The 134630-nt window shown below is 49.7% G+C and overlaps 38 protein-coding genes and 4 non-coding genes across 42 annotated transcripts; 19 read left to right on the top strand and 23 right to left on the bottom strand.

Moving 5' to 3' along the window:
* Positions 1 to 465: 465 nt before the first annotated feature.
* GLRG_10036 (SET domain-containing protein) lies at positions 466 to 2061 on the top strand (the record flags this gene model as incomplete). The annotated part of the gene is made up of 4 exons (XM_008100721.1): positions 466 to 598; positions 653 to 1254; positions 1307 to 1540; positions 1594 to 2061. 4 exons carry the CDS (start codon positions 466 to 468, stop codon positions 2059 to 2061), a joined length of 1437 nt encoding a protein of 478 aa, XP_008098912.1.
* Positions 2062 to 4489: 2428 nt separating this feature from the next.
* On the top strand, positions 4490 to 5542 carry GLRG_10035 (uncharacterized protein; the record flags this gene model as incomplete). Its single annotated transcript, XM_008100720.1, has 3 exons — positions 4490 to 4510; positions 4566 to 5346; positions 5409 to 5542. The coding sequence occupies 3 exons, from the start codon at positions 4490 to 4492 to the stop codon at positions 5540 to 5542; spliced, it is 936 nt and encodes a 311-aa protein (XP_008098911.1).
* A 483-nt stretch (positions 5543 to 6025) lies between these two features.
* On the bottom strand, positions 6026 to 7557 carry GLRG_10034 (adaptor complexes medium subunit family protein; the record flags this gene model as incomplete). The annotated part of the gene is made up of 4 exons (XM_008100719.1): positions 6026 to 6106; positions 6162 to 7259; positions 7326 to 7454; positions 7519 to 7557. 4 exons carry the CDS (start codon positions 7555 to 7557, stop codon positions 6026 to 6028), a joined length of 1347 nt encoding a protein of 448 aa, XP_008098910.1.
* A 5791-nt stretch (positions 7558 to 13348) lies between these two features.
* On the top strand, positions 13349 to 14816 carry GLRG_10033 (transcription factor Opi1; the record flags this gene model as incomplete). The annotated part of the gene is made up of 2 exons (XM_008100718.1): positions 13349 to 13487; positions 13546 to 14816. The coding sequence occupies 2 exons, from the start codon at positions 13349 to 13351 to the stop codon at positions 14814 to 14816; spliced, it is 1410 nt and encodes a 469-aa protein (XP_008098909.1).
* Positions 14817 to 19028: 4212 nt separating this feature from the next.
* On the bottom strand, positions 19029 to 19780 carry GLRG_10032 (uncharacterized protein; the record flags this gene model as incomplete). Its single annotated transcript, XM_008100717.1, has 2 exons — positions 19029 to 19488; positions 19557 to 19780. 2 exons carry the CDS (start codon positions 19778 to 19780, stop codon positions 19029 to 19031), a joined length of 684 nt encoding a protein of 227 aa, XP_008098908.1.
* A 1018-nt stretch (positions 19781 to 20798) lies between these two features.
* GLRG_10031 (GMC oxidoreductase) lies at positions 20799 to 22908 on the bottom strand (the record flags this gene model as incomplete). Its single annotated transcript, XM_008100716.1, has 5 exons — positions 20799 to 20959; positions 21019 to 21726; positions 21785 to 22343; positions 22392 to 22735; positions 22788 to 22908. 5 exons carry the CDS (start codon positions 22906 to 22908, stop codon positions 20799 to 20801), a joined length of 1893 nt encoding a protein of 630 aa, XP_008098907.1.
* An 853-nt stretch (positions 22909 to 23761) lies between these two features.
* GLRG_10030 (uncharacterized protein) lies at positions 23762 to 24496 on the bottom strand (the record flags this gene model as incomplete). Its single annotated transcript, XM_008100715.1, has 1 exon — positions 23762 to 24496. One exon carries the CDS (start codon positions 24494 to 24496, stop codon positions 23762 to 23764), a length of 735 nt encoding a protein of 244 aa, XP_008098906.1.
* Positions 24497 to 25111: 615 nt separating this feature from the next.
* Positions 25112 to 26505, bottom strand: GLRG_10029 (methyltransferase domain-containing protein). The gene is made up of 8 exons (XM_008100714.1): positions 26420 to 26505; positions 26337 to 26359; positions 26144 to 26273; positions 26056 to 26093; positions 25961 to 25998; positions 25770 to 25907; positions 25284 to 25703; positions 25112 to 25228 (listed from the first exon to the last, which is right to left on the bottom strand). Exons 3-8 carry the CDS (start codon positions 26265 to 26267, stop codon positions 25192 to 25194), a joined length of 795 nt encoding a protein of 264 aa, XP_008098905.1. The 5' UTR covers positions 26268 to 26273; positions 26337 to 26359; positions 26420 to 26505; the 3' UTR covers positions 25112 to 25191.
* Positions 26506 to 27660: 1155 nt separating this feature from the next.
* On the bottom strand, positions 27661 to 27747 carry GLRG_13253. Its single transcript has one exon. It is a non-coding gene; the product is annotated as a tRNA-Arg (tRNA).
* Positions 27748 to 27973: 226 nt separating this feature from the next.
* Positions 27974 to 31216, bottom strand: GLRG_10028 (glycosyl hydrolase family 2; the record flags this gene model as incomplete). The annotated part of the gene is made up of 3 exons (XM_008100713.1): positions 27974 to 29129; positions 29191 to 30580; positions 30637 to 31216. 3 exons carry the CDS (start codon positions 31214 to 31216, stop codon positions 27974 to 27976), a joined length of 3126 nt encoding a protein of 1041 aa, XP_008098904.1.
* Positions 31217 to 34091: 2875 nt separating this feature from the next.
* Positions 34092 to 36176, top strand: GLRG_10027 (C6 zinc finger domain-containing protein; the record flags this gene model as incomplete). The annotated part of the gene is made up of 5 exons (XM_008100712.1): positions 34092 to 34110; positions 34183 to 35026; positions 35078 to 35239; positions 35295 to 35873; positions 35933 to 36176. The coding sequence occupies 5 exons, from the start codon at positions 34092 to 34094 to the stop codon at positions 36174 to 36176; spliced, it is 1848 nt and encodes a 615-aa protein (XP_008098903.1).
* A 330-nt stretch (positions 36177 to 36506) lies between these two features.
* On the bottom strand, positions 36507 to 37861 carry GLRG_10026 (serum paraoxonase/arylesterase; the record flags this gene model as incomplete). Its single annotated transcript, XM_008100711.1, has 2 exons — positions 36507 to 37469; positions 37535 to 37861. 2 exons carry the CDS (start codon positions 37859 to 37861, stop codon positions 36507 to 36509), a joined length of 1290 nt encoding a protein of 429 aa, XP_008098902.1.
* Positions 37862 to 38515: 654 nt separating this feature from the next.
* GLRG_13252 lies at positions 38516 to 38602 on the bottom strand. The gene has a single exon. It is a non-coding gene; the product is annotated as a tRNA-Glu (tRNA).
* Positions 38603 to 39115: 513 nt separating this feature from the next.
* GLRG_10025 (potassium/sodium efflux P-type ATPase) lies at positions 39116 to 42579 on the bottom strand (the record flags this gene model as incomplete). Its single annotated transcript, XM_008100710.1, has 4 exons — positions 39116 to 39805; positions 39863 to 41325; positions 41375 to 42257; positions 42322 to 42579. 4 exons carry the CDS (start codon positions 42577 to 42579, stop codon positions 39116 to 39118), a joined length of 3294 nt encoding a protein of 1097 aa, XP_008098901.1.
* A 3564-nt stretch (positions 42580 to 46143) lies between these two features.
* GLRG_10024 (uncharacterized protein) lies at positions 46144 to 46456 on the top strand (the record flags this gene model as incomplete). The annotated part of the gene is made up of 2 exons (XM_008100709.1): positions 46144 to 46217; positions 46282 to 46456. The coding sequence occupies 2 exons, from the start codon at positions 46144 to 46146 to the stop codon at positions 46454 to 46456; spliced, it is 249 nt and encodes an 82-aa protein (XP_008098900.1).
* A 2619-nt stretch (positions 46457 to 49075) lies between these two features.
* GLRG_10023 (UV damage endonuclease UvdE) lies at positions 49076 to 51220 on the top strand (the record flags this gene model as incomplete). The annotated part of the gene is made up of 2 exons (XM_008100708.1): positions 49076 to 49807; positions 49874 to 51220. The coding sequence occupies 2 exons, from the start codon at positions 49076 to 49078 to the stop codon at positions 51218 to 51220; spliced, it is 2079 nt and encodes a 692-aa protein (XP_008098899.1).
* Positions 51221 to 52616: 1396 nt separating this feature from the next.
* On the top strand, positions 52617 to 54535 carry GLRG_10022 (transmembrane amino acid transporter; the record flags this gene model as incomplete). Its single annotated transcript, XM_008100707.1, has 4 exons — positions 52617 to 53008; positions 53061 to 53132; positions 53192 to 53542; positions 53617 to 54535. 4 exons carry the CDS (start codon positions 52617 to 52619, stop codon positions 54533 to 54535), a joined length of 1734 nt encoding a protein of 577 aa, XP_008098898.1.
* A 399-nt stretch (positions 54536 to 54934) lies between these two features.
* On the top strand, positions 54935 to 55025 carry GLRG_13251. Its single transcript has one exon. It is a non-coding gene; the product is annotated as a tRNA-Tyr (tRNA).
* A 565-nt stretch (positions 55026 to 55590) lies between these two features.
* GLRG_10021 (GTP cyclohydrolase I) lies at positions 55591 to 56660 on the bottom strand (the record flags this gene model as incomplete). Its single annotated transcript, XM_008100706.1, has 3 exons — positions 55591 to 55896; positions 55954 to 56258; positions 56327 to 56660. 3 exons carry the CDS (start codon positions 56658 to 56660, stop codon positions 55591 to 55593), a joined length of 945 nt encoding a protein of 314 aa, XP_008098897.1.
* A 747-nt stretch (positions 56661 to 57407) lies between these two features.
* On the top strand, positions 57408 to 58441 carry GLRG_10020 (uncharacterized protein; the record flags this gene model as incomplete). The annotated part of the gene is made up of 2 exons (XM_008100705.1): positions 57408 to 58004; positions 58070 to 58441. The coding sequence occupies 2 exons, from the start codon at positions 57408 to 57410 to the stop codon at positions 58439 to 58441; spliced, it is 969 nt and encodes a 322-aa protein (XP_008098896.1).
* A 312-nt stretch (positions 58442 to 58753) lies between these two features.
* On the bottom strand, positions 58754 to 60618 carry GLRG_10019 (aldo/keto reductase; the record flags this gene model as incomplete). Its single annotated transcript, XM_008100704.1, has 5 exons — positions 58754 to 59152; positions 59210 to 59296; positions 59356 to 59499; positions 59559 to 59729; positions 59782 to 60618. The coding sequence occupies 5 exons, from the start codon at positions 60616 to 60618 to the stop codon at positions 58754 to 58756; spliced, it is 1638 nt and encodes a 545-aa protein (XP_008098895.1).
* Positions 60619 to 61030: 412 nt separating this feature from the next.
* Positions 61031 to 63271, top strand: GLRG_10018 (fungal specific transcription factor domain-containing protein; the record flags this gene model as incomplete). The annotated part of the gene is made up of 6 exons (XM_008100703.1): positions 61031 to 61071; positions 61248 to 61667; positions 61740 to 62165; positions 62224 to 62501; positions 62559 to 62806; positions 62879 to 63271. 6 exons carry the CDS (start codon positions 61031 to 61033, stop codon positions 63269 to 63271), a joined length of 1806 nt encoding a protein of 601 aa, XP_008098894.1.
* A 46-nt stretch (positions 63272 to 63317) lies between these two features.
* On the bottom strand, positions 63318 to 63720 carry GLRG_10017 (uncharacterized protein; the record flags this gene model as incomplete). The annotated part of the gene is made up of 2 exons (XM_008100702.1): positions 63318 to 63505; positions 63558 to 63720. Coding segments are annotated over 2 exons (351 nt in total), but the record flags the coding sequence as incomplete, so codon positions are not given.
* Positions 63721 to 64187: 467 nt separating this feature from the next.
* On the top strand, positions 64188 to 66295 carry GLRG_10016 (amino acid permease; the record flags this gene model as incomplete). The annotated part of the gene is made up of 8 exons (XM_008100701.1): positions 64188 to 64343; positions 64420 to 64633; positions 64686 to 64840; positions 64938 to 65287; positions 65346 to 65776; positions 65843 to 65923; positions 65987 to 66064; positions 66123 to 66295. The coding sequence occupies 8 exons, from the start codon at positions 64188 to 64190 to the stop codon at positions 66293 to 66295; spliced, it is 1638 nt and encodes a 545-aa protein (XP_008098892.1).
* A 3105-nt stretch (positions 66296 to 69400) lies between these two features.
* On the top strand, positions 69401 to 70069 carry GLRG_10015 (cell wall protein; the record flags this gene model as incomplete). The annotated part of the gene is made up of 1 exon (XM_008100700.1): positions 69401 to 70069. One exon carries the CDS (start codon positions 69401 to 69403, stop codon positions 70067 to 70069), a length of 669 nt encoding a protein of 222 aa, XP_008098891.1.
* Positions 70070 to 70368: 299 nt separating this feature from the next.
* Positions 70369 to 71383, bottom strand: GLRG_10014 (uncharacterized protein; the record flags this gene model as incomplete). Its single annotated transcript, XM_008100699.1, has 3 exons — positions 70369 to 70953; positions 71012 to 71215; positions 71339 to 71383. 3 exons carry the CDS (start codon positions 71381 to 71383, stop codon positions 70369 to 70371), a joined length of 834 nt encoding a protein of 277 aa, XP_008098890.1.
* A 219-nt stretch (positions 71384 to 71602) lies between these two features.
* On the bottom strand, positions 71603 to 71690 carry GLRG_13250. The gene has a single exon. It is a non-coding gene; the product is annotated as a tRNA-Tyr (tRNA).
* Positions 71691 to 72051: 361 nt separating this feature from the next.
* On the bottom strand, positions 72052 to 75785 carry GLRG_10013 (linoleate diol synthase; the record flags this gene model as incomplete). Its single annotated transcript, XM_008100698.1, has 6 exons — positions 72052 to 72625; positions 72678 to 73715; positions 73773 to 74650; positions 74765 to 74804; positions 74865 to 75088; positions 75153 to 75785. 6 exons carry the CDS (start codon positions 75783 to 75785, stop codon positions 72052 to 72054), a joined length of 3387 nt encoding a protein of 1128 aa, XP_008098889.1.
* Positions 75786 to 79994: 4209 nt separating this feature from the next.
* On the top strand, positions 79995 to 81536 carry GLRG_10012 (acyltransferase; the record flags this gene model as incomplete). Its single annotated transcript, XM_008100697.1, has 1 exon — positions 79995 to 81536. The coding sequence occupies one exon, from the start codon at positions 79995 to 79997 to the stop codon at positions 81534 to 81536; it is 1542 nt and encodes a 513-aa protein (XP_008098888.1).
* Positions 81537 to 83177: 1641 nt separating this feature from the next.
* On the bottom strand, positions 83178 to 84256 carry GLRG_10011 (tat pathway signal sequence; the record flags this gene model as incomplete). Its single annotated transcript, XM_008100696.1, has 5 exons — positions 83178 to 83255; positions 83319 to 83482; positions 83537 to 83636; positions 83683 to 83813; positions 83866 to 84256. 5 exons carry the CDS (start codon positions 84254 to 84256, stop codon positions 83178 to 83180), a joined length of 864 nt encoding a protein of 287 aa, XP_008098887.1.
* Positions 84257 to 86914: 2658 nt separating this feature from the next.
* Positions 86915 to 87157, top strand: GLRG_10010 (uncharacterized protein; the record flags this gene model as incomplete). The annotated part of the gene is made up of 1 exon (XM_008100695.1): positions 86915 to 87157. The coding sequence occupies one exon, from the start codon at positions 86915 to 86917 to the stop codon at positions 87155 to 87157; it is 243 nt and encodes an 80-aa protein (XP_008098886.1).
* A 6482-nt stretch (positions 87158 to 93639) lies between these two features.
* Positions 93640 to 95059, top strand: GLRG_10009 (uncharacterized protein; the record flags this gene model as incomplete). The annotated part of the gene is made up of 2 exons (XM_008100694.1): positions 93640 to 93724; positions 93948 to 95059. 2 exons carry the CDS (start codon positions 93640 to 93642, stop codon positions 95057 to 95059), a joined length of 1197 nt encoding a protein of 398 aa, XP_008098885.1.
* A 711-nt stretch (positions 95060 to 95770) lies between these two features.
* On the top strand, positions 95771 to 96884 carry GLRG_10008 (thymidylate kinase; the record flags this gene model as incomplete). The annotated part of the gene is made up of 3 exons (XM_008100693.1): positions 95771 to 96002; positions 96229 to 96337; positions 96410 to 96884. The coding sequence occupies 3 exons, from the start codon at positions 95771 to 95773 to the stop codon at positions 96882 to 96884; spliced, it is 816 nt and encodes a 271-aa protein (XP_008098884.1).
* Positions 96885 to 98020: 1136 nt separating this feature from the next.
* On the bottom strand, positions 98021 to 98767 carry GLRG_10007 (uncharacterized protein; the record flags this gene model as incomplete). The annotated part of the gene is made up of 2 exons (XM_008100692.1): positions 98021 to 98540; positions 98694 to 98767. The coding sequence occupies 2 exons, from the start codon at positions 98765 to 98767 to the stop codon at positions 98021 to 98023; spliced, it is 594 nt and encodes a 197-aa protein (XP_008098883.1).
* Positions 98768 to 100071: 1304 nt separating this feature from the next.
* Positions 100072 to 101702, bottom strand: GLRG_10006 (adenosylmethionine decarboxylase; the record flags this gene model as incomplete). The annotated part of the gene is made up of 2 exons (XM_008100691.1): positions 100072 to 101522; positions 101588 to 101702. 2 exons carry the CDS (start codon positions 101700 to 101702, stop codon positions 100072 to 100074), a joined length of 1566 nt encoding a protein of 521 aa, XP_008098882.1.
* A 2398-nt stretch (positions 101703 to 104100) lies between these two features.
* Positions 104101 to 105073, bottom strand: GLRG_10005 (uncharacterized protein; the record flags this gene model as incomplete). The annotated part of the gene is made up of 2 exons (XM_008100690.1): positions 104101 to 104976; positions 105041 to 105073. The coding sequence occupies 2 exons, from the start codon at positions 105071 to 105073 to the stop codon at positions 104101 to 104103; spliced, it is 909 nt and encodes a 302-aa protein (XP_008098881.1).
* Positions 105074 to 106190: 1117 nt separating this feature from the next.
* GLRG_10004 (uncharacterized protein) lies at positions 106191 to 108539 on the top strand (the record flags this gene model as incomplete). Its single annotated transcript, XM_008100689.1, has 1 exon — positions 106191 to 108539. One exon carries the CDS (start codon positions 106191 to 106193, stop codon positions 108537 to 108539), a length of 2349 nt encoding a protein of 782 aa, XP_008098880.1.
* An 835-nt stretch (positions 108540 to 109374) lies between these two features.
* On the top strand, positions 109375 to 111007 carry GLRG_10003 (cytochrome P450; the record flags this gene model as incomplete). Its single annotated transcript, XM_008100688.1, has 2 exons — positions 109375 to 109682; positions 109795 to 111007. 2 exons carry the CDS (start codon positions 109375 to 109377, stop codon positions 111005 to 111007), a joined length of 1521 nt encoding a protein of 506 aa, XP_008098879.1.
* Positions 111008 to 111631: 624 nt separating this feature from the next.
* On the bottom strand, positions 111632 to 114128 carry GLRG_10002 (uncharacterized protein; the record flags this gene model as incomplete). The annotated part of the gene is made up of 3 exons (XM_008100687.1): positions 111632 to 112057; positions 112110 to 113334; positions 113389 to 114128. 3 exons carry the CDS (start codon positions 114126 to 114128, stop codon positions 111632 to 111634), a joined length of 2391 nt encoding a protein of 796 aa, XP_008098878.1.
* A 1902-nt stretch (positions 114129 to 116030) lies between these two features.
* GLRG_10001 (uncharacterized protein) lies at positions 116031 to 117404 on the top strand (the record flags this gene model as incomplete). The annotated part of the gene is made up of 1 exon (XM_008100686.1): positions 116031 to 117404. One exon carries the CDS (start codon positions 116031 to 116033, stop codon positions 117402 to 117404), a length of 1374 nt encoding a protein of 457 aa, XP_008098877.1.
* A 455-nt stretch (positions 117405 to 117859) lies between these two features.
* On the bottom strand, positions 117860 to 118098 carry GLRG_10000 (Nop10p family Nucleolar RNA-binding protein; the record flags this gene model as incomplete). Its single annotated transcript, XM_008100685.1, has 2 exons — positions 117860 to 117870; positions 117924 to 118098. The coding sequence occupies 2 exons, from the start codon at positions 118096 to 118098 to the stop codon at positions 117860 to 117862; spliced, it is 186 nt and encodes a 61-aa protein (XP_008098876.1).
* A 778-nt stretch (positions 118099 to 118876) lies between these two features.
* Positions 118877 to 119412, bottom strand: GLRG_09999 (uncharacterized protein; the record flags this gene model as incomplete). The annotated part of the gene is made up of 3 exons (XM_008100684.1): positions 118877 to 119049; positions 119125 to 119209; positions 119268 to 119412. Coding segments are annotated over 3 exons (403 nt in total), but the record flags the coding sequence as incomplete, so codon positions are not given.
* Between the last annotated feature and the right edge of the window lie 15218 nt (positions 119413 to 134630).

Here is a 134630-nt window from a genome sequence, read left to right as displayed (position 1 = left end):
TTTTAATACTAAAGCACGATTCATGGAATCACCAAAATGCTCGTCAGGTTTGATGTAGTTGACTTTTATGATACCCTACTTGACGCTATGCCCTTTCGGTAACCTTTTCATTCGCCATAAGTTACGAAACATAAGCGGAAAACTTAAGCATATAGTACTTAAAACTCGCGAGAAGCTCGATCGACACCTACTTGAGTAGATGACATTTGATGTTGAAGTCGTGTACTACGTTCTCTCTGACCTTATCGTCTGGCCAAGAAAGTGGGTCGGGCCGTGCGCAAGAGGACATCACGCACAGTACTTCCATCGGCCTGAAAATTTTGGTTCCGACTTACCAAGCTTTCAGCCACATGAACCTCACCCTACTACAACGATCAGAAAAGAGGTCCGAGTCAATTTACCTACTTCGCATCTGACATAATCCAAGTCTTAGTAATATCGAGTTCATTTCAATCACACTACATCATGGCGACGATTGATGATTTCCAGACGGCGTCTGCAAAGTTTTTGTCATGGTTCAAGTCTTTGCCGGGGGCCACATTCCACGACGATATCCAGATAGTTGACTTGAGAGGCCAGAACGCTGGACGGGGAATTGGTACGTAATATTTACACGGCTTCTACGTCCCTCAAATGCTTAATGGAATTCCAGTCGCCACTAAAGATATTGCACCCGAGACGGTGCTCTTCACCATCCCGAGAAAAAGCATCATCAACATTGAGACCTCCGAGCTCCCGAAGAAGATCCCCCAGGTTTTCACCGGAAATGACGGCGATGATGAGGACATGGAGAACGAGCCGCTCGACTCATGGGGCTCTCTCATTTTGGTAATGATCTACGAGTATCTTCAGGGCAACGCTTCCCCTTGGAAGACGTACTTTGAGGTTTTGCCCGAGAAATTTGACACACTCATGTTCTGGGAATCTCCCGATCTCGAGTACCTCAAAGGGAGCGCAGTTTTGTCGAAGATCGGCAAGGATGAGGCGGATGAGATGTTCCGCTCGCGGATTTTGCCTGTCATTTCAGCCAACGCTGGCATCTTCTTTCCTCAAGGTGTTTCGCCTCCTAGTGAATCGGAGCTCCTTCAGCTTGCCCACCGAATGGGAAGTATCATCATGGCGTACGCCTTCGATCTGGAGAACGAAGAAGAGCCCGAGCAGGAGGATGAAGAATGGGTCGAGGACCGTGAGGGCAAGACGATGCTGGGCATGGTGCCGATGGCCGACATCTTGAACGCTGATGCCGAGTTCAACGTGAGCATTTATTCGAAACCGTTGCAGTTGAGACTTGCTAAAAGAATATCAGGCACACGTCAATCATGGAGAAGACGACCTCAGTGTCACCGCGCTCCGACCCATCAAGGCCGGAGAGGAGATCCTGAACTACTACGGCCCCCACCCCAACTCCGAGTTGCTTAGAAGATACGGCTACGTGACCCCTAAGCACTCTCGCTACGATGTGGTTGAGATTCCGTGGGATCTCGTGCAATCGACCTTGACCGAGCAGTTGAGGCTTACTGATGAGGTTTGGAAGCAGGTGGTATGTTTCAACCCAAGAAGCCTCAAATGACATTCGTGCTGATTGAAGTACAGGCAGAGCATGTGGACCCAGAAGACCTCGAGGACGTCTTCGTTCTGGAGCGCGAATCCGGCGAGCCAGACTCGGAGGGACATCTTCAGACGCCCGCAAAGGTGCAGGAGGTGTCCGCCGAGCTCGAGGAGCAGCTGAAAGATGTCTTGAAGGCGATTAAGAAGGTTCGGGGTGATCTCATTCCCGACAAGAGGAAGCGCGACGAGGTCTATCAGTGCGTTGTGGTATCCACATTGCAGAAGTTGTTGGCGCAATACCCCACGACAGCCGAAGAAGATGAGGCTATGCTGGCATCCGGGAACGTGACGTCGCGCCAAAAACTGGCCGTCGAGGTTAGACTCGGCGAGAAGCGCCTCATCAAAGAAGCTCTTCAGGTGGCGGGTCTCGGCAACAGCGCCGCCGGCGCTGAAGAGGTTGCTGCAGATGAGGGGCAGGAGAGATCGTCTAAGAGGGCGCGGACAGCACAGTGATTGTCTCTAGCGAGCAGTAAGAGGTTAATAAAATGAGTTCACATATTCTCTGTGAGACAAACAGCGATATGGGTTGTCTCATGGTGAGTTGAATGTCATGTTTGGAGGCTTTAAACTCAAATTAGGCATGGATGTAAAGGGGCCCTGATCCACCCTTGATACCAAAATGCGCTAAATGTTGCTAATTCCAACGTCACACTCACAGTCTCACCTACATACGTTGCCCATTATTTCGTTTCTCGACATAGCATTAATCATTGTGCAATATCTTTTTCAATGGTTCCCGCTACCGTTTATCGGCTTTTGAATTACAAATAGCAGCAGTTATGTGTCTAGCTCCCGTGGCCGACTGATTCCGCCAATACTATGTTGTTGGTCGGCAAGTCGCGAATCAAGACCGGTGAAGAGCTGCCTTCGGGGAAAACCCCGCACCATGACTGACCGGTGCAAAGTTTCGGCCGTAACATTTCTCTCCGATAGGTTGTCCCGCTTCGGTTTCCCAGGGTTATCATTAGGCATGTTTGGTCAATACGAGAATATTTGTCCCCGTGGGTTGGCGTCGGCCCAATGCGTTAGGTCAATATCAGACAATTTGGGTAAATTGTCGACTGAAAAGGGTAACAGTTATCAATCGGGGCGGGCCATAATTGCCTTCCACTGGAATCTATCACTCAGTAGCCTTGGTTTGCGCCAATTACAAAGTTCCGTGGCTTTCCACCATGTCACACAAGATGTTGATACCGTGATACCTAACCTTGGCTTTCTGTTGTTGCCCCAAAACAAAATTGAGTGGTGGACGTCGAGGACAAGGTTAGACAGTAATATATTCCGCGAACTGGTATCAGTTTCTCAGAGGCCTACGCTCTACACAAGGAACATCTCCCACTGACACTTTCATAGCCACGATGGGGTTGGGTCTCTTTAACATGTTTCAAAAAGTTTCATAACGCCTCCGTCGGAGACGAACAGTGTCAAAGGTTTGGCATGAAAGCCGTCAACGGGACCCAAAGACTTGGGTTATCATGCCGGTCTCTTCTCGACAATGTCCACAGCCATCCATCAGGCTATCCATCCTCCGAAAGTTCTGCAAACTAAAATCACAAATGATTTCCATAAAACATTTGTCGCCTCTGCTGGAATTTAATCCGTAGAGTCCTTGACTCAGTCTTCGTCAGACTGGAGGGTCGTGGGGTAAAAGCCTGACTGCTCACCGCTTGTTCCGACCATGGAATGTACTGGACCGCTCTGGCAGATCCCGAGGACGCCTCCGCGTCGTCTTGGTTCCGACTCGAGTTGATGTGATGGCTACAAGATGGCCGCCATTGGCTGCAAAGGTAACACGGACTTACACATATCAATCGGTAATCCGCCAAGACTTTTCTCAGAGCTCGCATTCTTATCAAACAGTACCTTTGTTGAGCTTTCGACGGCTCGAGGGAGTCAAATCCGAGACTCCGGGCCCTGGTCAGCAGCTTGCCTCTCTCCGACTCCCCATTGGCTATGGTTTAGGGGGGTTGGGCATCACCTACCAGGCTCTGATTGCCCATTAGTGTACTGTCCTGCAAGTCATCCATGATGTAGGCTTGAGGGTGTCGGCCACTACGCAACCCCTCGCCACCTCCCGAACCGTTGCATCCCGCGCAAAGAGCTACATGCTTTGCAATCCACATCAACAATGACGACGTTCATGCATCAAACTTGCAGAGAGATCTGGGGGTCAGCTACCTTGTTTCTTACCAGATAAGCTGCTTGTCTTCCACACTGGCTGACCTCGCTGGTACTTCCATCAAACCGCCATCGAGATCATCTCCACCATATTATTCGCTGGGTTGTAACGGCATAAGGACATGCATAGCCGAGAAGAAAGACAGACACCTCATCGTTAAGAACATACGCTCGGCTCCTGAAATCACCTTGTCGGACGTACGGGGGAGTGGGTATCATGCAGTCATTCTTCACCGAAAAGAACGTGGCCGCATGCGATCCAAACGACATGTGACTACTTGATCCGGGGCTCTGTTGTCATCGGAGAAGTAGAGAGACCGCAGCCATTTCACATTCTCCAGTCATTCTCGCAGACGTATAGCATTTGAAAGACGTTACCAATGAGGGATGGGTTGGGCTGAGATAGGCTGCGGACAAGTGACCACCCCGTTCATGCTGAGTACCGCGAGGATGGTAACGGCCGTATGGCTGAGGTCTTCCTATGACGATGAAGAAAATGAGAACCCTTGGTTAGGCTTGGTGCGGCATCCTCCAGGCCTTCTTTTTTGCGGTGGCTGCATAATACCCGAGGGCTCTCCATCTCTGTCATTTTTGACGAGATCACTCGAATCTTGCGCAATAGTCGCTACTCCTTGTTAACTTCAATCAGCACCAGGGCCCAAACTCACACCAAGCACTTGAGGCGTGGTTCGCGACAACGGGAATGTATTCGATTCATTCTAGTGTAACTTCACAACCAGCCCCCTAAACAGAACCATGACTGACGAGATTAAATCTAGCGGAGCAGTAGCCATAAACACTTGAGGAAGATCGAGAAGAGGGACAAGGATGCCAGGCCCAAGGACACGAACAGCAAGCAGGAAAGAGCCTTGCCGAGCTCCCATTTTAGTTTTCTGTTCATTGTCAACGAGCTTCAGATCGCCGAGGAAAACGTGCCTCCTTCCGCTGACCTATACGGTAACCCCCTGCCACCGAGAACTTCCAGGGGCTATGGCCCGGAAATTGTCGGCAGGGTATGGCGATACCGCGACGGCGTTGTCAGCCTCGCCGAGGGCTTTTTCTGGTACCGCCCAGAGCCTGGATCCGCCGGTGTGATATGTACCGTGAATAACTATATTGACGAACACGGGCAGCCGTTCCGATTCCTGGAACAGACGTTAGAACACAGCACATTCAGCGTCTTCAACTGCTGGCGCTTCCTGCCCTGTCTTCACATCGACGTCGACGTAACTACCGTCGGCGGCATGGGGGCCGACAACAAGCTGTCTCACCTGGAGTTCTATCCAGACCCCACAGACGCTGGCCTAACTCGGATTCGTGCCTCCGGTGGGTCTCAGAGACACGTCGTTGGAGGCAGGCCGTCCTGGATACCGGCTCTCCTCCCCGAAACCTACGCAGCGCCAAGCTCCCACGCCCAACAATCCACAGGCCTCGGCGGCTGCCTACCCATCATCATCGGTCTTCTCGCCCTGACCAAGAAGCCGGGGCATACGGACGACGTCTTCAGGAATGGCGAGTGGAGCGGAAACCGTTTCAGGGGCGGTCGCTCCTCGCGCGCTGGTGAGCTTGCACTACGGTGTGTGACACGACTAGGATTGAACTGACCGCCACGAGGCCCACAGAGCCTGAGCCCACCGGGCCGGTGCGAGGAGTATTGGTCCAGGTATGCTGTGACAGCACAAACCCAGACTCTACAATCGATGCCATCACGGACTTTGAGGACCGCGGCAAGGCGATCAGGGATGAGCGTCTCTGAAGGCGGCAGTGCATCCCGGCCATCTTCCACGTTTCTTCTTCTTGTTTGTCCGGTATACCCTAGGTAGTGATCGACGGTTGGATTGGTTGTCCGATGAAATGAAGACAGGTATGGCTTACCGTTGAAGGATGGCAAATATCTCCATTCCACTACGAGAGCATGTCTCCGCAGGCGGAGGGAAACCGGAACTCTTTGAAACAGTGCAGCTCAGGGCGTTTGTGTGTATGTGTTTGATATATTCAGCTTTCCATCATTTCGCCGACCCTCTCTTGTTCTACCCGACTCCGGGCCATAATTTCGCCAGGTTCCTGGAGTGATCAACCCTGAGCCTCGCGCGTCTATCGCTACCTTAGGTGTGGACTGAGGATATGGGCAATCTCGATTCGTTTTGCCCCCTTTCGCTCGATGAAATAAGTATGGGATCGCTAAGACCCGACCCCCCTTCCGGTCTCATTGCACGCTACAACTATGCGAGTGGCCGGCTCATACCGCATCGGGCAATCTCACGGCTATGTCTCCCGACTGGGTGATGTATCTGACCCAAGGCAATGAGGGATATTGCAGCTGTTGCATGTTAGCAGGGTATTTTCGCTTCGAGGTTCCATAGTAAGAAACCTACCTTGGGCTCTGTAATCTTGAGGTACCGGACTTGAATACCACTCGTAGTGAAATAGGGGATCTCAAACTTGACCTGGATTGGCCTCTTGGCACCCTTGCCCGGCGCGCCAACACCGCCCATACTACCGCCGAAGCCACCAGTCATACCGCCGCCGTGCTCGTCATCGCCCCGTACCGAGGGGAGACCCAGCTCCGCTCTCATCATAAACTCCTTGTTGCCTCCAAACTGCTTGATCTTCCACACAATGGCGCTCTGCTCGGGGGCGTAGTGTACGGCGCCGATGTTGGTGCGGAAGCGCGGGGTGTCGGCATCGTCAGGGACCGGCACGATGATCTCGACGTTATTGGCCGTACTCCTCCGTTTGAACTGGGCCTTGGCCTTGAGCATGTACTCGATGCGTGACCCACTATGGCTCTCAACGACGCACTCGACCCAGATGAGTGGTTTGACCTGGGTATTCAGGCGGTAGCTCATGAGCTCGAATTCGCCGTCGGGAGGGATAAAGGAGATAGTGCGGTCGTTCTCGAAGCGCGACAGGCGCACACACTGGTGGAACTTGACGTCCTCCATCTCGATGGCCTTGCCGCGTGTGGTACGGCCTGTCGTCTCGAACATGACCTTGTCATTGAGGCCGAGGCGCAACTCGGGCATGCCGCTAAGATAGCACTTCATCTTGATGGCGCCAAGAATCTCACTGCGCAGAACGTTGCCGTTGGCGCTGACGAGAAGGTTAAGGCTCTCGACGACGTCGAGGAAGACCTCGTTCTTGCGGTATCTAATGCCCTCGGAACGCCATGAGACGGCATTGGTGACTGCGATGGGCGGGCGGGCCTGGATCTCCAGCTTGTGGGACTCCTGGGTGATGTATTCCTGGAGGATCTTAGACTCGGTTGTCTGGGGGTAACCAAAATCCATCATCTCGTCGAGGAGCTCGTAAATGATGACGAAGTTGTCGCGAATGGACTCCTCCTCGAGAGCCTTGAAGTATTCTGTGAAGACTTCGACGATCTTGTGGAGGAAGAGGAGGATCTCGGCGGCGTTGGTGTTTCGTTTCGTCAGGGCAAGGAGATAGAGGTTGTTGTGACGGATGTAGAGGTACTGGAGGTGCGTTGTGTCAGTGATGTACTGGTACGGCAAGCTCAAGACTGCCGTTTTTATACGTACGTTGATGCCTTCGTGGGAGAAACACGGAGGGACGGCCGACGATTCCTCCTCTGCTTCACTGAGGAGGACCGGGAACTTTTCAACGGCTGACATTGGGATGTCTCCACGGTAGTTACGGGCAAGAAGGGTCTGTCGTCGGGAATAATCAGCATCCTTCAGTTCGGGGCAAGAAACCAAGATCCGCGATGCGCACCTTGCCCTTCAAGTCGAGGAAGAAGATGGCGGACGCCATGGTGGACGAGGGTTGCCAAGGCGGGGACCGAGGGGCAGACGAGGAGAGGCGGTCGACGCAAGATCAATTGGCACGCTGGCCACGGGGTTCACAGCAGGAAGGAATATTTTATCATGCAATGCGTGCGTCCAGGCAGCTTGAGAGGGTTTCGAATGATCAAAGAAGGCGGTTGTGAAGCTGTGCCATTAGTTCGCGGTTCGTGTGCAAGTTGTATGGCATCGCGCTGTAGCTGGGCAATATTGAAACCACGATGTCTCTTTGGAGTCGGAAGAGCACGGGCCACACGACAATGACAGCCTTACGTCTTGGGAAGCTGCTAGGGGCACGGAGAGTTCCGTTGAGCCAAGTCTGATTGGCACCATTGCAGGTCTTAGCTAAGCAACCGATCAGATATAACTGATTACATAAGTCCAAATTTAAAGCGGCTTAAGGTGGCGGTAAGTCACATGATCAACATCCTCGCTGGTGGGGCTCGAAATGAGCTTACATCGCGCCGAAATTTTCATCATCTGTTTCCGATTTTCCTCTCTTCTTCACCACCGCGTCCTTTTAGACAGTGCAGCGCATTATTACAACCACATTTGGACCGGCATTCTGTCGGGCCCATACGTGTCGTCGTTGATGTGAATTGCGATTTCGCGACGCGCAGAGGAAACCTTCCGGTTCCATAAGAGCTGCCCAAGTACTGCTCTTCGCCCTCGGGTGAAGGGCGCCATTGCCAGGGCGGCGTCAGAGGTGCCATACATACTATCGACTTCGCCATGTTTTTGAAATGTTGAAAACAATACTTCAATCCAAGGAGTCGAGGAACTGGCCCGATAGGCCTTTCCGACTATACAAGGTCTGAAGTGTTCATTAGTAAGCTTCCATGCATGGAACATGCCATGCTACCGGTATCTTTGCTGGGAGCGAATGGCCGAGGCTCGTGACAGTATCGCTCAACGCTTTGACGAATGGACCACGCTTGATTAAGGCTAAGGATCGACCTTTTTCTTTTAGTTGGATAACCTCATAACGTCCTCCTGACACCCCTTGATGACAGGGGGGGGGGGGCTGTGATGCACAACGCTCGGCCCGTTGACAGATCCAGACCAGACCTCGTGAGGAGACGAGCGCCTCTTGTGGGTTTTGTTGAGTTGACCTCATGTGCCTCGTAAAGAGGGTATTTTTGACAAGTACTGTCTACACACCTTTTCCAAGGCTTATGCCGAGGCCACCACCCACGCACATCCAAAAGTGGAATTGGTGGATAATGCCAGCGGTTTGCTTGTAGGTACGGAGTACTTGGAAACACGATCCACTTGCTCGGGTCTGAGATGTCATCACATGGCAGACATTTGTGGCAGATAACTAGTCAGGGTTGGCGGGTGCCAGATGCGTTTGAGTTGTGCTGGACGGCATCAAAAGCAGAGGCCTTGAGGTGGCAGTTGGGTGGTTCCCCAAGCGTAGCCTCCGCGAACCGGGTAGGTAGGTGTTTGCAAACTTTACGAAGTTAGAAAAAATAAAGAATTAAAATTAATTAGTAAAAACATGCCAAGGCACGACGCTTTTAGATAGTGAGTGGGTTGACTGTGTTACATTTGCTTGTGAAATTGGGCTCGGACTCGACGGCGTGGTGAATGAGACGGAAAAAAAAAAACTTGGGGTTTTCATAGAGAATGGCGTCAGAGGAGAGAAAGTTGCCATGGTCAGCTGGCCCTTCCTAGAATGCCCCAGCTTTTTCTCCGAAATGGCGGGCAAGCAGAAGCATTTCGCACGTGACACCGAGCATGCCCACGCATGGGCACACATGACGAGCTGAAATCGAAGTCCCGTAACTTGGAGGGACTTGTCAATTTGGAGTGTGGCCGAACAGGCAAACATGTGACCCGGTAACGAGTCTCAACGCTGACTTGGGAACCCCGTCGTGGATAGATGGATGCTCCATTATTTGCTCCTTCTCCCTCTTCGTTTTCACATGGAAGAGGGTCTGTGCTTTGTGTGACGTAGAGATAGGAAAAGGATGGGCCAATGGAGTTCGATATGGTATGGACTCGTATGCTGACTTGGCACCGAATACTCAGCAAGATGACTTGTGATGGGGGTTTTGGCTGTTAGGTGGCAGTATGTGGCACACACTCCAGCTGGTAACAAGTGGGACCCCGCACATGTTAAGTTGCTTGTTCGTCCCGTCCGCCCAGTCCATGCATGTGATGACGGGCCCTCCCCAAAAAAGTTTAACACATGCTTCCCCAAGTTTTGGCTCAGATGTCCTAATCCGTCCCTCGACCTGGGTGTCCCTCCCTTCTTTCCCCCGTTGGTGTGCCCTGTCTACCGAGTTACCCTCCTTGCCTCCAACTGTTGGTTGGAAGAATAGCGAGTGTGCAGGGCAACTGTGCAGGAGAAGGATTTTCCTGCGTAAACGATCAGCATCACTGATAAGTATCCTTAGCAGTCTAGCGGGATTTAGCCAGTTTCGCATCCAAGCGAAGAACCAAAATAGACGAATTGATTGATGCAGAAGGCGGGGGGCAGAGATGCGGTCTATCTGCGGCGCGGAGGGGACGCGAGACAATACCAATGACTTTCAACAGGACTTATTCGCCCGCGTCGGCCTCGATATCAACTCAGCTTCGTCCTAAAGTGTTTTCTGTAGTCGACCGTATTTTTTCTCCTTCTCTTTACTTTCCTTCTGAACATTGCCTATTCCTCCCCCTCCCCCGGTTTCGCTTAGGCCACGGAGCATTTCACCTCACCAAGGTAGTGTACACACATACACGCGCACACACACATATACCACGGTCAGGCACCTTTTCAACAAAAACTTTGGGCGTGTCTCTTGTCTCGAGTTAGCGGCATCCGGTACGGAACATTGCCTCGGACCCTGTAGCCTCCCTGCCTCCCAGCCATGTGGACATGCACCTAGTGTCTCCTGACCTGTCCCGAACAGGAAGCGTGGACTCTCATTCGGCTGTTGATTGGATCCCCCACCCATTCGCCGTTACACACCTACATGGTATGTATCTAACACGTTTTTTTTAATCACGGTTCTGAAGTCCTGACCCAACTGGGTGATGTGCAACTCGGGAGGACACGGAGGACACAGAATGCAGACTGAATGCATTGAGAATGGCGGGGCAGCGTGGCACTGGGATGTGGCGGGCGGGCTCATCGAGGTGCAAATGGGGTCGGTCGGATACCCATCTGCCTCGTTCCAAGTCGGCGGGCGGCCAGACAGTCGAACGCATTGCGCTTCTGGAAGAAAATTTCCTCTGGCAAGCAACCTCCACGGACGGTCCAGGCAAGCAAGCAATCAAGCAACTGGGAAGATGGGATGGAGGGGCAAAAAATAAATGGATACAAGACACACACATGCTCTCTCGGCTTCACATGGCCAGCCGGTGGGGAGAGGGTTAAGATAGGGAAACTTGCCGTAGTGGTCCCCCTCCTCGCGCAAGCTCTTCTACCTTTCCGTCTCGGCTGTCAACGTTGATAGTACGTGTACCTTGTCTACTACTATCAATACAAGACGGACGCTTTGCTTCAAACCCCCCTACGTACGATGATGTACGTACGTCGGTACGAATAGGTACTACTCCGTATAGTGGTCGACGTCTCTATCTTCCCACGCGATTACCTAAACCACTACGGATACCGAGTACGGAGTACATGGTAGGTATCTCACCTTTCTGTCCCAATAACCCTTAGTAAAACAAACGTTCAGCTTGGTCGAGTCCAGGTCTGTTGTGGATGGGTGGGTGGGTACCTTATCCCCTTCCCCGTCCAGTCAAGGGTACCAGTTGTAGAGCAAAGTACTTCTTATGTATCTTCTTAACCAGGCTTGTGTGGCCACGCTTATACATCAGTGGCCTGTAGGTACATACAATGCACCTCCATCCACCGCCAAGGTGGTCCCTTCCCCTCCTCCCAGGCAGTCAGCTCGCCCAAAGGTCTGCCTTGGCCTGGCGTGTGATAGGATAGGTATACCTACGATGTACGGATACAGTACTACTACTAGCCTGCCACATGCGCCAGTGCTGTTGCCGCCGCCCCGGTGCGCTCGCTATCGTTGCAAGTTGGCATTGGTTTCTCCTTCCGCCTCTCTTTCGACTTCGGATTTCGCTTCGTTCCTCGCATTCTCTCATCCCTCACCTTCGTCCTCCTCGTCCTCATCCTCCTCCTCCTCCTCCACACTCCCCCTCGATTGCTTGCATTGCACATCCGAGAGTTTATCATTACCCGGTTGCTAAGTTCGGCTATCATCATCAACAACAACAACCACATTATTCTTGAAGTCGGCCAGCAACAATATCTTGCTGAATTTCTCTTTATCCGTGTCCCCCAACCCCTGTGGTACCTACTACCTAGCTTCCCGCCCGCCACGCGCACGTACGCACGCATCCAGTTAATATTTCCTACACGCCATCCCTCCTCTTGCCGTCCTACGCTCCCGATTCATTACCATAGACCTACCTACGTATACACACATATACCTACACAAACACCACGGCCCACCTCCCTGCGCTACGTTGCGCTACACTGCGCTACTCTGATCAGAAGACGGACGGACTCAGTCCACCACACGGTCCACACCAGCATCGTACCGGTCCACCCTCGCTCACTCGCCGCCGCCGCCGCCATCCCCATCCCACTCGGCAGTACCCCGAAAATCCTCCAGCGCTGTTACTTGTCGCCCTCTACGCCTCGCCCTCTCTTGTTCGTTGCGCTGGGTTGTGTGTGTTGGAATCCACTCCATCGCTGTCCATTTTCCTTCGCCACTCTTGCCCAAACCGTACTACATGAACCTGAAGTCCGCCGCTTCATCCTTTCGTCTACCCCCCTTCGACGCCATCGTCTTGACCCGCGCGTCTGCTGCACGTCGCAAAATTCTCAGCATTCCCCCAACCTCGACCGGTCCTTGGGGGGGGAAAAGATACCTACGCAATCTAACTCACAATCCAAACGGTGTCGGGGCGAGTGGCATTTCCATCCATGCCACTCCAAAGTTGACCGCTGAGACATCCGTGCCGGTCTCGCTCTCTCCCTACCTCTGCTCGTCCTCATCTCCTTCTGCCGAGCACCTCCCCGCGACTTATTTTCGACCCGCTGTCCGAATATACTTTGCGAAATGGATTTGAGCCAGAGCATGAGCCAGAGCCAAAATCACATGCTGCACGGGCCTGCCCCTCGAGACCGCCAGCTGCCGCCATCTTCCTCGTCCGCCGCCCACTCCCAAACCCACCACGACCACCACCACAACAATAACAACAACATCTGCACACTCCCTCCCGCCTCTGCTGTTACTTCATCTGCCGCTACTACGACTATTTCGGCATCGGCGTCCACTACCATATCCTCCTCCCCCTCCATACCCACCAAGCACGTCCTCTCCCACGCTCGCTTTGATCCGACACACATCCCGTCCCAGCTGCCGTCCTATGCTCCTCCAAGCTATGCGCATGCCCAATCCCACGATCCCAACCGACTGAGCTTTTCCGACGCCCCAATTACCGAGCTTGCACCCATCCTTCCTGCCGCTAAACACAATGATAACGGGGGTCACAACCTTCCATCTCTTTCTTCTGTGACTGGTCCTCCACCCTCCCGGTTCGCTCCCATCACTGCTTCGCACTCCATCGAACAACAGTCCACATCGCCCTCTCAACACCACCAGCAAGGATCACAACCGCAACCGTCTTCCCTCACACGATCTGCGACGAGCACAGTACCTCTTACGCATTGGCCAAGCCTCAACCCCCTCACCACGTTCTACACCCCCAGTCATGCCCAGTCCGCCGACTCTCCTGCGAGAATGGACCTCGACGTAAGCAGTAATAGCGTCATGAACGCAGCATCGCCCGACCGATTTTACGAAGGACGAGCCGCCAGCGTCAGTCTGGATGATCCCGATGTCCGCATGGCCGCCGAGGCCCTCGGGGACCTGCGAGCCGGTATGTTTTGTTCTTGCGCCCTTGAGTTGAGTCTCGGTTCACTGACTGCCCGCAACAGACTTCATAAACTCCCCCCCGGCCCGCCATACCTCCCTGCCGAGGGCATCTCCCACGGTGTCCATGACCTCGAACCCGTCCAAGTCCGAGGAGCCTTTGTTTTCCCTTCTCACCACCTCTCATCCCTTGTTGGCGACCACGATTGAAGGGGCCACATCGGCTTACAACAATTCCAAGAACTTTTCACCACGTTTCAAGTCAAGTGCCGAGTATGTCGAAGGGTACTTGACCCCAATCGCCAATACTGTCGGTACTGTTGGACGCAAGACCGGTGTCGAGGGCGGCGTTCGCTGGTTTTTGGGCGCCGGGCGACGACACCAGTCTACCGACCCGGAGGCTGCCGATGGAGGGTCCTACAAGAGGCGCAAGGTCGATACCGGCGAAGACTTGGCTAGACTTATGATCGACGCGCAGAGCAACGTCATGCCCGATGTCGATTCTCCCCGTGACCCCTACGTCTTCAAGCACGACCGCCGATTGTCGAGGGCAAGCACCATTGACACTCTGCCTGCATATGACGACTATCGCTCACCGGCCTACACCGAAAATGAAAAGTCCGAGAGGCCCACTGCTTCCAACGCCGCTTGGCAGTCTCGCCTGATCATGTCAACCTCTGGCCTAAGCGTTGCCATGAGCGAGGAGAGCCTGAGGAGTCTGAAGTATTGTCTAAGATGGTTGCGTTGGGCTAACGAGCACATTGGTGGAGTCATCAACAGTCTCAAGTCCACTCTCGAACAGTTTGAGAAAACCGGCCAATGCCAGCATGAGGAACAAACCGACATGAGCCACGACGGTGACCACATGATGGTCGATAGCCAGCCCGAGTCCATGTCTGAGCAGGATCGCACCATGTTGGCGGCCAGGATCGCGTCCCTCAAGGGTGATGTTCTCAAGACTCTGCGAGACGTTATTGAGACCGTTTCCAAGTACGCCGGTGGTGCCTTGCCCGACAATGCCCGCACTCTGGTCCGCCGTCACTTGACTACCCTTCCGCAACGCTTCCGCTACGCCAGCATGGTCGAGCAACAGCAGGGCGAGAAGACCGGCGAACAGGCCCGCGAAGAAGCCATGCGGGAAGGCGCCCATCGCGTCCTCGTGCTTGCCAAGGAAGGTCTTGACATGATGTCGCAAGTCAGTGGTGTTCTCGATGGCACCATTGTCAGTGCCGAGGAATGGTGCGAGAGACTAGGCAAGAAGAAGCGGGATCAGCGCGAGGAGGTCGCCTCTCAATCACAATCGCAAGAGCGTGATTTCAAGATTGCCCCGGTCTAAACGAGCAACGATTTCCTTCTCTATTCATACAAAGGTCCAAATGGCACGGAGGCCGGTTCCCATTTTCTTCCTCTTTCTCTCTCTCCCTCAAAACTACCAAGTCGGTGATTTGAATGGCGCAGGAACGGCACACGGAAAAATCAAAAACAAGAGAAAAACACCCTAACGCACCGCGCTGTCACGCAGACGTAAGACTTTTCATCAATGATACCAAACAGAGGACGCCCTCATTCACACCCACTTCATTTCCAGTATACCATATCATGGCATCCTACAAACAAACAACAATCTCGGACATTTTCCTCGTTTTTGTCAAGTACGCTTCTGCTCCTGATTCATCTTTTTTATGGAAGTTCTTCTTTTTTGCCAAGTGCTTGCTTATTGTCTTCCTGTCTTACGGTTTTAATGGACGGCTTGCAGAGTACGCGGGCATCCTTATGATGGGCGAGTTTCAGGGAGCTCGTAACTCACTGTGTATAGAGCTCACGTATCATCTTTGTACAAAGTAAAGCTGATCTATGTTTCAACTAATCGAACACTTGCCACCTCTTTAGTCTGTGCTGTCACGCTATTGCTAGTGACAGATATAGGTGCAGTCCCTAGTACCCGGCAGGGCTTCGATACCGGGAGCTGATTTTAGAATGCGTGGTATTTTGTTCTGGCAATGATGATGACTTAGCCCCCGTTTGGGATGTCCGTTGCCGTCAGAGTTTGTTCCTTTACAGGTAAAACCTCGTCTGATCATGCTCACGGCACGCGGATTTGTGCCATGTGCAACCCCAACCCAGGGGTCCAGCCCCAGACAAACGAATCGCTGGCCGAAAATGACGAAAACTTGCTGTGTGGGGGGACCCTTTGATGACACGGGGATCCCCGAGACTCCGCGACCAAGAATGGTTTAACGCTGGGCGGGTAGGACAGGAAGCAATCCGAAGAAAGACGTTGGGGCTCCTAGGTCAAGCACTCGATGGACACTTCCGCCGCGTCAAAGCGTTCTCGCCAGCAGGGCGGGGCAGGCAGCTTTCGTCGACGTTTGCCAGTTACTTTTTTCTTACATACTTGCTCGTTTGGTCTTCGAAACTATCTGGCTTGCATGGTTTTAATCCCGCTGCTCGTTTACTGTGCGGCGGAATGAGACATTCAACAGCCGCACAACATTCTCCTGGCCCACCCAAACGCTCGAAACGCTCGAAAGATCTAGGACCGGAGAGCGAGTTTCGCGGGCAATCATCAGACGGATGCGGGTGTTCGGCAATGCACATGTCCAGATTATCTCGGCCAGGGTGGTAGACCTGCGGTTCCTAAGAGAGGATGGAGCAGTCCGGTGGCGATCTCCAGGATGCTTCCAGCACATGCCCGCCGCAGCGACCGACTGGCTGAGTTTCTGGGTCGCGGGCAAGGTGGATTGGAACGCGTGGTCTGTCCCTTTTCTTGTCCCCCTCGTCCCTAAAATTTTAGCATTTGCGTCTAACTCGTACGTTACCTCCAGCTCGCATAAGCATTCACCGAGCGGACAATTGCGCTTCACCTCGCAGCACGTGAAATTGACACATTTGATAGAATCAGGGACTAGCTGGAAATGAGTGCCAACCTTTTCCAAGTTGTACTTCTACGAGGCTTACCTTTTGCCGTTCGTGAAAGGGCGAGCCGGCGATCCACTTCCCGCGGGGGAGGGGTCTCGTTGCCTTCAAGACCTTGAGATGATTGGCGTCGGCCTACCGTTTCAAGAGTTCTACACGAAGTACCTTGGGATCAAGTAGAACGCTGGATGCAATCCTTGTGCGTGTTGCCGACTCGGGACAAGGTAGGTAGCCTTCGGATCATGTCCACGTGTACGACTGGTACTAGGTGGTGAGCAAATTTAGCTGTAAAATGACAGCTGTATATGTCCTGAATATGCTGGCATCTTTCTTTAGACGATGGTTTGAATTTGCACTCAGTAGGGAGAAAAGGGCACTCACACGCACGAGCGCAGGTCGCTGTAGCTTACATGAAACCTCTGCCAATGTTAAGAGGGATAGCAGCCGCTAAGTCAAAGCACCCACTTCTGGCCCCCCCCTGCATTTGGCCCACCTAAAAAAACGATGCTATCATAACACCACTACTTTATTTAATTAACTATTAATAACCTCTAGATGCTACAATAATATAGCTTTTGGCCTCACTAGGTAATTCTGATACACTGGATTTATCTAGCTTACTTTTAGTATTGCTAGCTGTAATCTGGGCTTGCTATACCTCCTTAATTATTATAAACTTTGTATTTAGATCTAGTGTAACAGCCTTCTGTTTCCTAGTTATACTGTTAGTAACCTGGGCTTCTAGAAGGCTTATTTTTTACTAGGTAGCAGCTAGTGTATATAACTGCTCTTAGAAGCCTTTTTTAACCTTTCTAAAGAGCTAGCGTTATGTAGTAATATTTTACTTTAGTTAGCTAAATAGTTAAAGTTAATCCCTAAGGTCTTTTACTTTCCTTAGTGTAGACTACTTTACACTAAATAGCTAACTATCTATACTATTAGTATCTTAAGCTTTATAGGTATCTCTAGTAGCTAGATTAAGTAGTATTAATAGTGTTAATAGTATTATTATTACCTTTTAAACTAGTAGCCTATTTATAAGTAGCTTTACTATACTAATAGGCTATAACTTAGTGTATTTCTAGCTACTTTTAATATTACTAATAGTTAATTTAGCTAGGTAAGCCTTATAATAGTAAGAAATAAAGTTCTTTTTACTTATAATAGTAAACTTAATTTACTAACTTAGATATCCTAGCTCCTTTTAATATACTACCTTAATAAGGCTAAAGACTAACTAATTAAGTAGCTAAAAGATATAAAAGGTATATAAAAATAAGAATAATAAATAGATATTATTAATATAGTATAGCTATATAAACTTTATTATTATATAGCTTTTATACTTATTTAGGATAAGTAGTCTAGCCTAATTAGGCTAAAAAGGCTTAGTCTAAAAAAAAAAACCTTTTCTAACTATTTAATAATAGTATTATTAGTAGTCTATTTATTTTTTATTACTATAAATTCTTATTTATTATATAGATTAAGATTAAAAAAAAACTACTACTACTAGACCTTCTTACCTTTATATATAACTAAGGAATAAAAAGTATTACTTTTAGTAGATATACACTTAATAATAAATACCTAGGCCCTTAATCTAGGCTGCTTTTTCCTTACTACCTACGTTATAGCCCTACCTAGCACTAGCTTATTATCTCCTTTACCCTTAAGGATACTAGTCTTATTTATATTATATCTATTAGCTAGGTTAATAGCCTAGATATAAGGTATAGTAAGATATTTAAACTAGTCCCTAATAACCTTAGTAGATACCTTATTAATACGCCTTAAATTAATAGATTAACTTCTCTAGACCTTAACAGATAGGTTCCTTCTAATAAAGCTATCTACTTATCTTTTACCTATAGGTTAGGTATCCCTTATAGTATAAAGGATATAATAGGTAAAGTCCTTAAGTTATTAATAGGTTAGTAGCAGCCTAAGGTTAGCCTAGGCAGTTACCTAAGTGGCCAGGCTGGCCTCCTAGGCAGCTAATAGTCGCTAGAGGTCTTTAAAGGTAACTAATTACTATTAGTAACTATTTATATAATACTAAAGTGTTAATTATAGTATACCCTATTACTTAGAGGTAACCTAATAAGATACACCACTTATGATGTTAGTAATTGCCCCCTTGACCTTATCTTTAGTATATTGAACTATAGGGTATTAAAGAAGATATTCTGAAAAAATGAAGCGATTTGATGAAAAGTTGAAAATGTTGTGATAGTTTGAATTTGGAGGTTATCTAGAAAGTCGGTGGCTGGGAGGCATTTTTGGGGTGGGCCAAATGCAGGGGGGGGCCAGAAGTGGGTGCTTTGACTTACGAGGTGTGTTTGGCCATACAGTCCTTTCCCTTCACCGCTAAACTTGTTCTGAAGTAAGTAGGTCTTGTAGTATTGGCGGTAGAGCATCATGCTACTTATTGACCCCTGATATCCAAGACATCTTCAAAATGACACAGCATATCTCCATGTCTAGAGTAAAATTCAACGTTGCATACGATAGAGGCGGCGGCATGTGCTTGCTTTCCATCGCTGGTATATTTCCTCAATTCGAATCCGATAATTTTGGTTCCTAAAAGCCATTCAAAATTGTGCCCATGGTATAATTCGTCCTTCATGTTTCACCTCTTATCATTTCTCTCTAGGACTGCGCAACTTGAACGGAGAACCTTCAACGCCTCAACGCCATACAGCCTTCGAATCGATTCTTGGATCGCGGTGTGAGCAGCCGCCTCGCGACACGTCGTGTTCGCCTCAACGCTGGCCCATCCAACAAACGCTGAGAACACCGACCCAACCATTCCTCCGCCTATTCCGTACACAGGAAAGTCATTCTCTACCCCCCACCCGTAGCTGATTGCAGTGACGTCGGCGTGCTGACCGAACCCCTTTTTCAGAATCCCACGAAGCTCAGTCGTGACCTTGTCGTCTGGCGAGATGTCCGAAGGGCAGTGCACGAGGAACACATCAGTCACGGCAGACTCCAGCGCTTCCTGGAGAGGCGGCGTGGGGGTGATGTGCTTGGTGTATTCGCCATGGGTCAAGACCTTTCCAAAGTCCTCCTGGACACCCTCGCCAAACCTGTTATTTTCAGCTGAGAATGGTGGGTCTTTTGAAGGTAGATGCTTGTGTTTTTCTGGCCGACTCACGTATTGGCAAACTTTTCGTGGTGTTCGAGAGAGTCCCAGTCGAAAAGGCTGTACACCTTGAACGGCTCGTCGAGATCCACACTCAGATACATCCGGTGAGGGCCTTCTGGCGAAGCATTCAACTTCTTGTAGACTCCCATGTAAATCTTCCCCTCTGGTGTCGATTCGTCCATGATTCTCAAACCGGGCTTAATGCCACAGCAGCCTATTTCAGTCACGGTCATTGCTGAATGTATGGGCTTGGTTTGCAGGATTGGCCGACGAAATTAGAACAGGCAAGTAGTCGAAACTTGGTAGTTAGTATCACTGAGCTTGTGAAGTGGTCGAGGAAGAAGTCTCAGTGCTGTGCGGTAGTAATATTTGTAGTTTCGATAATTGACCGGTGCCTAAATCGACTCGTAAGCGCTGACGCGAGGGGTCCATAGACCACTGCTCCATTGTAGTCGAACTGCTATCATCACGCGGACAAGATGTAGTTCTTGTTTTGGGCTGATGCCCATACCTTTTTTCCTTTACTATTCTATTTCGAATGGATTGGAAATTCTATACGTGGTGTAGTTGATTAACATAGGCGGCGATTTAGATGTGGGAGAGCCGCTAGCCCCCAATGGCTCCCGGTGACGTAGCACGCTTACGATTATCGCCATGACATTGTGTTTGTGAAAAGAAACGAGGCAAGAAATCGGCTAAAAGAATCAGGTCTTCAGTCTTGTATTGAATAGGTAACATGCACTACACGTCTGCAACGCCGCTGTTCTGTTAGAGCTGTCTGGTTGATTAACTTACATAGTTGAGCTCGACGGGTTAACTACAGGCTGTCTGTTTTACATTATTGTTTATTTGACTGTAATACAATGTAACAATTTTGTTAATATGTCTGGTAACTGTTGAGATATCTTTCCCCTTTTCATGTATATAGACCACAAAAGACGTGAAGGTCATGCCGTCTATGCATTGCAAGTATTTCTGTTGGTATCACAGGTCGATCGATTGTATCGCAGCAATAGTATCTATTGACTATGGGTGCGAGGTTATTGATTGATTAACGAGAAGAGAAAGGAAATAAAGTGGCAGTTACCGTGGTGTAGATATTTAAATAGGGAGGCTAAGGTGGGTCACGTGTAACAGCACGTAACCCCGGATTCAGCTCCACCCAACTCCAGGATATCCAGAGGTCAATATCCCAACAATTTCAAAAGATGTTAGCACGCGCAAGCGTGGCTCGTCTTTTAAGCAATCCATCTACATCTCCAGCAGTTTTAGCTCAGTCATTATGATATCCGCCGCTTTCTCTCCCAGTATCAGCGCTGCGTTATAAGTATTAGCAGCAACTTGGCGAGGGGGCACACTCAAGTCCGCAATCTTGAGCCCAGATACTCCATAGACGTTGAGGTTGGGATCAACTACAATGCTGCGCATTAGCGAGATGAATTGAGTTTTGTGATCCAAAGTAACGACATACCAACACCTTTCTCCTCCCGTGGCGCCATCTTGCACGTTCCCAGCGGGTGCCTAGAGGTTCCTATATTCTCACGTATATACTGCACGATGGCAGCCTCGTCCTCGGCCGAGTACTCTATCGCGTCGGTTACTGGGCCATCTGCTAGCCCTATCACGGCAGCACTCGACGTGTTATCAAAGCGAGGGTTTCCTGATGCTAGCTCGCCCCTGAAGATTGGCATTCGTCGTGCGATCGATCTCTGGGTCTTGTACCCCCAGATGTGGCTCTTGAGGTCAATGTCATTCTCGTCAAGCAGCCAGCCAGAATCGAAATCGTAGGCATCGTCGACAGTGGGGCCGGTGATGTGGATGTGACCCCTTGCATACGGATAAGTGACCCAAGGTGCAGTGGTGACGTACTCGGCGTCGTCGGGAAGGGCATCAGGGTCGCCAAAGTAGGCATTGAAGAGCCCCATGATCATGAGAGGACGGTTTGGCGAATCTTTAAAGTCTCTATCCCATGCAGCTTGAAACTTCGGTCCAATGGCTGAAATGTCCGCAGGCGATGGCCTGAGCTTGCTGGAGGCGTCATGGCCGTTCCATCCCATTTGCTTGTCGTCCGATGCAATCATGGCCTCCACGTCTCTCCCTCGGTCATTTCGTACCATGCCATTTATAGTCTCGTTTGGCCCGAGATTTGTGCGGTAGACATAGCCTACAAAGTGATGGTCTATCAAAAAAGTCTGTAAGTAAGGCTCATATTGTTCATAATGGGAGACTTGTCCTGCCTTGAAAATCATTGCCTACCCCAAGAAGACTCTTGACAACAGGCACTCCTGCTCTTTCAAGCACCTCGGGATCTCCAACACCGGACCTCTCGAGAAGCAGCGGCGTGGCGAATGAGCCGGCTGACGCAATAACAAGCTTCCTAGCCTTGACAGTCTTGGTGCTATTGTCGCGACCACTCTGAGCGAAATTTGGATTCGCACGGATCTCTACTCCGACAGCGCGCTTTTCTTCTCCCTCAAAAAGGACTCGAAGGACCTGAGTCTCAACGAGCACATGCAGGTTCGGATACTCGCCGCTCTGCAAGAGCGGGTATAGATAGCGGTGTGCCACATCCTGACGACGGCCATTTTCGGGTGATACGTATCGGTACCACGGCCCTGAACCATTGTTAGAGTGTAGGCTTTGCAAATCTTCGATTTCGGCGAAACCAGCGTCAACGGCGCCGTCGATCCATCCCCTTTCAGCCCGAGGTGCCTGGTGCGTTCCCTTGGACACCTGGATTGGCCCATTGTAGCCATGCGTCGATTCGTTGTTCGTCACTCCATGGTAGGTTTCCACCTTGGTTACCTGTCAGCTGGCAAATCCCCACGGATCAAGATTCCTTACCTTTTGAATGAACGGCAAGAGGTCGTCCGCACTCCATCCTGGAGTGTTCCAGGAGTCAAAGTCATCCCACTGTCCTCTGGTGTATACCATCCAGTTGATTGAGGACCCGCCGCCTATTGTTCCCCCAGTCTCGACTACTGGCGCACGATTGGCAAGCTGCGGGGACTTTTTGGCTTTCCAGAAGAGGGCGGTCTTGGAGTCTGGCAAGGTGTTTCTCTCAAACAGCACGGGATAGATGACGTTAGTCACATTGTAACTGTCCTGACCCTGCTCGATGACAAGAATCGAAAGTCCTGGGTCTGTTTCGGCCAGCCTCGAGGCAACGATGCTCCCACATGTGCCGCCTGTTGTGGGAATGAGTTCGGATGTTGAGCGATAGATGTCATTAAGACTTACCTCCGGCGATTATGACGTCTACTTCAGTCAGAGCGTTAGGAAGCTCCGTGATAACCCCCTTGGAAACGGTTGCCATCGTCAAGGCACCCATCAAGGCGCTCTTAAGCTTTATCGAGCCCATACTGAAACTGAAAATCAGCGTCAAACAGGAAGAAAGTGTTGAAGACAAAGAGCAATTCGCCCACTGGCAGAGGCTCTGTATTTATCGTCATGGAAAATTTGACAGTTTTAGTTAGTCGGCCTGAACCCCGCTACTAAGAGCAGAAAACTGGTAGCAGGCACGTCAGCTAGAGAATGGATTCAGCATCATGACGGAACGCATAGGCGGGGGCTGCATCCAACGTTGCATGGGGAGTCCTAGCCTCTTGGCAATCTCTGTGCAACACGTTTACAAATCGGTTCTGTCACTTGCATTTTGCAGCAAGAGAGTGTGCAGCTTGTCAGCTCACGTTGATCGTCGGTCAGCGTAACAACGTATCCCCATTACGGACTAAAGAGCCATCCAGTCCAGTCCAAGCGAACAAATGGTATTAAAGAGGGCATGGTTTGTGTTCCTTCAAACTGTTTCGCAGAAATAGGTTCACCGATTCCTCCAGTAGAGCTACGGGGAAGAAGTCCACTTCGGGCACTTGATAGGGCTTTACTCCTGGCTTCGCCCGCAACGGTCCGTAGGATCTATCTGCCTTGTATAAGTCTGTGCAATGTTATCACTAATGCAGTCCTAGGTCAAAATGTTGTATAAAACGTAGCATGCGGAGAGTTCATCGCCCAGGTATCCCACTAAGTTACAGTTTCTTAGCGCTCATAGAGGCTCGCCATGTTTCTATCGAGGTTGAAGTCGTCCACCATCAAGGAGCGGCCCCTGCAATAAAAGTTATCCCAGCGGCAGCAATCACAGCACCGCCCGCCAGCGTGCTGTGCCGCGAGAGATCAATCCACCAAAGCCAAAGTCCAGACAAGAGAACGAAAGACTTCTAATTTTCGCCCAAGGTGCCCTCAAGCCCGGAGGCCTTGAAATGGACAGTGAAGCTGTGGCCCGGTTTCCATCGACTGTTGTCTGCCATGAAAGCGACAATCTCCTCGCCATCGTTCTTGAAGCCCGCCTGTGGTAGCATGCTTGAGTTGCCGGTGCTGGATTTGGGGCCAGACCTTCGAACCAGTTTCCGATAGAACGCCTCTCTAAGCGCCTTCGCCTCGGCGTCAGTAGTTTTTTTCCATTCCAAGCAATGCTCATCTCCTTCAACAACCAAGTCCAAGTTGATGAAATGACGCTGGAAGGGAGACATGCGGCATTTCATGCTGATCTTGGTACCTGAGGTCTGAGTGGGCAGAGGAGAGGGTAGCGTGACTTCGAGGAAATTTTGGCCGAAGTATGTGCCGACCTTCCCGCGTGCAGTTGCGAAAACCCCAGTGGTGAGACTGTCTCCATTCAACATCTTCACAGTGAAGGACGAGGAGTACCAGTGCATGTCGACGAGGATGATGCATGGTGTATTGTAGTCGGGGGATATGACTGTGTAGACTTTCTCTCGTCCCAGTCTGCCATGAATGAGGTGAACTATCGGTGGAAGCTGTGGAACAGAGGTCGAAGGCGCATACAAGGTGGGAGCAAGGCCGTCACTCGTGGGTGCTTGGTCATGAGCGGCCTCTTGTGCCCCCGTGGCTGTGGGGGACTTGGTGATTGCAGTGAATACAGGGTGTATGTCCATTACGCTTCGATGTCTAGGTGCAAGTGACGTTGGGTTCGATGGGAGTGAAACTAGGACCAACTCTCAGGTTCAAGACTGGCTCAATTGTAGAGAAAATTTTACGAGGTCCAGAGCAGAGAAAAGATGCAGGAAAGTCTATAGGTGTTGATATTGGATAGGCGGGGTCGATGATGCCGAGGCGAAAGACGGCTGTCAAGCGATATGACAATGCGTGATGTTGGGAGGTGGAAGATGGAAGAATGGAAATCGAACTGCGAGGCGCACAGGTGTTTTTGCCTTGGTCGAGAACTAATCACCTAAGGTAAGCGTAGATGGCAGAATCCAGTTGCTGCTGCCTTCGTTTTGACAGATCCATGACGTGGCCCTTTTGGAAAAAAAGAAGAAGGCGGCATCGTGGCAATAAAGACAAGCGTGGGCAGGCGTTTGAGGAACCAGACCACTACTTCCTGTCTAGCCCAGATTGCAGGACCGCTGCTCTCACAATGCTGAGAAACTAAACGATCATCAAGGTCAGAGAAGTGTTCAACGAGTACCATCGCTGCTCTCCGGGCCCCTTAGCCTCTCAGCCATCTGAAGTGGTGTCTCATTTTCCTAATTCCAGCCTTCCAAGTTCTCGAGCTGAAAGATAATCTGCGCATTTAACTGGAATCAGAAAGCATCATTCGTACAATTTCCGAAGCCCAGCCCTCGTGTCTTCACTCCTCCTCAGGCTTTTGGCCGTAGACCACATTGCTGTGAAGGATATCAGTACAGATGCATGGTACAGCGGATGGATAGTAGAACTCACTAATGGTACCATCCATGCACTTTGCCACTTTTCAAGTCATTGCGAACTCCGGCCAGGAGCAAAATCACCTCCTCTTTCGTCCAACCAAGAGCTCCGCAAAGCAACTTCATAGAAAACCCCTCCAAGCCGTCCAATATCTGGATTAGGTTGCACATCCCAATGTCCTTCAAGTAAGGGTCCTTTGCCCATGGTCCGGCTGGGATTTTGTAGGGCAGATGGTGAATGTTGATCAAGCCAGTATTGTCACGCACTAACCCCTCCAGCTTCGGCCCAACTTGGGCATCCCGACCAAAAGCCCTAGACGCATCCATGAAGAGGTTCACCCATCGCTGCAGGTCAGTGCCCTCAAGGGAGCCGTCATCTGAGGTCATCTGGAAGCTCCAGTCCTGGAACTCAGCCCAGCCTCCAGGACTTAGATTCCTACATATTTTGTTGTGTATTAGCCAATGAACACGCCAAAAAGATGTATAACTCGACAAGGCTTACTCATAGACACGCCTCACATAAGTCGGCCAGTCTGCCAAAGACCCACTTAGGTATCGGCTGAAAATGAAGTCATACTTCTGATCGTTGACCCATTCACTCTCAACATCATCAATTTCAAACTTGACATTTGGTGGAACCCTGCCTCAATGTCAGCAATCTTCCTTCGATCCTGTGATATAATGGACTAGTACCAGTCTGGCTGGATAGCACTGAGGTCGTTGCCGAGGATCTGCTTCTTCTCAGCGACCAAGAACTGTGTCTTACCATCACTCATTGATATGCGTACCTCCGCTTTGGGAAACAAGTCGCCCATCTCCATGGACCCTGGGACGTGAGCATCAATCCATGGCCTTGAAAAAGGGATGATAGCATACATATACCTGTCCCCGTCCCAACATCAAGTATACGGTGAGTTTTAGCCTCGTCGATAGGTGCCAGGAACAGCCTGTTTCCGATTGTCTTTACCATCAAGGTGTGAACCATGTCTAGTCGCTCCATTTCTGCCTAGATGAAGGTTAGCATGTCCAAGCTTCTGAAGAAGAAGAGCAGTAGCCTATCAGTTTGCACCTCATCATTGGGGAAATTGTATGCTAAATTGCCGGTCAGCGGGAAGTAAAAGGGTAAACCGAATGATAAACGATAGAACCTACCTCCGGCTCGGAACGCGTGATATCGCCGGCCATACTCAGTCGGATAGTCCACAACAGACGAAGTCAACGACGCCGTATATGAGGAACTTAAAATCCCAGAGCATTCTTTATCAGTAAATAGAACATAAGTGTAGAGAGGATAGTTCTGGGTCATCCATGCATACAGTCTTTCATCAATTGTTGACGCGTCATCCTAATGAGATAGAACAAATCAGAGGAGATGATCCAGAAGGCTCATGGAGAGTAAGGAGTACAGTAACTTACGTTTGCGCCTTGGTCAATTGCGATTGGTGCTGCATCCACAATAGAGTCAGCTGGAGGCTGTACTATCACTGGATCAGGGGCCGTGCTAGTTGTCGCTGATAGGAATGCTGGAGGTCCTGGTGGTTGCAAAGATTCGTGGGCTGTAGCCGGGGAGCTGGCACGCATCGTTGGACTTGCGTCAACCATACTGGTCGAAATGGGTAGGAATATTCTGTGGTACGTGTTTGATCGGGGTATCAGCGTTGGTTATAAAGGACAGAAATACTTCACAGCGCCAATCTTTGAAATCCGGTGTTGGAGCGGCGTGATTTGTCGGACTATGGGATGCAGATAAACCCCTCACGTCATGCGCTATGCAAGGGATTGTTGGTTGTAGGCCTCAGTAGCATATGCGGATGCGGCCCCCCTGAAAGGTGTTATCTCCTTCCTAATTGGACTCGGTGGCAATATCATCGTGGATAAAAACTGCAAGTCGTTGAAGACAACCCCGCTGTAGGCTCGGTACAAAGCAAACAGTGATATCCAAGTGCCGGGCAAAGTACGAGTACTATTCGTACATCATAATACAAGACACACTCTGGAGGTGCAACCTCATAGCGGTAGAAGCTTAAATCCAACGAGCTCATATCTGTTTCCGGCACGGATAAATGCCACTATTGCACATGATATATGACACATGATCAAGTAGGCTCTGTATACGGCCTAATCCCATGCCTTTAGGTGAAAGCGGGAAAGAGGATAAGCAGGCCACAGAATCAGTTCCAGAACTAATTGTTGTACACAAGGGTTGTGTTTATCATGTAGACACATGCTTTTTATAGCTATTACGACGTTTTCTATTCTTTTCTCTCATAGACCGCAAGCGAAGTTTAAACTATAAAGAGTAGATGAATTATTATATAAGAACTTAACTGCTGTTTTGCGTCTCGAACAAAAGTTCTTTCTTCAGACCGTATATACTGGAGTTGCAAAAGAATTGACCAGCCTGGGGGTCGAACCCAGAATCTCCTGATTAAAATCTTTTTCAATCGTAGTCAGACGCCTTGCCATTGGGCCAACCGGCCGGTGATTTATGATTGGCTGCATCAATCAACAACTTGTGCTTGGATGTCTACTCAATTTCGGCCATGATCACTTCACCCCGTTACTCGTTGATTCACAGGCAACGAACGAGTATCGGCCATCTGTGATGTAGTGTGGTCATTCATCATTCTGTTTATAGCTCTACTTATTTCGGGATCTCCTCTCTGTCTTATTTGACGTTCCTCCATTGTCATTGCATTTCAATCATTAGAACCCAACTCTCTCAAGTACAAATCCAAACTTGAACTCTCCGACATGCACCTTGAGGTCCTCACGAACGTTCGGGCCGCAAGCAGCGCTACCAACACCGGCAACGCGAGCGTCCAATCGAAGGAGCGTCGCATCTTCCTCCACGAGGTCGCATGGGTGCGCGGCCTTCCGCACCGTCTCGGAAGTGTACCGGCTGACCTGGAAACTGAACTGACGCCACTCTTCCTCGGACCAGACAGCAGCATCAGCCGGAATGGCACGAAGGCCGCGGCCGTGATCCTCCGTCAGCTTGGCGTAGCGAGTCTCCATGTGGTTACCGCCCTCTTGGGGTACCTCGTAGTGCTGGTGCAGCTCCGGCACAGTAGCACTAAAGACGCCAAGGTGCTGGCTGGACTTCTTGTCCGGGTACGATTCGCCGGGGCCGAGGGCAAGATACTTGACGTTGTTGAGCGATTTAGGAAGACGCAGGTTCAGACCCACGCGAGGGATGTGGGTGGGCTTGATGCCGCGGGGCTTCAGCTCAACTGCAATCGTAAGCCGACCAGTGGACTCGATGGTGTAGGTCGTGGTGGTTTCCCACCCCCAGTCGAGAATACGGGGAGACAGGTAGGTGTTAGTAGTGACCTCAACCTTATCAGTCGACTCGTTGATCTTGAGCGACCGGAGCTGACTGTCAAAGGCATTGACGCCGAAGCGAACCCAGTAAGGCTCGTCATTGGGCTTGTCATTGTCGGTTGGGGCACGCCAAAAGTTAGGAATGATGGCAGCACCGGTGGCGGCGTCCTTCTCAAGGAGAGGGATGCCTGCAGCTGTCCAGGAAGCGAGGTAGCCGCGGGCAGTGTCAAAAGTGATAGCAAAGTCAGAGCCGGAAACAGTTGCCTTGGCGCGGGACTTTTCGACCTGCAGCTTGGAGGTAAGGGTGCTAGTGGCCAGTTTGGGAGCAGCGGGCACACCAGACAGCTTGTGTTGAATCCAGGCAATCTCGTGACCGGGCTCGGCCCAGTTGGTGGACTCCTTAAGGCCAAAGGTCACAGTGAGGTAGACCTCTTTGTCGGACTTGATGCTCGCGAAGCTTGAGGGGAGATCGACCTTAACAGTCTCGCCGGCGGCCACCTTGGGAATATCAAGGCTACCCGAGGCGAGAAGGGTGGATCTGATTCAATTATTGTCAGTGTCATTTTTCTTGAACTTGGTTCACAACCAGGCAGACTCACTTTTCGCCCAGCTCCTCAACCTTATAGGTGGAAGTGAGGTGGTCGACGCCGACAAAGTCGTACTTGTTCTTCACCACCAACTGGTTGCCCTCAACAGATAGCTGGAGAGGCTGGTACGCCTTCTTGAGCTCCACCAAGCCAGGAGTAGGGTCATGGGTGCTGTAAAGGAGACCGTCCATGACGAAGGTGCCGTCATGAGGGCGTTCGCCAAAGTCTCCGCCATAGGCGTAGTAGCCCTTACCGTCGGCATCTTCCTTCCAGATACCATGGTTTGCCCATTCCCAGATGTAGCCGCCTTGAAGGCGGGGGTACTTCTCGAAAGCCTCGATATAGTCATCGAGGCCACCAGGGCCATTACCCATGGCATGGCCGTACTCGCAGAGGATAACGGGCTTGTCAAAGCTTCCATCCTCTTTCACACCCTCAGTCTCGACCAGGCTGTTCAGGCGGTCAATAGGAGGGTACATATAAGAGTACATGTCTGCAGTCTCAGCATTGACATCACCCTCGTAGTGGATTGGGCGACCAGAGTCAAACTTCCTGGCATACTCGTCCATGACCTTGTGGTTTTCTCCGTAAAAAGATTCGTTACCGAGCGACCACATGATGATACTCGTGTGGTTCTTGTCACGCTGAACCATTTGGACCATGCGGTCGAGGTAGGCCTCACGCCACTCGGGGTTTTCGGTGGTGTACTTGCCGGCTAGCGGGAAGGTTACAGCCTTGCGCTCTTCGTAGTCCGCCGCCTCATCGACATCTTGTGGGCGTGCAACCGCATCGTAGAAACCATGGCACTCAAGATCGGCCTCGTCCATGACCCACAGGCCGAGCTCGTCAGCGAGCTCGAAGACACGGGGGTCGGGAGGGTAGTGCGAGCATCGCAGAGAGTTGATGTTGTGGTTCTTCATGATGAGGAGGTCGCGCTTGGCGTACTCGAGAGGGACGGCGCGGCCAAAATGAGCGTGGTGCTCATGTCTGTTCACACCTCTGATGCGGATGGGTACACCGTTCACGGTGATGAGGCCGTTCTTCCGCTCAACCTTGCGGAAGCCAATGTTTTGGTAAATGGAGTGGGAGCCGAGGGTGATATCGACTCGGTAGAGGTAGGGTGTCTCGGCCGTCCACTTCTTGGGGTTCGTAACTGGAATGCTAAGATCGACTTTTGTGTCGCTAGAGGTAACCTCTGCCTCCTTGGTGGCGATCACGGCGCCACCATTCTTGCCAAGTTCGCTGAGAGTGAGCTTGACAGTGCCCTTTTCGGCAGTCTTGACGTCGATAGTCGCGAGGAGGGTAGCATCTTCATATTTCTCGTCCAAGTCGGTGCGGAGGAACCAATCCTCGATTCTGGTGGCCTCGGGAACGGCAAGGAGGGTGACGTCGCGGAAGATGCCTGCGAACAAGTGGTTAGGAGATGCCCAACGGGCAGACGTCTTGGCTTTCACTCACCAGAAAGCCACCATTGATCTTGATCCTCGATGTATGTTGCGTCAGACCATTGGTAAACTCTGACAAAGAGCTCGTTTGGGCCGTCCTTCTTCAGAATGCTTGTGACATCGAACTCGGACGCGTTTCGAGACCCTTGCGCGAATCCAATGAGCACGCCGTTGACCCAGATATGGTATGCAGAGTCGACACCATCGAATCTCAGGCGCAACTGCGACTTCGCGTCCCACGTCGAGGGGACGTAAAATGTGCGTTTGTAGGTACCCGTAGGGTTCTCGCTGGGCACGTACGGAGGGCTCACGGGAATGGGAAACTGAGTGTTGGTGTACCACGGATATCCGTGTCCCTGAAGCTGCCAGTGACCTGGAACGTTGATGGTGCCCCATTCGTCGCCCTTGTCTTCCGGCAATGGCGCCTCCTCGGGAGTACCAGCCATATGGAAGTCCCAGACGCCATTGAGCAGCAGCGATGTCTCAGGAATGAAGTATGCTCGAGCAGGCAGAGTGTTGCGTCGGAAGACGGAGGGGTTCTCATAATCATGAACTCCCTCCTTTGCCTGGAGGGACAAGCTTTGGGGGGCCATGGCAACGAATCGAAGGAGAGGGAGCAACGTGTTGAGGCACAGATTGGAGTTAAGGAAGGGGCAAAGGGAGTGAGAGTGAAGAGGAGAGAGACAGAGAGCAGGAGGGAGCGAAGGTTCTATGGGACGAAAGATGGCCACCAAGGTCTAGTCTTTATTTATTTGCGCACAATGTTCCAAGCGGAGTAATGTGTCGGGTGCAACACCGAGACAAAGACCAGACAGTCCCCACGGCGAGCTTGCGTTTTCTCGTGAGACCAAGTTGCCCCCGCTATATGACGAGCGAGCGTGGGGCAAACACTGGACTGTCCTCGGGGTAGATTCGAGTCAGGTCGTATCGGTGTACGACGACCCCAAGATGATCCCTGTTCTCCTCTACTTCATCCGAGAAGGGGCTTGGACTTGCCCGATCTTGAGTGGCTCTGATTGGGTCCGGGGAAGCCGGGGCCGGCCCCGCACCATTATCTGGGCTGGAACTGTTGCGACACCTGATATACCATCTTGGAATGATGGGAGACTCACTTTCTCCGTGTTTGTTACCCTGGATTGAAGATGTCTATACCCCGGCTAATGTTGGCTGATAAATGCGTACGAACCCGTGCTGTTGGTTCACGGTTGGCCAACCGGCATGTCAACCCAGACTCCCTCGTTTCTTTCTGCCTTGTACCGCTTGGATGTTCTTTCTAGTGTAATGGCCCCTCAATGCGGAGCGGGGCTACCTTATCTTTTGGTGGGCTTGCAGTCCTACGACCAGAACACGCAGGCGGGCTGCGTTATCACTCTCCAGTCTTTCATCTCCATCGATTGAACCTATTCAATTCTATGATCCCTCCACGTTCCACATTTCCACTGGTCCTGATCTCTTGGGCCCCCTTGGGGTCGCGTTTGCGTACAGCTAACTGCTGTGTCAATCCAGAAACCTTCTATAATGTTGAGTATTGCGACTGACAACCACACTGTGTTCTTCTGTTGTGCATAATACTAGTTAATCCAAATCTAATGATGAGTAGATTGGCTTACCTCGACGGCAGATGGGATCGGAATCTCCATCCGTGTTGTGAGTGTCATCAACATTGGTACTTGCATTCAGGCAAGACATAAATGTTCCCTCGCGGACCTCTCCTTAGTCCGACTGACCCCATCTTGGTTTCGTGCAGTCCTCCGCTAGGCGGCTCATTACTTGTTTCGCGCCTGCCCCTGCTATATTTCACCGAGCTCCAACCTACGCAAGTTTTCCGGGAGTAATTGAGGAACTCAAACTGAGCAGTCTCTCCAAGCCTCTGCTCCTTCTGTTCTGCTACCATCATATTCTACTTTTACAACATCTTCATTTTCTGGGATATATTTGACGCCGTCATTATGGTAAGCTTCCGGATGCGGCACCAATTGGTCTGGTCGTGCCCATGCAATAGAGATGGTTTCCCTCCCCTGAGACCAAGAGCCGATCCTTAGGAGTTGGAGGAGGTGTTCAGCACGCTGAACCCTGTCAAGAAAACCTTGAAGCCCAAACCAGATGAGACGGTCTTGAGCACCATGCAGGTTGGCCGCGGCGGATATGGACCGTCCAGATAAGTTCCGGCACCGGGCCGCGTTTAGCGGTAATTATGGGGCGTGCCCGGGCCGGGTCACGGATCAATCACCGGTCTTTACCTGCTTGTAATTACGCTACCTTGTCTCAGTAATCTCCAAGACAAGCGACTACCACGCGAATCCTTTACAAACAGAAAGTCTCTTCCTGGACAGAATTCCATGTACACCCGAGGCAGCGTTCTCGGTAGGTCTGGCAAATGGGGTAAGATGGCGTGGCGCGATTTTGCCGCTGCTGCTGCAGAAATCAGCAGACTTTACGGAATATCACAGCAACATGAGCAATAACGCCTGCCTTTTCGAATCCCTGATTTTCTTAGAATAGCGGACCTAGGTTGATACTCTACACACGGAAAATTTCACACCCACAATGCCATGAATGGAAACATACCCGTTCATTTCCCTGACAACGGCGTGATAACCCCTCATCCACGTCCCCTCAATGTTCCCTTACCGGGCCAAGCCTGTTATTTCCCCAATTCTTTCCTACCCACCTCCTTCTCCACAGTGTCGGGTATCCCCCGCACCACACGTGGGTGCATATATGCATGTCCCTCTGTCAGGGTTCTTGTCCTGCCCCTCTTGTGAGTCCATTCTTTCTTCTCCTCCATCCTGCAGAACCCCAAGCTTTCCCCCTTTCCCTCTCACACCTCGGGCCGCCTCGGATCGAATATTCCCTCCACCGCGGAACCGGGCTGCTGCTACCGCACCATGCCACCCAGCAGCTTCAATAGAGACAATGGACAGTGACACGATCAATGAATCGTCCAGAAAGAGATTGAGGACGAGCCATGCTGTAAGTGGATTGCCTTTTAATGGATTTTGATTTTTTTCACGCCCAGTAAATATGGTTCTTCTATCTGTGCGTTCCGCCTCCACGGATCAGTTTGGGGATCTGGAAACGTCTCATGTTGCACCGACTCGGATATTAAAACACCACCGATGGTATCTTCGGCGATAATTCGTTGAGCCTCAGTTACCGATGTGACCAGCTGTCTTCCAATCTCGACCATGCAGATTTTGCCTCAATGAATCTGTGTCTTCTGCTACGGAGCTGGTCCTCGTCGGCAGTATAGCCGAATATCAAGAAGCTTATTGCATGTACTGATATTGCGATCTCATAGTGTGATACCTGTCGAGCCCGGAAAATTAGGTACGTTGCAACTAAGACGACTAGGTCCAGGTAGTCCCAGATTCTCGGGACAGCGTTTAGATTAATGGAAAGCCCTGCCCAGATGTAACGGCAACACACCATGCGCGTCCTGCTCTGCATCGCATCAGGAATGCACGTATGGGTCAGAAGCTAACTCGTAAGTCCCGCTCTGCTATCTCACGGCGCCGTGATCCCCGGCGTAGCACCGGCTCCAGACCCCCTGGGATAGCACCAAGTCTGACGTTTGATACTTTGTGCGTCATCAGGCGCGGGAAGAGCGATCTCATTCTCGAGGGCGTGCTGAGGGTGGAGAGGTTTCTCCATGAAATGAAGGCCACCATCACCAGTCCCGCATCCTCCACGTTCCACTTTTCGCCGAACCCATCCCACGATGGAGTCTTCAAGGGAGCATCGCTCTTTGCCGAGCACCGCCCACCCGTGGTATCTCCGGCTCTCCGGTCTGCATCGCGGGGGTCCTTCTCCGGGTCTCCACTCAACGAGATGCATCATCCGCAACGCACACCCCTCTCTGAGACACAATACCAGAACAACTATGACAATGCCGTGCTTGATTCCATGCACACGAGCACCACGGAGTCCGTTCTTCAGTGGCCTCACTTCGATGCTTACTCGGCCATGCGGGATGGGTATGTTTCCATCTTCCACCTCGAACAATCACGACAGGCGGTGAAGACACGATCTACAAGCATGTATCCTTATGTAACGTCAGAGAATATTGAGGGTATCATCGATTCGTTCGAGTACACCATCAATTTCTGGTATCCAACCATGTCCCGCAACCAACTTGAACAGGTCCGTGATCTTATCTCAGGCGGCATTCCGGAAGAAGATAGTATCCTAGCGTGCCTGGCGCTTTTGACCATGGCTCTGGGGTGCGCCGGTCAGGTCACCGCGGGTTTGACGACAGGAAAGGCGTTAAGCGGAGAGGAACGAAAGCGGAGGGCGGCAATGAAGGCCATGGGTGATGTGTACTTTGACAGCGTTCTGAAGAAGCTCCATGTCGTGCACACCAACGTGGGGAGCACAGCCACGCACTGCTTGTTTTTCACAGCGTAAGCGGCGCATTGTCTGGGGATGACTGTTTTTGCTGACATGGTTCTCAGTATGTACTTTGCATTCCTCAGACGACCGTTGCAGGCGTGGGAATACATCAACGCTGCTTCCGCCAAATGCCTCTTGCTGCTTTCCTACCCTCCCGAGTCCGAGTCGGCCGAAGACCTGGAGCGGATTCGCAGGATCTTTTGGTCTTGTTACATCCTTGAGAGGTAAAGATTCTCATATTGCAAGCATAGCAAAGTGGCCGACTAACATTCTCTCAAGCGATTATCTCGCTGAGCTTTCTGGGCTTCCCCAGTCTGGTATTGCACGCATCGAGGCGTCAACTCCTCTTCCAGGGGATTATAATACCCACCGGGACCCTCAGATTGAAGAGCAGTCATCCATGTATTTTCTCGCTTGTATCTCGATGCGCCGTCTCTTGAATCGGGTTCATCAACTTCTCTACGCCCGCGGCACTGGTGCCGCCCTCGATCACGCGCGCTTCCCCTACGTCGTTGCCGAGCTAAATCACCAGCTCGACGATTGGCGTGAGGTTCTACCACCGGCATTTGCATTCAGCGTCGGATTCAATGAAGTCAACAATAGCCAGAGCACAGCGACGGAACACGGGGGCTTCCTGAGGCAGAGGTATCTGACTTGTCGAAGCGTCATTTATCGACCATATCTCATGTGGATGCTGAGTGGCATGGCCGGCGGGAACGGGGCCAGCTCCGACCTTCTCGTTAGTCAAGATGCCTTAAACAACTGTAAAGCTTGCTTGGATGCGTGCTTGCTGCATATTCTCAACTTGAGGGGCTTTGGTCAGACGGTCTTGGTTGATACGTGGATTTGCTCTCTTTCGTAAGTGATACACTCTCAACAGTGAATTTACGTACTCAATACTGATATAATACTGATAGCATGGCCGGTGCAATGCTTGTGTTACTTGCCGCCTGTCGTATCTCAACGCTAAAGGACATGATCGGGCCTGAAGTCCTCGGAGCCGGTGCCCACTTGAGGCAGCTCTTGCAGGGCTGGCAGGGAGTCATGGGCGAGCCTACGTCTCCCAGCGTTAACCAAGCCATCCGAATCATCAGCGACGCAGATAGATTCATCAAAGAGGTCTACCAAGCGGGAGACTCGTATTCTATGAGGCGTCAATGATTCGTTTACTTAGGTAACATGTCCGCAGGACTGGTATATGTATGAATTCAGGAGCCATGTTTGGTGCACCATGCAGTATAAAGTTTTGAAAAGTAGATTACCAGCACAATCAAGTTGTTTTATGTCACTAAATAAGATTCCCTGTCATTTGATGATTGGTTCTGGTAGCACAACCAGGATATGCTCGTCGGGCTCTGACAGCCGGACTCTGGCAGCTAGGCTTTGATATGGCCGCATACTACTGATAATTCGCCAAACTCGAGCTCTACCATACACGTTTCGGACCCGCTAAAAGAGTTTGTAAAGTCTTCAATGTTGCCTGCCATGCCTCTAAAGGTCTACTTTGACAGCAACGACATTGCTCGACAAGAAGCCAGTGATGAATAGCCATGCTTTCTTCTTGCCCTTCTCTTGGCTCGGGTCAATCGCGACTAAGACCGCAGTTGCGGCCGAGCTGATTCTTGTCCCATCATCTTCGAACAAAATACGCTTCTCGTAGCCACCACTGGCAGTCGGCTTAACGTACCACACGATCGAAGCAATCTGAGGCTTTGCTGCGGTGGCCTGCTTCAGAATTTCAATTGGCCGCGACAACCCCGCAAGAACAAAGCCGCTGGCGTCTTGACTTTCCGAGCGGTAAGGATCCTCAAACCAGGAGGGGTTGTCAATGCACGAGTCCATCGCAACTGTTTCGGTGAGGCTGATGCTGGTATTCTTGGGGTCCGAAGAGAGTTCGGCGAGGCTGATCTCCCCAGCGGCGGCATTACCGACGATGATCTCTCCAGACTTCCGACCATGGCCCAAGCCGTTGTTGTTTCGGAGCCCGGATAGAGCCACTTCCGTCTTGATACCATCGGTAGGAAGGAGAACGGACATCTCCTTGACCCGAACGTGAATAGTAGTGGTCCAAGACGTGACGGGCAAGAGGTCCTCAACCATTCTCCCGACACCTTCTGAGTGGTAGTGGTCGTTCGTGACGTAGAACGAATATGGATCTTTGGCAAAAAGATCGTTCGGGTTTTTAATCAGCGGGTCAATGACGGTGCGCAGGTGCTTGATAGTGGATGACCCTAGGGTGTGATGGAAGATCTCCACGCGCGAAAGAGACTTTTGGGCAATTTTCTGCTCACTCTGGCCCCCGATCTTGGTGGCCAGGTAGTCTGGGTGAGGGACATGATTGACTGCAAAGACGTAGACGGCCTCCGGCTTCTGAGGATCCGAAATGACATCGATACCATGAGTGCAGAAAGTACTATCGAAGTTCTCAAACTTGAGGCGTTTTTGAGACATGTCCTATTCAAATTTATCAGCACAATGTAATTACTTTTGCACGAGTGAATACAGCATGGGTCTCATACCTTGGGGTCAATAACATGAATAGAGCCCTTCTGTTTGCTACCTTTGACCGGATCATCTAGATGGCCTAAACCAGGGAACCACGCGCCACGCGTTGTCTCATCATCCTCGCAAGCAGTGAAGAGAAGTCCGCTAGGAACATGATGGTGAATGTCTTCGCAATGAACCGTGTCATCGATGAGGACAAAGTCTCCACCATGCAACACCGGTGTCTTGAAAACCTCTCGCCCGATGCCGGTGAGTGTAGCTACACGTCTGGCAGTATCGAGATATGTGTACCCCCCAAAAATGGCGAGGCCAGCCACCAGAATAGGCATTAACGCCGCCATTGTATACCCTGGAATACACTCGGATATTCAGTTGGCAACCGAATAGACGAGGCGTGCAGGTGATGACGTTCGAGACCTCCGGATACAATCTCGGAATACCTCTTAGCGGTTGGGTAGAATCTTATTTCAGTACGAGAACCTGCAGACCACGGCACGCTTTCGTAAAAACCCGATTGGGACGCGGAACCACGAGATGATGATAGAAGATACCTTGATGATGGGGAACTCCGCAAACCGAAGAAGTCTGGGCAGGTGTTTGGGACGTCCCCCTCGTCTCCGCACGACGCCGTTCAGGGATCTACTGTCTGTGCAGACATTGTCACATTACGTCATTTGCGGAGAGGATAATGTTTGGTTAGCGCCAGTAAAGTAAAGTAAAATAAACTTTGAGTACGGATAAATGCTAGACTACCTATTAGGGGACGGCCACTTTATGGAGTTGAGAGTCTTGATTGATGTGAGACTTGCTTGCTGTTCGAAACAAAAGAGAAAAGGGGGCAGCTACTACTTTGTTCATCCAATCTGTAACCTTTTGTTTGGCACATGCCATCAGACTGTGCAAAAGACCAGACAAATTGCGAATAACAGGAGCCAGTTCGCACAGCAAGCCCTGTGTGACAAAACCTAAAAAGACGAGACTGCCAAAACGACAAGTTCCGAAACCGAGAATCGAACTCGGGGCTATGCCTAACCTCTCACTGAGATGAGAGGGCATCATGTTGGCCACTACACCATATCGGATGTAACTGGTTGTGAGGTTTGCACTGAGAGTGGAATATACTGGTGGATGCTTGTGGAGTGATGTTGGGGGCCAAATATTTCCTGAGTGGAGTGTGCCGTGACAAAAGATTTGACATTATAGCTAGCGCCTGGTATCTTTGCTTATAACCTGAAGCTATCTATTGTCAAGATCGGAAACTATACCCAGCCACATCGTTACGCTCCGAATGGGACATTAAAGATTTATGTATGCAAAAGTGTTTTTTGTTAACATAGTATGACGGTCCAATAGCCCATAAGTCTATCTGACCATTCAACATTTCGGTTTCACCGCTCCCCTCGAAGCACACACTTTTCCTTCTCGGTTGGTATCAACCCCCATTTCTATATGCAACAAAATGCAACGTATGAATTGCTTCATAGAATCATCAACCTTATCAGTACGCTTTTAGTATCTCTATTTCCGTCGCACATTCCTCTGCTATGGTTGGCTCAAAGAAACACCGGGTCTTTTGCAGACTGTCGCATTTACAATCACTGGCTACCACCGCTGGAGTATCTGTTGCCGCCCTTCTCGCGCATCTCCTTTTCGTTGGTGTTGGTCCGGCTGCCAAGTGTGGGCGACGAGTCAAGCGCGACGCCACCGATAGTGTAGTAGTGGCCGAATACGCGGCTCTCGAGGTCCTTGACGCCGCCGTGCTGCTTGTGCGTGACGCGGCGGAAGTAGACGCGCTTCGCCCATTTCCAGGCCTCCACGCCCATGAAGAAGAGCACGGCGCAGACGAACACAATACCCCACTCCCAGGTGATGGGCGCGTGCTTGAAAACCGAGGTGTTGAGGACGGGGATGTAGACCAGGGGAAAGATGGTAACGAAGCCAATAAGGATGGAGAAGAAGAGGAGCTTGTTACGCCATGTATCGATAAACCACTGGGTGAAATATTTGGTGCTCTTGGGCTGCATGCGGAAGAAAGACCTGCGCATATTAACCATCTCCCAGGCGAGGAACAGGGCGAACCAGGTCAAGCTAGCGAAACAGGTGGCGCGGGCGCGGAAAACCGTGTCGCACTCCTGTGAGTACGTGTTGTTGCAGTTGCTTCCAAACTGGCCGTCACCCCAGCCGAACATAACGAGAACGAAAGAAGCCAGGCAAAGAGCGGCAGTCCAGAGGCCGTAGACAAGCATGTCGAGCATCAGCTCCCAGGTGAAAACACCGACCTTCATCTGTTATAGGGTTAGTGTCATGCATCAGGTGAGTGGATAGGCAGGGGAGAAGCTTACGTTCTGGGGAGGGCGGTCCATGATATCGGGCGCAGCGACTTCGAAACCGAGGGCCATGTCGGGAAGACCAGAAGTAATCATAATGATCCACATGACTTCAACGGGGGCCAAGGGGAACACGGACAGGCCGCTGTCGTCCTTGAATATCAACCCGATGAGAAGCGTGCAGGCCTGGGCGACGTTACAGGCTAACACGTGGAGGACGAACTTCTGGATGTTATCAAACATGCGGCGGCCTTCCTCAACGGCGTTGAGAATAGAAGCAAAGTTGTCGTCAGTGAGAATAATGTCGGAAGCCTCTTTGGCCACGTCAGAGCCGCTCTCACCCATGGCAATACCAACATCAGCGCGTTTCAGACTGGGAGAATCGTTGACACCATCACCGGTCATGGCTACGAAGCGCTGGCGTCTGTGCAGAGCCTCAATCATGCGAACTTTTGTCTGGGGAGCACAGCGAGCGACGACCAGGGGCAGGTGGGGGAGCTTGTCGATGTCGTCGTCAGTGAGCTTGTCAAAGTCGTGGGCCGCCATGACCATAGCCTTTGCAACGTCTGCCGAGATCTCATTCATACGAGTCGGCAGGATTCCAACCTCGAGAGCGATGGCGCGAGCCGTCTCGGGGTGGTCGCCAGTAAGCATGTGGACACTGACCCCGGCCTCGTGGAACTTCTTGACGGAGGGGGCGGACTCGGGGCGGGGAGGGTCATAGAGGCCGATGAGTCCGCGGAAGGTCAAGTCCCTCTCGTAGTTCGCGCGGTCCAAGTTCTCGTGAGCGTCGACGACGCCAATATCGGGCTTGCTGGCGAAGGCCAGGACACGGAGTCCAAGACGAGCGAGAGCCTCCATGTTGGACAGAATATCCTTCTCGATATCGCTGTTAAGCTCGACGACCTGATCGCCCATCTGGATAGTAGGGCAGGACGAAATGACGCGCTCGACGGCACCTTTAGTGAAGAGCCAGGTTTTGTTTCCTCCCTCGACCTTGGTTTCCCTGTCCTCAAAGATGACGGACATCTTCTTCACGTCAGAGTCGAAAGGAAACTCGGCGATCTGCTTCCAGCGGTTGGCCTCACCTGCCAGGCGGAGACGGTTCCAGTTGAATCGAGAAGCGAAGACCTGGATGGCGATCTCAGTGGGGTCGCCACGGGCGTGCCACTCTCCCTCTGTGGTCTTGTGGACATTCGCCAGGTTGGCGAGGGACGCGACGTTGAAGTAATCAGTGAGAACAGTGCACGACTTGACACGGTCCTCGGCGTCGGCGTTGGATAAAGGCTCGCCATCGCCCCCCTTGGTACGGAAGTCAATATCCTTGGGCTGATCAACACTGTGTCCGAGATCTCCGACGGTAGGGTTGAAAGGCTCGTTCGTGCTGCTGATGGAGAAGGTCCCCTTACCAGGAATCCAGGCCTTGCGGACAACCATCTTTCCTTGGGTGAGTGTTCCAGTCTTGTCGGAGCAAATGTCTGAACAAGGTTAGCATGAACAGTTCAATATAGGAGCGATGTGTCCTACTCGTGACGCCACCAAGAGCCTCCAAGCTCTTCAGCTGGCGGACAATGACATGGCGTTGAACCATACGCTTGGTACCGGCGGCCATTGTTATGGTCAAGACGACAACCAAGGAGGCGGGAATCATGGATAGACCCGTGGCAACAGCGTAGATAATGACTTCCTGCGTGGTGTTGAACTCGTTGGCCCCTAAAACGATTATAGCGCACACAACAGCGATACCAAAGAGCAGGATCGCAAGCTTGGACAGCTTTCTTTGGAGAGGTGTTCCAACATTCACTCCAAGGAAGCGACCAACAGCGTCAGAAAGGGTCAAGGTCCACGCCTGGAGGTAACGACCAAAACTGGCGGAGCCGTCCTCCTTACGCTTGACGTCACGGCGTCGAGAGTTCTTGCCTCTGAGGGCGGCGGCGATCTGACCAATCTCGGTGTACATGCCGGTGGCAAAGACGATGCCACGAGCGCGGCCCTTGGTGACAGTCGAGGAGCTGTAGGCGACGTTCAGGCGATCGCCGGGACCAGTCTCGTCATCGTAGGTCTGGGCAGCCTCTTTGCGGATGGGAAGGGACTCCCCAGTCAACAAAGCCTCGTTCGTCTCAAAGTTGACGGCCTCAATGATGCGGACGTCGGCGGGGATAGTATCACCGGTCTTGAGCTCGACCATATCACCAGGAACAATTTCAATGGTGGGCACGGTGATGTTTCGACCCTCACGCACGGCCTGAGCAGTGGGAGAGCTGAGAGATCGAAGTGAGTCCATGGTCTTTGCCGCCTTGAACTCCTGGTGAAAACCGACGGTGATATTGAGCAGAATGACGCCTGCCACAACACCTCCTTCGATCCAGGATCCAATGCCAAAGGAAGCACCCATAGCCAGAATCAGAACCTGTGAAAGGCGTATTAGACGGGGATCACGGTGGAAGCTCTTTGCAACAAAGAATAAGACATACCAATGTCATAGCATTGGCGATTTGTCCAATGAAAATCTTCAGGGGCTGAACACCCGCTTCTTCGCCGAATTCGTTCCGACCAAACTCGTCGAGGCGAGTCTTGGCGTCTTGAGGAGTCAGGCCATCGTCGGGGTTGGCTCTGAGCTCCCGGATGACTTGCTCGGCGGTCAAAGCATGAGCCGGACGGGAGATGGGCTTGTTGGACTGGCCCGAGACGTGGTTGGCCATTGCCTCGGCCTCGGGATCTTTCTTTCCCATGATGGATAGGGTTACTTGTCCGTTGTAGAGTAAGATGAACGCTCGTTCGATGCGAGTATATGGTGTTTGCGTTGCTATATGCGATCACCAGATGTGATATATCCGGGCGGTGCCAGGAGTGGTGGTCGTTTGATCCAGTCGGAAATGAGGGTGTTGTTAGTCTTGTCTGACCAAAACTGCTGCTATAGAACGGGCAAAAGTGTGAGTGCTCTGCTCTTATCCGGGTTCAAGCACTTCTACCCCATTAAGATGGAGAGAACAGGCAAGCATAGGAAGGAAGGATTGCAACAAAGAGCCCTTGGTAAGACGATCTCTGATGATATCGAGTAAGATGGGAAACGAAAAAGTCAAAATCCCGCGGGGGCTTGGGAGAAGATGTATTGCTTGGATCCCCGGAATACTGTCTCGTCACTCGGCGTTATGACTTCATTGTATGATAGGCAGGAAGTGTGGGCGGGGCGTATGGCGCCCACATATCTCTCTCTCCATGGCCTGCAACAAGTGCGCTCGTGGGCGTGTTCCTTCAGCCTTGGCGGCTCTGCGCGGGGCATATCCGAGGGGGCTCCAGGTCTTGCATGGAGTTGGAGTGCCTTGGTATCTGGGAGCCCGAAAGCCGGCCAGAGGGTACGCGGGTTGTTTGATAGCACGCAATCCGGAGCGCGGCGGGAGCCCACGCTCCCGCCTGCCATGTTGAGTCCGCCCAGACTCTCGGCAGCGGGCCTCATTCTGGATAACCTGCTACGGTGAGAGGCGTAGAGCGACTCTGGGCGCCGTAATGGACAAGTCTGTTGGACCCGCCCGAGAGAACAAGGGACAGGAGGGGGCCGGTGAGGCATCGATGCTTTCGGTGATGGATGGCTGCGCCCAGACAGATAGGCGACGAGGGTTTCGTGTATCTATCTCCACTGCATCTCGGCCACTCAAAGGTCATTTTTCCTTCCGAGAAGCAGCCAGTGTGGGGTTCCCATCATTCTAGAAGACTGCTCTTCACAGGGGTTCTGCCAAGTGTGCAGTAGCGTTCACTCTCGTGTTGTGTGGTTGGCCATGTACTCCGCAAATGGTAGCGCCTGGAGGTGACGGATTCGGAGTCGGCCTTACGGATATCTAGTGTATCCCATCCCCCCCCCTTCACTCGGGCAATCTGACGGGTCTAGTTGCCACTGGGGTGTGTCCCGGTAGCAGGGGACGACATACCTACCTACCTGTAGTTGGAGACGACATGGACCGACCGCCGGGGCGCAGTGACTAACTAGTGGACGGCGGTTGCAGGGGCCTTTGAGCGGCCAAGACAATGCCGAGGAGCCGATTCCTGGGCGGAGCGGTTCGAAGCCCGCGCAACTGATGCTTGATAGTGATGGAGGAACCAAGGCTATTCCTCCCCCTCTCCTCTGTGCTGGGCTCGAATTGTTCGTCCCGCCGCTTCAGCTGGTCGGCTTACGCAATAGGGCTGTGGCACGTGAAGCACCAGCCCCTGATTGGCAGTGACACTCATGAGCAAGTGACGTACGCACCATACGACGCGCGCGGGCGGCCTCTGGTAGCTCTACACAAGTATAAAGCGCCGTGTTTGGTCCCGGCCCTGGCAAGGAAATGGAGGCTCTGTTGGAACGCTTCGCCGTTGTGAGCATGCCGGTGCCATGAGAAACAAATAAAAACCGACAAAGGGTACTCCGAGAGCATCGGCCGCTCGTCCAACATGTCACCCGCTGAAACCCGTCGTCGAAGCAGCTCCGTGGACTTCGGCTATCCCTCAACCCGAATAAACCCTCCCCGTTCACATCATTTCTGCGCCGCACAGCACGAGTCCTTTCTTCGCTTACCCCCTCACATCATCTCACCGTCCTGACTTGCTTCTACAGGAACCAGGATGCTGTCCCGGCATGGCCCGACTCACGATGTCCCGGACACGATACGGGCGGGAGGTGGGAGAACGGGTCTGCCGAGAAACACAGCCACCCCGAGTGAGACGCCCAGACGCTGGGCGGGCGGGAGGAGAGGGTTCGATTTAGGGATTCCGAGTCTAGAGGACTCATTGAAATGTGTCGAGAGATATCGCAAGCCACTAAGATAACAGGACGACATTTCTCTGGGCAGCAAGGACAGGACCTTGGGTAGGTAACCCGACCATAGGTATCCGGCTGCAGCGATGGTATCATATCATGCCTGCGCATGTTTGCGGGACACTCGGAATGGGGGCAGATTCTGCTAATTCTGTCTAGCATGCCAGCCCTTGATTCAGTCTGTGTCGTGAGTAACAACGGTTCGTCGTATTGGACGGCGGACATCTTGGCCGCCCCGAGGTGGGCATGAGAAGTGGACTGCGGACGAATATGTCTGAGCCTCTGGTAGGCCAGTATGCCAGCCAAGGAATGACGGGCAACTTGGCATGTCTTGGCCATTGTGCTGGGCGTTGGCACCGCTCCTCCACAGTCCTTGTCGGTGGTTCTACCTCTGTAGTTTCCCCGAGGCCTTTGTCTCTGTGGGTTTCTCTACGGCGTTTGCTGGTAATTTCATGATGCTAATGTGCGGTCGCAAGGCGGCCTCTAACGTTGCACAGTTACACAATGATAGTCGAACATGGTCGGACAAACACAGCTATAAATAAGTATTATGCCCAATCTGTAGTACATAGATGATAGCCTGACTGAGGGGTAGAAGGGGGGTCGGCCACCTCCCCTGTCACCTCGATATTCCCCCACCCATCCACTGATAAGTTTCCTTGACAATTGACCCCTCCATTGCTTCGTTTTGTTTTCTTTCATGTTTCGTCTTGACTGCAGGTCTGTGTGCCTGTGCTATTGCCCACTCATCCGTCTTCTCGAGGCAGGGTAGGGGACTTCCCCCCTTACCAAGGATACCAAGGCTTGTAACGCCTACAGTGTTTACGTCACAGAGGAGGAGACTGTTTATTCCTCCTACACTCGGCCAAGACTCGCATCCCAACCAGCACTTCTTGAGTTGCTGGAACCTGCTGCCAAGCGTCTTGGACTAGGACGGGCAACTTCACCGGCATGTCGCTTTTGGAGGATTAGTGAAGCGCGGGGAAGCTGGGAAGACGAAAGAAAGCGTCGGAACTGGCGGTACTGGATTCCACCATTGAGCCGCCAGCGATGGGCGCGGAACTCTGGGCGCCTAGCGGTGAAGGGCGCCATATCTTGATAGGTCAGCTGCGAATGGATGGGCTCAATGCCAATGACCAGACTCTCCGCGCCTCGTACATCGTTGTCCAGCTGCCGAAAGGCATTGCAGTCACATGTGCAACCGAGCCATACAAGCTTTGCAGATTTTTGTAGAATCAGACACTTTTTTTTTGGAAAGTGTTGACTGACGATGGCTGTACCTGTCATCTGATCAGGCTAGCTTTTAGGTTGACTTCCCCGGTGGCGCACCCGGATCCCTATAACCCTCACTATACTCGCGGCGGTCTTTGTGCCCACTGCTGCCACTCGAACAACAGAGGTCTTGGTACATAAAAGAATCACTGCTTGCCCCAAAGATTCTCATCGATTGACATTCCAGTGGGGATACTGAAATGCACCAACCCGCTATGCTACCGCCAGCCAGATGGACGAATTCGGGATAATCCTGCTAACCATCTTCATGGTCCTGCTCGCCTGTGGGCTGCTGCTGCACAGACCGTGAGAAGCCCATTCCGCAATCGAATAAACCGTGGCAGCAGCTGACATGTGTGCTTCTCGGCAGAGTTCGTCTCACCTACATATGCGTGCGAGATCATTGCAAATACCACCCCAGGGCATCGCAATTTCAAGACGCTCGTCGCAAGCTGAACACAGTATCTGACTGCACGAGCGCTTGCCCCGAAAAGCAGGACCTCGAGTCGGGCCTCAACCAACACGATGCGGAGCCGGAATGGTGAGTACATCTCTCGTTTCCGCCGTCCGCTGCTTCGAAACGGCGACACAACCAAATGCGATGGTTTGCTTGAGCATGTGCTCCTGAGCCGAAAATGACAGGCGAGGAAGCAAGCGTATTGTGCGAGTGGGGGCATTATCTGTCGCAGTCTGCTGACTTTCTCTTGCCGGTATCCGTAGCCCCATCTGCATCGGACCATTGTTTGTCCCAAGTAACACGAATGCGACCGGAGCAGAATCAATGCACGTTATGCCATCGCAGATTTCCGGCGGAGCTGCCGGCGTCCCATCTGTACAAGGTAGCGGAAGGCAAGCCGGGCCGATTCAGCACATGCCCGGAGACGCAAGCGGGGACCGGAACGCGAAGCCGGCAGCGCCCAAGTGGGGGATACCGGTAGGGCGACGGTGGGAAAAAGCGCCGGTCAAGACTTGTATGAAGCCGTCCGACGACGATGTCTTGACGCTGAAGGGTTGCCAGCACGCTTTCCATGCCAAGTGTCTCTCGTCATGGTTTCTGACTCACCGTTACGACTGTCCCGTTTGCCGGAATCCTTACTGGCAGTCGCGGGAGGAGAAGGCCAGGGCAGCACATGCACCGCCGGGGCCGGAGCCGGGGCCCGGCGGAGGAAACGACGCGCCCGGGATTACTAGGCCAGAACCGGCTAGATCTACCATTGCACGGCTCGCGATACCAGTTCTGTAAACCCACAGCAGCATGTTACGTTTCCCATTCTGTGATAATTCGCCTCAAAGGCAGCCGGTCGAATCAGGTGGAGGGCATTTGCGGATGCTATGCAGCGTGCGTGCGTGCGTTGCTAGCTGTGGTCGTCGGCAGTAGTCAGCGACAGCTACCTAGGTAGGTAGTGGGAAGATGATGAGGCAGATGGGCCAGGGCGGAGCTTATGTTCCTGAGGCCGATCAAGAGGCTGGAGACTGGTTTGGGACGCTACCTATCGGGTGTCATGAGACAGACAACCTTGGGCGACAGAAAAGCATCGACTAGCGCGGGCGATCGCTGTGATTTGGCAAGTAGGCGTGAAGGTGGTTGCGATCCCTTCCATCGCGATGGGAAGTTTGGTACGATGAGGTCATGGGTAAGTGCAGTATGCTAAGTATGAGGCTGAAATGCGTGAAGCACAGTACAAGTACATAGTGTCCGTAGTGTAATAGTAGGTAGTTTACACGAACTACTTACCCAACTTAGGTAAAGGTACGTACGGTCCAGTGAGATTGTGGCGTGAGTGGCCCGATGAGGAAAGCACTCTTGGACTCACTCCACTGCGGCGCGCCTGCACTTTCCCATCTGCTATTTGGGCGTGAATCTGAGGATTACGTATAGGAACCTACCTATACGGAGACAGACCTACCTAGGTGGTTTACAAAAAGGTACCTAGGTAGGAAGGAAAGAAGCAAGGGCGTTGCATTTGCATGGCATGCGTGGAACGGGCCACACGCTCCTTCCTTCGAATCGAGAACGTGTGGCGGCCGGTGGAGGACGAGTGTAGTCAGAATGACGTCGAGGTGGGAGATGACGCAGTCGACTTGGCCCGTGCGTGCTGTCTCGTTCGTCTTTTCGCATTTTGACATCTAGGTAGCTACGATACGTGCAAAGGCTGTAGAAGTTCCCACACCGAAATTTGACCTTTCTATGTATGATGATGACAAGTGCTGTTTGCTTTCTTCTTGTTCAAATTCCTTCTTCGCTTCTAGCTACTAGCGTAGTGCACCTACCTACGTACCTAAGCCCCGGCCCTAGCCCCTCCGTGTCAAAGTAAAGATTCTTTCCCCGATGTAGGTATAGGTATTATTCCATCTCACTCCGAGTCTAGGCCCTACTGGCCGACCTCATCGATCCTTCTTTCTCCTAGGCACTTCGGGTACGTCGTTCGTCCCACATACCTTCCTACCCTCGGACACAAAGAACTCATGGTCCCCCTCGTCTAACCCAACCCCCCAAGTACCGGTAGGTGGCTTATTGACTACCTGGCTTCCTGACTACCTAGGTAGGTAGCTTTAGTTCTGTCCTATCATTCCACCTGCGTCTACCTACATACCTTGGGTGGATAGATAGTCTAGGTCATCCACTCTTCTACTCCATGCTACGAAATCCTTCTGTCCTCTGCCTCGCATCTCTCTGTCCAACTCACTTTTCTCCTATCATTGCCTCCCGTCACAAATAACACCGGCTTCTCGCTATCTGGTTCTTCGTCTGCAGAATATAAACGCATCGTCAACTTTGCCCCTCTCCACACGCGCGTATACACCAAGAGGTACGGTACCTACCCCCCTACCTTACCTAGGTAGACGCCTGATATGTTCGCGTACCTTTCAGTCTGCCCATGGTTCATGTACGTAACTTGCATCCATCTGATGCCCTCCTTGCTCTCTCTGTCTGCTCTTGCCTCGCCGTTCCCACCTGACTAAATATCCACCCTCTGACTAGCTAGGTAGTCTCGCATACCTCATCAAGCTCGTCCTTATGTGCCTGCACCGTTCCTCCCCTCACCTGATCCGCTGCCCACCGCCCTCGCACCCCGTTGGTTGTTGTCTGCATGAGGAGCTTTTCTTCCGCCGCAATCAAACACCTCCATCCCACTCAGCGTTTGCTCCGTGACGACAGTCTTATGCCGACACTCGTCCTGCCCCTGAGCTCATCTTTCGCCCGTCCGCACCACACCCGCCCATCCTTCCCTGCCCACACGCCGCCGCCCCTACTTAAGTTCTACGCCGCCATGGCCTCCTCCAAGACTAAGCCGTCTGCTGCCCCCAATGGACCATCTGCCAACAAATCCGCCGCCAAACCCGTTTCCGATAAGCCCGCCCCACGCCGATCCGCTCGGAATCTGAGCGACGTCAAGCCTGTCACCGAACCCGGCGCCGGCATGCGCCCCACCCGTGCTGATATAGCAGCAAAGCAGCCACCCGCCAAGCGCCGTCAGATCCGCCGCAATAAGATGGCGGATTCCCACGATGATGTGAAAGGCGCCGTGAGGGAACTCGGCGAGATGGAGAACCGTCTGCAGAACGCTACCAGAACCTCTCGCCTCGCCATTGAAGCAAGCGTCTTTACTTCTTCTCACAACAACCTCACCCCGCTAGAGAACGGGGCCTTTATGCCTCCACTGGATGCCTCGACAGCCGACCCCGAGGACCGCGCTCGGAAAGTCGAGGAGGAGCGTTCCGGTACCCCTGACGTTGACGCCGCACCAATCATTGGCCCAGAAGGCGAGGCCGCCGTCGGTGATGTCGAGGATGACAAGATCCGCGCTGAAGACGCCCCTGAAAGAGGCGCTGCGAGGGAACCGCCAGTCAACAGTGATTACTTGCCTTTGCCGTGGAAGGGAAGACTGGGTTATGTGAGTCCTGCTTTAGACATGTCATACCTATGCTCGGTTGCGTGCTTCGGCTAACCCCTTTCCCAGGCTTGCCTCAACACATACCTGCGTGCTGCCAACCCTCCCGTATTCTGCTCCAGGACTTGCCGCATTGCATCCATTTTGCAACACCGCCATCCATTAACAGACCCAAGCCAGCCAGAACACTCAACCAAAAACCGCCCCGATGAGACGAAGCCTGCCGACATCCAGCGTGGTCAAAAGTACATTCAAGAACTCGGATTGGCCAATGCGAGGGATATCCCCAAGATGCTTCGCTGGAACGAAAAGTACGGCATTAGATTCATGCGCCTCAGCTCCGAAATGTTTCCTTTCGCAAGTCACGAAGAGTACGGTTACCGTCTTGCCCCTTTCGCTGCCGACACCCTTGCCGAGGCGGGTAAAGTGGCTGCCGAGCTGGGGCATCGACTGACTACACACCCGGGCCAGTTCACACAGCTGGGGTCGCCTCGGAAAGAAGTTATTAAAGCTGCAGTCCGTGATCTCGAATATCACGACGAGCTGCTTTCGCTGCTCCGCCTTCCCAAACAGCAGAACCTGGATGCAGTCATGATCTTGCACATGGGTGGCACGTACGGTGACAAGCGGTCTGCCCTGGACAGGTTTCGCAGCAACTATGCCAACCTTTCGCCATCTATCAAGCAGCGCCTGGTACTGGAGAATGATGACGTTTCCTGGTCCGTCCATGATCTTCTACCAGTATGCGAGGAACTGAACATTCCTCTGGTCCTCGACTTTCACCACCACAACATTGTATTCGATTCGAGTCAACTGCGAGAAGGCACCCGAGACATTACCCAACTTTTCGAGCGCATTCGCGCGACCTGGACACGCAAGGGCATCACGCAGAAGATGCACTACAGCGAGTCTTGTCCTGGTGCCACCACGCCCCGTGACCGACGAAAGCACTCGCCGCGCGTACGGACGTTACCCCCCTGCCCTCCTGATATGGATCTTATGATTGAGGCCAAAGACAAGGAGCAGGCTGTTTTCGAGCTCATGCGCACATTCAAGCTTCCAGGATATAATGCCATCAATGACATCGTTCCATACGAGCGATTAGATGAGCTTCGCGCCAGCAAGACCGGAAAAGCCAAGAAAGAAAGCAAGAAATCGCCCAAGAAGACGAAGAGGAAGGCTAAGGATGCCGAAGACGATGAAGACTCTGACGAGGTACCAGAGCCCGGGCCCACAGCTGCCGAAGATGGCATCGTTTCTCCCGATGATTTTGGGATGGGTGGGCCTCAAAACAGGGTTTACTGGCCGGAAGGTGTGGAGGAATGGCTGAAACCTAAGAAGCGAGAGGTGAAAAGGAGTAAGTCAACAAAGCTGGCTGACGCCATGAAGCCCGATATCAAGGAAGAGGAGGAATGATTCTCGACTTCGTGTAGTTATCCCATAGAGGATTGTGCTTGCTTGTACGATAAAAACACATACGGTACTAACATAGCATGTCGCGAAGCTTTCGGGCACGCTCCACCTGTGATTACTAAACTGATCAAAATACACGTCAAATCCCTCATGACAGATCACTATTCGTGGGCTTGAAGCCCTGGAATTCGGTAGCATGGCAATATTTGTGCTGGAAGGGACCGCCTCCACTTACTCATGTAGATGGCCAAATGAGGGGAACCCGTCGCCTGTGTAGCGTGGGAGAGTCAGGTCAGTCATGCCGACGGAAGGAATCTCGGCAGCACGGAGGGGATCAGATCAGTTGCCCCCAATCCTGACAAAACACCGTAACCGACTCCGGGCCGACGCCGAAGCCAACATGGATTGGGCCCGTCGAACCGCATCCACCTCGCCCCCACACCATCCAACGAGTTCCGTTCTAGGGTGCAGTATTGGTTTTCGAGATCCCAAATCGCGCAAACCGATTTATCCGGACAAGGGATAAGTTTCGGCTGGGAACCATGTGTATGGCCACACGGAGAGTGTATAACACCGGCCAAGGGGTATTGAGTTGGGAAATTGGGTTTGATTGAGAGTCCGATAGCACAATCTATAGGGTGACCCCCCAAGATTAAGAACCCGTTTACAACTGCCGACCTCAGATACGTAGTGTGGCTCAGGCGACTTAAACTGCTTCTTGCAGCCGACTTTACCGATCTGCCCCAAGAAATGGAGAGGCAGGGTTATCCAGACGATCAAAGACAGGGGCCATGTTTTCTCCGTCTGGAGCGAAATGGATGCAGTTGCCAAATCAGATTTAGGTTATGGTCTGTAAGCGCTCGGGTTAGAGCGAGCTCTCTTATCTGCATTGCAGCGGGCGCGGCATCTGGAAAGCTTGGTTCCCTGCGGGGCCGGAATGATGGAGGGAAGAGGGAGGCGGGAGTGCCACTATGTGATTCTATCCAGACATCGAATGGAGAGAGAGAAAGCATATCGCGGGGTCGAAACGTGCATCTCGAAGGACTGGCCGGTGCAACCTTAACCCTAGGCCACGGCTAAACGGGCTGTTATCAGTCAAGTTGATATCAACTCACAAGAGTTCCGATCAACAGAAACTTGCAATGTTACTCTGCGACCCCCCCCCCCCCCCCCCTTCGAACGAGATTAAAGCCTTCTAGGTCCGTTGACTGAATGACACGTTGTGCTTGAAATCGTCCCGAATCTGAGACACCCTCGCAAACACGCACTCGCACTGACTCTGCCGCGCCGGCATCCACGGGAGCCAAGGACAGACGCAATAAACAGAAGAACAGGAGCAGTGACTCTAGAATCCCGGCCAGATATCCCATCTTCCTACGGAAACGGACAGCGCATCGACATGGAAGAGGCGGCAGTGAACCTCCACGACCCGAACGTCACGTTCGAGGAGTACCTCTACTGGGCCAGTGTCACACGCGCCGAGGAGAGCCTGGCCAACGAGCGTTTCTTACAGGCCCAGGGCCCTTTGACGTTGAAGAGGGTGATCAAGGACCGGTTCAGGAAGGGCGATGAGCATGAAGTGTTCCAGAGCGAGGGCGGGAACGCGGGCGCGGGCAATGGTGAGAAGGCCGGCGGCGATAGCGACAAGGCTCTGCAACCCGCGAGGGAGGGCGACGGCGGCGCAGTCACGCCCGAGGAGTGGAAGAGGGCCAGCCGGGCGATGAGGACCGCGGGGTGGGGGGCGATATTCTACCTCATTACGACGGATATCCTGGGTCCGTTTTCAACGCCGTGAGTCTAGCATTTCTTCCCGGGCTTGGCATGGAGCTAACGTGGCACTTAGATGGGCCTTTGCGCAGATGGGCTACGGGCCCGGCATCGCGCTATTTACCGTCTTCGGCGTCATGTCATTCTAGTATGTTGGCTACCCACCCCCAAGTACGATTCTTTCACGGCTCTCTGACTTGCAACCAGCTCCGGCTGGCTCCTCTACAAGTCCTTCCTAGGGCTCGATTCGGACCGGTACCCGCTGAAGGGCTACGGCGACTTATACTTCCGCGTCTTCGGGGCCGCCGCGCGGCACGCCGTCAACTTCGCCCAGGCCCTGCAGCTTCTGCTGTTCGTCGGCGTGCTGATCCTCGCCAATGGGCAGTCCATCTCGCAGATCTCCAAGGGCCCCAACGGCGGCGCGGGCATCTGCTTCGTCGCGTGTCTGGTCATCTTTGTTGCGGCCGGGTTCGTGTTGGGGCAGGTGAGGACGTTGCAGCGGTTCTCGTGGGCTGCCAATGTTGCCGTTTGGTTCAATTTGTTGATCATCTTCATTTGGTGAGCCGTCCTACTACCCCAGGGCTCAGGAGGATGCTGCTTGGAAGGGCTATGCTAATTAGACGGGAAAACAGCATGGGCGTCGTGGCGCACTCCCCGCCAAACTTCGCCGCGACACAGGCCTCCTTCGGAGATGCCTTCGGCCCCGGACCTGTGGTGACCTACGCCGGCACCCCACCTCCCGGCAAAGCCTCGGGCGGCTCCGGGTTCCTGGGGTCGATGAACGGACTCAACCAGGCCGTGTACTCGTACGGCGGGTGTCTTATCTTCGCGGCCTTCATGGCGGAGATGCGGCACCCGATGGACTTCTGGAAGGCTCTGCTGTGCGGCGAGGTCTTCATCTACCTGTGTTACCTCATCTTCGGCCTGTACGTTTACTCGTACCAGGGGCAGTACGCCTTCAACCCCGTCATGCAGGGCCTGTCGCCGTACTGGTGGCAGACGGCGACCAACATCCTGGGGCTGGTGACAGGGTTGATCGCGGCCGGGCTGTACGGCAACATCGGGATGAAGGTGCTCTACGTCGAGCTACTGCAGGATGTCTTCGGGGCCCCCCCGCTGACGGAGACTGCGGGCAAGGCGCTGTGGGCGGTCGCGATCCCCGTCTACTGGGCGCTCGCTTTCCTCGTGGGCGCCGCCGTGCCGCAGTTCTCGCTCGTATCGGGCTTTATCGGCGCGCTGTTCATCCTGAGCTTTACCTACACGCTGCCGGCGCTGCTGGGGCTCGGTTTCTGGATCAGGAAGGACGCGATGGTGCCCGAGGAGGAAACGTTCGACCCCGCGACGGGGCGGTACGTGTACATCGACGGCGGGTTCCGGCGGTACTGGAGGGGTTTCATGAAGAGGCCCGTGTTCAACACGTGGAACGCAGTCTACATGTTAGGCGGGCTGGTGACGACGGCGCTGGGCATGTATTCGTCTATTGAGGGGCTGATTGAGGCGTTCAACGGCAAGTCTCAGGCTACGAGCTTCGGGTGTAGTAGTCCGGTGTAAGTTTGTTTTGCGTGAGACATGCAAGTATGGTCGACTTGGCTAAACGGACATTACCTAGGACATGTGGCAGTTTTTCATTATCTTATGTTATTACATTACTTCTCTTACTGTGGTCTCCCCCATTCGTCTTTAACCACTATCATCCGTCGCGAACCTGCTGTGCTTTTCGGTCCCTCTTCTCGATATCATAGCCATGCCCGAATGTCCCTTAAGCTCGGGCAAATATTCTGCCTGTTGCGCAGAATATTTCGCCCGTCTTTCTATCGTCATGCTCATCTGGGCCTCCATGCGTTGGCAACTGGAGCCTCCCTGAAAACGCTCGGCGTCTAACGGCTTTCCAACTTGAACCGGGATCCCACCCCGCCGATCGTCGCATCAAGCGGAGCTTAGCTCCGACATCTCCCCTTGGTGTAGTTGGTTCATCACGTTCGACTGTAATGGTTTACCCCTTGTCATCGAAAGGTCTCTAGTTCGATTCTGGAAGGGGAGAGTTTCTTTTTATTCTCCCCGTCTTGTTGAACGAGTGATGAGTGTATGCCGGCCGATTCAGTCGATTATCCCTTTGTGAGTCCGAGTACCTTATGCAAGCCAAGGTTGTGCGGCTCCTGCTTGAGTTTTCCATCATCCCGCATAAGCTTCCAACATGGGCCTGATCGTGAGTGAGTCAAGTGTCGGGAGCCTTGTCTCACTGCTGCTCCTCCACCTCGTCCTCGTTCGCAGCAGCCACGACGCAAGGAGAAGGCCTCACCGCTAGCAGGAGCCAGAGCACAATGAGACAGCGATATGCCGCTAAGTCCAAGCTTGACGGTGGCGGCTGGCGACGAACCCAGCCTGCGACAAATAGTCGGTGTATGTATTTCTGCGCTGTGATGATGCATCCGCCCGACCCTTAACGAGCGTTGAGCTCCCTTTTCGTGAAATCTACCCTCCCAAAATCGCCAAATACTTGTTGACCCAGTGTTGAAAACATGGTCTTTCCAGTGTGTGCCCGTGCAAACCAAACGCCGTATGTAGAAAATCAAATGGAACAAAATACCGCCACAGCCGCGCCTCGCCTATTTCTTCAGTCCCACCAAACTGAGGAATTCGTTGCGAGTCTTCTCCTTCTTTTCGAAAGCACCCAGCACGCAGCTGGTGATTGTGCTCGCCGTCGTCTTTTGCACGCCGCGCATGACCATGCATAGATGGCTGGACTCCATGACGACAGCCACACCCTGCGGCTTGAGGATCTCCATGATGGCGTAGGCCACCTCCTTGGTCAGCCGCTCCTGGATCTGGAATCGTCTGCTGAACATCTCAGCGATGCGCGGCAGCTTTGAGAGGCCAATGACCTGGTTCTTCGGGATGTAGGCAATGTGCATCTGTACATATCTGTTAGTTGTCACTTGGGCATAGTGATGACGATGCAATCAACGCACCTTGCCGGTGAAGGGCACGAGGTGGTGCTCGCACATGCTGTAAATCTCAATGTCCTTGACAACAACCATCTCGTTGTGGCCCTCCTGGAAGATGGCGTTATTGACAATGTCCTTTACATTCTGCTGGTAGCCGCGTGTCAGGAAGAGCATGGCCTTGGCATAGCGTCTCGGTGTGTCAAGAACACCCGGGCGGTCGGGGTCTTCGCCGACGCATTCAAGAATCGTGCGAACAGCGCCCTGGAGCTTTTCGAGACGGATGGCGGCTTGCTCGGGGGATTCTTCGAGTCGCTCGCGAGTTCCGAGACCTTTGAGAAAGTGCGCAAGTTAGTCAATTGGCTGCGCGGGATCAGGAATGGCGTCGAGTCCAACTAACTTGGGCGGCTCAGACCATCAAAGTCAATCACCGGGCTCGGGGATCTGGTCACTGTCCCTTCGGACTTATTCTTGGACTTCTTCTTGGACGGTTTGGCAGTGGTTGTATCGCGAGGGTCGCGCGCCGGCTGGCTCAAACTCGCACGGCGCATCTTCTTGGAGACATGGCCGTTGACTTTGGCATCATCGTCGCCGCCCTTGCGCTTCTTGGAGTCCCGCTTACTGGACTGGCTTCCAGTGTCGGCATCGCTTAGGTCACTTGAATTGCTGTAACCATTGTGATGGTTTCTGCGGTGCTTGTGACCCTTTCGTTCTCCAGTCTCGGATCGAGCCATTTTGTCGTCGTCGGTTTCTACGATGCCGGTGACCAAGATGAGTTGTGTATGAGGGAGGAAGGGAGGGAGGGGGGGATCACTCCACAAGAACGAGCCCAAATTCCCCCAAAGATGACCCGCCGAACTCAATATTTCTGGAGGGACATCGGAGCAAAAAAATCGGTTACGGCCGGCCTTATCTTATCGCACTGTTGCCCCCCAGTACCTAGATACAGGTAGGAACCTCCTGAGTAGGTAATAGTGTTGCACACCAGTCACTAGTGTATGCAGGTAGCCTGTAGATGCCTACCTAGGACAGCTAAGGTACCCACTTTCCCGGGGGTGTTTCGACTCAAGGGTCCAAGGCTTGTGCTCAAACGCTCTCTCATTGTGTACCTGTGCTTAGATACGTACCTCAGTATCGAGAAGCATTGGTCAGGTGATCCAGCCAGTGGTACGGATACAGAGCACTTAACGGGCCGCTTAGTCATTCACCCTTTCTCCGTCGATCACGGCGCGACTTCACCACCTTCCCCGTTGCTTCCTGCGCTACTCAACGTGAATATCCATTCCCAACGACCACCTCCACGCCCACTACTGGACCAACGCCTACTTCGACGAGCTCCCCTTCTCGAATTCTCGAACCAAACCTCCCATCGTCTTTCTCATTCATCCGACGAACCCGACGAACTCGGTCGCCCGCTCAGCGACTTCTATTGCTCTGCGACCTGGTCGGCTGCTAGCTATTATCGTTGCCAGCCCCTCACCATGGCTTCTCCTCCATACTCGTACTCTCCGACGGCGCTCTCACCGCCATATCCCTCATCCGCGCAGCTTCCCATGTCGAACAAGAAACGCGCTTCAGATGGCGCCCCCCCGGGATCTGCTAAGCGTCGGAAAGCCTCGACGCTCTCAGTCACATCAGCCTCCGCGCACCCACTTCGCCAGACCTCCTTCCCTCCCGAAGCCGGTTCTCCTTTCCCACGGTCACCCTCGGCAGATAATGTGAGCGTCGTCAGTGGCAGCCAAGCCAGTGCGCCTCCTAAGAAGAAGCGCGGAAGGAAGCCCAAGAACCAGACAAATGTGGAGACGAGAGAGCAGACGCCCTCGCTTGTTGGCGGGCGCGCGCCTACAACGGTCAGCGGCACGGGCGCCGGAGCTGAGGGTCAGGAGGATGGCGCCAACGATGATGATGACGACAATGATATGCGCATGGCGCTGGTGGATTCTACGGTCCGGACACAGGAGCAGAAGCAAGAGGAGATAAGACTCCGTGCCATGCTCGTTGAATCCTTCGACCCAGAACAATACGATCGCTATGAACTCTGGCGTGCAGCCAAATTGACAGAGTCCGTTGTCAAGAGGGTAGGTGCCATCCCGCAGGCCGATGCCCCGCAGTCGCATCGGGCATTATACTGACGCACCCATAGGTTGTCAATGCGACCGTCTCGCAGTCAGTGCCTCCAAACGTTGCTCTCGCCGTCAAGTCGGTATCTAAGCTCTTCATTGGAGAGCTTATCGAAAGAGCTCGAGACGTACAGGGCGAGTGGATCAAGGCTACAGGCGAAAAGCAGTCCGAGGCACCCACGCCTCCCCCGAAGGACGAGGCCAGCCAGACCCAAGCTGCCAAGGAGGACAGGAGAGGCCCTTTGCGGCCGGACCATCTACGTGAGGCCTGGCGACGGTACAAGATGTCGGGAGACGGAGGCTGGGTGGGCATCCAGGGCCTGTGGCACGAACAGCAGCAGAGCGGAGTTGAGAGATTTCCCGTCCGCACCGGTGGGCGACGGGTTTTTCGGTGATACCAGCATGGTATGAATCACTGGCTTATCACCAGATGGAGGCCAGCGGAAATTGCGACGTGGCTTGGAGGCATTCATGATACCCATCCTAACCTAGGAGTTAAGTTTACAGCGGAGTGCGTTAACCTTCAAATCGAGAACTGTCCGTATACAAGCTCTTGACATAGACTCGGAAGCCTAATTGATTGTAACATGATGCAGGTGACGAAAACCAGCCCGAGGCTTTGAGCATTGCAAAGGAATGCTTCAAAGACCTCTGCGCATCGAACCCCTTGAACTCTTTAGGGTACTTGTCCACTCCAATACCGGGCTTCATCGATATTCTCCTCCACAATCGCCCATCGCTTCAAACATGTCCAGTCTCCTGCTCTTTTTCAATACCTCCTCAATCGCCTCTCGGTCTTCTTCTTGCAATGTCCATCCTAGACTAGCCAAGTTCTCGTCTGTATGCTCGCTGATGCCCATGCGAGCCCCGACGATAACCGCCCCGACGTACGGGAAGTCCAGAACCCAACGCGTCGCCACGTTGGAGACGCTGACACCATATTTTGCCGCCACATTCTTCAGCACCCGTAATAGATCTTGGAACAGTTCCCAGCCTCCCCAGCTCCGTATCATGGCATAGTATTTACGCTGACTCGGCGTGATTGCTGCGTCGTAAAGATCAGGTTGCCCCTTTCCGAGCCACTTTTCGGCAAGAAATCCACCGCACTGTAAGAATTCCGATCAGCAGGGCCAACATCAACCAGAGGTTTCGCTTCGGCGTACCAGTGTTCCATAGGTCAAGAGTTTGATATCGTTCTTCTCGCATATCTTGCCCATCTTCACTATTGGTCGAGAATCGATCAGGGAAAACTAGAACGTGGTTAGCGAGCAACCCAGCCACCGTTCATGTTCAAGACACTCTGTCATACCTGCACCTGGTTTGTGCGAACTTTGATACCATGAGCAATAGCCGCTTCAAGGTGTTCGGTATCGAAATTGCAGAGCCCCAAGTTAGTGATCCTTGGGTCTTCTTCCAATAAGCGCAACGCTTCGAGATACTGAGGATCATTATACTTTGCAGTGTAAGCTTCTGAACCATTCACAGACAATAAGCCCTTGTTGGACTACTCACAAACTGCCAATGAAACTGCAGCAAATCAATCTTGTCACTTTGCAGCCTCCGGCATCGTTCTGCGATATTAGCTTCCACAGCGGCTCGTGTTACTTTCATCGGATTGAAAACACAATATTTGGTCGCCGCAAATGTCGCATTCTTGAAAGGGTATGACGATCGGAATCGGCCCTACATAGTCTAGTCAGCAGAGGCGAGTATGTAAACAGGCGACGAGACGTACAAAAATGACTTCAGCATCTCCGTAATGGTCTGCCATATCGAATGCCGACATGCCTGCTTCCAGATATTTGGAAAATTGAGCAATGATGTTAGATGACGGCGCGGCGCCCCAAGAAGGACTAGACATTTGCCAAAGCCCTGTGAATACTCTTGGAAGCCTGCGTCCATTCATCTCGAAAGTCTCACTGGCCTCAACAGGACCCGCTCCCGGACCATCGGGTCCTGTTGTAACATCGAACGTTGGGAGAGGAAGTCCCAGCAGCATCGACGTTGAGAAGAGCGCTCGTCCATACGGGTATTCCAGAGATTTCTCATCTGTGATGGTCCTGCAGTCCACAAGGTTTTCATGTAGACTAGTAACAAGCGTGCGCTCATCGTCCAAGAGATATGTCCGCGAAGACGCCAGTAACGTCTTCTCGAAAGCTGTCATGATTTGCACAATGTCACCGTCGATTGCAGCCAATGCGTTGAGCATATCCTCCTTGGTTGTTTCCGGATCAAGCAAAAGTTTGACTCCTTGAGCGACCACTTCATTCATCAACGGAATGCTCTGAGAACATAGCCCACAACCCAGCATGCATCGGATTGTCGCTTGCGTCTTTTGCAGCCATGTAATGTCGGTGTTCGCAGGCCGCTGCGCCTGGGCCGCTGCAACAGCCACATCTTGAATGTAATTTCTCGTCTCTGCCTCGAAGGTGGAGGTGATATCTGGGTGGGCGGCTAAGAGCGATCGCATTATCACCCGCAAGTTTTCGGCGGGGAGATTCGTGATGATGGTGTCCGTCATCATGTTGACGTGTGCCGTCTTGGCACTCTGAGCTTCTGAGCGTGCTGACATTTTGGCGAAAATGGTATGCGATCTGAAACCAGGCTGAATAGCTAGCGGAAATATCGTGAAATCCAATAACCGAGTTAACGACTAGCTGGCACTGCGTGTCTCGTTGGCCTTTTAATCATCTATTACTACCAGAATGCAACATCAGTTCGTCAGTGACGACACCCTGTGTCTAACCCTTAGCGGTGCATCGGCATTCATCGGTTGAACCGGCGTTCAAAGCTTTGGTCTACCCCGGTTGTCTTTGACCATGTTCCCCCACTAAGAATGATAACAGCGGGGTATGAAAAATGAAAAGGTGGAACAAGATAGGCAATTCCGCAAAGTGTACGACCCCTGAAGCCCCGTCGTTTTCCTGGACATGTCACTTTGAAGGCCGGGCTTCTCGCTAGCTATCCGATTTCGCGACAGCACTATGGAGCGACACAGTAAACCATCGCCGAATCGTAAACCTGCGTAAGTTCTTGTAGGCTTTAACATGAGAAATATAGCGCAAGCTAATAGATTGATTGTGGCAACCAGTTCCAAGGCTTGCCTTCAGTGTAGGAGCGTCAAGCTGAAGTGTGTTACTTCTGGGCGTGAAACGGTTTGTGAGCGCTGCGCTCGCAAATCGCTGAATTGCATATTTCAAGATCATCGCAGAGGGAGAAGACCTGGGACGCAGTGCGTAGGAGACTGAAAGAATTCCCATGCGACTCGAAGAGTGTGGAGACTGACGAGCATCGAAGTTTCCCACGGCGCAGCAAAGCATCTTCATCGGCCCCGATTAGTTCGCCTCTGGTGTTCCAGTCAAGGCAAAATGAAGAAAGACAAAGCAGAGAGACTCAAGCACCGGCAATACAACCGAGTCCTGACTGGAGCAGCGGAAGCCTACAGCCGGCCGGGTTGTTCAATCGCGAAGCAACTCGTGGAAGCTTTTCTCTCGGAAGTATATTGAATGCGTCAGACTCGAATCGTCCAGAGGTTCCATTCAATGAATCTCGTACTTCTCATGACGATCCTATCCGGCTCGGTTTGATCACCCTCTCGATTGCTATGTCTTTGTTTGCGAAGTAAACATCCTCTAATTCCTCACCGCCATCTGGCCCCCTCTTTGGTCTTCTCTTGACTGACTCTCACGATAGCTTCATGACGAACCTCAACCCTTACATAAGTCAACTGGACCCGCAGCTACATACATTTGACCGAGTCCGGCAACAGTCTCCATTCTTGCTTACCGCAATTCTAGCTGCAGCTGCTAAAGCTTTCAACCCAGCCCTTCACCAGAAGCTTCGTGACCACGCGGAAGATATCCTGAGCGACAGCTTTCGTACCGGTATCAAGTCGGTCGAAACTGCCCAGGCGATTATGATTATGACATATTGGAAAGAGTCCGAGGACACCCGCGCCTGGATGCTCTTGGGTTACGTGATAAGGATGGGCATGGAGCTGGGTTGGGATCGACTGACGTCGTATTCCCCTCAACGTTCAGGCTCCGGGACGGATCTTCAAAACCGCCAAGCAAGAAATATTGAAAGAACGTGGTTCGTTCTATTTGTTTACGATCGAAGGTGAGATGAGCCAGAAATCCTGGAAAAGAAAAAGCTTGCAGTTTCTGACCTGTTTCAGTATGAGCTTACAAACAGGAAAACCCTGGATGATCGAGCGAAGCGAGCTCATCGAGTCTATCGGGGCGTGGTGCAGGGACGCCATGGCCACGCCTGGTGATCGACTGCTTGATGCGTTGGTCACATTGCGTCTCTTGAGCTCCGAGGTCTTCAAGCTATTGTGCCCAAGGTCGAGTAGATTACGTGCAAGACAATTGCATAGCCTCGAATCCCTACTTGCCATTATCAAAGGCAGGGTCGAAGAATGGGAGTCGAGGTGGCTTCAGTTGGCAGATAAAGGTACACAGCACCAACTTTGGCCTAAAACTAACCAGCTGATCTCCTCTCTCAAAACAGACACTTGCCATCCCTTCCTGATCCAGTTTTATGGCACTCACCTTCGACTCCAACTGTTCTCACTGCCCCTACAAGACATGTTAGCACAGTCAGAGCATAATGTGTCTTATCATATGGAATCCTTCTGGGTTAGTTATTCTAGTGCCTTGGAGATGCTTCATTTGATATGCCGTCATTCATCGTGGTTGTATTTTGCTCAAGACTCTATCCACGTAATGACTGCCTATAGCGCTGCATTTCTGACCAAGGTGAGATATATGCCTCCATCGTCGTCGTCGTCGTCGAACGGTGCAACTTCCTTGCTAATAAACGATACATAGCTCCTGCTGTCTACTTCGGACCCAATATCTCGCCAAATTGAAGTCGACGTTCACAGCGCAATCTCAGGCGCAGAGCTAGTGTTCTCTCAGCAGGCTGCGCCGTCAGGCTCAAGCTGTGCACTGCAGTCCAGGTTTCTCAGCAACATGTTGGCTAGAGTATCTAAGCACATCGACAAGGAGGCAGTGAACAAAGAAACCAATCCTTCCGAATCTCAGAGCCAGCTTGGAACAAACAGGCATGAATACTTGGCTGGCGATGCCGCAGCAGCTCCAGGCTATATCTGCAGCTATACGGAAGGAGGGCAGACTTTGGGTTTCGCAGACGATGAGACATGGGCTGGTATCATGGCTGAAGCAGGCTTCAATGCCCAAGACGGAGTATTCTTCGCTTGAATAGTATCAGGAGTTATATACAAGATGTTGGGGCCATTCTGCACTACTATGTATTGGCAGAGCTCAGAGGTACTGCTGTTGTCTCTGAATGGCGAAAAGTCCTAATCCCCTCTCGGATTATCTTCAGTTGAGAAGGGCAACACGGATCCGGACAAGCGATCAACGCATCGGTCGACATCCAGTCATTTTTGGAAGTGACCCGTTGCTTTGCGGGCAGAAGTGGCAACACAGATGCTACCCAAATCATCAGTGTATTATCACAAATGAAGCTCAAAAAGTTAATTACACAAACTGTAAATACTGATACCTTGGCCTGGCGGTAGGTGGAGCATCTCGCCCTGAAGGGTAAAATAGTCACCTTCCTTGGCCCCGCACATGATCCTTTGTCCAGGCGGGCAAACAACTTCAACCCGAAGGTCGTACAGCTGGAAAGCGTCATCCGGAGTAGTATTGGATGTCATGACTGATTGTATCGAAGGACTTGACATATCGGTGGGCAGTAGTGTTCGAGATAGAGAAGGTAACACTGACGTGCAATAATACTTTGTGTCGATTAACAAACTATTTTATGCCCGCATGGGTGGGCGTAACCAAGCTTATCGGTCGGGGTTCAAAGCCGAAGCTTGACCCCGGTACCGGCGTTCTAACTGCCGATCATGGCACCTTCGATGCACGCCGATTGGCTGCGGAGTTGCGCAGGTTTGCACTCATATCTGAAGACCCTGAATGGCAGCTCCGGACGCGTTATCAAAACAACTCCAGTGGCTATCACTAAGAACCCTCATTAACATCTGTCACCCACATTTGTTAGCTATGGGGAGTTGCCAGGCAATGCATTCGACATCTTGAGCAAACAACGTGCACATCCAGCTCCGTACAATATCCTAGGAACTTGCATCCACGTTGAGCCATCACAATGGAGGGGAAAGAGAAAGACGAGACCATACTTGGAGCGTCCCCAGAGATGGATTCAGGATCCGCCAAAGACACTGCTGGTCAAGACGGGAATAAGGGGATTAAACGCGACTTGGAATCTCGGCACATTAACATGATTGCAATTGCAGGAATGATTGTAAGTTCTCGTTCCCCACAAGGAGGAGGCTTTGCGTATACAAATCAGGAACCGTTCTGACACACGCCTACCTAAGGGAACTGGCCTATTCTTAAGCTCGGGCTCGACTATTGTGACTGCCGGTCCTGGTGGTGCGTTGTTGGCTTATATCGTGATGGGTCTCGTCACTGCGGGTGTATCCTACACTACGGGAGAGATCACCTCTTTCATGCCGTCAACAGGCGGATTTATACGTCATGCAACCAAGTTCGTCGAACCAGCACTCGGCGCTGCCACTGGATGGAACTTTTGTTAGTTGCCAGGTGCGAATTCACTACGACGAAACTGTTAACATTGAGCCAGGGTACACGATGTCCATTTCCGTTCCTGCTGAAATCAGTGCAGCTGCAACGCTGATCCAGTTTTGGAATACGTCCGTCAACCCAGGCGTTTGGATCACTGTATTCTTGGTGTTCATCCTCACGATTAACTTCTGTGGTGTTCGACTTTACGGTGAGGTGCGAGATATCTTCTTATCCCCCCCCCCCCCCCAAAGCCCTTGGTAGCACAACTGTGGCATTGAGGTCATGCCTAGAATGCTTACAAGCCGCGCAGAGCGAAGTCGTGTTTGCGTCCCTCAAAATCATGACGATCATCGGCCTTATCATCGGCGGCCTTGTCATCGACCTTGGCGGAGGACCGAACGGCGAGCGCATAGGATTCCGTTACTGGCAGAACCCCGGCGCGTTTAACAGCTATCTCGTTCCAGGCTCAGCTGGCAACTTTCTGGCTTTCTGGAAGGTTCTGCTCTCAGCCGCGTTCAGCTACGGCAATATACAAGTTGTTGCCATTTCCGGATCTGAGACGCAAGAGCCTAGGAAGATTATTCCTGCGGCAACCAGGAAAACGTTCTTCCGGGTGTTCTTCTTTTACGTTCTCAGCATTCTCATTGTTGGAATGATTGTGTAAATCTTGCTTCATTATTGTGCCTCGCAAGGTCGTAACTAAGGTGGTTGCATCTAGGCCATCAAACGACCCCTCCCTGAGCATCTCGACGGGCACAGCACAGCAGTCACCGTTTGTCATTGCCTTCACACGTTCCGGAGTTTCGGTTTTACCTTCAATTATAAACGCAGTTGTATGCACTTCTGCCATCAGCAGTGGATCAGCTTGCGTTTTCATTGCTTCCCGGACTCTTTATGGTCTAAGCTGCGATGGTCACGCTTCCAAGATCTTCCAGCGCTGCAACAGGTTCGGAACGCCTCATTACGCCGTGGGACTAACTTGTATCTTGATGCCGCTTGTCTACCTCAATGTGGCCAACAACACATCCGTGGTTTTTGGCTGGTTCCTCAATATCACGACTGTTGCTGGCCTCATTGGCTGGATCGTCATCGAGGTGACGTATCTTCGGTTCTATGCTGGACTCAAAGCACAGGGGTATTCTCGAGATGGTAGGCTTTTCATTGCCTTGGACTTTTGTGAGAAAATCACAGTTAGCCTAACTGTAGTATTTGCAGATCTCCCCTACTGCAGCCCGGGGCAACCCTATGTATCGTGGATTACCCTAGTCATGGTGTGCCTTATTGTATTTTTCTCAGGTTAGTCCACTGGCATCGACTTCGAGACGTTCTGTCATTATAGAAACTAACATAAAAAATAAGGATTCGACGTATTTACCGCAGGAAATTTCACTGCATCCGGGTTTCTTACCTGCTATCTCAATATTTTCATCTTTGCCGGTACGTATATCAGTCCACGTTTCGAAGACTATGAGCTGATACCGAGTTCAATACCCAGCTCTCTATGTTTTCTTCAAGCTACGCCTGAAATCCCGAATCGTGGCCGTGAACGAAATGGACTTTGAAACAGAATTCAAATCCATCAGGCAAGAGAAAGCACAGAAGGAACTGTATGGGCCTCCAAAGAAGGGCTTGAAGCAGTTGCTTCACAAGGTCATCCACACTGTATAATGTTTTAATTGGAGCATAGACGGCTTCCTGGAGTCAGAAAAGTTTGACAAAGGGCATATACCATTCAAGGGGGCTACTAGGCATTCGGCCGCAGTTGATGTTCGTGATGCGAATCAATTGTCCGTCCCTGAAGTTGTTACCTGGAAAATACTTTCAGTCATGTCAATTTATCTGCTGGAATGACGCTGGGAACCGGAATCTTCTTGGCCATGATTCAGCTGATACAGAATTGGCGATTGAAACGTACTGGTTGGTGAGGACAGCGACATTTCATAAGTTTCACCTCTGCCCGATTAATCGGCTAGGTCCCTTTGATTCCGATTAATTCTACAATTGGAATTTCTCTATCTTTCGTGTACGAGTAAATATGGCGTACTGGAGTTCTCTAGTCCCACGGGTAGTTGCTGCGTCTCAATTTTGTCTCAGGAGGTTGGTTCCCAAGATACGTTTTCAACGCGGCCCCTCTTAAGGTAGCACAGGTATACAATGATAATCTAACACAAATTAACACCATGGAGAGACTAAACGCAGTGGACACTCGGTTTCGATGAAACTCTCTATGCTGCTCTCGGTATAGGCCAATCGGCGTCCATTGTTAGCGGCGCCGACAGGTTCCAGCTCGGTAATCAACACACCCTCGGCATCTAAAAGGTGGTTCTGCAGAAGGCAAGACACCAGGAAACTTTTCAAACCAATCGTACATTTGCGTTCGGCAACGGCCAACCTTTAAAGATGGTACAATAGGCCAGAAACCTACAACTGGTGTAACAATAATTAAGCGTCTAGGGTATTGATGCAGCATGGCGTTTGGATCAAGTTGACCATGTTCTTCATCGGTTCGGCTTCTCTGACATGGATGGAGCTCGAAATGTTCTTTTATGAGACCCTGAGATGAAATTCAATTGTGATTTGATATAGCAGAAACAGACATGATGCCAAAGGAGTGGAAGACGAGGGGCACACTTCCCTTTTTGGCTTTTCCGATGCGAAAGGGTGGACTAAGCGTGAGCCCCCTGAACTGGCACAATTCACACGAACACTTTGACAAGCCGTGCGTCCGGCGCTGCACATCCGATTCAATTACCTACTTTCGTCTGGCGTTTATGTCCGGCAGAATCGGCCGAAGGTCGCATCAGAAGAATCCTATCCTTCACGTTTCCGACGTGCTTGCAGGTCTGGACGTACCTTGTTTCACCTGTATTCTGAGACTCGCCCAAGATGTGTTCCCCCTCCTTGCTCACCAGAGCTTCAGACTTCCAGGACCTCCAGTGCTGGAGGGTATTTGCTCACAAGGTGATACATGCTGGCGGTTTCGGCTACATTCGACATTCAAATCGTGCCCTCACACCCACTGGGCTGCGGGAGAGTATAAAGAACAGCTTATACCACACTGCACACCACCAAGCAGCCAAGCCGTGACTGCGTTTCTTGGCTTCTTTCCCTCCTCAAACTAATTATCAGAGTAAGAACTATCGAATATAACCTTTGGTTTACGGAGATCGGCCATCGGGCTCACTTGGTGGCTTGGAGGTGATTTGCGTCCTTGGCATCAATTCAACAAGCTACATAGGGCAGTGGGCGTGCAAGGCGAGCTTTTCAACATCTTGCACGCCAAACTCTCGTCGGTGCTGCACAGAAAAGAGGCCATTAAAATGCCACCAAGGTTGTCTATTCATGTACTTAAACATTTAACGGGACACAGTTCAATCAATGTGCGGGCTGTATTTTCTCGAAGACCTGCCAAATCATTCGATAGAACCCGTGAGGACCCTTCGTACATGCAGAAGAAAGACGGCCGAGGGCGCTCAAGCTCGCACCCAAAGGTGGTTTTGCGCCTGGAGACCCATACCCATACGGAGTGCTTTGTTCATCCTGAGAAACAATTCAGGATACCCATGATTATCGTCTATCAGAAGCATGGGTTAAGATTCTTGGCGAAGGAAACGAAGCTCACAACCGAGGAGCGGGTTGGTCGGCTGTGAGCGCCGTGGGGGATCGCCATATCCGCCAGCGTGGGAGGAGAGTTGAGCAGGGATCCGTCCGCGCGTTTCACGTTTCACGTCGGCGAGCGACGTCGTGTCATGGTGTGCTGAGTGTGCTGGGGTAGCCGATTTGGGCTCGAGAACGTTTAATTAGCTGAAGTGGCGGTTCCATTCGGTCTAAAAAACTCTCCGGTTGGTTGCGGTGTCGATTGTCGCCCAGGTTGTTGGAGGCGGCTTTGCTGCCGAGAAGAGCGTTTCCGACACCCGACCTAACCTCTGAGCTAATGAATGTAAAGCCTTCGCAGACGACGCAAAGCGAGTCTTGAGGCATACTCTATCAAGTTGACACTTCTGCCCGAGCCCCCGTACCTTCCTGAGTAATATATGGGCTTCATGTCGGCCCGGTATTATACGCGACCTTGAATAGGGTGTGCCATTTCCACCTTGAGATCAACAAATGTTCATCAAGTAGAATATGGGCCACACTCATCCGTGCGATGCGAGTGGCCCAACAAACTTGCCTCACATCCCCTTTTGCATCAGATCTAGTGGCCTATCGGGCAAGGAACTCTCCCGGATCCATGCATTGACGTCAAGTACAAACGCAGCAGTCAATGCGACTGCGGACGGGAGGCTTAGTCCGAAGGGAAGCAAGGAATAACGCGTCGAGTCGAGTCTTTCACCCAGGCCTCTCGCCCCCTCCTCTATCTTGACTTGTGCAAAGGAGGGAGGGGTGAGCTGGATCGGCTACGAGGGTAAACCATGGGTAATATGTGAGACCAGTTACGCTTTTGAGAAGGTCATGAGCTGAGGCTCTGTTAGTCTGAGCAAAGGTTGTTTGCCCCTCCCAGCATCGAGTGACTGCCTTTTGCGCGGACATTTCAAACCCCACACGAGAATAAGGTTTCAAGGCGGCGCAGTGTTGCAGGTGTCCGAACATGTCTGTGTGAGTCTATAAGCCTCAAAAGTCCTCCCCTTTCCCCCCTCATCGAATCTCTCCTGATCTTGCTGGACAAACACGAGAAAATATATACCGTACGACTGTTTCCTCACATCGCTCACATCGCTCACATCGATTTGACAAAAACAAAACACGCACATACATCATACGACTGTTGACAAGATGAAGTTCACCACAGAGCTTACAGTTCTCACCCTGGCCATGGGCGTCTTCGCCGAGCCCCCCACCAAGGTCGTCGCCGAGCGTGACCTGGCCACCATCCAAAACGTCATCACGCAAGTCGGCAACTCTCTCAAGGAACTAAACACGGCCGTCGAAGCCTTCAACGGCGACCTCACCGGTCTCGCCACCGCTGCGGGAGGCTTCAGCAACGTTCTCAGTCAGGGCACAAAGCAGGTCCAGGACACGAGTGAGATCACGCTCAACGAGGCGCTCCAGCTTCAGCAGTTCGTCTCGGGCCTCCAAAGCGACGGCAACGCCCTCACCAAGAACCTCGACAAGAAGAAGCCCGAGTTCGAGAAGGCCAACCTCTGCGGCGTCATCTCCTCACAAGTCGGCACAGTCGGCGACAACGCGAAGAAGCTCATCGATGCGGTTGTTTCCAAGGTTCCCCAGAGCGTTCAGTCCGTTGCTAGTCAGCTTGCTGGTGGCTTCGCCACGACACTGTCCTCAACCCAGCAGAGCTTCGGCGAAGGCAACTGCACCAACGCTAACATGGCCGGTAACAGCACGGCACCAAAGCCTTCCAAGCCCGCCACTGCTGGCTCTGGTGCTGTCTATGCTAGCCTTGGATCCATTGCCGCCGCAGCATTCGCTGTCATGCTGTTGTAAACGTTCCAAATAAAACTTGGGTCGAGGAGTTTTGTGGTTCAAGCAGAGATGAGAGCTTGTGGGTAGTGGATGCGTTTGGGGGATATTAAAACCGCTTTTTCACTTTATCTATGATGGTCTATCCACCCCCTTCTATGTCAGCACGCTGGGTGGACGAGAATACGCTGTATCATACGGGCTTACGTAGACAATGAGAAAGATGCTTCGTTCGTCATTGAGAGTATGAAGTGATTGCAGGCCGCCATAGCAACGAGTCTTGCCTTTCGCTGGCAATGCTTCGAGTCCCGTTTAAGCGCTCTTCAACTCGACTCTGAGGGACAAAAACCCCTAGGCCGAAGTCCCGACTCGTCTCTTGATGCGGTACGGAAGACGGAGGTTGAAGAGGGCAAGTCGTGCATGGCAACGCCCTGGCGTGCTGCAGCGGCACCGCCCTGGCTCGGTGCGTTCCCTTGGACGGACGTGATCCCTCCAGTACCGTTCTTCACAAGCCACCTCATCCTCACCCAAGGCAAGAAATTGTAATATCCACCGCATGCAAAGACGCCGCACCAGAGGATAAACTCAGTGGCGTATATGACGATTCCCAACATGTCCGTCTTGGTCTGGAAGAAAATGGACGCGAGGGAGAAGACGTCACCGGCGGCATCGATGGCGACGAAGATGAATGAGATGCCGCGGACGGTACGATGGAGGTAGATGTCCCAGTAGTGCCGCAGCACACCGGCGGCCAGCAGTGCGGCTGAGAGCACAGCCATAAGGATCATGGGCCACTCGACGCCGCGGTCTTTGATGGTGCGCAGGCCGATGACGAGGGCAGCCTGTATGCCGGCCATGACGGCTGCAATCGGTGCCACGACAGCGAGGGAGCGGAGGACGGACCAGGCCTGAAGGGAGGTTAATCATTTTGCATAGGGCGAAACGTCTGAAGCTAGCATGACACACTCGCTGATAGTAATAGCATTGAATCCAGGTTGCGAGACTGAGGAACGTCAGGATCTGGGGCTGGATCCGCAGCGCAATGTTAAATCCCTCAACAATGTTGTAGACACCGAGCGGCACGCCGGCCCAGGCCCAAAGCATCATCATGGAAGGCTGCAGTCCGGTCGCGTTGTGGCGACGGTAGTTGATGATGATTTGAGGAATGAGCTGCCGGCACCGGTCAGTGATCTGGGCAGTCCTGTCTGAACCAATGACCCAACTTGAATTGACCAACAGACCTGCGATGCGTAAGTTTGGCTTCAAACGGTGCGAATGACTGGGTTCACGTACTGCACCGAGAGTGCCCAGGGCGTTGGCGGCGGCCGGCACGTCCATACTGAGGCGATCAGCGCGTTTGATGCAGCCCTGGCAATGTAGTTGCGCACTTTGTATGTCTTCTTTGCGCCGAAAAAAAGACAAAAAAACGTAAGGTACTAGCAATATAGATAAACAGACCCTTTGATAAGAGTTGGACGATGAAATTTCGACGCGCAACAGCGCTGTCTGTAGGACTCAAGGCAGATATTAAGGAGTGGAATCCGAGAAAAAAAGAACTCTCCCCTTCCAGAATCGAACTAGAGACCTTTCGATGACAATGTAACCATTACAGTCGAACGTGATGAACCAACTACACCAAGGGGAGGATCGGGGCTAAGCCCCGCTTGGTATGCATGGGGATCTAGGATCGATAACTATAAACGAGGTCCATCTTGTGGCTCTCATTCCTTCACTTGCAAATATCTTGGATACATCGCGGTTGCTTTGTTTTCACATCGACAGTATTTCAGATAACTAATGAACACTAAAGCTACTTCTCGAAGTTTATTCTTTTCTGTAATATTCTGTTGTTATTTATTAAAAAAAAACATTCTTGAGACTGGCAAACGAGTAAGATCAACACGAGAGAGATTGAAATCATGCGAGGCTGTCATTCTGGTAATACGTCGTTCCATCATACATATACATCGCCATTTTGCTACACGCCAACCGATGGCACCGCCATCCTACTCGTCCCACTCGACCTTCATTGTCGTCGGCACCGGCCAGAACGAGCTCTGGTCGGCCGTCATGAACGCCCTCAGACCAAGCCAAGGCTCGTGACTCTTGCCGACACCGTTCTGTGAGCCGACGGGAAGGCCAACCTGGCCCTTCCAGGCGCCAGCAGGCATGTTCTTGATATTTCCCCTCTCGCCCTCGGCTCTCCTCAAGTTCTTCAGACCGACAATCTGCTTGAAGAGGCTCGTCTGCGCGACGCGACTAATCTCCTTGCCAGCGCACCAGTGCGGCCCAAGGCCAAAGTGTACATATGACTCGAGGGGCCTGTCGAGGCGCACCTCGCTGGGAGATTCGAAGATGGTCGGGTCGCGGCCTGCGGTCATGAGGTTGCAGATCACGCGCTGGCCCTTGGGGATCTTAACCTCGTACTTGGTGCCCTCGATGTCGTCGTTGACGACGGGCTTGCGCGAAGTAGGGTCGTTAGGGTCAAGCAGACAGGGGGCATAGTCGGTGATGACCTGGTCGGTGGCGGCCTCACGGTACACGGCGACGGCGGCGCGAAGTCTGCATCCCTCGAGCATGCTGTGGCCTGTTAGTAAAATGCGTGAGCCGTGTAAGTGGAGCAAGAACTTACTACTTCATCAACTTCTCGTCTGCCTCGGGCGTGTTCTGGTGAGCCAGGTGGTACAAGTCGCCCAGATACTGCTTGCCCTCGCCGAGGTAATAGTCGATGCACATGGCCGTAATCTGCGACTGGTTCGTGACGTTGGCGGTGATGACGGGCAAGATGGTGCCCCAGATGACCTCGTCAAGGTCCTTGCCGTCGGCGATGAGCCGCTCAATGAGGTGGTTTCCAAACGTGGGAAGCGACGCCTCCCCCTCCCTGATCTTTGCGACAATGTCTGTGATGAGACCGGCCTTTGCGATGGTTTGCACAACGAGGGTCATGATCTTTCCGAGACCCTGTGCGAGCTCGCGCGCAATCGTCTGCAGCTTAAAGCTGTTGGCAATGTCTGCGTTGAGGAATACCAATTGGAAGAGGGTGGCAACAACCATGTACAACTCTTGGTCGGTGTAGATGCCCCACGGCGAGTCCTCATTCTTGATGGGCAAGCAAAAGAGGGCGGCATTGAAGCGTGTGTTGGTCATGTTGATGACATCGCGGACGATGTCGACCTCCTTGACACCCTTGCGGATAGCAAAGCTATGCTGCTCCAATAGCCTGGGCGTCATGTGGGTGTACCACTTCCAAACCTCCTGCTCCCACGGACCAGAGATCAGGGCTTTCCTGACCTGTGTGCGGTTCAGCAGGTTAGCCTTGCCGTCTCCGGACAAACAGAAGTTCTTTGAATAGTCCTTTCCGGGCTGGGCGACCAGATGGCGGATGGCTTCTCCCCATATGACCTTGAAGTCCGCTTGGTTGTAGAGGATATCGCTGATAGCCTTGTGGGAGAAGATGGGGATTATGCTGGCCTTGGTTTCTGGCTCATCCCAAGAGTACAGATAGGCTCGGTCGATGCTCTCGAGGATCTTCCTGTTTTCCGAAGGTACTGTGAGAGGGTAGTGCGCGTAGATGCTGTTCGCCTTGAACGAGTTGGGGAAAGCGCGATAGACCAGCTTGTAGAAGACATGGCTCTGGTCGACGTTAGGGTCGTGGCTGGTCTGGTTGAATCTAATCATGCGTCAGTGTTTCCTTGGGGTAGCAGTGGTTCCAAGGTTTCAAACTCACCCCCAGTTAGTGAGATTCTTTGGAGTGTAGTCAATCGTGTAGAAGCGATCGCCACGGACTAGGGCAACGGCATCTGAGAGGATAGCCCGGGTCATGGTAAAGTTGCCACACAAACCACTACCCGGGGCCATGGCCGGCTTGGCCTTCTCGGAGACCAATCCCGGGTACAGCTCAACCTGGTCGGGAGTGCCGTAAAGGTATCTGAGCTTCTTGACGACCTCGGGGTCCGGGTTGATATCCTCGAATGTTGGGTGCGGGGTGAGGCCGGAGTGCTTCCGGAACTCATTGAGCGTGGCAACATTCCACTTCCGGGCGTTGATGATGCCAAGGAGTTCAATAGGCTTCATGATCTCCGGGATTCTATTGGCGCCGTAGGAGCCGGCCACATCCTCTACACTCTCCTTGAATATCCGGGCCAGGTCTTCTTCGCGGAAGGAGCCATCCTTGCCCCGTCTGAGATCGGCAAAACCACGCTCGACTGGGTCGTTGGGAATGCGCAGCTCCCAATCCCGTATGGCGTGGCCAAAATCCTTTAGAGTGAAGTCTTCAATCTTCTTGTTAGGGTCCTCTGGATCTTTTAGTACCTTGGCGAACGTCTCCTGTGTCCACTTGTCGTCTTTGGGGGAGATGGCACAGTGCCATCTGTAGATGAGGTTGAATTCCACCGACACTTGATTACCGGTGCCCTCTGGAGTCTCTGCTCTGAGGAGACTCTTGCCCTCATTGGTGCGGGGGTCCAAAGCCCAGCTGGAGGCCGTTCGATTCATGTTTAAGATGGTGCGGACATAGTCGCGGAGGACGATGCTGACATAGAGACCACAGGTGATGAGACGAGCTGTTTGGAAGAGGTCATTGTCGTACTTGATCCAGGCCATCCGCTGATCAAAGGATCGCTTCTCGGCCAAATAGGTCTTGTACTCATCCGAGTCCTTGTCGACGTTATCGTCCGGCTTCTTCGGCTCTTTTGGGATGGCATCAGATGGATCCGGAACAGGGCCTGTCGGTCTGGTGAAGCGGTTGTTCTCGTTGATGCTATGCACGATTAGCCTGTTTCTCGCCAGCTGTCCAAGCGGAAACGGTAGAATGTCCTACCTGGCTAACTGTGTCACGACATAGTTGTGGAAGCGGTTAAACATGATCAGAAGCACGCCAACACCAGGAGGAAAGCCGAGGACTCTCTTGGAGGAGAATGAGTCAGGCTTCAGTCTCCCGTCTAGTTTTGTCCTGACATCATCTTGCTCCTTCTGGTTGCGACCATAGAGGGGAGCAAGGTCCAGATACGATGAGGTCTGGTTGATGTTGCTTGACTGTCCATCCTAGACGCGTTCGGTAAGCACTTGCCAAATTGAAACCACATGGGAGGACAGGACCACTTCTTACAGTCTGAAAGATGTCGTGAGTAATGATGGTGGCGAAATAAAAGAGGACGCTTGAGAGCTTGTTGGGGTGGGGCTTAAACTCATCGCCTCTGGCGAAGAGCATATCGAAGATGAGGCTGGGCTCCGGCTGGCTGGGAGTCTGGTAGGTGATGGCCGGCGTTGACCGGGCATACGCCGTACCTGCGGCGCCCATCTTCGGGCTGTGGATGTTGTTGTTGGAGCCATCCGCGGCACGATACTTGTACTCATCGGCCAGCGTCGTCATAGGCGGGTGATCGATCCCGTTCCACAGCTGGTTGATGAGGCCATATTCCAGCTTCTTACCCTTGACTGTGCCAGAGGGCAGCTTGGCAAAGAGCTCGATTAGACGCTCCAAGAGCAAGTCGTTGTCGTTGATCTGTCCTTTGACAGCGGAGCCGAGGAAGTCGGCTAGTGTGTCGAAGTCCTCGAATCCGAGGTTCTTGACGTCTTGGACAAGATTGGTCGGCTCAGCCTCCTGGCCAGCGCCGCCAGGGGTCGGTCCAGGGTAGAGAGGGATTGGAGAGATGGATTTCTGGAGAACATCACGGACTGCGGCCAGCTTCTCAGCCAAGGCCGGCTGGTGCTTGGGGTACTGGTCCTGGGCTTGAGACATTCCGGTAAGTATTCCAGTCGACTTCAAGCTAAAAGAGAGAACGAAAGGCGGCGTTGCAGAGAGGAAATGGGCAGACCAGAGACTCGCAAATGATGGATGGGCAGCTTGTCTCCTTCATATATGCGAGTCCAGCCTCAGCCCGACAGACCTAGCTGCAGGCAACATTGTTCAAGACAGCTGCAACATGGGGATACTGTCCCCTACGCCCTCAGCGATGACGAGGCGTAAACGACGTATTCACCATGCCAGTTGATGTTGAAGACTATTTGTGGGATAGTTCCATTTCCCACCCCCTTACTGGCGCTGAGGTCAGCTACCTAGACCCCACAGCAGTAGGTAGCATGGGTAGTAGTAGGCAATAGCGCTAGCCAATGAACCAAGTGTATGCGGTCACCCCAGTGGCGCTCTAGGCTTCCCGCTACTACTTAGGTAGTAGCCTTGTCGTCCTGTAAGGCTCCGTTGCCGAGGTATTCCAATCGCGGGGCCGGCTTCCCCAAACGGAGAGTCGACTGACTGAGATGAGGCGATGCGGTCTCTGACAAATCGGAGGACGTGATTGGGTGAGATGCGAAGTGAGGCACTAACCGCACCCATTGCTGCCATGCGTCGCCGAACCAATAATGGACGTCATGGCAGACTGATTCCCGGCATCGTGGGGGCCGCGAGGGCGGAGCTGAATGTGCCCTGCATGACTGCCTGCCTGTCCGGATAAATAAAAAAGGTCGCGGACATGGTCGAGTGGACGAGAGGACGAGAGAGGTACGAATCGACTCGGGTCTGGCATGTCGTCTTTGTCTTACTCCCTCCCTTCGTCATGGAGAGAAAAGCATGGCCGCCGGGCACCATGCGAGACGCTGAGCTGATTGGGAAGAATAGGTAAGAACGGCTGAACACTGTCAGCATTGAACGAGGCCAGCGAGATGAGACAGGCCAATCATTGAAGACATATTCCTTTCCGTACGGACTCCGGTCGCCCTTTGATCCGGTGCTAGGTACCCCTGACGGAGCGATGACTCTGACTCTGTCTTGGCCCGGGATTTCGGTGAATGTTTAGCAGTCCAGAGGGGCCAGCTAAGTCAAATTTTGCCGGAGCCCGGGTCAACATATGATTGCGTTCACCCCGAAGAAGGGCCATGACCGATGCCAATTCCATACGGCATAGCCTATCTCTTGCCTTCCTTACTCGGACTGAGGTACCACAAGGCGCATGTTTCGGCCGGAGCTGTCTCCCATGCATACCCCTGTTCTAAACGTACGCCAGTCCCAGGCCCCTCAAGTTTTCCACCGATATATCGGTAGCGGGGTGGTTTACAGGGGCGCCGCCCGGAACTGTTGGACCGACTTCGACTGAGAGGTGTGTGTGTGAAAAGGCTGAGAAACCAGGTACTGCCCGCCGTGCACCAAGAACGTTTCGGTGGGCTGCGCCTCTCCGGTGTGGTGCGTTGCAGTAGCTCTGCGCCAACATGTGGACAGCGTCTAGGCAGCAGATGAATCTACAGACGGCTATGTCCGTGATGATGCGATGGAGGCCGGCACAGTACTTTGTTCAACTCACACAGCGATGAGAATATGCAACTAGCACACCGCACAACCCTCCCTCTCCGTGCGCACCTATGGTAGAGGCAACATACGCTGCCGGTCTAATACCTAGGACGGCGAGGAAATTCCACAAGAGCTGGCAAACCGTCTCAATTTGCGAACCAAGCCAAAAAGCTGATTGTTCATTGTTAAGCAGTTCTGCTTCGAGCTGGACACGGTGCCGCTCCCTGGAATTGAGGGGCTTCAGGCACGAGGGCTTATAGCGGCTACTGTATTCTCGATTTCCGCCTGAGGCTTGGCGGTCGAACTTTGGATCGATTAACAACAACTGTCCCTTCATCGCCCGCGGGTGGTGTTTTGCGTGGCATATGATATCCCTGTCAAGCACCGCGGCTGTCTCTGAGGCTTGGTCGAGTACGCAGCGAGAGTATGGACTCGACTGTGGTTGCAGTTGGAAGGCACTAGTGTGTGTAAGCTGGCCAGAGAACTGGGCCGTCCACTTGTGAAGACCAATATGGGGGCGTAGGGCTGAGAAGGCATCTCCACAGACAGACGCTGCAGATAGGCAGAGGCAGCTGACCAAAGAGGAGACGATGTCTGGATCTCGCGCGATGCAGTCAGCTGGACTTGGCCGTGTTCCTGCACGTTTGAGTCAGATGACGGGTTAGCCGTGTGGGGAGTAGTTCGGCGGAACCCAAACGTAAGGAAAGATGACAGAAAGATATATATACCGCGGCAGCTACTACCTAGTATAGCGCCTTTAGTGCTGATGAGCGCGGGGTGGTGGGCTGGTCTGACTATTGACATCTACGTTTCATTGCACAGGTATTCGTTGGGTGTAGCGCTGAGTAATAGCGGTCGTCCCGGCGGCGGATGGATGGCATCATGGTTCCACAAAGTTGGGACGATATTCAGTTTCATGCTGAGCCTTTGAACTTGTCAAGGACAGTGCTTCGTGCCGGCGTGACACGTGGTAGTGCAATGGTGCTGCTGTACCTACACAGCGATGGGTACAGGTATATACACACCACCTACTATGTATGGCCTATCCGAAACGTGGACTGGCGAGTGAAGTAGGTAGCGCCGTACCAAATCATTTCAAAGCACAGAGGTTGGTCCTCTCTACGGAATACCTAGGTACTGAACTTGGGTTCAGGTGCCGTTTCGTGTTCCGGGCAGCGTTGCCAAGGCGCTTGTCAGGGGTGAGGCATTGAAAGAGATTGATACTGCGCCGCAGGACCGAATTTTCCTGGGGGGGGGGGGGGGGGGGGGGGTTTCCCCTCCTCTTTAAAAAAGGATCGCTGGAGAACTCACAGACGGAGAAGGCAGCCATTTTCTTTAATGCCTGAGGCATTAGAAATTTAGCGGGTCGTAGACCCGCTTGGCACCTTTTGGGCTTAGACCAGGGGTCCTAAGGGACCTGTCTAGGTAAAGGTAAAGCAGGTACGGATAGACAGGTTCCTACCTAGACAGGTTCCTACTTGGAATGAAATGAGCAGGTGGATAAAGTGTAAGCTGCACGAGGGGAAAGAGGGAGGCAGCGCTAGAATGCCGGGGGAGAGAAAGAGGGAAAGAAGCCAGCACGGTACCTACCCTGCCGACCTCAATGAAAGGGTCGTCGAGGTACGAGAAGGCAAGGACAGAGATGCTTGCTTACCTAGGAAGGTACGGATGGATAGGAAGATGGGTAGATACTCGGATAGGTGCTTGCTTGTTTGACCTACCTGGGTAGGTGCCTGATTGACCATGCGCATTCATTCCACCATTGCGCCCCCCTTTCATGCTGCTTTTCGCCTTCAAAACCGTCCACTTTCTTATTGACTAAATCGCAGACCGCAAAGTTGTCGTCATTCTTCGTCTCATGTCAAATTGAGTCGACTCGATTCGGTAACAGTGTTTGTCGAAACAAAGGCGGGCGCAGCGTATTCGTCTTCTTGAACTCGCAATTCCAAACACAAACTGCGCCGCATCGTGTTATCGCTCTTCCATCCCTGCCTCCTGTTCAGATACATTACATACGTACGGATACCTTGGCCGAGACGCCTACCTACATATCCGTATCCGTACAGTAGGCTCCTTCTCCATTCACCCGCTCCAAGGGAGGGGAGGGGCGGCCCCTCCGAATTACCTACCCTCGTCCTTGTCCATCCACTTCATGCCACCCGTCCTCTTCCTCGCATCTCCAACCTACCTACCCTTTACCTTTTCCTTGGAGCAACTGTTGTCACTTTCGGGGCTTAGCGCCCGTCTGTCAAATCCCAAACACTCCCATAGTCGCCAATCCCAAACAACTCTCGACTTATCCTTCTGCCGTCTTGCTCCCGTTTGACCTTTTATCTCCCCGTCAATCCAGTCACTTCCTATACTATATTTCGTGTCACCCGTATCTCCCCACCCTTTTCTCGACCCTTCGCGGCGCGTTCCATTGTTGGACGTCGTTGCCCCCGACCTGTGTCTCTCCGGGTAGCTCCCGAACTTTGTCGCAAGCTACGCAAGTTCGTGACACGAGCTCGCCCGACCTCACACAACGGCTCACTTCTCTTCCATAGTCGCAATATTAACCGACAGAACCGCCGCTTCCTACGAACCTCGATCGGCCCCCGCTACACTTTCAGAAACCCCCAACAACCCCCCTCCCCAGGGCATGCCGACCTCGTCCTTGTCGCCCTCATGATCTCCCTCGCCGTCCGCTCCATTCGTGGAGCCGTCGCCCGTCTCTCCCCAACCTCATACCATTACTCCTCGCTGTCCGATTCAAACGCTCGTTCAGAGCCCGCCTCGCCTGGCGGATCCAGTCCCGTCCCGGGGTCAAAGCCCTTCCTCGCAAGATTGACGGCTATCCTCTTCTTCCTGCTGCCATCCTTCGTCCAGCGCTGCCTTCGACCCCACGACTTTAAGCACCGCCGTCTGTACCCAACATCCTGGCTGGACGGCCTGCGCGGTATCGCCTCTTTCATTGTTTTCTTCTGTCACTTTACAGAAGGACATTTTGGCTGGTATACCGCAAGGTCATATGGCGACCCCGATGAAAACGACCACGTCGCTTCCTCACCTCTGCAACTCCCTTTCCTACGCGTCATCTACAGCGGCCGCCCCATGGTGCATATCTTCTTCGTCATCTCGGGCTTCGTTCTTTCTCTGAAGTCCTTGAAGCTGGCAAGGAAGCATGACTACGATGGACTGCATCGTACCCTCTCGAGCAGTGTCTTCCGCCGTGGCTTTCGCTTGTTCCTGCCTACTACTGCTTCGACTTTTATGGTCTTGGTCACGATCCGCCTGGGATGGGTCGGAGAGGCACTGCCGACATTGTGGGACCAGCTGGTGGACTGGAAGAACGCTGTGTGGAGGATTACCTTCAGTTGGCAGTGGGATATAACCCAGTTTCTCCCCTATGACACCCATCTCTGGACTATCCCTATCGAGTTCTCTCACTCGCTGCTGCTCTTTATTGTACTGACTGGTGTAAGCCGCATGAAGACGTACTTGCGCCTTGCGTCTGTTTTCGCCATCATGATTTACTGCCTCAAGTGTGGTCACTGGGCTGGTTTTGAGTTCTTGAGTGGCATGGGTCTCGCGGAAATTGGCCTTATCCAAGAAGCTCGCCGCGAACGAGCCACGGCTGCTGCTAGTTACGACAAGGAGGCATCTGACATGGAGGCCTCTGTCGCGTCGGACCCGCCATCAAGCTCTATGGCGACGCGCTTGTTCAAGACATTCCTCATCGGCAACCTCATCTTTGCCCTCTTCGTCGCTGGATGGCCAAACCAAAAGGCTGATACCACCCCGGGATTAGCACCTCTTTGGCGCAACACGATGGAACCCTTCTTCACCATGGGCGGTGACCTCGTCTCATTCCCCTGGTACGCCCTTGGCGCTGTGCAAGTTGTCGCCACGCTGCAGCAGATCAAGACGTTACAGGACATCTTTGTGACGCCACTTGCGCAGTACCTCGCTGATATTAGCTACGCTCTCTATCTTGTACACGGCCCCATGTTGAACCTCTTGTCAAATCGTTGGATGCCGATTGTGTGGGCTTTCGTCGGCGGCAGAGACGAGGCCGGCATGCTGGGACGATTGATAGCCTGGATCATCGGAGCCTTATCGATGACGGTTCCAGTCGTTTGGGGCAGCGACGTATTCTGGCGGACGGTTGATGTCAAGAGCGTGGAGCTGGCGCGATGGATTGAGGATCGTTGCACCCGAGACGAGTAGGCGATCATGGCATGATGGGTGATTTTATATGTGGCGCACACGCTGCGGACTGGCGTTTGGGTCATTGGATAGCGGAATAGATAGGCATTGTCTCAATCGATTGGCCCAAGTGTAGAGCCGTTATTGGCATCTATCTCTACAAGGTGATGCAATTCGCGTCACCTCGATGCGCTCCGTCATGGTAAAATTTGTTTCGCAACTAAGGGAATGTGCGCAAAGGCTGAGGTCAAGTCTCGTCTGATGCGGCGTATCCGGAAGGCAGGTTGTACAGGCTCAGCGCCATCACGAGTGGGGGCGAAACGCTAAAAGGACGCGGCGGCGGGCCGGGCATAAGCCGACCTCCGGGTTGTTGGTTTGATGACGGGACATGCTTGATGGACGGGAAGCCGATGAAGGACGGACACTCATGCCGGGTTGATGTGAGAGACAGAGAGAGGGAAGACGATGCTGCTGTGTCACGCCCGTCATCGTCATCACTCTACCAGCTAGCAACGAAAACTCAAGAGTGCGGGAACTACGGATACCTTGGCCGGGAATGCCAATTAACGGGAGCCAGAGCCTTGACGTTCGGGGTCTGTTGGTCTGTTGGTCCCGGAGTGTGGTGGGGACGGCCAGGCAATCCATCGCATCCCGTCGAGGCATCACGGCAGCTGCACCGAAAGCGCCTAGCAGGCATCGCTGGTTTGGAAAGCAGGTCCTGGAAGTCAAACTGTATCCCATGGCGTTGATCTGCAGCCTCCAAGAAGAGCGGTAAGATATCACGCCGCAACTCTCCCGGATTTCGAGAGCTTGCTATCTTGGGCACGCGCTTGATGGTCTCAGCGCTAGTTATAAATCACCCCCTCGCATGTCCGAAAGCTCGGCCGGATGGTATCAGCGATGAATTACTTTGCAAGACAACAAACCAATCATTTGGTCCAGGCTCGATCCCGATACATGAAGACGTGGCCTAACACCGAGGGAAGTTCTCGCCTGCGAACATAGGTGGGGGGGATGTTCACAGAATCGACGTCCTGGTGAACAACGCCGGAATCATGGCGACGCCATGGGGGAGGACGGAGGATGGGTTCGAGACGCAATTCGGGACAAACCACCTAGGCCGGTTCTTGTTCACTAACACTATTATCGGCAAGGTCATGGCTGCGGAGGCGCCAAGGATCGTCACAGTCAGTAGTGATGGGCATCGGCTGACATTCGGTGGACGGGTTACAACTTCAATGTGGGTCCTTGCGGTTCTTTCTTTGCGCTACCTCCCGACTGACATATCCGGGATGATGTTCAGGATGGGAAGCACTACAATGAGTGACACGCATACGGACAGTCGAAGGCGGCCAATTTTTCAATGACTGCCGTGTTGCAGACCAGAGCAACGAGGAAATTTACCCCTGGGCAAACAACAGCATTGACGCCGAACGACTGTGAAAGCTGAGTGAGAAGCTTGCTGGTCAGGATTTCAGCTATTAACAGGGCCTTTTTACCCAATGGTTCGTTTCACAATAGCCCGGTAAGACTATGGCCATGTTTAGTCGCTTTGCATGAGGTCCGAGGTCATCCGACCTGCTGATCCTCCCTAGCATCATATTTCATTGTATTATACCTCAGAAACAGCTTCATATAGAATCCAACTCACTCATAACATTCTTAAGGTATCTGTGGAATGACATCCCCAGGTCCTGGAGGAGCGGTGTAGTCGGCTGGGAGGCCATCAACTGGAGGCGCCTGAGAGAAACGTGTTAGCACAGCCCTCCTTTGACACAAGAGATATCGAGTACACATCCTTACCTGAATCTTCTCGGCGAACTTTTGGATTGCCTCGTAGTTCTTGCACATGTGTTTTGTGTTGAAGTCGGGGAAGGGGCTAGGAGGGTCATTGGCCCACACTTGGCCCAGTACACCCGTGTCGACGTTGCAGACCAGGACTTGACGGATCGTATCCAGACAGTGTGCTATTCGACGTCAGCCTCAGAGTGCATCTTTACACTGTAGACGACACTACTTACTGACGTGGAGACGAATGATATATTCTTCGTTTTTGAATGCATGGGTACCCATCTTCTTGTAGTAGTCGTAGTTGTAGTACAGAGATTTTCGCAACAGATTCTGAATACATCAGTCGCAATCCTCTAAAACTCGGGCCAAGACTAACAAGACAGTGTAGGTGGTGCATGCCCTCGACGTTGACAAAGAAGCCCGCCCCGTACTTCTCCGATCTCCTCACAAAGGACATATCGAGGCCGCTCTTCAGGCCGTCTTCGATGGAGATCACACCAGCACGGTCTGCGGCATTATCAGTAAACTGCACACAGCCTCGTCATTTACGCTCGCTCACAATCGACTCCCATCGACTCCCACGCGGCGTCGACCTCGGGGGAGGCTTCTTTGCGGAAGATTTCCTCTTGCATGAAGGAGCCGTTGAAATGCTTCCAGTCATACTTGACGTCTACTTCCCTGAGTACCGGTGACCATTGCGTGGTGTGGGCGGCACAGGCGCTGTCGAGGTTCTCCACGCCAGGAGCAAAGTGAGCGCCGACGCGTGCTGAGACGATGTTGGAGACGATCAACACTGCGGCGGCGGCGGCATATGCCCAAACTCGCCGGCGATGTTTGCTGTGCTCTCTCGCATCAGGAGCCAAGGGGAGCGACTCGAGGTCCTCCTCGGACTCGTCGATTCGCTCGGCCAGTGGTTTCGAGTAGGATTCTTCTTCTTGGGGGTGCATCATGATGTTGAAGGGTGAATGCTGTGTCAGTCAATGAGAACCGGAGAGGGTAATAAACGGGACGTTCAAAGCATCACCAACAGTGACTTGTCTGGGGTGGAAACAACGGCAGGGGGGGCTGGGCAGAACGATCGATGATCGAAGGGAACCTCGGCCGAGGGAGCAACGGGATGGATACCTAACGACTGATGTCTGACCTGAGGAATGCCCACTAGTCAAGCCACCTACAACTTAGGCACGATCAGTACACATAGAACCACGGCGTCCAGAAAGGCGCGCGGTAATATGGCCAGTTCGCCGTCGAGGTTTTCATACGCGGTTCCGCAAGCAACCGGAATGTACGTACGCCTAGTCGCATGCTCACTTTGGCATTCAAGTACGACATTTGCGACAGGAATGCCGCCCATTGATAGATTGTCTGCCTTCTGTCGATCCCGCCGGTGCTTGCGGCTGACTTGCAACGAAACAGAACTTCGGAGTTTTGACGAGAAGGGCTTGATCGTGTGCACCATCCCATATGCCGCCAAGACTGGGAGAAACACTCGATACGACACCCGTCTTCGCCCAAAGAATCCACAAAAGAATAAGGGATCGACGTTGCTAGCGTGGCAGTTTGTCTTTTTCTGTCTAGCCTGCGGATCTGGCGTCTGCGGGCACCAATTGTAAATGTTCCCCAGATTTTCCGCAAACCTAGGAAGGATTGTGATGCGATGCCTGATGGTGGGTGGTAGATGGATAGTCTGGGGCAGCGAGATCTCGTATCTGTAGAACGCTTACAGGTTTCGTTGTCAGCACGCTAACCGGTGTCATTCTTTTGCCTCGTATTGAATAAACTTATGGCGTAGATGGCTGCCGGGCAATGGCACCTCACATCGTGAGTTCGTTTTATCCCTCTATTATGACGCAGATGAAGCTCCAGATCAGTGGCATCCAATCCTAGACTGATCTCAACCCATATTAGAGGATTCACAACGGCAAAGCCTACTCGATTCCACCTTGTCTATGTTCGGTTCCTTTTCACAATCAGCAAACTTCATTGGGCGCGCAAATTGTTCATCCTTCAAGCCACAGCAACAGACTCGGCATGCCCTGAAATGTCCACACAATTCCTGCGTCCCGCCAAGACGTATCATCCAGAAGGACTTCGGCCTTCGTACGCATCGCATGCAGATTCAGTGTTGGTAGCTAATGCGGCCTTGGTTCCTATGGGAGGGAACTGTGGCCCACTAGCCAGGGCATCACCGCCGCCGCCGTGACAATAGTTCAGTTCAGCCGGAAAGCCTTGCAGTCGGGATGAGCGGGAGACTTTGACGCAAGCTATGCTTTCCACTAGCTAGAATCCCGCGTGGAAAGAAAGGCGGGCGATGTAGACTCGTCGATCCGCGTGAGCTGATTGGATGAACGTGAAGAAACCAGATGCACCCGGGCTCTCACCACCCAAGATCCAACATCATCCGCTGGATCAGCAGGCATTCTTGGTACTGATGGTAACACTAGTGCAACTCCCAAGCCCCGCAACCAATTCCGTGCCAGTAGGGCTGACTTCTGTCAACGGCGATTGGCTCGGTGGCATCTCCCGCGAGGGACTTCATATCGAGGCATTTTAAACTTGATCCCATGTTGTTCCGTATTATCAGGCTCCCAGCGAATATTGACACATTCCGAAATCTCCCCATGTCTGACCTTTTTCTCAGACATTACTACCTATGTTCGGTCTCATCCAGCGGCCGAAAGGCTGGGGTCGTGTATCCTACCTTGTACAGCGGGGGGGTCAGTCACTCGCGTCTTGGAGCTCAATCCGGACCGTACTTCCTGGATATGTTCGTAGCACATGGCTTGTCTCTGTGATTTAGTGGCAAGACACTTGTTGCACTTCAAACTTGGAAGAGAAGTCTCTAGTCCGCTTCAAATCCCTCATGCTCAGAGATGGCCGTGGAAGCAATCGATGATAGCGCTCGGGCAAACGACCCTCTGCAACCTTTTGGGCCTCCCTTGCCCACGATGACACCCACATCTCTACCTTATCTACACCATCCAACAAGCATGCAAGAATCCGAAGACGGTGTAACAGCTGGACAGACTGGTCAGTCAAAACCATGTGCGGACTCTTTAGCGTGCCATATATCGTTGCCGAATGACCCCAAGACAGTGTAAAGCCATCCTTCTCATCCTGCGCTCGCCCAAAGACGCATTGGGATAGACTTGTAGATTCTTGCTGTCTCTACGAGAACTCCTCATCCCGTAATCTTGTAAGTCGCCGGTTACGAGGCGACCCCGCTTGCAGAGTTCTCGTTTGTGTCTCAATGGCCCCCTTGCTACCGTTCCACTTTAGATTCAAGAGCTTCCATCGCGGAGGTCAACAGCCATCTCAAAGACCACTAGGCCGTCAGCATGATTCCACATGCGGCATCCAATCCTACCATTCGTCTACAATGGTCTCTGGATGATGAAATGGAACCCTGTTATATCCGAAGACTCGGACATCTCCGTCTCGCCCCTTTCTCTCAACTTTTCCATAAGTAGACCTCGGATCCCCCTGCTTTCCATCTTCCTTATCCCCATCATCCGCATAAGAAACACGCAACGTTAACAATTACATCACACATCTCTTCTTGACAATCCAACTACCCTTCTTACATCCTATCCACACCAATCACAAAAATGAAGGTTTCTGCCATTCTCATCATCACCGCCGCCTCGGCCACTCTCGCTGCCCCCGTCGCCTCGGCCGCCCCCGACGCGGCATACGCCAGCTATGGAGACTACAAAAGCACCAACTACGGAAGCTACGGCACCTACGACGGTGCCAATCCCCCACCTTCGGCCTACGGCTCGTACAGCCCCTACGGCAACTACGGCGCATACAAGCGCGCCGCCGAGTGGTTCAAGAGCTTCTTCCAGTAATCCTCCTCGCCTGAGAGCGAAACAGGAGAACAATGCCAACGAACGCAATCACGAGACTTTTTACGGACCCTGTATACTCTCCTATCATCTTGCCTAGGAGCCTGACTTGGTCAGAACAGATATGATAACGGCTATCATGAGTACAATAATATAATAATCCGATCATGTCTGTACCAGACTTGATCAGATAGTTGCCATTTGCGCACACCTACATGCACTTGCGCACTGCCTTTTGTTCCCGCAGTGATAGTAGTTCCGCTGAATGTGACAATCCGTTTGCGTTTGTGTGCTTTGACAACAACATGTCTGTTTTCCTGTAGTACAACACTTCATAGATGCGGCAAGTGTATCCTTTTGAGGTAAATAAACATAAGTAATACAAGGACCCGTATCAGATCTTCCCTGATATTGAAGCCAAGGAACAAGATCATTAGTTCTTGGGAAGAACACTGAAGATTTGTTGTTGTATTTGATGCCGGACCGTTCCTGTATAGAACAAAGGGCGCTTAGGATAGCTAATTACACAATATCTCAGCCTCTTACACCTTCTGCCGCGAGTAACCATCCGCCAATCGTATCCCGAATTTCAACTAGATTGGTCCATATTGTCAAGACCCGAGGACTTTTCAGCGTACAGGATCCATAAGAAAGAATGTTCAAGAGATGGAAGAAGTGGCATTTGACGCTGAAACTAGCAACTTGTTGTGATCAGACATCACTTATCCCTTGTCCATATCCTCCAAGAGAGAAAATGGAGAGTCGGAATAAGATCAAGGCGTGCATTTCTCGAGAATCGGTATCAATCGCACTAATGTGAAGTAGAAAGAAGCACTGATCATAAAGTGAAAGAGGAAATCATAAGCAATAAACCACTGAATGTTGATACACGTGGCTGGTTTTCAAGGTCCTTTGGTTGCTTGGCTCGGAAATTTGAGTTCTGTCTAAATCGCGATATCAAATGTTAGGAGAAAGAACATTAAACCTGTATGTTGTGGATGATATTCACTTATCGAGTAGGCCGAAGCGAAACCGGTGATCACGATTAGGGTAGGCGCTCGTTAAGTGACGTATTCGATGGTTTGGAATTCGAGAAAGCAGATTCAGCTTCGAACTCGAGAGATATCACGGAAACTTTCAGATTCATTACTTCGATCGAGATCCAAGCATCTGTTATTCAAGCAACCCTCTCAGAGGTGCCTATCTCTCACCAGTCGAGAGTAAAACGGACGTCATTGGTCGTAAGCCATGCAACTAGGATGGGTACTGTACGAGGACTTCGTTTAATACTAACACTATGAGTTGAATATCGGTGTCCTCATCTAATAGTATAAGAAAAATGAAATAGAAAGCTAAAAGAAAACATAATTGGGTGGCACGATGAGAGTAAGAAGAACGTGCCGTAACAAGCCTGAGACATAAGGGTTAAAGCCTAAGAGTGCGCGAGGGAAATGGATCGAATTAATGGATAGAGTAAGAGAGTTTTTTTATACTTTCAGTGAATTCAACCTTGAATTCTATTTAGAGATAAGATGAAAGCACAAGAAGACGAAAGGCAAAGATTAGTTCAGTATCCCATTGAGTGCGAAGTGACCTCACATTACCTAAATATGGGTCTCTGCAAATGATTACCAACAGCTATTGGATAGTTGGCCTGGATTGCTGTAGTCTTATTGGTCTGAGGTTGTGTGAGGTCACTTCGCACTCAATGGGATATATCAATCTTGAATACTGTCATCAGCCCAGAGAGAAATACTTATCTAGCCACCGAGTGTTTGAGCTACCGGGATTCGTCCTCAAGAGCTCGATCCACTTAGTCAAGCATGGCTGCCTCGACCAAGCTTAGTTAGTGCCATGGAAGAGTTGAATCTTAGAAGTTAGTACAGACCTTGTACCTGCTCCCTCTTTCTCTAGTACGAACGATGTGATGGCTAGCTGATCCAGTCGTCTTTCCCGAGCACTGATTCGGGGCCGATCCACGTTTTCTGCTTATTTTTGTTTGGTAAATTCTCCTTGCAAGAATAACCATGATTTAGAGCAAGGCTAAAGTTTTGAGTAGATGAGCGAGTGAAATTCTCAAACATACAATGGTATCAGTCCCGAATCTCACAAGCCACAAGAGATACCGAGCACTGCTGAACAGCCGACATGTTACAAGGTCGCAGATGAGCTATGGTGTCACATATGAGGTATGAGGTGCCTATGGATGAAGTGCATTATGCCCATTGTTTCTCTCGAAAATGCAGAGACGTCGGAGCTAGACGTGGACGTCGAGTCTTGGTACACGCTAGGCATGTGTCCCGCGCCCGGCAAACAGCCGAAGCCACAAACTCGCGAACGGACACAATGACCCGAAGATGGCTAAACAATGTCTTGGTGCTTCCAAAGCTGCCTGTATAGAAAGCCGGCTTGCCGCCATCGGTGAGCCTGTAATGTCATGCAAGGGGGGCAACGGGACGTGCGTGCACCTAGCTCGCCGCACGATAGAACACTATTATTCAGGTCCCACTTTGTCCTATGGTTACATAGGAATGTAAGCGTCTCCCAAGATGTTGGACAAAATAAAGAGGCTGGGGGATCCTCATCACTGATCTGCAGGTTTTTCCCCAGCCTCCTCAATTTTCTTTGACGTGCTGTAGTGCTGATGACCTACCGGCCGAAGTGTTCCGTCTGAAACGCCCCGACGTCCATGCAGCTCGCGAGGTGCCCCGCCTTCTGCCCGGAGAATTTGGCGGGAGGGGTTGTTGGACCGCGGCGGGCAGCGGTGACGACGCAGAGAGAAAGACAAAAGAAAAGAGCAAATACAAAAGAGCAGTCTCAATCGGGTTTGTACGGCTTGACACCAAGCATCGTACTGGTACTTATCTGGCCATGGCAGTGTTTCTACCTAGGCCAGGTACAAAGTCGTGATCTCAGATTGCCGGCGACTGTCATGGTGCCACGAATCTTCCATAAGCCACTGGGTGACATGGCAATGGACGCATGCCGTCCCATGGTACAGGGCAAGGTGTGTTTGCACCACTGATTCTCGTCTGGTGCCTGATCACTCTGGACTAGTAGAAGTTCAAGACGATAACTGCGCCATCCCCAAACGCGACACGCAAGTCTCATGAGCACATGTTGCTTTTGATGATCCGCTTGCCTGTCCTTGCGGATGGTACGTTGACCTGCAGAAGTCGAAACACGTCTTGGAAGACGGTCATAAAAAAGGAAGTATCGACGGGTGATGGGCGGTGTTTATTCGAAGACCAACCTCCTCTTCCCATCGAGGGCCAATGCCTCTAGTTGCACCGCCTGGAACGCAGAGAGGTCAGAGGCTGGACCTGGAACAAGACCATACTACATATTTGCAGATTGGGGAAGCGCTAGAAGGCCTGCCTACTGCAGTTTACCAACAGAAAAGGGGGTTGGTGATTGCGAGTTAGGGTCGAAGACGTGGCGTACCCGAGCATGCCTCCCTATTGTGCATGCATGAACGACATAAGCGAGGAGTATAACCGCCAAAGCATCCACTGGACAATGGGAGGGAGGGTCTTGGTTGGCGGCAGAACCGGTGAATGGGCATGCTCAGCGTGCTGTGGTCTCATGTCGGGCTGACGCTGGTTGATGTTTCGCAATAGAATACCTATGTAGGGTAGTTGTGGGAGCCGGCTGGATCCAAGGTCACCAGCGGGCCTCGCATGCCAGCCACAACGCTGGACAATATGGAAGAGTCAGCAGAGACCGATTCGCCTTGAAGCATTCCGATGGCGGCCGCATATCAGCGTTGACGTGGGCCCAAAGCGGTGGTGCTCTATCGTCATGCATATCACGACCGTGGTAGATGAGTGGCGATGAAGGCCGCGATAAGCGGCCAAGGAAGAAGAGAGTCCCAGGACAAAGCAAAAAAATAGCGCCACATTGGTGATGGTGGTGGTGACGGGGACTGGGTGTTGGAAGAGGTATAATGTACCGGGCAAAGCGAGAGAGGTAACTGAAGGCTGGCGTCACGTCGACGATGCAGGGCCAATGAGCACTGTTGGTACTCAGCGGGTTGAAGTGCATTGGTGAGACACACACCCAAGGTTGTTGTTGTTGTTGTTGCTGTTGGAGCCAGAGGACTGCCGGAGCAGACAACACGGAGGCCCGCAAGAGAAGAGACCCGGGCCGCTTGGGGGAGGGGCGACAGGCCATGGACCATCCGGCCACCCGTGATGTTGATGGGCGATAGTGAGCGACAAGGCGTGCCATTGTCGCGGAAGTGCGGGCAGCAGCCAGCAAGATGGAGAGGACATGGGGCGAAGAGGGTGTAAACCAAGCTGAGTGCCGTGAGGTCACTTCTCAAGAGAAGAGCTGACGGGCAGGGGGCGAGGTTCCAATACGAGCTTTCGTTGGTAGAGATTAGCTTAGGGTTAATAGGTGATAGCCTAGCCACCCCTGCATCGGATGGAGTTGATGGCGGTTAAGCTACGATGGTGGGAGGCAAATTACCTAGATGGAGGACCCAATGGTACTATTACCCATTGGAACGAGAGGAGGAGCGTTGGGTGAGAAGGGTTGCAAGGCGATCTCTCGGAGTACATGGCACCGATGCAGCACGTGTCTAGGTAGGTAGTTAGTTATCAAAGGGAAGCGGCCTGGAAGGTGAACGGACTTTGTTCCTTCTGTCCAGGTTTTTAATTGATGTCGCGCTTCGAGCAAGGAAGGTAGCTTGCTTCCCTTGCCCGAAACGGGAACACGACGTGGCCTGCACGGATCCCAAAAGACCCACATAGATTCGACGCGTCTCATTGGTGGTCTGTATCGCGGTGGAAAGAAGGAAGTTGCAGTGACGTGACACCGCCTTCGCGCCGACAAATCAGGTGCGGCAGGTAGCCCTGCGCATGAATGTGCTGTTCCACTCTTCTCTCTTGCAGTCTGCCAGTCTGCCTCCCCACCACGGATACACTAGGTAATACGGATGGATACTGGCAGGTAGTGTACACTAGAAGAGGGAAGGAACGTTGAAGGTAAGCTGCATCTGGGTGGTGTGGTGTGGCGTGTGTGTCTCTCCCATTTGCATTGGCCAATCTCGTTCTTGACACGGCATGCATCCATCCATCTATTGGCACTGTCACGGAACTGGCGCGTTTGTTTTACCGCGTCGTTCTTTCATGCAGTTGCAGTCACAGTCCTACCACCCGCACCTCCCTCTCCCGCAGCCCCTCGTCCGAAGTCTGTGCGAGTCTTTCCCACTCGACTCGACACTGTCCTTCATCCTTGCGACTGATTGCTTTCAAGGCACACACAGGTAGTGTACGGAGTACGGAGTACCATGATCCAAGTTTAACCTCAGTAGTGTACGTATGCTGCCAGATCAATTCGAACCCCCTGTCATCCCGTCCTGCCTTGCCTGGCATCCCTTCCTACCCCCCTCTCCACCCTTCGCCCTGGCCCTGGCCCCTGGTAGAACATGTCTGTCTGAGTGGTGCATCTCCATACTAAGTATCCGTACATGGTATGACCATCTCCACTCAATGTTCCGTATGGAGTACCCGTTCTCCCTTGGCTGCACTGCCGGCTTTTCGCATTTTGTATCCGTACCTCTCTGCGTCCTACCTACCTAGTGTACCTACTGACCAGGCGCCTTGGAAACACCGACTGCTTGCTTGCTTGCTTGCTTTTGCTTCTCGTCCCAGCCTGTTCCTCCAACTTAGTAGCGACTACTATTTAGGTAGTGTACATAGTACTACCTAATTTTCAATTCCCATCTTTGCTGCAAGGCCCTCGCTCGCGTCAAACGGCTGAGCCAGCATCGCCAGCCCAAACCGAGACCACCACCACTGGCCGCCCAGACCCGGCCCTACATACCTACCTACCTACCTTACAAGTTACCCTACTACTACACGCCCTTCCCACCCCCGTCGCCATCTCGTCCCCTCTCAATCCCCTCCCGGCTCCGTGCACACGCGTGCCCTCTCTTCGATCGCATCTCAGCGTCTCTACTTCGCGGCGCGGCGGCTGATCCCTGCTCCCTACCAATTCCCACCTCTCTCACCCTCTTTTCTTCCTCTATCCCCCCACACGCCAGCTTTCCTCGACTCCGTTTCTGTCACTCTCTTCCTCTTGCAACCATCCCGGCGTCGCTCAATTCCTCTGCCTGGACGAGAATAACAAACAAACAACAATCACGCTCTCTGCTCCAACTTTGTCCGCGTCTGGCTGGTATCCAGTTGCTTTCGCTGCTTGCTGCGTCAGAACGGGACACTGCAACGACTTGAACCCCCAGTCACTAACTTCCGCATTCTCAACGAATCGAGCCCGTCTGTCATTGATCAAAGAGGACCCTGGACTCTGGGCCGTAGTCCCTTCGACTCGCCTTCTCTGCCTGCCTGCACTGCACCTGTTCCCGACAACGCAACGCAACGCACCGTACCGCGCGACGACACTGCGAGATTCCACACCGACACCCACGCCCACTCGGTTCGTCGCTCGCGCTCGCGCGCACAACCGCATCCATCCGCACCATGGCCACCATTTCTCGTCAACCATTTGCGCCTCTCGACGGAGCGAGACTGCTGAATCTGACGAGTATCAAGAATAGACAGAATGGTATGTTTGATCAGCTTACGACCAAGCACGTCCATTCCCTCTACTCTACCCAGACCTCCAACATTTCTCTCGTCGTGCCACCGCAAGTGTTGGTACTGCATGTGGACCTCTCCCCACCATCAGTCGTCCTCTAAATTGAATGCGCCTTAAACTCCAGCCCAAGCATCACCTGCAAACATCGCCCAAAAAACACGGCCATAACCTTGACTGACACCAATAATAGCCGTTTCTCCTGCTTCGGGTGGAAAGCGCAAAGCCACGGACATTGTAGACTCGGACGACTTCGAAAATGTCGACCCTGGCGTCTTCTCCAAGCGATCGAAAGGCTCCGACAGCTCTTACTCCCCTAAAGAGGCTCACAAGCCTTCCTCCTTCGTACTGACCAAGGCTACGCCCCTCGTCGAAAGCCCTGCCTCAACATCAACCCGCCCTGCTCTGCCCCGCCCGCGTAGCTTGCTCCAGCCCAAGTCGCCCGCAGCTAGGATTAACACGGCCGTTGCCAGGTCGTCCCCGCTCTCGGCTCCCGCTGGCCGTTCGCCCACCCGTGGCAAGCGCTCCGGCATTCTCTCAAACCGTCGCCGAACCGCCGGTCCCTACACCCGTATCGACCCACCCATGTTCAACCTGTCATCCACCGCCTCTGCCCCGTTCAGTCTCGATGCGGCCCTCAAGGGCACAATTCCCAGTTATGCTGCCCGCTCGTCTGTCGCCCCGGCCCCGCGGGCCGCTGCCAAGGATTTACTGGAGCCCGACCTGAAGGCATCTTGGTTCTTTGATATACACGAGGACACGCCTGAGCAGGAGATGACCAACATGCTGCAGCATGGCACTTGCGTTCTCGACATCAGTTCTGATGATGAGTGCGAACGCAAAGCCAGCAGGGATCGCGCGGAAGGCCGCGACAAGGAGAATGTGCCACCTGTCGATGATGTTAGCCAGACTTCCGCGCGCCATTCTGTTCGTCGTGCCGACGAGGACGACATGATGTTTGAAAAGGAGAGGACGGCATTGGGTGAAATGGATGCAAGCGCATTTTACGCCATCGGCTGTGACGAGTCGTCGGTCATCATCATCCCCGCCGACGAAGACGAGGACGAGGAGACGCCCGCTCAACCCGCGTTGCCTGTGAACAGCAACGTAGCTTCGGAGATGAAGGCAGGCCCGTCAGTAGTGCCTCTCGAAGAAAAGAACGTTGACGAGCTAATGGGCAAGTCGGCTGACCCTGCACCCAAAGCGGCGCTGCTGGAGCCTATAGAAGGGACAGGTGAAACCTTTGAACTGTGGGAGAGTGGAAGCGCGAAAGACGAAACGGAAGTTATCGTTACGGAGTGCTGATGTAATTTCATGCTTTGCTTGGCCCGCTCAGCTTGAATTCTCTTCTTCGTTTCCAACTATTCACCATCTCTTAATTACGGGCTCATGATTCATGCGGCGTTGGAACTGTTACTCGGATTCTTCGGATGGACGGACAAAGGCGAAGCGATGGGAAACCTTGGGGTCACTTTGGTGTAGGAATAACGGATTACGGGTGTCGCTTTTTGTATAAACCGGGGTTTGGAGTATTGCTGTTGCTGTTTCAATTGTTGATATCCTTATCAATAGAGAGTCATTAGCGTCTCGATCGATTCTGCGGGCTATGCTATGAACTTTGCACTGCTTAAATCTGATATGACGGCGTCTACCGGCATGAGAGGTAGTTGAACACTGGCCAGGCCCCAACCAATATTCAACAGTCCTTATCAACACGTATAGATCTATCACCAGCTAATTTCATGGCGTGGCCGAGAGGTGCAGTATGGCGTTGGTAGCTCAAGCCGGGGTGACTCCCACGTGACTGTCGCCCACACGGTCCTGCCCGAAGGAATTCCGGGCCCCACACGGTCCGCTCATACCACTGACCTTCCTTCCCCTTCACCACTCCAAGACCACTCTACTCGACGACAGGTGCACCTTGCCAGCATCACACTTGCATTCATTCAACTCGTTGGCCGGGCCACAACCCGACGCTGCACGCCCGTTGGAAAGGCATCACCACACCCAACCTCAATGGCATCCATAAACGACCTCGCCACGGCGGCCATAGCAACCTCGGCCACGACTGGCGGTGGACCGGCCGGAGAGGACGGGTCCTCCGCCGTGAAGCCGCCCGCCGGCGTCGTCCGTGGCGCGTTTATCGCGTTCGAGGGTTTGGACCGGAGTGGGAAGACGACACAGGTGAAGCTGCTCGAGCAGCGCTTCGTCGAACTGGGGAAGAAGGTCAAGGTGATGCGTTTTCCTGGTGAGTTTTGTTCGCCATTCTTTGGCTTTTGCCGGGCCTGCCTCCGCGAAGAGGAGGAGGTGAGGTGGTTTGAGCATATGTGTGATTAGGAAAGAGGGCCGTTGGGGCGTAGGAACTACCCATGTGTTCGTCCCACGTGCGAGTCACGGGCATTACATCATGGTCCATTGCATTAGATCCTTCTCAAATACATTCTACTCTTAATCATGGCTAATCACCAAATCAGACAGAACAACACCCATTGGCCAGATGATTGACGCCTATCTCAAGAGCTCGGTCGAGATGGAAGATCACGTCATCCACCTGCTCTTCAGCGCCAATAGATGGGAAGCAGTGTAAGTCCAACCTTTGTCTCACCCACGGCACGCCGCAGCCCGTGTACACGCCCGTCTCACACCCCTACACAGCAAGAATATTCAAACCCTCCTGGCCTCCGGGACGACCGTCATTTGTGACAGGTACTACCACTCGGGTATCGTCTACTCGGCCGCCAAGCAGAACCCGCACCTAACCCTACACTGGGCGCGCCAGCCTGAGCTCGGTCTGCCGCGGCCAGACCTCGTGCTTTTCCTCGATCTCGAGGAGGCTATTGCGAGGGAGCGCGGTGGGTGGGGTGACGAGGTGTATGAGAAGGCCGAGTTCCAGCGCCGTGTGCGCGATTTGTTTTGGGGCCTGAGCCTAGGACGCGTCGGGCCGGACGGCGGGCTCGGCGAGAAGGGGAGGGTCGACCGAGAGTTCCGGCAGGAGGAGGAGGATTTGGTCGTCGTCGATGCGGGTGCAAGCGTAGAGGAGGTTGCGGAGGAAATTTGGAGAAAGGTTGGACCAAGGGTGGAGGGGGTCGAGAAGGGAGAGGTTGGGGATGCCGCCAGGGTTGTGTCGTGATCAGGCGATAAGTCCGATTCTAAAAAGCATCAAGGGCTAGTCGAGTGGTGATGGTTGAGGCTTGGAGCGGCGCGCGGTGGACCCCCGACGATCCCGTGTGTTCTCAAATCCATGAGCTGTTAGGCCACGAGGGAAAAGGCTGGCCTGCTGATGGAGCAGCCGTACAGATACGTTTGGTTCGCAGGTCTACAATTGACGACACAAAAGCATCTCTGAAATTTTCAACCCTATCTTGAGGATATCGTGGCCCTTGTATACTTTGTAGCGGATGCGGCCATCAAGAATAGGAGGAGGTTCTGTGCCTTCATTCTTCTTATACTTATGAAGGCTCCATCTTCTATCAGAAGTTTGATTACTTCAATAGGACATAAGGGCTGATATGATTGAAGATGGATAGGAAACCGGTGATCTAGCTAGGACTACCAATAAACATCATACTCAAGCAGCTGGTTATATAAGAGGCGCAACCCTCTATCAGTAACTCCTCATATGGCTGGTGTTATATCGAGCATACAAACCTTGGTCTGCAGGTCGACAAGACTGCAGCTCTTGGATGCCACAAACAGTAACTGTAATTGGACGGCGGAGAGGTTCTCTGCAGATGTCTTGCACGCCTCACAAAGTAAGGCTGCATGACTGCTTGAGGCACATTCAAATAGGGGCACCGAATTTCCAGCGAATACGCAAAAAAATGAAACCCGAGATAGAGGGTGCGGGAAAGGAGCCGAGTACTCTAAAGCCACGAGACCCGGTCTACACGACATACGGCGACAAGATGCTAGGCAAGATCAACAGGCGACCTTTAGTTGATGGGTCGAAAGGCATGGAAGGGTGACTCCGAACTGCGTACAGCAACGTTGGTCGCATTACTGGCACGGGATCACAGCTTGGAGGGCAGATGAAGGTATGGTAATTGAGATTCATGACAAAAGAAATAATCCGGTGAGGTGACATGTGCAAGTACAACAAAGGAGAGAGGAAAGACGCAGCCCGTCGCTTCCGTTTGCGGCCCATAACCTCGCAGTTCCCACAATCCGCCCTAACGCCCCAGATTCTCAATCCACAAACAAAACTCCGACTAACCTGTCAAACCGGCTCCGGGCTATGAGTGACAATGATCGAAGGCAAAGAAGGTTTCAATGCTGTCTTGCGGGCCTCCGACCTCCCATCAAGGGTACCCGTTCCACACCCTCTCTCTCATTCCGGCTTACGCCAGCGTCTACGGCGAGCTGCTCCCAGTCCTTGGCCCAAGCCGTCCCGGGCGGTGGCGGGCACGGCTTATCCTTGTTCGGCGCTGGCGGCATGTGCTTCCCGTTCCCCGGGCACAGGCAGGCCGGCGCCGTGGCTGGCGTGACCTTGATGGCTGGCATCCGGACCGGCGTCGTCGCGAGTTCCGGCAGCGGCGGCAGCGGCTCGGGGATGGGCAGCATGATACCGAGGCAGTCCGGGTGTGGGTAAGGAATGGCAGGGACGGGCGGGATGTCTTCGCGGCGGCGGGTGTAGCTGGCTTTACGGACAAGTTTGGCACGCGCCGGTGCCGGGATGGTGTGCCTGTGGTTGGCGGGGAAGTAGTAGTAGGCCGGAGGGGTTGCCGGCCGGCTGTTGGGGCGACTTGGGGGCTTGGATTCCTCATCCTTGAGGTCTTTCTCGAAGGCGCTGACAAGGCATGTTATGGTGTTTCGGCGACGGAAGCAGGGTAGCTGAAACGGATGGGATGCGAGCTCCAGAATGAGGATAATTACAAAAGTGGCGGAACTTAGAGGGGTCAGCCCGGGTTGCCGTAGTCTCAATATGGGAGATCAAACTTACATCCCGACGGCAGAGACTGTCAAGTTCAGCTCAGTGACCGGGCTCTGAGTCACGAAGCCAGAATGACGTGCCATTGCTATCGAAGAGAGGATCGAAGCTGGGATCCATAGCAGTAACCCGAGTCGTGCCACGATGACGGCCCAAGACACCAAAGGCGATTGAAGCGACTGCCTCTTGGCGACCTGATAGTTGCGGAACGAGACGAGAATGTGCAGTACCACGTACAGGGGCGAGATCATGGACTGCAGAGAAACATTAGCGCGCATTCCAGTAAGCCATGACTGCCCCACGGGGATCGAATGCATACAGCAAACAAGATGAAACTTTGACTCAAACAATCCCGCTCGCCCGTCTTTGAAGGACGAAATTGAAGAGCTGATAAACAAAGGCCTCCCCCGGACGCAAGGATCATGAGAAACATAGCCACAATGGCAAGGATGGAGAGAGGTTTCGGGGGGGACTTTGTGGAGACGTCGCTTCCTGACATCGACGACTCGGTCACCAGCGACTCGACGACACTGACAGTGTCATCAGCTTTGGATGGAGGAGCCATGGCGGAGAGATGTGATGAGTGTGTGTATTGAGAACATACACATTGATCGCTTGTCGTTTTCCCTCCTGGTTAAAATACTTTCGACAGAGAAGCTTCATATAGCACTTTCGCCTAGACAGCAGGTAAAGTCACGATGGCTGTGAGCACTTGTTCGTGTGGCGGGTGGGCTTCCAACATTCCAATGCGACACACGTCTGGGCATGAAAGATTGGGGGCGGAGGCGCATTTCTGGGGGGTTGACGGGTGAATTTGGAACTCATACAGTCGATCGGACCGCTACATTCCTGACCATGGCTACCGAGACAGGACATGAGCTGGCGGGGAGAGGGGTTGGTGGTTGGCAACAGTTCAGTGCAGTGAACCAATGACCCCGACCATGAATTCCCCTGAATGCGCTGCTCTAACTCAAAACGCTTGTCAACAACGGCATGCGGCCGGTGAGCCATTAGTTGAATGAAGGAATGGCCAAGTTCCTTGGTCCATTGGAACAGGGCATGGTACCCAGGAGTAATTCTCTGGAGTTCAGTCTTACCACGCAGTCTGGACCCCAAGCTTAGAGAAATCAGTAGCCGTCAAAAGAACAGGGGGTATTCGAAAACACGATATGATAGAATATGATAGATTGATAACTCTAAATCACTATATATTTATGGGGGCAGTCTAGTCCACAGGGGCGTTCTGATTGAGGTGCCAATTTATGGCGATGAAAGACAGATTGCCTCGCTGACGAAAACGACCTGGCCCAAGAAAACACCCACGCATCACGGAAGGAAATGGTACAATTTGGTCCAGAATGAAATCATGTACCCCGAACTCGGAGTCAGACTACATCACTTCCCCCAGGCGAGCCTCACGGTCACCCGACCAGTCGTCCCTCTCGTAGAAGCGGAACACAAGGTCGTAATCCTCAAAGTCGTGGACAATACGGTCAATGCGACGGTATCCACGGACAGGATCAACTAGACGTTGAGTGGGACTCGCCGGAGAAATGTGGCCGCCCATGCCATAGGGGTTGGCGCTTTTGCCCCTAGCCTCGAAGAGAGTGACGCTAAAGCGGCCAGGCTTGAAGATGTCGACAACGTGCTCAATGATCTCAGCGGTGGTGCGGCCACTCTGACCCCCAGGAACATTGGTCTCGAAAGAGGCGAACGAGCAGTTGGGCTCAGGGGTCACGTGGACAGTGAAGTAGTGGGCGGCGTTTCTGCCATTCTCGCTGTTGGGGACATCCTCGTCATCCGCAATGGCGGGAATTACGCCATTAGCGGAGAATCCGCATGGACTGAAGAGGTATGCGTCGACACGAGCACCAGGGTACTTGCTGGTAGGGTAGACACTCGATAGGCCACATGCCTCGGAGACGACGGTACCAATGGCATGGCCTTCTGTGGTCAGAGCCTCGGTCATGGCACGGTCGTCTTCATCGAGACCCGAGCAGCAGGTGTTGTCGAGGGTGTCGACATGCTCGCCGCCCGACTTCTCGGGGACCTGTGACATGTCGCCCAAGCTCTGGTGGGCGTTGTCTCGGGCCGCCTGGGTTTGCGGCAAATGGGACTTGTCGGTGGCAACCGCACTCGCGTGCGACAAGTAGAATTGCTTCGCATTCTCAGGGTCGAGATCGGTCATGAGAATCTCAAGAGTCTCGTCGCAGCGCTCCTCGACGCCGCTGCTGAAGCTGGCCACGCTGCCCGTGGGGATCTTGCAGGCGGACCCCAGGACCGACTCCTTCTCGTCGGGAGTTCGAGGGGGTGTCAACGTCTTGTTTGGCGTAGTGATGTAGAGGTACCAATGGTCACCGTTCATCTTGCCAACCATGTAGGCGCTGCCGCTCTCAAAAAGACCATCCAAGTACTCGACCTCAGACCGCCAGCTGCGATGAGGGCCCTGCTGGCGATCTGGGAACAAGAAGTTCTTGCGACTGTAGAAGACGCGGTAAGGGGTCGCTGCAGCCTTCATATCGGTCGCATCCTCGGCGTTGTGAAACGGAAACCCGGCGTGTTCGGCAGCGATGTGAAGCAGTCGGTGCAAACCCAGGAGCAGGGTGGTGGTTCCGCAAGTCTTGAGGATAAGCTTGTGAGGGAAGACAAACAAGCTGGACTCGGACAAGAGGTAGGCGTCGACAGATTCGGACTCGAGAACGGAGAGAATCTTGCAGTTGACCAGGTCGAGCATAGTAACCCAGGTCTCGGCGGAAACTGCCTTCAGGCCGTTGGGCTGAGCGCCGGCGGGGAGCGAGTCCGGGCCAGGGGCGAACCAAACTTCGAGGAGCTTCTCAGGGCCTAAGGACATGCTTGTTAGCAGCTAAAGGAAGGGCGGGCGAGCTTGCAAAGCTAGTTTGACGAACCTTCAAAGGCATTCGTCGAGTCCAAGTCGGCGGCCACATCGTGATTGATTGTCAGCTGGGGAGTGGCCTCGGCCGGGGAGAGGGGGTAGTCGTTGATGACCAGGGGGGTGACCATGTTTGAGAGGATAGGCTTTCTGGGAGCGACCCGGGGGCTCAAAGGCAGCAAAGGTGGACGAAGATGGCTTGGATGGGTATTCGGGCTAGAAGTCCGCGGGACACTAGCTACCGCTCAAACGAACCTTGCGGTGTTCGTTTGAGAGAGTAGGCCCACAGGAAGGTGGACGTTCGTGGAGGCTGGCGGAGCCAGCAGCAAACGGGATTGTGAGGGGTCTTTTAACGTCTCTCGAAAGGACGTTACGGAGGTCGGGCTTGGAGGGGAATGAAGATAACCCTGGGAACCGGAATTGTGTCTCGACTATTGGGCCTCGCTCTGGCAGACACCGATACCTGTGGTGGAGTATCGGACCTAGCAGACGAGGTTATCTGCGCGATCGAGAAGTGGGAGTTGGTGGGTGGCGTGAGTGAGGTAGACTCGAGGTCAGTCTATCGAAGGGATTCTTGCTGAGTGTATAAGCAGGTGTTATCTGGGCCTGAAAAAGAAGACGGGTTAGCTGGGTGCGCCGATATCATGAGGCAAATTCGCCTTGCCGTTGCTGCGGCGGTTGTTGAATGCAAGTGACGAGATGCGCGCGCGCAACTCAAGGTGCTCGTCAAAGACAAAGAAAGGGCAAGAGAGGAAAGAGCGGATGCCTACTTTGCGGGCTTGGAGAGGAAGCGGAGGAGGTCGATTTGGTTCATAGACGGCCAGGAATGGACAGTGTTCGTGGAGTGAGAGGGTAGCAAGCTGGGCCACCAAGTAGTGGGAAGATCACCGTTGAAGAGTGGTGGTGTAGGCTGGTGTTTTGATCACGAACATGAATCAGACTCAAGGTTTGAATGGGAAGCCTGCGTGTCGCACAGCGGAGGATGAAACCAGGCCGAAAAGGGAGGGTGGAAAGATTCCAATTTTTGAAGCTCGAGGCAAGATTCTGTCGTTGTGGTTGTGGCTGTGGTTACGGTTGGTGAGGTTTGGTTTGGTTTGGCTTGGACGGGGGGGACGATGCTTGGTGGGTACCTATGGAGAAAAAAAAAAAAAAGTTGATTATTTCTGTCAATCGAGCGATTGCCAGCAGCGGCGGTCATGGGATGACCCCCACCTCCCCGGCTCCCCACACAAAATTTCAGCCCAAACATTCTGGAGTTGCAAAGAAGAAAGGTACATGATCCCAGATAGGGCGTCGGTCCGCCCGGTCCCCCTTCCAAGAGAAAGAAAATAGAAGCATGCTATTTCCGCCCCATCTTTGCCGGCTTCTCGCCGAGTTTCTCTGGTACACAAGCGACCAGCTTTGGGCCAAAAGCTTCATTTATGTTTTTGTCCAAGAATTCCATCTTTTCACTAGCCTTGCTGCCCGAAATCTGCTTGTGCGCAACTTCTCCCCGGCACGGTAAGGTTAGTATCCAGCCATTGCTCGGGAGCTAGGTTTCCGTACAGGCTGATTGGGCGCGACCCGCCGCAGGCGGTATGCGTCGCTGAAGAACGAAAACGAAACGTCATTTTTTTCCACCGTGCCATGCCTGGAACCTACAGGAAAGGGAAAATACATTGGTGTAAAACGAGGGGTAAACTGCGGTGCCATGTACTCTCTCTGTCAGCCAAACTCTATAAGCGGTACTGTACTCTGTCAGCCGTCCGAATATAGACGTTCCGTCTGCAACTGTGAAATACAGGGGGGTATGCTATGCTATGCTAGGTACCTATGTATGCTATGCTATGCCAACCACACTCGAGGAGCCACTGGGTCTTAATTGAAAACGCATATAGTGTGTACATCGTACGGTATACGTATGAGCTGTTTCTTGTTATTGTCAACTATTCATGGTGTCTGGTTGCATTCCTTGCTTGTAATGCACCTCCGGCACGTCCTTCCTACATAGAGTACACGTGTAAAAAGCCGTACATGCGGTGAGAGGCAACGCGCTACTACATGTCAATCATGTACCGTCGTCGCAATGATTTGCGGGGCAGTTTGTGTCGACGAAGCCAGGGATTCCGCCCAATCTCGAGTCGCACTCACATGCCTCCCGGTCTCCTTTACATCGAGCACTGGGCCGCACATCGGACGCTGTTGAGGACAGCGGAAACCGGGGGGGGTTGCACAGTGTTCTGAAGCAACATCTGATGCCGGCTACACTGGTTGTTTGCTAAACTGCTGCTACTACCCCGCACTTCAGGACCTATTGTCGCGGTTTCGTCTTCGTTGTGTCGCTGATGGACTCATCTCCTGGCATTGATCGTTGATGCCTTGGGGGCGAACTCAGATGTAGCTGCATTTGGCGCGCCTGCTTGGCCGTCGAGAAGGTAATGTTTGGGCGCACCGTCAACCGCACTCTCGAGTCGGGTCCCTTGCTGCCAAGATCTTTTTCTTTTCTTTTTCTTATTTCTTCTCTATTTCTTTCCCCCCCCCCTCATCTGATCATGATTGGGCTGTTGTTTCAATAGTGACCGTCAAGTTTGTCGTGATGTCGCTGAAAATGCGAGACAGCGAGCAGTCCTGGTATTTCTCGACCAACGTGTCGCCCCTGGCCTCACCCCCGGTTTTAGCCTGACCGATGTCATGTCCACGAACCTGTGTTCCTTGAGGGTACACCGGTCTCCTGCCGGACTCGACTAGCTCGCCAAACTGAGGGTCGATGGGAACGGTGCCGAGGAAAGGCACCCCAAACTCTTGAGCCATGACGGCGCCTCCGCCGGAGCTAAAGATGTTGGTGCATTCGGAGCAATGCGGACAGACGAAGCCGCTCATATTTTCGATAACCCCAAGCACCTTGAGCCCAGTCTTGACGCAAAAGTTGAGCTCCTTCTTGACATCGGCCGTCGCCACCGCCTGAGGTGTCGTAACAACTACCGCGCCGGCCACCTGGCCAGGGCGAGCATCGCGGAGAAGCGTCTCAGCCAGGGAGATGTGCTCGTCGCTTGTGCCCGGTGGCGTGTCAATGAGCAGGTAGTCGGTCTCGTCCCACAAGACGTCGGAGAGGAATTGCCTAACCATGGCCGTCTTCTTGGGCCCACGCCAGACAACGGCGTCGCCTCGCCTGGGTAGCAGGAAACCGAGACTCATGGCATGGAACGAGCCGATACCCTTTTCCTCGACGGCATCGTGGACCGGCACAGGGAGCCAGCCTCCAGGGGCCTGTTTTACTTTCTCGGCCTCAATGGACAGCATGCGGGGAATGGAAGGGCCCGTCAAATCGACATCGAGAACGCCGACCGAATGACCGGCCAGTGATAGGGACAGTGCAAGTTGAGTCGTCACTGACGACTTGCCAACGCCGCCTTTGCCTGACAAGACCTATACATGCAGTCGGTCAGCTCGGTGTCTGTAGCCATGCAAATGGGAAAGGGCGGCGTCATACCAGCACAATGTGCTTGACTTTGGAGAGCGACATCGCAAACGTGCTTCTTGAAACCCGAGAGGCTAAAGCCTAGCCACTGATGCAAGCTTCTAGGCGAGAACTGGAAGGCTAGGACTGACACGTGCCCAGATCTGAGGGATCTTGGAGTCAAGATTGAAGAGCAGGTCGGGTCCGACTCATTTGAAATCGGCGCGGCGATGTTCTCCACTCACTACCAGCGCCTCCGGCGTCCTGAACCTTCGTGGTTGGTAAGCAGTGCAAGGCAAGAAAGGGAACGGAAGAGACGGTGCTTGCTTTGCCTTGTATATGGTGTAAGATGTGGTTAACTATTTCGGAGATATTCTAGAAACATTCCAACCATTATTTCATTTATCTACTTTATCCTGCCTTTATCTTTTCCCACCTACATTTCCATCCCCCCTATCCCCCCTCCTCTTCTTCCTCTTTTAATCAATCTTTCTTATTTTTGCCCTCCTCAACTTGCCCCTCCATCGCATGCCGTCATCGGCGCTGGAGCTACCAGCCAGACCACTAGTTTCCTTATCGCAAGCCTTATCGGGAAGCAAGCCCGGTCAAACCTCGGCTCTGAGCGCTATCTGGGAAAGTTTGGTCTGCAGCGCGAACTGTGACCGCCGAGGCGAATGTCAGACACGCATTGAATTGAAGTCCACCGCAAACGAGCACCTCCTGGCGTGCACGGACACTCTCCGACTCGCCGCCCCGGAATCTGATGCTGATTCTGGCCGCCCCTACGACTTGAGACTCGCTTTGGACTGGGTGGAACAGTCTGATGTCCCATTTGCATTCCCCTGCCTGCTTTTGCTTTTCCATCGTATCTCTTACCCGCGAAGCTTGTTCGACTCTCGAGTTCATTGCCAAATTTGGCGTGTCCACCCATCGAGATAACGCCAATTCTTTCGACATTCTCTCTCTCTCTCTCTCTCTCTCTCCCCGTTGGATTGCCAGTTCCTAATCTTCAACCCACGGGAACGTCTCTGCACCCAATCGCGAGCCGCGCATCGACAACTGGAGACGACAACATGGCCTTTTAGACCCTCGATCCCAACGACCAATACTTTTCTCGACTTGCGGCAATCCGCGGGCTCACTCGACTGGACTACACCAACAACATGGTTCTTAGCTTTCCACAATGGACGATCCATGGGGCTCTCCTTGGGCAACCACCGATACTACAACTGCGCCCTCTACCAGTCCCTCCAAAAACAGACTTGAACCTCCGCCTCCCGCTTTCCTTTCCACTCCCAACAGCTTGACCATACCGTCCAGCCAGTCAGCATGGCTCGACGACGACCCCTATGGCGGCTGGGCCTCTCACGATCCAGGACAAGCTACCAACACATCACCATGGATTTGGGGGAACGAGGCTGCGCCGATCGAGGGGTTGACGCCGAGCTACGAGCCCAGACGAAAAAGCAGTATCCCCAGATGGCCCCGAAGCCAGTCACCTTCGCCAGCACTTGGGTCTCGGATCACTCCCAACATCGTCTCTCCAGGTCAGCCTTCGCCTGATCCATGGGCCCACCATGTGTCGACGTACACAAGAGACGACCCTGAGCCTGTAGCACAACTACCCCAGATCCCCGATGTGCTGCCGCCCGTGCTCGAATCAGCGCAGGTGGGCTTGGGGTTGACCGACTCTACCAACCCCTTCGAACAAGACTTTGTCACGCATGAACCAATCGCCACCCAGTTCGCTGATCCGATGCCCAACTCCACACACGAACATTTAAAGTTTAGCGACACTCCCCTCTCCGACTTTTTCCCTCCCACCACCAAGCATGGCGACGAAGCTGCCCCATCCTCTGCTTCGGCCTTATCTGAGGATGGCGGCGACAACGATGAAGCGACATCTATCGAGGACAATGCCGCCCCCAAAACATCACAACGAAAAGCCTCTGGCAAGGTGCTGGAGCTCGTTGAAATGTACGATGGGATAGCAAAGCGGAGAGCAACCACCCCCGAGCGGATCATACCACGCCGCAGTTCTAGCCGAGAGCCCAAAACAGCCGCTAGCGACATTTCGGATCACGGTAGCGAAGCAGACAAGCAGCCCGAGGCCGACAAGGAGGTACAACCTCGCGGCTCAATATACGTGGATTCAAGAAGCTTGCCTGACGACAGAGACGAATCGATAGGACATATTGATGAAGTGCCCAAGTCGATACGGCCAGATCACGATCCTTTCGACATTGATTTGGGTAAACTCAATTTGCTCCTACCAGGCACATCGGAGGAAGTTTCTGTGCCAAGTCAGGATGTATCAGATCGCATTGTTCACGACAGCTTCACAAGCATACCCGAGCGGAAGATGTGGTACCGGCTATCTCGCAATGAATCACTTCGCAAGCACAATGCGGGCGACGACGACAATTACGTGCGGATCAATTGGACCAACTCTACGTTGCGCCAAGAGACCTTGAAGACTGTCCGCCGGTGGATTGAGGAAGACTCGTTTGGAGGGCGAGCTTTCCGCAGCGGATCGGCGGGGAATACGGGCAGCAAAAACTTTGGCTGGGACGCGACAACGGCGGCATCCCCTGTTGATCTCGACAGAGTTTTCGGCCGCAAACAAAAGCGGCAGCCAGCAGTTCCTCGGCCGACCTCAACGGGTGGTCTCCCCCCTTTATCAACCTTCCCCATGGTTCCTGCATCCACGGGAAACACCCCAATCTCAGCACAAGCAAATGGTAACTGGGAAGGTCTTGCAGCGTTTGGGTGGAGCTCGGGGGCCGGCGACACGAAACAGGTAACGGAGGCAAATGCATCAAGGCCTTCTGCTCCTAGCATACCGATTCCCCTCGCCTTCACTGGGTTTGATAACAAGCCCAAGTCTCACGCGTCGTTGCCGGCGTTTATCAAGCCGATCGCGCCGACACCCCCGACTTTAAAGGCGACGAGTCCTGCGGCGGAGGAGGCCGGGGAGGCCGAGGACGAATGGGGAGACATGGTGTCGCCAACCACGGCTGAAGCGACGGACTCCGCATCCCTTCCAAAGACTAGCTGGGATTCGTTCTCGACCAATCCGCTGCCCGAGGTCGCGAGCATGCCGCCATCCGATAGCTTTACCACCAGTAACCCTGATTCTGATGTACTCCGCACCGGGTTTTACGACGATGGTAATTTCCGGGACAAATCAGGAAGGGGGATTGTTGGCAGTGGCATGAGCCCCACCCCCGCTCCCACACAGGCACAGGCCGGGGTACCAGATGTACCCCAAAGCCAAGACGGCTTTTCAGACATATCCAGGTCGGCGTCGACGGTGAAGCGACTGGCGAGTAAGAACCTGAGCGACCCGCAGACTGCCTCGAGTTCTGGTGAAGCCGGTTTTTCTGCGGAAGGGACAGTTAAGACCGGTCTCACGACGGGCCTCCATACAGGGTCGACTACTCAGCCACTGAATGCACATAGCACCGAGGGCTTTGATATTGTGCACCGGTTTGTGCGTAATTTGCCAGACCTATCGTACATGCTGAGATGATGGTGATGGTCGGCACAGTGTCATGTTTGCATTTGCATTGGACTTGTTTAAACATGGGAAGAGCGATTTCCTTGATATACTCATTATCAGCCATGCGTATAGGGCATTGATGTTCCGGCGTTTACAGAGATATTAGAATCCCCAGGGTGCCACGGCAGGCGATGTGGCAAAGAGAACCTATGTAGCTGTTTCATGTACCACTAATGTAAATATAAGCACATTGGATGTCATCATGTTCCCGTGACGACCGAGCTCCGTGTGTAACCCGTCGACGTGCATGATGCGAAGGTTCCATGTTCCCTTTGTGGGCGGTGCCTACGTAGTACGGCCTGGCTTGCACCGTGCCCATAGCCCGAGTCGTGATGCCGACGTCAATTGCCGCCTCAACTACCATTGCCGTCATTAGTGCCGGGTGCGGGGGAGGGAGGCCCGCTGGGTGGGTGTTTAGGACAGCGTGGTGCTGATTTTGGTATCGAAACGAGCATCCACTGTCCTCCGTTGCACGAAGAAGGGCCACGAGAGGTCCAGTGCCAGGGTTCCGGAGAAAGCTTGATAATGCATGATTAGCACACGTTGCGGGCGTCTCGGTGTGCCATCACGCCTCGGGAGTCCTTGTTCTTATTTTCTCGGAAAATAATATGGGCTTGTACGAAAGAGAATCGGGCCTGGAAGTACAAGAAGGCCCCGCCGCCCCGGTCTTGACATGCCCTAATTGCTTGTTTGTTCGTTTCCGTTCAACGCCCCAAGTTTGGAGAACCTCCCACCTTTACCGTTCCTCGCACGAGCTCAACCTAATTTTTACCCCGCCGGCCTTGCCCGGGAGTAAACCTTGACAATGGCCGTTGTTGGGCTTCTGCTCTCGCCCTGGGCACCGGCCCTCTTGGTGGTGGGCGTCGTCGCGTATTATCTTTACCCATACTTTGTCAAATTCGGTCACCTCCGCGATATACCCGCTCCGTTCCCGGCACAGTTCACCAACCTGTGGCTGTTGTCCGTCGTCAGGCGCGGCACAAGATACAAGACAGTTGACCAAGTTCACCAGAAGCTGGGCCCAGTCGTACGAATCCAGCCCAACCACGTGAGCATCGCCGACGACGAAGCCATCCAGACCATATACGGCCATGGAAACGGCTTCTTGAAAGCGTAAGTCCATCCACGCCGCTGCTTGCCAACACGGCTGGCTTCCTACGGGATCCATAGGCCTTGCGTTTGGGTCGAGCGTATGACCAGCACCTGGACTGATCTCCTATACTAGCGAATTTTACGATGCCTTTGTCTCCATCCGCAGGGGCCTCTTTAACACTCGAGACCGCCACGAGCACACACGCAAGCGCAAGTTGGTCTCGCACACCTTCTCCGTCAAGTCAATCAGCCAATTCGAGCCGTACATGCACGAGAACCTGGTTCTCTTTGTCCAGAAGTGGGACGAGCTCGCCAAGAACAACCCCGCCGGCGCCACCATCGACTGTCTGAAATGGTTCAACTACCTGGCATTTGACATCATTGGCGACCTCGCCTTCGGCGCACCCTTTGGCATGCTCAAGGCCGGCGCTGACATAGCCGAGGTCCGCGAGTCGCCAACAAGCCCACCCATCTATGCGTCCGCTATCGAGATTCTGAACCGCAGAGGCGAGGTCTCGGCGACGTTGGGGATCCTGCCAGAACTGAAGCCCTGGGCAAAGTACCTCCCGGATCCCTTCTTCAGCCAGGGCTTGGAGGCTGTGCAGAACCTTGCCGGCATAGCTATCGCTCGCGTCAAGTCCAGGCTGGATAACCCGCCCGACATCGACCGTCTGGACCTGCTCGCGCGTCTGATGGAGGGACGCGACGACAAGGGAGAGCCACTCGGTAGAGAGGAACTGACGGCGGAGGCGTTGACCCAGTTGATCGCCGGCAGTGACACGACGTCCAACTCGTCGTGCGCGCTGCTGTACCACGTCGCGCGAACCCCCGGTGTGCTCGAGAAGTTGCAAAAGGAGCTCGACGAAGCCATCCCCGCCACCTGCGACGTGCCGACCTATGACATGGTCAAGGACCTGCCCTATCTCGCCATGACCATTAACGAGGCCCTCCGCTACCACTCCACCTCCGGTATTGGTCTCCCGCGTGAGATCCCGCCCGAATCGCCCGGAGTGACGATCCGCGGACACTACTTCCCCCCTGGCACGGTCCTCAGCGTTCCGTCGTACACAATGCATCACTCCAAGGAGATCTGGGGCCCTGATGCGCATGAGTTCCGCCCAGAGCGATGGGAGTCGGTGACGACTAGGCAGAAGAACGCCTTTATCCCCTTCAGCACGGGGCCTAGGGCCTGTGTGGGCAGGAACGTGGCGGAGATGGAGATGAAGTTAATTGTGTCGACATGGGCGAGAAGGTACCGCGTCGAGCTTAGACAGGATTACATGGAAACGAGTGAGGGGTTCCTGAGGAAGCCCCTGAAATTGAATATCAACATTAAGAGGCGGTAAAATGAGCCACCTGTCATATGATGCCTAGTTACAGGACGATGTCTCGTGGCCTTTTGTGTGTAGATATTACGGGAATTGGTTTCAAACCCTCTCAGAAGGTTCCAGCAAACTCCTACTTTCAAGGCTCTTTATCCCAATATCCCATTTGTGTGAAGAATATCCGATTAACGGAATACACCGCTGCTGTCCTTCAGGCTGTCTACTAGGTCGACGTGCACAGCCAGACTTTGAATCAACCTCCGAAGCTGGACTGCCACTTCTTGTACTCTTTCATCAATGAGCGGCGAGGAAAGCTCAGAGTTTGCAAGCGGTGAACCCGAAATCCTTGGGGAGGTTGTGGACATAGGTATTTTCCTTGCCAACAACCCAGAGATGCCGACGTCTTTGTGTTGCAGTCGCTACCAAGCCTATACCCTGGCTGATCATCACCCAAAGGCCTCATGCTATCCAGTAGGCTACACTGTGGTCAATGGGCCGAAGCGAAAGGTTTCAGCTCTCGCACTGCTGGTCGAGATAGACCTTGCAGATGCTCGCCGAACGGCAAAAGCAAGCGTCCGCATGAATCACGGGGATATGCTCCATAACGACAACCAGATACATGGTCATTGAAGGCGCCGCGGGGTATCAGAACTCCCCCTGAAAGTCTCCGTGTGCCCACTCGTTGGAGAACCACGCCAGCGAATCCAAACCCATGGGTTCCATGTTGAAATCGAGGCTGTCAAGGGCACCCTCAAACGCATTATTGACTTCCAGCGAGCCGATCGATGTAGGTTGTGGAGGCACAGGAGCCTGTTCAACCGGCTTCTCAGTCTCGGGTACCTGTATGTCTTCCCACGCGCCGATGCCGAAGGGTCGGTTCGTGAGCTCATCCGCAGCAGGTGCACCGCTGTCGGGATCTTCGACCAACTGCACTTGCTTCGCGCGGCTGAGGCGGACGCGTTTGGCCCCGTTGCCGTTTCTTCCGTCGTTGGGGGGCTCTTCGCTGAGCAATCGGCTCGGCGTGGCCTGTATCGAGAGTCCGTGATCCATGAGCCTTTGTAGATCGGCTTGCTATTGAGTAGTTAGTCACCGGACAGCGCTGGCTACAGCTTGCGCCACTCACGATCGAGACTGCTGCCGTGCCAGAACAGCACCCCTTGGTCACATCAAGGCAAACAGAAGCCTTCTTGCGGAGTATATCCGGCGTGAGTCCGTACTCTTCCGCGTTGAGATGGTAGATATAATACAGCATCCGGATACACTGGTAAGCACAGACGGGCATATCCAGATCTGCGACGGGATAGTGGTCCAGTTGCTTAATGGAGGTAAACATGTTGGACATTTCCATTGCGTGCTCAAAGCATTGCCGTTGGCATCTGGCGATGAAACCAGGCCCCAGCCGCTCCGAGGTGGATCGCGATAGCGAATCGCGGAGCCCAACCAGTCCTATCCTGAAGAGATCGCAATTGCACTGCCGCCACCAGACATGTATCATGATGAAGACACAGAGACGGGGCGAGTATGCCCTCAACCGCAAGCTGTTGTCAGACCAGCGAAAAGATACTGGCAATCGCTCGGCAAAGTCTGCAAGTTCCTTGGCGAACGCTTCTAGTTGTTCCTGGAGTCGCCCAAGGTCTTCGTGAGAGCAGTTGGAGGCTCTCTTGGCGAACTTGAGAATTCTGCCACGCAGCCAGAGGATGCGCACGTGCAGTGCCAAACTGCCAATGTCATCGTTCTCGGACTCATCCGGGCTAGGGATCAGCGGCCGCAAGGAAGGCGGGGCAAGGTCGAACTCGAAGTCTCTCTCGTTACAAGGGAGCGAAATGTGAATGGTCTCGGGGGTCCACAAGGTGAGGTCCCGGTAGCCCCCGGCCATGCCTTGGTCTATCATGAAAAGCGCCCACATGAGTCGACGCCTTGATTCCTGTGCCAAAAAGCAGAGGTCCGGGTTTTCGTAGTTGAGCCGGAGAGCCGTGGCGAATCGCGCCGCAGTAGCGGCCAGCATGAAGGCACTTGAGAAGCGACGGGTCAAGATGCGGTATTTGATGATGAGTGCGAGAGTCTGGACTTTGATGGTTGAAGCGTTCTCTAGACTCTTGAGGATTAGAGATTCGGACTCTTGGATACATTTTTCTCCATAATCTCTTGTTCCCGGACCCAGGTCGGTGAGCACGCTAGTGATGCCGATGAGAGCAAGTAGTAGGGGACGGTCTAAGCCCCCTGCATGATGCCTCTGCATGAGAGAGGCTCGGTGGAGAAACGACAGCATTGGAATGTGATGAACATGACGGAAGAAGTTGTCCAATGCCCGGCTTATGAGAGACTCAAATTGGCGATCAGTGACAGACCTAGGGAAAGTCAGTGGATGTGATGGTGGCAAGTGAGGATGTAAGTAAGCATACAAGTCATGATTGAAGGTACTCGGTGTATTGGAGGTGACGACATCGAGCCCAGCGGCGTCAGAATCATGAACCGCTTCTTCCCGCGACAGCGACCGACGGTTCAGTTGGTCACGGTGGGTGGCCGTAACCGAGGTCGATGAGGTTGGTGATCTTATGATCTGGTCGCCGTGGTCGCCGCGGCCGAGAGGGTTGGTGCCCATTCGCGTCCGCTTAGACGCCCGATAGACGCACTCGATCCCTTGGGCGCGACATCGATCGCAGGCCGGGGTGTGACCGCTACAGCGGGCTTTCCGGGAATGACAACTCTGACATGCTTGGCGAACACGGCGTCTCGGCAGGGGAAATGTAGGGGCGGCGACGAGGCCATTGGCATCAGAAGTAGAATCCTCATACGTGCATGAGAAGCCGAGGCGTTCGCAATTGCTACAGACATCCCGTCGGCCATCGCAGCGAACCTTACGGGCTCGACAGGTGACGCATGTTGTCGCCGAGGACCGCTTGGTCGGTTTCGGGGACACGGACGATGAGGCTCCTGCGGCTGCGGCCGAGGCTGAGGCTGTCACAGTGGTAGCTATAGTGGCGGCGACGGCAAGGTCTGCGTTTATGTTTGTGTCTGAGGAAGAAGTGGTGGTGACAGCGGTGGCGGCGGCGGCTGTCGGCAGTCTGTCGGGTCGGAGATGGCGTCCAAGGTTGTCGTTGTTATTGTTGCCGACATTGCTGTTACCGAACAAATCTGCCATTCTCCCGGATAGCTCAATAGGTGGACGCCCTCGTTAAGTTCTGCTCACCGGGACTCGGCGTGCACAATAGACATGGAAACAGAGGGACGAGGCTCAGAGTCTAGGGCTCATGGATTGCCCATTCCGAAGAGGAATCGGCGTGGGCCTTTGTATGTGTGTGTTGGGAGGCAACCACTTACTTGGTGGACTGGGGAGGATTAGATACGGGTATGCAGGACAAATCCGGGGAACAGTTGCACTGTGCAGCAGTTGACTTGACGCAGAGAGACAGACAGAACGGCGGCAGAGAGGCGGGATACGTTGGGATGTGCGGGAGGAAATAGGGAAGGGGGTGAAAGAGATTGGCTGTGGATGTTGCGCAGTGTCCGAACTGTGCTCATGCGCTCCTATTTCTCGGCCGTCTTTGCAGTTAACTAGCCCCAGCAACCTTTACTTACAGGTCTTGCTTCCAGGCGAGTTCAGCCCGACGTCTGCTGAGCATTAGTGGGGTGAAAGCCCCTGTCGCGCTCAGTGCAGGCAGTTCCGAGAATCTGCGGAATGAGTTTCTGCGGTCCATGGGTACATGCAACTAAAATGGAGAGGGTTCGTATGAGAAGCACGATACACTTTGGTAAGTTCAGCACCGCTAGATCCCGGCTGGCAATGGAGCAGACCTTACAGAGATAAGATTCACTATTGACGACGGCAGGCACCCATTGGCGACTATGTCAATAACGACAGAACCCAAAAAGACCCGTGACGGAGGGGGATCTATTTATCGGAGACTTCTCAAGGACACTTAGGATGACTTACATGCCGGGAAAACAGATAAAGGTATGCTGCCGAGTGATGAAATCATGATTCGCCAAACCAGAATATCTCGTCAAGTTTGATGGAGAGAGAGACACACACACAACAGCTTCATTCATGGAGGAAGATGGATTCTAATACGTTGCTTACCTTGGGACTTCATCCCCCGCCAACGTAGGTATTGCGCCACGGCTATCGGTAGAATCACCGAGCACCGGTGCCGATAGCCGCCTTGGGGCCAATTTGCACGTGTAATTTCAACCATTCATCAACAACTCACCGAAGCCGTAAAACGTCGTTCTAACACTTCGCACGCAATTTTGTTTCCACCAACTATCTTGACTTTACGATGAAAGAAGGTTGTAGAGGGACAAAGTGTGGTGTTGTAACGAGAGCCTTGGGATCTTCGTTTGCGTACTGATAATTCTTTTCTAGGAGAGCATACCCCGACAGCCGACATTCCATTGCAGACAGACTCGGAAACTTCATCCTTGCATCTCAGTTAGGATAGATTTGGAGATTCACGGGACTTTCGATATCGCTTTCAGGCCCGGACTCTTGAGGCCGGCAGAACTTGACGGCGCCATGGCCGTGTCTGTAAGGACATCAAAATACTCTGGATCTGACGTCGCCTTGATCGAGTCGTGATAAAACAATGGTGTCCATGGTCTCGGGAGAAAGAATGGTTTGGTTACAGGCTTCCAGATATCTCGGTATACGTGACCAATCCAGGCAACTGCCAGATCGTAACAGTACCTAAACGTCGGTAATATCCAAGTTGGGGAAACCGATAATGTTCGGATCCGGCTCCCCACACCGACAAACCGGTGAGCGGAAAAAGCATCGGTGAACGAAAGCGGTCAAGGTGCTTTAGACGGCAGTACCTTACTGACCGAGCTCATGGGCGCTCTTATCGGGAGTGAGGTACCCCACCACAACCCCGCGATAGAGAAATTTCCCATTGCGTTCAAAATCATTCGCCGCATCCCCTCCCCATTTGCCTCAAGCATTCGGTCAAAACCACGACAGGACGACTCGTATAGCTCCCTTTCCTTATCGCTTGCCTTGCGACGTGAATTTTCATACACGGAAATCCAAACAACATCTACCACCATGTCGAATGATCCGATGGCCGCCGCCCCTGCGGTCACAAGCCCAACGGCACCTGAACAGCGCAAGCCCATCCACGCCCTCGTCCTCGATACCGGCCCATTGATCAAGAACGACCCTCCCGTCAGCACGCTCCTCGCTCAAGCCGACGAGCTTTATATGCTACCATCCATTGTCGAAGAAATCCGCGACGTCAACACCCGCACCCGAGTCGAGACGACACTGATGCCTTTCGTCAAGATCCGCAACCCCCGCCCTGACAGCATCAAGTTTGTTTCCAACTTTGCGCGCCGCTCCGGTGATCTCGAGGTTCTCAGCAGACCCGATATACACCTTCTTGCTCTGACCTACGAGCTCGACCTCGAGAAAAATGAAGGTGATCAGAGATTGAGGAAAGAGCCCGGCCAGCGTGTCGCCAACGCCAAGCCACCCGGCGGCGAGGCCTCAGAACTGAAGCACGGGGTTGACGCCGAAGTCGAGGTCCAGGAAATGCCTGCTGCCGAGAATACAACGGCTGCAGGGTCGGCCCAACCATCCGCGGCCGTCTCTCAGGAACCGGGTGCGGAAGCAGTACAAATCGAAACCTTGGAGAATGAGACAGCGGAACCGTCATCCTCGAATGCAGCTGCGTCGGCGATCACCCAAGACATGAGCCAGCTTGGGGTGGATGACAAGACTATCTCCGTGCCTGCGCTTTCGAATGTTGCCGATGCCAACGAGGCACAGGGCGAAGGATCAGGCTCTGAGGACGGCTGGATCACGCCGTCCAACGTCAAGAAGCACAAGGAGAAGGATAGCAAGCTGCTCCAGCCGACAGCACCTGCGATCGACATCAAGGTTGGCATTCTTACTTCAGACTACGCCATGCAGAATGTTGCCCTGAGAATCGGGCTGAATCTTCTGTCGCCGTCCATGTCTCGCATCACCCAGCTCAAGACTTGGGTATTGCGATGCCACGGGTGCTTTCAGGTCTGCAAGAAGATGGACAAGCAGTTCTGCCCGAGCTGCGGACAGGCGACCCTGACTCGTACTTCATGCACGACGGAGGAAGACGGCACCTTCAAGATCCATTTGAAGCGCAACTTCCAGTGGAACAAAAGAGGCAACGTCTTCAGTATCCCCAAGCCTGTGGCTGGCACGGCCAGCGGCAAGCTGGACAAGCATGTCGGGGGCAAGAACAATTGGGGTACGAATCTCATTTTTGCAGAGGACCAAAAGGAGTATGAGAAGGCTGTGGGCGAAAAACAACGCGCCCGGCGGAGAGACCTCATGGACGAGGATTACCTTCCTAGCATTCTGACAGGCGATCGACAAAGCGCTAACGGGAGGGTCAAGCTAGGACCCGGTAGAAATATCAACGGGCGCAAGAGGAGATGAAGAGGCGCAGCAGTGATGTTGAAGCTGATGTTCATATGTTCTGCATGATACCACGCACGATAGGCCCGTTCAAAAAAGAAAGGGGGTAAACCCTCAGCGGACCCGGTGGACGGGAAAAGGGATTGTGGGAAGAAGTAAAAAACAAGAATTTTTAGATGCGTCGCTCTGGTTTCAAAGTCACAGAGCCTCTAACCCCCCGTTGAATGCAAGCCTTCCCCCCAACGCCATTTTTGTAAACCTGACTTTTATATCTACAAGTCTTGAGGAGCAATCCGCCACGACTTTGTTGTTCCCCCACTCCCCGCCCTTTGTACCGCTCCAGACCCTAGCCGTTGGGTCCATTCCGAATAAGTCTTCATGTTATCGGACTATGGTTGTGGTGCTGGAGAAAAGGTATCTTGGCCGGGTATCTGGACTTTCTTTTGGGTTGTTGAGTGCGTGTGCGGCCTGCCAGTTTACTCAGACTCTTGGGTTTGAATCAGCATTGCGTCATCCCACAAACAATCCGCAGAAACTCACTTTGCTGGGTAAGCAGAAGGTTAAAGCGACGCTTCAGCGTAACACGCTGGCGCGACCACTTGTCGTCAGGAGAGAAACGCGCAGGGTGAGCGGATTTGGTGACCTTGCCGTCGGCCACCTTCTTCAGAGTGTAGACACGGTTGCCTGCCTCGTCGAGAGTGTACATCAAATGCATCTTGAGAATCGGGGATTGATATCACGTAGGGGGCGTAGGTTGTCGGCGGAAGAAAAAATGTGGTCTTCGTGATCGTTTCCTTGCATTAAGTGCAATGCAAGAACTTTTTTTATTTTTCTTGTTTGCAATCCGGCCAATTGGAATACACGTGACTTTCGGTATGGAGCCAATAAGACCAAGCTCTCGGGTCTTCTTCGGTGTGAAGCACCACATAAGCGTGCAGGTACCTTACCTTAGTAATCGGTGGCTTCAAGCTTGAAACAAGTTTGGTTTCTCTATGGCACTTGAGTGGTTGCAGTACAATCGATCCGTTTTCTGTGGTTAGTTATTGTTCTCTTGGTTTCTCTTCTATATATGAATGAAATACGGCATATCTTCCCTCGCAGCCTCGAATGATACTAGCAGTTTTTTTCACGCCTAAGTGTTGCTCCAGGCTCCCCTGACTGACGCCTGCTCCCCTACTCTCTCTCCAATTTGTTGTCACAAGATGCTGAATTACTTAACCTTGGTCAACAACCGTGAGTTAATCTTGGTACCATTGGCAGTGAACCGAATTTGAACTTGAATACACAATATTTCGCAATTTCCTAGGTTCCTTTCCGGTGAATTTCAAATGGCTGTGGGCTTACTGACGATGTCCCATCCTCTGTTCCTGAAAGGGCTTGATGCTATTTACCTGGGGAAACGAGGGTCCGATCTTCAGTCAATCAATGGCCAGTCTAACCCCTAACTATACATACCAAATTTAGGGTGAACAATGTAATTCTCTTGGTACACGTCAACTGTGTTCATACGAGAGTAGGTACTCCATGACCTTGTCAAAGTCAACGCACTGGTGCGGCGCTGTTTGGTTGACAATGGGTCGAGCGTCAATATCAACCCACATATGAGTAATGATGGAGATGTCGCCACGACAGGTCGCACCCATTCGAAGGACCTCAAGACAATGTTCTACCGCACGGTAAATTATTCAGGGCGTATTCTCCTTTTTACGATCTTTCCTCCCCGAATTGGTGCCGGACTCACGGTTATGCTCTCGGTTAATCGCAAGTTCTTGTTCGGTCGCATTCGGGAAATAATACTCTGGAGACAGGGTCTGATAGCGTCGTTTCTGTATTATGTCCGGTTAGCCATCCCAGATAGCATGCGCGATTAAAGGTCGCACTCACGATGCAGTGAAGCTCATGAAAGGTACTCAGCATTCCAGGGTAGCCGCCGTCAGGTAGCTTAACAGCTTCATGATCCCTACCCCAACGGTGCACCCAATCTTCTGAGACTCTGATATTATTGTCTACAATATGGTTCATGTCAGCTCTAACCAATTAAATCGCACCTCATAACTTGCACTGCAACAAGTCTTTCCATGCTTGTTCTACTTCAAGTCTTGGTTCTCCGGTGTATATGCCATGTGGTGGCCCTTGGATTGGGAAAACTTCGAGGTGCGTTTCTTCACCAATGATGCTCGGCGGAGCTGCATGCTTCAGTCAACCCAGAGAAATCCGAGGGGGAAAAAAGGGAGGTAGGTGCATTTACAGTCAATCAGACTGAAAACACCAGTCACTTGTTTGCTCCAGTACATATAAACGAGAAAGATTGTCGTGTAGACGGTTATCAGCGCAATGTGAAGAGCCCAATATCCGAGCTTGCGCGTTTGTAATGCGTATTGCGCCTGTGCTGTGGCTAATCCAACCTCGACATTATCCAGGCTAGAATCGAAATTCTCATCATAATATACTGGCGAGTATTCTTTGATATTCTTGTCTATTTAGATATCTCTTGAAAGCCGTCCTCTTGAAGGTAGGGAGTCAATAGAGCTGGGCTGGGGCGTCAACTGGGCACAATAATGTCGGAAAGTCTAAACATTGAGGCATGACGGTAACCTCTAGGGAGTTTTGTGTTATTAAATAGTAGGGATTATAATAGTTGCTTAATTAATTCTGTTATGTGTTATGTAACTATAGTGAATTCCTATAGAAATAGGGAAAAACCCCTATTTCTTAGTTAGGAAATCCCTAGCTAATCCTAGTAATATTATTAGTAAAGTTACCCCTAAAAGTAGGGCTAATTTACTACTTATTCCCTAATAATTTACTATAAGGTAACTATATATTTACTAGCTAATTTATATATAATTCTACTATATTTAATATACCCCTTTAGTACTAGTAGTATAATTAATTACTATAAAGCTTATACTAAATATTCTCTATATATAGCCTATTTATTTATTAATTATTCTTTAATATCTTATATATTTTGTTTTTTATTTAGTAGTAAAGCTTTACTTTATTATTAGCTAATTCTTACTATTAATTTACTTTAAGATATATATATTAGTTACTTATGTTTAATTAAGCTATAAATATAGGAAACTATAGTATACTAAGTGCCTTTATTAATCTATTAGCTATTAATATAGTAGACTTCTTATATTTTATAGTAATTTAATTTACTATTACTTCTTAGTATAGCTAGTAATTATAAATATCTATATACTATAGCCTTATTTATAATTAAATAAGCTCTTTAGTAATAAGCTTAATAGTTTAAGTATTATTATAACTAATATAAATAGTTAGTAGCTATTTAGTAGCTACTTACTTATTAAGTAATAATTTAGTTCTTAGTTATATTAATATTTAAATACTTAGTATAGTAATTAATCTATTAGTAAAAAGTGTCTCCTTTATAGTAAATAATAAGGCTAGTAATTTAGCCTTAGTAGTTAATATTATTACTATATTTTATTTATTAGCTTACTAAGAGATAAGCCTTTTAAATAGCTTTAGTATATATACTTATAAGCTATAATAGTCTAGTAAGTTATTTGTAAATAAGGTATCTAAAGTAACCTTTAATATATTATTTCTACTACTTAGCTTTACTTTATATTTAAAGTAAAAGTACTATATTTAATAAAGATATCTAAGTATATAATTTATAGCCTTTTAGTAATCTAGATTTAGATTATAGTTAAAGTAAGTAAGCTAGCTAGCTATAAAAGTAATATCTAGCTAAGTTATTACTACTATATAAAGAATTATTTTTACTTTTTTTTAATATTAGTTAACTTCTTATAATAAGGCTATATATTTACTAGGTAGTAGTTTAGCTTTTACTATAAGTAATAATTTAGTATACTTATTTAGGAGTAGTAGTTTTATTATTTTATTATAGTATACTACTTATAAAAGCTAAAGATAATAGTTACTTTAGTTATAAATTACTTTAAGGCTAAGGAACTATTATAAGGGGCCTCTACTCTTAAAGTAGTATTATTACTAAAGGGCTACTATTTTATTACTTACTTACTTTATTTATATAGTAATAGGCTAATATATAGTTATTAATATAAAAAAGAATATAATATAATCTTTTTTCTAATAGTAATTCTTATTAGGTACTTAGTAAAAGCCTTATATAATAAGCCTTTCTTTAGTATGCTTTTACTATAGTAAAGGAGATTATTAAAGCCTATAAAGTGCTTTTAATAACTAAAAGATCTAGCTAGTAATTTAGTAGCCTAAAGGTATCTTTATAAATACTACCTTATTAATAGAAGTATAAATAAACGTATTTACTATATTATATTAAAGTAGTTTTAAGTTAAAGTAAGTAGCTATTACTATAAGTATTTTAAATAATATACTTACTAATATAGCTATATAAGTATCTTATAGATCTTTTACTTATTAGTTACTATAGATAATAAGTCTTACTTTAAATTTAGTTAATTAATAATATTTATTAAGCTTATAAGTATATACCTAGTAGTAGCTAAGGACTTAATACCCTTTAGCTACTACTTATAGTACTATTACTTAAGATTTTAATATTTTATATTTATAAAGTGCACTTCTTTAGCGTCTTTAAATTACTTTTTATATAAGTAGCTTTTTAACTATTTATAAACTAGTAGAGAGTGTAGTAACTTCTAATATATACCTATTAGCCTATAAGGTCTAGTAACTTCTTTAATACATACTAATAAATTAAGGGTAACGTCTTTATAATTAATATCCTTATTAAGCGTTTTATAGTTAATTAAGTAGCTTTAGGTATACTTTAGCTAAAGGTAGTAATTTTTACTTATTAGTTAACTTTATAATATACTAAACTTTATTATTACTTATAAGCTACTTTATATATAGTCTATAATCTTTTACTACTAAGTAAGCCTTATAAGGAAAGTAGCCTTAAATAAAGTCCTTAGTATAATCTAACTACCTATATATATAGTAAGATAATATCCTTTTATAACGCCTTTAAATAAGGTTACTACTAGCTAGAGATTACCTAATAGGCTAGCTGTAGTTACTTAGGAATTTAATACCTTTTTACGCTTAGTAATATCTTATAAATTAATTATATAAGGATAGGATAAAGTATAAGGGATTACTATCCTTATTACTTTAGAACTATTAGTTCTTAGTAAGTTACTAGCTTATAGGCTATTAGCTATTAATAAATTAATTAATAGGCTATTAGCTATAGATTTAGGTATCTACTTATTAATTATTTTACTATTAGTAATTATTTAGTTATTAGCTATTAAATTAATTAATTTAGAACTATTAGTTCCTATTTTATTACCCCTTATATTAAAATTTATAAAGGCTATAAAAAAGGCGCCTAGTAGTAATAGTAGTAAAGTAAAGTAAAGTATAAACTTTACTTACTTATATAGATATTTTAGTATATTACTTAATTATAAAGTGCCTAGTAAAGTAATATTAGTATACTTAATTACTTTATCTATTACTTTATTAGTTTCTTTATATAAAAAGGATTAATTACTAGCTACTATTAGCTAGTTAATTTAATATTAAATTACTATAAGGTTAGTTTCTTAAAGCTTATTAAGTAATTTATTTATTAATTTGTTAAAGAGTTATTTTATATTAAATATTATATTATATATAGTAAAGACCTTATTCTATACTAAATACTAGATATAATATAAATTACTAAATATATTTTTAATAAGAAATCTAATCTATATACAGGCAGTAAGCTTTTACTAGTAGTTCTATAATAGTTATATATTACTATTAGTATAAACCTTAAGTAGCTATAAGCTTATAAATATAAAAGATCTAGCTTTACTATTAGTAAAGGCTTAGTATACTTATTAAGTATAATAACTACTTAACTAAAAGGCGATAAGGATTTTTACCTCTAAGCTACTAATAGCGGTTAATTATGGAAATATATACCTATAGTTATAATTTTAGGCTATAGGACTTTAGGTAATTTTATATTAATATATATATATTATACCTTAAGTTTAATAACTATAGTAATTTACTTAGTAGCACTATTTTAAGCCGAAGTATTTATTACTAATAGCTTAATAAAGACTTTATAATTAAAAAGCGTATCTATAAGTTACTTAAGGCATAGGATTTCTTAGTTAGCCTTAATAATCTTTAGCGTAATTAAATATTTAGTTTTTAGTATAATAAAGAAGCCTCTTATTATTAATTTAATAGTATTTTAGTAATAGCTATATAGGTAGAAATCCTATATAAGGCCTATTACTTAGTCTAAGATTATTATTCCTAAGTAGTATTTTATATAGCCTTATTTAAGATTATAAAAGTCTAGCGCTAGGTAATTACCTAGCACTATATTTATAATAGATTTATAAGGCTAGTAGTAAATCTACTACTTTATTTTATTAAGACTATATAAATTATAGTCTTATATTATTATAGTGTTAACTTAAGTTAGACGTACTTTATAAGTAGTATTTATAATCCTTTATAAAGCCTTAGCACCTAGGTAGCTAAGACGCTTATACTATATTATTATATTACTATAGAGTAGTTATTACTATATTAATATTATATATTTATTTCTAGCTTATAAGGTTAGTAGTAAATTATTAGCAGAGTGCATAGTAAAGGTACCTTTACTTTCTTAGCTATAGCTATATTACTTATAATATTTAAGTACTTATTAGTTAGCTTATTTTTTAATATAGCCTATAAGGCTATAATCTATACGCCTTAGGTAATTATTACTTAGGCTTATATCTTACTATATACCTTACTAGTATAGCCTTATAAAAGAAATAAGTAATATAGTAAATACGCTATAATATATTACGTTATATATATAAAGCTTTATTAGTAAGCTATTAGCGCCTTTTAAAGTAATCTTTATAGTACTATATCCTTTAATTATAACTTAGGTAGTACTAGCCTAGATATAGTTACTAATTAGAGCTACTACTAATATAATAAACTATAATATATAATTAAATATATAGTTAGTAGTGCCTAAATCTAGTAAGGCTAGATTACCTAGCTTATAGCCTTATAAAGTAATATAAAAAGCTACTTTTATATAGTATTTACTATATAGTTACTATAACTTAGCTTTAATTTATTGTACTTATTTAGTAAGATTAAGATTACTTATAATATACTTATTGATTTATTACTAATATTATATATTTACTTACTAATTATTAGGCTTTTATAATTTATTTATAAAGTAGTAAAGGTATAGTAGATAAAGAGTAAAGTATATAAAGTACTTTACCTTTTTACTTATACTTTATTAATAGTAATACCTCTTATTATTAAATTTACTATTCTTTACTACACTATTAGTATATATTAGGCTATTATTATTATTACCTCTAGTTACGCTAAATACGCTATAGCCTACTTAGCTATAATATAGTAAGTAATTAGTAAGGGCTTTAACCCTCTCTAGTGCTATCTTATATAAAGACTACTAGTTAAAATCGTTCTAATTACCTATTCTTCTACTAGTCGCTATATATAAATCTAGCTAGGCACTAAGTGTGCTACTTTATAATATAGTAATAAGATTATTAAACTAGATTAATAGCCTTTAATAGTTAGGTAAATTAACTTATACTAATTTACTATAGGCTATATTCTATTTATTAAGCTATATAGTAAGATCTTTCTTAGTAGTTAAGGCGTTTTACTAGGCCTTTACTAATACCTTACTATACTTATTATAAATATACTTTATATGTTTTTCCTTAGTTATTCCTACTACTACACTAAGCTCCTTAAGCTATTTAGCTAGTAATTTAGTAGATTTATAACACCTTTCTTAAAGATTAATAAATATAGTAAATTTAACTACGTTAGCTACGTCTTTAATATCCTTTTGCTAAGTAGTATACTTACGTACTTCCTTATAATAGTAGCTTATATAGCTATTTAGATATATAAGGTTATAAGGATTAAGATTATCTAGCGTTACTATATATTTAGTTTTATATATAGTCCTATTAGGTATAAATATAATAGCTTTACTTTACGCTATATATATCTATATATAGGCTTACTAAGATATCTTAGTAATTACTATAGCTATAGTAACTTCCTACTAAGCAGTAAGCTTATCTTTAGTTAAAGCGTATAAATAATATATTATAAGTAGCTTTATTAGTTTCTTTAGATATATATTAAGGATTAATTAGTCTACTACTATAACGTCTAGGTTAATATATTCCTAGAGATTATAGCGCTTTACCTTTACTTAAATAGTATTAAGCTATATAAACTAATTACTATATAATTATAAGATAGTTACCTTATTATTATTATTCTTATTAATTAGTATAATAATATTTAATTAATAGATAGATATATTAGTTATTATAGATATCTATATTAGACTATTAATTATTAAATTATAAGGATTATAATTATTTATTAATTAATTATATAATGTTTTTATATATAACTTTAGTAAAATCCTATAGAAATAAGGAAATCCCCCTATTCCTTAGTTAGGAAATCCTAGGCTAATCCTAGCTATATAATTAGTAGACTTACCCTAAAAGTAGGGCTAATTCACTGCCTATTCCCTAACGATTCGCTATAGGGCAACTGTGCATTCGCTAGTTAATTTACGTGTAATTCCGCTATATTTAACACGTTATTCTTAACCCTTTTTATATTATTCCTAGTATTAGAGACTATATTAGTTACTATTACTAGGGTCCTCTACGTCTAATTAGTAAATTAGCTACTTAAAGACCTAGGATTATTATAGAACTTCCCCTATAAGAAGATGTAATTATAGTACTTTTTATACACCTTTACAGATTAACACACATCTTTAATTAATTAATCCTATCGTAATCCCTATAATTTAATATATTTTATTAATGAATTAACACGATTACACTTCCTATAAATTAACAGTCATCTCTACCTTTTAGCTGGCCTGATCTATTTAATTAATGTTGGTAATATCTGCCCTAATGCTTTCTTGTGCATGCCCGGACCGCGGCCAATTGACACACGCTTCGACAAACTCCGTTATAACCAAGTAGCGGGCCCGCTTTTAAAGTTGTATAGATTTCCCCAATTTCCTAGGGCTAGAGAGTATAAATATTTATGTTATAGATTTCTCCACTTTTAGGTGGCATTATTTATCTAATTAATGTTAGTAATATTACCTTAATGACTTTTCTCAGCTGTGCCCGGGCCGCCGTTAATTAGCACACGCTTTAACAAGAGCAGCCTAGCTGCCAGCCTGTAACAGATGTAGGGGTGGCCTGCAAGTAGGGCAGTGAAGTTACTATCAAACCTTATGTATGTGCTCTTACGTAGGGATATTAAAGTAACTACTTTCCTCCCTAGATAGGCTTTGTTAGTGCTAACGGTCCCTCCAATAGTAGAATATAAGGAAAGTAATATAAATATAATAGTTAATTTAACCTAGTACTAATAGAGAAATGCACTATATAAGATTATGCAAGTTATATAGCTACTAGAAATATTGTAGCTTTTAATTATAGTAACTATAATCTGAATTTAGATATATAAAATACCTAGGAAGATGACCTTTTAACAGCTCCTTTCATCTTATAACTATTAGACTCATTGTATACTTAGTATCAATACTCTGTTTACCTATTTACTCAATATTTTATCTCTAACTACTTCTATAACGTTCTCTGTTACTAATTGTTATTTAATATAACAATTATTGAAATGATACCTGTTATTATTGCTCTTTGGGCTGTTGCTGCTGTTATTCCAGCACAATCGCTGCTACTTTGCGAGTAAGATAACCTGTCTATTAATACTTACCTTAATAGTTAATCTTTATCCAGGTGCGGCCAAAATGATGAAACTGGTTGGTCCTACTCCAGTGGCATGACTAGAAATACCTGCCGGGAGGTTGGTGGCAAGATGCAGAACAGCAAGTGGCCTGCATGCAAGTTCTCCGGATCTGAAAGTACTTGGAACAGCGTATGTTTTCCTATAATTAATAGACATAACAAGTTGCTAACGTTAATAGAAATGCGCAGCTCAGGATAATGTTGGCCACTCCGCGAAAGGGTATTGTGATGATAAGGACGGTTATTTTTCAGATTAAGATAATCCTAGGTCACAAACCTATTAAAAAGCATTGTATTAAGCGCTTGTTTAGAAAAGCCTTCTAGTTTTCTTTTAAAGGGGATATAGTAGTATATAAACTTTTATAAAGACATCTTAATATAGTTATCATATAAGTAAGCTATTAAGAAAAGACTAAGACTTAAAGCTCTTAGAGAGAGAAAACAAGAAAAGAAGAATAAGTATAAAAACCATAACCTACCTAAATAATACGCAATAAAGACAAGGTATATACTAAAAGAAAGCTCTAGTAATTCTTAGATCTAAACTAAAGAGAAAGCTTAAAATTATTAAAGTGTTCTTAGATATCTATAGAAGAGTAAAATCTATTATAATAACAAGAAGTGTATATATAGTAATAACTATATGTAGTACTGTGTTATTCTTTTTAATAATTCTATTATAGTCTTGCCTCATTGAATATATTCTTTTACTAAGCTACTATGTTATTACTAGTAGTAGCTAAACTAAATCATCTCATTATACTAGTTACCTTAGGTTAGGATTTAGAATTTAATACAATTTTTGCTATACCTTTATTTTCTTTTAGTATATTTACCTTAATTCTTTTGATTTCTATTTACTAATTCTTTCTATCTCCTAGTATTTATAAAGAATTATTTTGCTTTCTATAATTTAACACTAATTGTTTACGTCTCCTAGTATATATAAAGAATTACCTTAAGTTCTATAACTAGGCACTAATTGTTTGCGTCTTCTAGGATATAGAAATAATTACCTTAATTCTCCTTATTTAACACTCTAATTCTTTTTATTTTAGTATTTATAAAGTCTTACCTAGAATAAATAGTCTATAGGTATCTCTATATTTAAATTATTAGTTAGAAGTAAGTAAAGTATTATTTTATCTACTCCTTAATCTAAGTTTTTCTAGTAACCTAATATATTAGGATTATAAAATAGTATGTTTACTGTTACCTCTTTATATTCTTTTACTAATTCTAGGGTTATCTTTATAGTCTTAATCTGTTTCTAAAAAGACTAACTATTCTCTTAGTATCCTTAATTATCTAGACTGCTCTCTAATTAAGCAAAATATCTATAATATTCTTATTTAGTAGGGACTTTTATAACTTTAGTTAAAAGATATATATATAGCTATACTACTTAAATCTATTATTCTTAAAGTAAAGTAATTTCTAGGCCTTGTGCTTAATTAAGTCTATAGTGCTATTGTTCTTAGGGTAAGATAATATTAAATAATAATAAAAGAAAAGGTATTAGAAAGCAGCCTTAAAGTAGAAATATTAGATATAGTAGGTCTTTAATAGATATTTAAGCTTTCTTAACGTTATAAAGTAATAGGCCTAGAAATAATATGTCTTAAGTAAGTGCTATAACCTGTTTATATACTTCTTTTAAACTTAGCTAGTCTAGTTATTACTACCTTATAGGAAGTTAAGTACTCTCAATAGCTTTATATAATATATTTAGTCTTTAGTAGTAATTTATATACTATAAATATTTATTATATATAAGCTTATTATCTTTATATACCTAAATTTAATCTTATTAGTATTAACCTGTCTCCTAATAACTACTAACTACTCTTTTTTTAATATAAGAGCATAAAGTACTTACTACTACTATAGCTAGAGGATATAATAGTAGATTAGTTTATATATAACAGAAGCCTTATTTATACTATATAAGTTAGACTTAAGAAGTTTTAAGATAGCTAAAAAGTACTCTTCCTAGGTTTTACTAATAGGAGTAAACTTCTGCTTCCCTAGTAGACTTAATATATATAGGTTAGGTATACTAATATATAAAGCTAGAGTAGCTAACTGTAGCTCCTTCTAGTTAGTAAGTCTTAAGGCTATAAAGGAGAAGCTATAAGTTTTTCTTATTCTTCTAAACCTAAGACTAAGAGTATTAATATTAGTTATATTATTAAAGATAAAGTAATAGACTCTTAGATTAAGAGAATTAAAAATTATATAAGCTATTGTAATAAGTATAGTATATAAGTAGCTAGTAAATAGTATATAAAATTACTTATTATTAAGACTATTAATATAGTCTATAGCAAGAAAGTACTATTATAAGACGTAGTAAATAAAGAACTAGACTAGATAAAAATTAATATAGTAAAGAAATAAGTTTCTAAAGTACTAGAGTAATATAATACCTTTATACTAATAGCTAAGTATAGTAAACTAGAATATCTATAGGTCATTTTATTTCTTTATTTTCTCTATAGGTTTTACTATAACTATCTACTTCCTTAATATTAAGGGAAAGTAGTAGACTTACCTATTAGCTTTTACTTAATAGAAAGATAAGTATAGTAGTTTTAATATATTAACTACGCTTTATAAGGTTATTTAATAATATAAGATTATTAGTAAGGTTAGTATTATTATTAATAATAATACTAGTAATAATAACACTTATATCTCCTATCTCTTTACCTACTTAGATTCCTCTATAGAGACGTATAACTATTAAGTGTGTTAGATATACTACTATAGCTATATTCTTAACCTAGTTACTTAAGCTCTGCTTTTTTATAAGGATAGAGAGACTTTAGAAGTAGAGTTATACTTCTACTAGTCTATTAATATTACAACCTAATAGGTTATAGGCAGGTGTTAGCCCTACCTAAGGTGGAAGCGCGGGCGGTATAGCCTTTATACTAACAGGATAATTAGTTTGTTATATAGATAACTCCTCTAGGTAGAAGAACTATAGTGTAGGTTACGTAATAATAAAAAGAACTAATAGATAATAAGCGCTCTAGGTAAAGAACTAACAGATAGTTATTACTTCTAGCTGCACTAGTAGATCCTAGACTTATATATAGAATAGACTTAGATATACTTAAGAATAGACTTAGATATACTTAAGGATAGACTTCTATAGCTCTTTAGTAATTAACTTATAATATATTCTTTAAATACCTTTTAGTATCTCTTTTGTTACGTAATAGAATATCTATTCCTTAGGTAATTTACTATTACCTAGTTTGGCTAATAGCCGCAGATTATACTAGCTATTTACTAACTAAAGGGTAGATAATTAGCTAATAATTCCTTACTAAAGGGCTAATAGTTATCTAGAAATTACTAGATAATTATCCTACTATTATTAGAGAATTATTATACTAATTAGTAAAGTATTAGCTAAGGAAATTCCATATATACTTTAAGGAAAATAGTCCTCTACTTTAGGTAGAGGGAGGTATTAAATTTTATATCTTATTTTCTAGTACCTAAAGTGTAATAAATAGTAGTATAACCTATTTTTATCTAAAGAAAATTCCCTAGGTAAGTAAAAAAGGAAATAGTTAGATAATACTTTAAACCTTCTTTAGCTTTTATATATTACACTTAGTTAAGGAAACTTATTTACACTATATAATATATATAAGTATAGTAGAAAAGTTAAGGATATATATTTATATTTATCTTAAGAGTACTTCCTAGCTAAAACCTAAGAAATCTTTAGGATATTTATTTCCTAAATAGAATTACTAGTAATTAGTAAGTAGTCTAGATTAGTAGCTAAGCTATTATATCTAAGTAATCCTTAAAAAGCAGCTTAATTAACTATATACTATTTATATAACCTAGATTATTTTTAATAAAGCCTTTTACTAAATAGATATACTTTTTTAAGGATTACCTAATAGTTACTACACACTTAGTATAACTTTCTAAAAGAATTATAGACTTACCTCTTTATATAGACTTCTTACTAAGGACGTTTTTAAAGCGCTATAAAAGCCTAGTTAGCTAAAAATAAAAGCTATACTAAAGCTATTAAACTATTTATTTAATATTAAATAAAGTAATCCCTAGAGGCTTTATTATCTTTTAAAAGTAAAACGCTACCTTCTAGCTAGTAGCTAGATAAATCTTTTTTTTTTATAAAAAGAAGCCTACTATATAATACTTTTCTTATAAATTTTATAAGAAATAGTTATTTCCTTACCTCTTAAGATAGTTATTATACACCTTATTAGTAGTAATACTTACTATTATTTACCTAGTTAAGACTAACTTAGTAAAGCCTTATATAATAAAACTTTAGTAAAAAACTAATAAGACCTCTAAGGGAAAAAAAAGTCTTTAATAAACCTCTCTCTCTAGGTATTTATACTACTTTTATTAGAAATAGTAAAGGAATAGTCCTATAGCGCTTATAATAAAAAGGTAAAAAATAGGCACTACTACTAAGAAATAAAAAGAAAAAAATAGCTTAGTAACTTTAGCTAACACCTTAGCCTAAGCCTAAGTTATTAGTCTATAGACTATAGAACTAGCCTATTTAATAAAGAAAAAGTAAATAGATTTAAGAGAAATTACTACTATAACGTTACGCTTAACTTTTATTTTAAGGTAGAGAATATAAAATAGTTTAATTTACTAGCTACTTATAAAGGGTTAGATAATAGTAAGACCTAAGGAAATAAAATAATTTAGCTTAACGTCTTTTAATTTATAGACTTCTTCTAATAATATATAATAATATTAGAAAACTATACTATTACTATACTAATAAATCTCTACTTATTTCTTAAAGGCCTAGTAAATAAGTAGTACTTAAGAGATCTTAACTAAATAGACTAGAAATATCTTAAAGACCTCTAGCTTAGGTTAGACTACTAAGAAGAACTTCTTATCTAATAGTTTAAATTACTTTATAAAGTTACTAAATAAAGGCTATCCTAACTATATTATACCCTAGAAGATATAAAAAACTAGGTAGATATTTAGTATTTTACTATATAAGTTAAGAGACTAGCTTATACTATAGAGAAACCTAAATCCTAGTATTTAATATTAGTATATAATAAAATAAATCCTAATCTAATTACTAAATATACCTAACTAATAGTATATATAAGCTATACTAAATAGCTTAAGGATCTTACCTCTTATTAAGAAAGTTAGGGAAAAAATATCCTCTATAGTAAATAAAAACACTTAATAACTATAAAATCTTAAAAGCTAAAAGAAAAATCTATAGTTAATTACTAAGTAACTAGATCTAAATTACCTCTAAATTAGTAAAAAAATAAGTAAGTAAGACGTTACTAAAAACTACTTACTTATCTTTAAAAAGAGAACACTATAAAAGTAGTAGAAGAAGCTAGTTCCTTTTAGAAAAAAGAAAAGTAAAAGCTTATCTTATATCCTCTATATAAAATAAGGAACCTATAAGGAAAACCCTCTTAGGACTTTAGAAGTTTATAGCTAATATACTAATATATCTTAATAAATATTAGTAGTAATACCTAAGAATATATAGATATTTTAGTGTTTAATAACTATAGAGATATTAACCTTAAGTAATACTTTTAACTATAAGAAGATAAATACGCTATAGTAAATACTTTTTACTTATTAAAGGAGGGCACTAGAAATTTAAAAAGCTTATTACTATTTAATTTATTAATAGACTTACTAATAAATAAATTAATTAACTTTATTTTAGACCTATAACTAAAAAGAAAATAGTAAAATCTTAAAGATTATTTAGATTAATACTTCTTATTAGCCTTATATATAGACTACTCCTAAATATTACCTAATAAATATATACTATAATTTAAGTACCTTCTTTTATATTAAAAATAATTAAAAAAACCTCTAGGATTAGTATAATTATAAAGTATCTTATAGACTAGTACCAATTCTTACTAAGTCTCTAGCTATTTTACTTATACTAGAATCCTAGTTAGTCTTATAGAAAATCTAAATAACCTAAGCTATAAAGTATATCTAGATACTAAATTAAGAAGATATATTATATTCTATAAAACCTTAAGGAAAATACTATATTACGTCCTTAACACTTTAAATACTATATATCTTTAGGGTATTAGTAACTTACTTATACTAAGATAAGCTACTTTTACTTTTATAGTTATTAGTATAAAAAAGGCTAATAATATATAGTAGATCTTTATTTATAAGGCTATATAGTAAAAAAACTTACTATAAGAATTCTTATTAGCTAAGAATTTAATATCCTTAATAGAGTAGACGTCTTAAATTCTAAAGGGGTAGTTTATATTAGCTTTTATAATAATTTAGAGGTCCTAGTAGGGATATTTACTAAGTAATTACTATTTTATTACTTAATAAAAAGCGCCTAAAATATCTAGATCTCTTTATAAAGTAAAATATATATATAAATTAACTATACTAAGGATTTAAAACAGACTTACTTTTTTTAAGCCTATAATAAGAAGTAATATCACCTTTATAATAGGCTAAAAACTATTTATTATAATTACTAATCTTTTATTAAAACCTCTAAAAATATAATAAAACTAGTAAGTAAAGGCACTTTTACTTTTTTAGTGTAAAGTAACTTTTCTTATATATAAATAACTAGCTATTTCCTTAGATAATTCTAGTAAATAGTTAGCTATCTCTCTAGATAATCCTAGTAAATAATTAGCTGTTTCTATAAATAATCCTAGTAGATATTTTAAAATAACTAAGGAAGAACTAAAAGAAAATAACATAACGCTAAAAGACAGCTATATCTTTTAAAAACATATTACTAAGGAATATAAAATAAGGCTAAAATAGGACTAAACTAATCTATGTATTATAACTAAAGAAGAGGTAACTATTTATAATTTAAACACTAACTTTACTAATAAAATAACTAAGATTATTAAAGAATTTCCTTAATTATAGAATTATTAAAGGAAAATAAATCTCTCTAAGGATAAGGAAATAATAGTGCCTTTAGTAGAAAATTACTATAAGTATAAATTAGGATAATAACTATACCTATTTAGTATTAAGAACTAAGAATTAATTAACTAAATTATAAATAATATAACTTAGAAGAGATAGTTTATATATATTACTAGACTAACGCTGTTTGAAGCCCCTTATTTTATAGTTTAGTAAATAGTAAATAGAAAACTAAAAAGATAAATAGTAGTAAACCTTTAAGCTTTTAACTAGGTAGTTATCCTAAATACCTATCTAATACCCCTCTAATTAGAAGCTAAGAGGTAAGTAATTTATTACTATAGTAGATACTAAATTATTTTTTATTAGTTTAAGGTTAAAAAAAACTACTAAAAGTAATTTACTATTATAAGCTACTAAGGCTAAGAAAAATCTATAGTAGCCC

This window comes from Colletotrichum graminicola (assembly GCF_000149035.1).
Source record: "Colletotrichum graminicola M1.001 genomic scaffold supercont1.55, whole genome shotgun sequence".
NCBI lineage: Eukaryota > Fungi > Ascomycota > Sordariomycetes > Glomerellales > Glomerellaceae > Colletotrichum > Colletotrichum graminicola.
Note: the sequence above shows the minus strand (reverse complement) of the source record. Positions and strands in the feature narration are given on the sequence as shown.

Excerpts from the sequence above, each read along its gene's own strand:
- GLRG_10029 (XM_008100714.1), bottom strand. The coding sequence starts at position 26,267 with ATGGAGCGACTAGACATGGTTCACACCTTGATGGTAAAGACAATCGGA. Across the intron at positions 25,999-26,055 it reads ACTTGTTTCCCAAAGCGGAG|ATCCTCGGCAACGACCTCAG; the intron begins GTACGCATATCA and ends GAGAAGAAGCAG. Across the intron at positions 25,704-25,769 it reads TATGTGAGGCGTGTCTATGA|GAATCTAAGTCCTGGAGGCT; the intron begins GTAAGCCTTGTC and ends CAAAATATGTAG.